The sequence below is a fragment of the Lissotriton helveticus genome, chromosome 3_1, assembly GCF_964261635.1.
Source record: "Lissotriton helveticus chromosome 3_1, aLisHel1.1, whole genome shotgun sequence".
Taxonomy (NCBI): Eukaryota; Metazoa; Chordata; class Amphibia; order Caudata; family Salamandridae; genus Lissotriton; species Lissotriton helveticus.
In genome coordinates, this window is record NC_136061.1 from 1,527,669,008 (window position 1) to 1,527,813,186 (window position 144,179).

General features: G+C 44.8%; 1 protein-coding gene across 1 annotated transcript; it reads left to right on the forward strand.

The window, feature by feature from the left end:
- The first annotated feature begins 6,312 nt into the window (after positions 1 to 6,312).
- On the forward strand, positions 6,313 to 114,427 carry C1QTNF5 (C1q and TNF related 5). Its single transcript, XM_078682177.1, has 3 exons — positions 6,313 to 6,401; positions 24,739 to 24,968; positions 111,424 to 114,427. The coding sequence occupies exons 2-3, from the start codon at positions 24,755 to 24,757 to the stop codon at positions 111,960 to 111,962; spliced, it is 753 nt and encodes a 250-aa protein (XP_078538303.1). The 5' UTR covers positions 6,313 to 6,401; positions 24,739 to 24,754; the 3' UTR covers positions 111,963 to 114,427.
- The last annotated feature ends 29,752 nt before the right edge of the window (positions 114,428 to 144,179 follow it).

Here is a 144,179-nt window from a genome sequence, read left to right on the forward strand (position 1 = left end):
TTTTCTATGCAAACTAGTAGCATTTCCTTCTGAAGGCCAATATTTTCTGGAAAATGCAATTTGGGACTGGAATTGCATGTTCCTTTCTCTTGTAAGTTACCTTTGTCACTACTTTACTTTGAAATTTATGGTCGATTCTTGGTGTGGGCATTCTGGTGGTACTGATTCCAGGGTAAGCTGTCAGGTTGCGCTGGTAAATGTGAGGTTGGTTTAGATATAGTAATGCCAACAATAAGGACATGAGATGTCTGCTGTTAAATATGCAGCTGACATTTTGGGGGGGCAGTGTGTAAATTGTAAAAAAATAAATGCAGAGCCCCAATCGTTTTCAAAGGCGTTGTATGATAGAAGCACGCATGGCTAATCCACACGTGCCTCCACCACACAGCCTGAACCACAAATGCGTCTTTACCACATATTCCTTTACCACACATTGCTTTACCATGCATGCCTTTACCACAAAATTACAAGGTAAAGGCATTAATGGCACAGGGATATGCGTGGCTCAGGTCGCCCCTACTCTGACCCCCTCCGTAAGCCACAAACCTTCTAACTCCCCCCCCCCTGTTATTAGGCCCAAAACCTGAAAACTATCCATTCCTTCCGCCTGCCCTGAGGCCTAAACTCATGCTCCATAACATACACTACCCCAACCTCCCCACCCGGCGCTGTCCCTAACCTATAACATACACTACCCATCCCCCTCCCTCCCCTCACACTGTCCCTAAAACAACTCCAAACCCTGCTGCTGCCCTTAGGGCTAAAACCCTAACCCATAATTTTTAAAACTACCAGAGCCCTAAAAACGACCCCGTCCTCCCCTAAGCCCTAATACCTACCCCAACTACCATTCCACTCCCTCTACCCTGAGGCCTAAAACCCTGCCCCCTAACATACACTATCCCTACCCCCTCCTACCCCTGCGCTGTCCCTAACCCTGAACATACACTACCCCGAACGGATCACTGACATAATATCGACCTCACAAAAATCGAGATACAAAAATATCGAGTCAAAAATATCGAGAGACAAAATATCGACTCCCTATCTTCAAACAGGTAAGTACCAAAATATCGACTCCAAAATATCGACTTACAAAAATATAGACAGTCAAAATATCGATTTTTTTAAATGTTTTAAAATTAAGTTAAAACTAATATAGTAATAAATATATTTAATATAAACTTAGAAATAATTATTAAATAAATGTAGTATTAATAAATAATTAATATAACTAAAAAAAGTATATCACCAAAAAGAAAACATATATATATATATATATATATAAAAACATATTATTAAATAAACATATATAACATTTTTAGCGTATACCTTTACAACGCATACCATTACAACGTAAGTATTGGTAAGTATATAATAATTTTTTTAATATAAATTAATGAAAATTATTATAATATAATTTAATTTTATTTAATTTTATTTAATTAATTTAATTTAAATGTAATTTTACTTTATTTTACTTTATTTTTACAAAGTACCCCTGTACCCCAAAAACCCAAAACTGACCCTGAACCCTAAAAATACCCCTTTACCCAAAAACTGAAAACTGACCCTGAACCCTAAAAATACCCCATTACCCAAAAACTGAAAACTGACCCTGAACCCTAAAAATACCCATTTACCCCAAAAACTGAAAACTGACCCTGAACCCTAAAAATACCCCTTTACCCAAAAACTGAAAACTGACCCTGAACCCTAAAAATACCCCTTTACTCAAAAACTGAAAACTGACCTTGAACCCTAAAAATACCCCTTTACCCCAAAAACTGAAAACTGACCCTGAACCCTAAAAATACCCCTTTACCCAAAAACTGAAAACTGACCCTGAACCCTAAAAATACCCCTTTACCCAAAAACTGAAAACTGACCCTGAACCCTAAAAATACCCCTTTACCCCAAAAACTGAAAACTGACCCTGAACCCTAAAAATACCCCTTTACCCAAAAACTGAAAACTGACCCTGAACCCTAAAAATACCCCTTTACTCAAAAACTGAAAACTGACCCTGAACCCTAAAAATACCCCTTTACCCCAAAAACTGAAAACTGACCCTGAACCCTAAAAATACCCCTCTACCCAAAAACCCAAAACTGACCCTGAACCCTAAAAAAATACCCCTTTACCCAAAAACCCAAAACTTAAATTTAATTTCCAAAACCAATTACTTTTATTTACAAAGTAAATTTTATTTAATGGTCAATTATTAATCAATTAACACATTTAATTAATTAACATATTTAATTAGTTATTATTAAATTACTCCCCACCCTATCCCCCTATAAACTCACAACCCACTACAGAAATTAATTTACTAATTATTATTTATTTATTCTTTAAATATTTATAATTACCAATTATATTTTAATTATTTACCAAATAATAATTAATTAACAATTATTATTAATTTACATATTTAATTAATTAAATTTAAATTACTTCCCACCCTATTCCCCTATAAACCCACAACCCGCTACAGAAAATATTTTACGAAAATGTAATTATTGATCAATTAATCAATTATTATTAATTACCAATTATATTTTAATTAATTAACAATTAATAATTAAATAACAATTACTATTATATTACAGATTTAATTAATTATATTGAAATTACTTCCCACCCTATTCCCCTATAAACCCACAACCCGCTACAGAAAATATTTTACGAAAATGTAATTATTGATCAATTAATCAATTATTATTAATTACCAATTATATTTTAATTAATTAACAATTAATAATTAATTAACAATTACTATTATATTACAGATTTAATTAATTATATTTAAATTACTTCCCACCCTATTCCCCTATAAACCCACAACCCGCTACAGATTTATATTACACAATTATTACAAATTATAAAACACTTACCTTATTTTCGATATTTTTGTTGTCTATATTCTATCTAGTCGATATTATGTCTAGTCTATATTTTTGATTCGATATTTTGGCTATTAATATCGATAGTAATCGATATTTTTGTAGTCTATATTATGTCTGGTCGATATTTTGTCTAGTCTATATTTTTACCTCGATATTATGTCCAGTCGATATTTTTGAGGTCGATATTATGTCTGTTCACCACCCCGACCAACTCTCACCCCGTGCCGTCCCTAAAAGAACCCCAACCCCTTCCATTGCCCTTAGGATTAAAACCCTATCCCCTAATTTAAAAAACTACCCGATACCCTCTGAGCCCTAAAAACTACCCTGACCCCCCAGCCCTGAAAACTACTCCTCTAACCCTGCCCCACTACCTCACCGTGTCCTCTGGCTCTCTTCCTGGTGAGGTCTTTCTACTTCCAACCAGCAACAGCCAGCAGCAGGACGCGCTTTGCCTATATGCGTGGTTAAGTCAAGCGTGGTTACTGGTGCGATGTTGGAGCACCTGTGGCTGAGGCTGTGGTGTTCCAACTGTTTCCCATTCTCAGGGTCCTATTGCTGAATGCCAAGGTTGCCATAACCTTTTCTTTCATTATCCTACAATTTGATTATTCTTGCCGGGGTATTTTATCTCCTTTTCTGCCATCATCATTGTTTTCTTATCTGTCTTTCTTTTTAATTCTCTTTCCATCTTTCTATCTTGCTTTGGGTCATGATCTGTTGGCGAAAAATGTGCCCCAATATCCTAAAATGGGTGCAGGTGGGTAAGGCTGCGTAAGAATACATTGCATAGGAGAGCAACATCACCTCTGGAGAGCGTAGGCAGCTAAACCAATCAAATCTACATGGAAATGTGCTTCAAATGTAATATTATGACTGGTTGAGTAGGCTGGTGGTGGAGTTAGTTTGTTTAATCCTTGAGTAAAGGAAGCTTTACGCTGGCAAAAAGCAAAAGTGTTTTATTTGTAGCTTACAATGGTGTGACTCTTCTGCCGAAATCAGGAGGGTTTGCATGTATACTTGTAATGCGCTCAAATGTACTCATGATAGACCTGCTAAAAATACATGTGAGGTCTTACTATCTGATGTCACTTCTTGTGACACCACTTCCTGTACAGTCATGGCTTGTGATGCCACTTCCTCTTATGTCATTTCCTGAGATGCCAAGTCGATGTCACATGCCCTGATGTCACTTTCATACTTCATAACTAGGTTAGTCTCCCCACTTATTTTTTTAGAACTTGTGCCCTGGTGCCACTGCACTCGAGACCACTCCACTCACCGCCACTGTACTCTGTGCTGCACCATTCCATTCTACGCCACTCTACTCTCCGTCACTCTACCCTACTTGAGTGCACTCTACTTTAAACCAATGGGCTCGAGATCACACTACTGTACGCCAATCTATACTGCACCACTCCCACTATACTCTACACCATTGCATTCTATGTCGCTGCACTCTTCACCACTCTATTCTACTCTGCACTATTGTGCTTTATGCCAGTGCACTATGCGCCACTGCACTCTATGCCACTGCACCCTATTCTGCACCACTCTATTGCACTCTACGCCAAGGTACTTTAGGCCACTCTACTCTGCATCACTCCACTCTATGCCACTGCACTCTGTGCAGCACTCCAGTCTACGCCACTGCACTCTACTTTCAGCACACTACTCTGCACCACTACACTCAGTGCCACTCTACTGTGCACCACTCTACTCTAAACCACTGCACTCTACACCACTGCACTCTACACCACCGCACTCTACTCTACAGTACTCTAAGCCACTGCACTCAATGCCATTCCACTCTACCAGGCACCACTGCACTCTAAGTCACTAGGCTGTACGCCAATGTATTCTAGGACACTCTATTCTACTCTACATCACTCAAATCTATGCCACAGCATTCTATGATGCTTTATTGGATGCTTCTGCATTAGCTGCTGCTGCATTGGACGCGACTGCACTGGACACCACTGCACTGGATGCCACTGCACCCTACGCCACTCGACTCCACTGTACACCACTCTATCCCAGTCCAATACACAACATTCTATGTCACACCACTCTACTCTATCCCACTCCACTCTACAACACTTCACTCAACGCCACTACACTCTACAACGGTCCACTCTATGGCACTCTACTCAACGCTATACCACTCCACTGTACAACACTCTACTCCACTCTATGCCACTCCCTCTATGCCACTTTACTCCATTCTACGCCACTCCACTCCACTCTATGACACACTATTACACTTTACTCCACGCTACTTTACTGCTCTACGACACTCCACTCTACGACATTCTACTCCACTCTATGCCACTCTATGCAACTCCACGCTACAACACTCTACTCCACTCTATGCCATTCACTCTGTGCCACTACACTCCACTCTACTCTACAACACACTACATCACTCTGCTCCAGTCAACACCACTCCACTATATGCCACTATATGCTACTACACTCTACTTTATGATACTCAACTCTACGAAACTCCTCTCAACAGCAGAAAACTCCACTCCACTATATGACACTCTACAAATTACAATTTCTTTAAATTACTCCACTCTTCGTCACTCCACTCTACAACACTCCACTCCATGCCACTTTCCTCTATGCCACTAACATTTAGCCGTGCTGATCAGCAGCCACACTGATGTACACCATGGCTAAAACACATTAGCAAAGCCAATAGCTCTTGCATAGACAAGCCCTGTTGGCTTTGCCAATGCTTGTTCTCTCTCTCTCTGATTCTTTCCATATTTATTTAATTCTCATCTTCCCGTCTGCATCTCTTCCTCTGAATCTCTCTCTTTCTCAGTCTTGTTCTCTATGTCTTCAGGGTCTTTCTCTTAGTCTCTTGTTCGCTTACTCCATCTCTTTCGGCCTTTTCGCGCCTCCCCCACTTTGTTTCTCTCTCTCAGCAACGTATCTTTCTCTCTCTTTACCTCTCTCTTTCTCCCTCGCTCTGTTCTAGCTCGTTCTCTTTTCCTTGGCATCTCTCTCTCACTCCCCCTCCTCTTTACAACTTTTGCCCGAGACTACCTCTCTCTCTCTTTCGCTCTCTATATTTCTCTCATCTTCTCCTCTTCTCTCCCATCTACTTCGCTCTTCTCCTGTCTCTCTCTCTCTCTCGCTGTCCCCCCTCTCTCTTTTTAGTTGTTCTCTTAATCGCTCTCTCAGTCTCCTCCAGGCTTTTTCAGCCTCTCTCTGCCCCTTTCTTCCTCTTCGATCCTATCTCTCTCTCTCTCTCTCTTTCTTTCGATGGGTGAGTCTGTGTTTCGCTGGCTGTTTTCCATGCTTGCGGCTAGAATATTCCTGACACCATCAGATTTTCCCCCCCACTTTGTAGTGTTTCTTGGCTCATTTACTTTGCATTCGTCAGAGCGCCGCTGTTTTCGAGCAGACATTCCCATCAGGTCAGAAGAAACATCCGGGCAGAAGGAGAAGGAGCGACAAGCAGGAATCCTTCAGATCACAGTGAGTGGCGGAGCAGGGGGTGAGAGGTTTGGGGGGTGGGGCCCAAGACAGGTGGGTCGTTCACCTAACTGAAGTCTTAGGATTCAAAATCCCAGGCATTGCCCTATTTTTGTCTGTAGACAACAGGTTTTTTAAAACTCCTCGCCACTTCAAACGCCGCCCCCTCTGCCTTGCCTAACCTAAAATAACACAAAAGAAACTCAGGGAAGTTCACGAGTGACAGAGTGGAGAGACAGCGGGAGACAGAGAAAGAGAGCTGGGGGCAGAGATAGAACGAGACGAGAGAGTAAAACACAGGCTGAGCTGAGTGAGAGGGCGAGAGAGAACAAGACAGACTGGAAGTGAGAGAGAGCGTACGTTGCTGGCAAGTTTTCAGATTGCTTGTGTGTGGTATTGCCATGGTTTCATCGCACTTATGACTTATGAGTGACATTCAACTGCCAAATGTGACACTTAGAGTGACACTTTCTCTCCAGTGAAATGAAGTGCATGGAAAAAGATGAATATTGGATTGAACTCACACCCTTTTGCGCAATGAGAAGCTCAAACAATATTTCGAAACTGCTGCAATACTTGTTTATAAACAACATCAAATCTCTCCACATTTTTCAGCAGCCTATCTTTTACTGTGAATAATATGGTTTTGAAATAATGACACGCACACCCCCCTGCGCACACAGACACAAACACACACACACACACACACACACTGCAGCAGTGATTTCATTAACCAATTAGGTTTAATAAATAAAACGAAGGACAGTTCATTTGATTTAAACTATGTGGTTATTTTATATTTAGGTACCTGAAGACGAAAGACCAACAAAATAGTATAGACTAATTTGTTCTTTGCCATGTTGACTTGACCCCCACATTCTTACAGACACCTCACCCCACACTACAAAAACTCATGAGTGAGGGAACTTAAGTGCTCTGCTGGACCATTACAACGCATAATACCTTTACAACGCATACCATTACAACGCATAACATTACATTGCATGTTTGGTAAGTATTGGATAGTGAGGGATAAAAATTACTATTCTAACTCCAGGGGGTGCAACAGTAGGGTACGTGTTGGATAGTGTAGGGGTAAAAATTACTATTCTAACTCCAGGGGGTGCAACAGTAGGGTAAGTGTTGGATAGTGTAGGGGTAAAAATTACTATTCTAACTCCAGGGGGTGCAACAGTAGGGTAAGTGTTGGATAGTGTAGGGGTAAAAATGACTATTCTAACTCCAGGGGGTGCAACAGTAGGGTAAGTGTTGGATGGTAATGTTATGCGTTGTAATGGTATGCGTTTTAATGACTGAGTTGTAATGACATGCGTTGTAGTGGTGTGCGTTGTAGTGTCATGCGTTGTAATGGTTGCGTTGTAATTGCATGCATTGTAATGGATGTTGCGTTGTAAAAGTTTTGTTGTAATGGTAGTGCGTTGTAAAAGTTGCGTTGTAAAGGTTGTTTCCCTTCTGTTTTTACGACTCTCAAATGAGTATGTCATTGGCATTGCATGGATGCTACTTGGTTTGGGGATTTGAAGTTGAATGACTTCAAACACCGCAGAGCAAAGTTCTGTGTGCAAAGGGGGGGCAACGCTGAAGGGGTGTTTGCGAGATGTGGCATCTGGGGCTGTGCTGAAGGGGGATATGCGAGATAAGTCCGTGAGATGTCCCCAGCTGCAATGGCCAAAGGAAGGGGACCTAAATGAAGAGGTTTCCAGGGTCCAATGGTGAATTTGGGTCAGACGCCCCTGCAGCCGCACTTAGGGCCTCCGTGCCCTTCAGGTTGGGAGTATGCAGACGGCTCTCTTCTTTGTAGGAGTGGCACCTTATCTATGGTGTCTGTGTGCGAAGGGGGGAGTCCTGAAGGGGGGTTGGCGAGATGCGGATGTGAGATGCCCAAGCTGGGATCGCCTTCTGTGTCCGTGAGGATGGGAGTATGCGGGTGTGTCTAATTGTTGCAGGGGAAGCACCTAATTTATATATGCGGGCGGCCATAATCTTTGCAGGGAAGCACCTCATCCATGGTGTGCTGAGCCCAACTGATGAGCCTTCTGATGTAGGTAAACGCTGCGTTTGTGCTCAGAGGGTGGCGTGGGGTCATGAGGAAGCAGAACGGGGAAGCAAAATGTGCGTGCAAAGCAACAATTAAAACAAGCTGCAATGACAGAAAGCAATATTTAAAAAAAGAGTTCTCCAAACAGCTGTTAAAAAAGGTATGCGCAATGAAACTGTACTTAGGGTCCTGAGACTTAAATGGAAGTAACGTTTCAGCTGCATGAACACGTTAGGAGGCTGCAAAGAAGACCGACGCGGGAGTGAACCTATGATAAATAGCAGGCAGGAACACAGTCCTTTTATTGATTACAGCAGGTCTTGCAGTTAGCGCGTGCAGGCTGCCTAGGTTCGACCTAAAAAAACTAACGACTTTGAAAAGGTCTCTGCTCGAAAACATGTGCCAGTCTTTGGATTTTAGAGAAATAAGAGAACTGTTTGTGAAGAAATAAGCCAAGTGATCTTTGCACTGACACGCTCTGTCCAGTTTGCACTTGATTGCGTCATGACCTCGACTCTTCAGTCGGAGAGGTAGGTTTCCTCAGAGATTTAGACACTCCCTTTGCACCTTTTGTGAAGTGGTGATGGGTGTTTACAACATGTTGCTGTATACAGCCCCACGATTGCTGTACACTAACTGCCGGGATAGGGAGAGCTCTGAACGATTACAGTAAACTGGACACTCCATAGGAATTGGTTACCGTCTGGTAAATTTTTGGACATTGGGTCTGTGATCTAGGATCTAGCATTTTCCTTGTTGGTGTAAGCATGCAAATGAAGGAAAACTGGTGACAGGGTTAATGCTAGAATACATGGTGCTGGGTTCTGGAATATAGGGCATGCTGTTCTTGCATTCATCATACTGTCATAGAGGGAGCTGTTGCTGGCGCAGAGGGAACTATGTGATGAAATACAGGGTACTGGCATAGATGTAGCAGGCACTGGCATACAGAGAGCTATATGCTGGACTGGCCACCAGATGCAAACTTTAGTAGGTTCAATAAACATACTATCTATTGCCATCTTTTGAGCTTTCACACTTTGGGCCTTGAGAACTGTACCATATGTCAGTTTGCACCAAGAAGGTGTGTTACTGTGCCTAAGTAGTATCAACATTGGGTGTTTGAAGCTGCCAAGACATGGTTTATAGAAAATGTTGCAACTTGCAAAGTTTCCACTTTGACGCATTTTCCAGACACTCGTGAAGGTAAAAACATGCTCACATTTTAAAACTAGTTGCAAAAACACTTCTCTATAGAAATCCGCCACAGTTCCTCCAGATTGTTGATTTCCTCCACCATGTCGGCTGCCTCCGGCCCAACTGAAATTCTCCCCGGGGTTAGTGCCACCACTATAGCCAATTGGCAGGCTGCAGATACAGGCAACAGAGAGAAAGGACTACAGCTGTTCTTGTTCACGAAAGGACGGGAACGCAAGCTCAGACTCCGCCCTTGATGGGAACATAACTAGGCCTGGGCGTAAAAGTTGGTGAACGCAAGCAAGGAAAATCTTAAACCAGACCATCTCCTGGTGAGATTTCTCAATAAGGGCAGTCACGTATGGATCCGACTACTCGCGTTGAGAAACCTTCCGTTCACATTGAGGAAGCTGCCACTCGAATAGAATATTTTCTCAAGCGGCAGAAAGAAGGAATCCCCTCTTGCACTGCGCATGGTGGTGTTCATTCTGATTATCCAGTGCTGGACAAATACCTGGGGCTAAAAATCAGCATGAACGGCGCAACCATACACAGTCCGTCTCTTGCAGAACTCCTCGTAGCATGCCAAAGTTTTGTGGTCACTTCGCGGAGTTCCACGTGAATTCCGCCCAGGCCTAAACATGATGCACCAACACCACAACATGTTAATTCAAGGGTGTGGCAAGCGTAAGGGGTGGGGTGCATCATCTGCAGCAGCAGGGGAAGTGTTGAGACAGCAAGGGCATACTGGGTACATCAATTGCATCAGGCATTACTACCAGCCAGACACAAAGTATGACAAATAATACGCACGCAAGCAGCTTTTTTCAGAGGTGGGCTCTCCGGCGGGTTTGCTCATGTTACAGCCACAAATCAATAACCAGTATAAACAAGGGGAGTGAGATCAGCAGTGCTGCGTGGGCTGTGTGGCAGGGGAGAAAAAAGCCCAGCATGCAGAGGGAGGCAGCAGCTGCAGCCCGAGGAGGGGGGGGGGGGCCTTCGCATATGTGAAGAGCTGGGCCAAATAAGAAATAAAGTGCGCACACAGTCATAAATAACAGCAAGAGTAACAGCACATGTAACAGGGCCAGTCCTCATGGGAGGTTCCAAAAGTCCAAAAGGAGGGACTACTAAGCCAATTCATCAATCAAAAGCCAGCATTTACAAAGGACTATAAGGAGAGCAAATTGAAAAGATATATTGAGATTTATAAGTTTTGTAAAATGCGCGAATGGCAATGACATTTTGGTGCTAATCTGAGCTGCTGACTAAATTATCTATTGCTGACCAGCCTTACATCTCGGTATTAAGAATCAGAAAACAGCCAGGTTTTGAAGACATTTTCTGAAGGTTAGAAACTTAGATTGACTTCTCTGATGTTCTGGTAATCTGTTCCAGTGATGTGCTGTGGTGTAAATAAAGCTTCGACCCCCCCAGTTGGACCTCCTGATTTGCTGAATGCTAATTGTTCTAGAATTGTCCGATCTTAATCATCTGCTAGGCTTCTACCATGTAAGATTCTTCCTTAGATAATCAGGTGCAACGCCACAGAGGGCCTTATGGGCGAGATAGAGGCCTTAAATCCAACCCTCTTCTTCACTGGTAGCCAATTAAGTTCTTGTGGCATTCCAGACACTGATTGGAACTTGGGAATTTTCTTCAGCAGTCATGCTGCAGCGTTCTGGAGATATTGCAGTTTTTACAAGGACCGCTGCTGAATAGCAGCGTATAATGCGTTGCAATAGTCCAGTCTAGATAACACAAGTGCTGCTACAACTTATTTTTGTAGTTCACATTGTATATACCGGAAGATCTTCATAATCTTTCGTAAAAGGAAGAAACATCAAGAGGTGAGCTTATTTATTTGTGCGTTAAAAGACAGGTTGGAATAAATATTTATTCCCAAATGTTTTACCATAGGTACTGTTGTGGGGGGAGGGCCTAAGGGTTGTGGCCACCAAGAGTAGTCCCTTGATGGCATATTCTTCCCAAAGAGAAGGATCTCAGTTTTAAATGGGCGGTGCTTGAAGCCCATATTCTAGGAACAGCATGTCTTGGCGATCCAGCGAATGAGCGTCCTAGGCGAGATCTAAAAAAAACTATCTCTGAGCTGACACTCTGGACTAGTCATATGGCGTACACCTGAAGAGAAAAATACAGAAGGCACCGGATCCACTTGAGGTTGGGTCTGGCGCCTGCTGTATGTTTATATTCTTAGTCAGTGACTGCAGGCTGGATCAAGAGTCCAAACCTGGCAGCTTATGATTTTATTTTCAAAGGAAACTGCGCTGTGCCCATAGAAAACGAAAAATAATTAACTACAAAGTTTCAGTCTGAACCACACTGACTGTATCTGGGTGTAACCACAGCAACGAGAACTCTGGGGAAGGCAGCACAGCAGCTGAGAAACAGACTGGCTGGTTTTGTTTAATTATAGCGCCCTATAGCTCATTGAAATACAGTGGAGCTGTAAGTATGCATGACTAATACATTTTAGTGTAGTGATGCGCTACCACCATTAAAATGCATTAGTCTAACCCCTGATGCATGGTACTTGGCAGTGCTGGAAAGAGGTTGAGGCAAACTCATATTCCAAAACCAGGACAGGGAAAGAGAGAGGATAAGTGTGAGAAAGAGAAAGATGGTGAATAGTGGGAGTGTGAAAGAGAGGTTGACGGGAGAGTTAGGGGTAGAGGTGGGGTATAAAAAAGGAAATCCGAGGAAGAAAGAGACAAGGTGCAGAGATGTATATAAAGAGAGCGAGCCATAGCGAAATATTTGGTTCATAGAAATAGAAAACAAACAAGCATTGGCAAACCCAATAGGTCTCACCTAAGCAAGAGTTATTGGCTTTGCCAATGTGTATAAGCTATGTTAGACACTAACGTGGCTGCTTTTTAACATGGCCAAAAGTTAGTGGCGCAGAGGAGAGTGGCATGGAGTATCATAGAATGGGGTGCGGAATAATGTAGTAGAGTGACGTAGAGTGGATTGACATAATGTAGCATGTATTAAAGTGGCATAGAGTGGAGTCACATAGAGTGGCATTCAGTTGAGTGCTGTAGGGTAGAAGGGACTAGTGTAGGTGCACTGGTGTAGGGTGTTGCAGAGTATAGTGACATAGAGCAAAGTGGTGCAGAGTAGAGGTGAGTAGAGTGGAGAGGTGTAGAGTGAAGTGGGTAGAGTGCAGTGGCATAGAGTGGAGTGGTGCATAGTAGAGTAGAGTGCAGTGGTGCACAGTGCAGTGGCGTGGAGTGATGTAAAGTGGAGTGGTGCAGAGTAGAGTGCAGTGGTGTAGAGTGGTGCATGCATGGTGTGGTTGCACACTGCCATTACAAACAACACATTTTTAGTTGAAATAACCAATACATTTGCACAAACATATATTTTTACTAATAAAACTACACAGCACGCAAATCATAACGTGTGTCAATAGTGTATTGATTTGTTTTGCTCATATTTAAGTATTTGTTTCCAACACACTTCAGAATAAACAACATTTTCTTCAGCTGTACTTCCATCATCCTGATATATTCTGAAATGCTTGCAGAGTTCGTTTAAATGTTGTTGTGTGCTAGAGAAAAATCCCTTTCCTACCTCAAGTTTACAGCAAGATTGTCAAATAAACCTTCTTACTTTGAAGTCACAGAAAGAAAAGTAAACACCAAGCTCCCTCGGAAGGCAGAGCCTGAGATTTGATCTCTGTCTTTAAATGCACAGCAAATGAGACAGAAGACCAAGATTTACGGGCCTGTTTCCAGGCAGGAGCCCTCATGGAAGAATACAAGGAGAAGTAGTATGAAAAGACTTTGCTCCTTGGGAGGGATGAACTGAAGCTGGACAACCTAAAACAAAAAGCTAGCAAATAGAAAGCAGGAAGATGTGAGTTACCAACCCCAAAGTAACGGTAAGCAAAAGGCAGAATGCATTCCCAGGGAACCTTTCTGAATGTCCCCAAGATGTCTTTAGCAAACCAGACAGCACAGCTGTGACCTAAAAAGAGATATAAAGACAAAGAGAGTGAAAGTAAGAGAGTATGCGAGAGGCAACAGGGAGTAGACAGAGTCTGACACCACTGAACAGTGTAGGAGGAAAGTGTTGCCCATGGGTAGCAAGAAAAGCAGATGGAAGGTACACTTGGAGATGATTAAGAAAGTCCAAATATCCTGCTTTTTTAACAGTCTACCTAAAGTTTATCTCAACTTTGATACTCCCTGAAAAGGATATTTCATTTTTCATTTCATAGAGCTTTATTCGGAACATAAAAAACATGTCCTTAAAAGCACAAACAGTTACATAAGCAAACATTTCATTAATTAAAAGATACAAAGAAGAATACATATATGACAATAATTATCCAGTGCGGGATGGAATAAATATATTAAACAGAGTCTTAAAAACACATGCTTTTCCTAACACTAATAGCTTTGAGTAGGAAAGTAGCCGTAATAAAACAAATGTCCGGATGATGCATATTAAAAAGCAATTTCATAGATTCTGTGATAGTTCTTACTCCAAATCTATTCAGGATGGGCTTTAAATAAATTTTCCGTAGTTCACTATACAAAGTGCAAGAAAAAAGAAAGTGGATAGTACTCTGTTCTGTCTTGTGATCACAAGGACAGGGTCCCTCAGGGCGTGTTTTTATATTAGGGCACGCAACCAGATAGTGTACAATTCCCATCCTCATTCTAGTGAGTACAAACTGGTGTGAGACTCTAGTCACCTGTGTCAGATAAGGGTGAAATCCACTAAACTCATTCAAGCCATTGTACAATTTACAAGTAGTGAGTTTTGAATCTTCCAAGGCACGCCTCTCTATACAGAAATTCAAAAACATAATTTTCATATTTGATTTGGATTTGTCAGATACACAAAACCGATCATTGATCACATTATATCCAAAGACATTTTGAAAATTTTCAATATTATATTTAATCCAGGGGATCTTCATGTGCTGGTCCAAGGTGAGGCAATCCTCAATGATAGCTCGGTTTAGTGAGGTGCCTTCATTTAACCAAACAGATCGCCACAATAATAGAGGTCTTAGCATGATTAAATCATTCAAAAAGTGGGACCCCGTTTCCTTATGAACCAGGATGTTGGAAGTAGATTTGGGTAGACACAGGAGCCTTTTCAGGAAGTTGTTCTCCTCTATCTGTAGGCACCCGGCAGATGTCACACCCCAAACTCCTGCCCCATAAAGAGCCGCAGATAGGCATTTAGATTGGTAGATTTTTAACATATCTGCTATACGTCTATTTCCCAGTTTCTTTGCGAAAACGAAAACCCCATTGGCACTTCTAATCATCTTAGTTTTAACCGCTTTGTGTTCGATGTCCCAGCTACCATTTTTTGAGAAATTAATCCCCAAATAGCAGAAATTGTCTACTTTTAAAACCTGTTCACCTTCTATAAAATAATGGGAGTTGATTTTCGTTTTTGACTTAGCTCGGCCAGAACACTCCATCACATAGGTTTTAGACCTATTGATCACCAGTTTCCTATTTTTGATGAACAGAACAAACCTGTCCATCAACCGTTGAAGACCCAGGGGTGTCCTAGACAACAGCACAGCGTCGTCCGCATAGAGAAGCACAGGGATGTTAAGGCTATTAACTCTTGGGGCGTCAGCCGTAACTGTTTGCAGGACAGCATCCACCTCATTGATGAAGAGAGTAAACAGTAGGGGTGCTAAAACACACCCCTGCCTGATTCCTCTCCCTATCCTAAACTTACCCGTGCATTCCCCATTAGGCCCATATCGGACGCTAGTACTAAGTTTTTCATACAGGCGAGCTAGAAAGTACACTATACTGTCTGGGGCTCCCATGTCAATCAATTTAGCCCACAGTAGGGCGTGGTCTACCATATCAAAGGCACTGCTTAGGTCGGAGAAACATAAATACAATGACCCTTTTTTGGCCTGGGTATATTTCCCGACCAAAAGTTCTAAATTTAAGCACTGCTCTATAGTTCCACGGCCTTTTCTGAAACCAAACTGGCTATTGGTTAAAATCTCATTCGACTCTGCCCATTCCTCTAGTCTGGCTAATAGAACACGACTCATGACTTTTACTGATGAGTCCAGTAGGGATATTGGTCGGTAATTTTTAGCTTCGCCCCGGTCTCCCTTCTTATAGATAGGGATTATGATTGATTCTGCCCAAGTAGGTGGTATTTTTGAGCAGACTGCTGCATTAAAAATCTTAGCCAATAGGGGGCCCCAAATCTCCGGGGCGGTCTTATAAACATCTATAGGTACCCCATCGGGTCCTTGGGCCTTCCCTCCTTTACTAAATCTGATACTAGCCATAACTTCCTCTACTGTAATATCTAGTGCAAATATAGGCCATCCGTTTCCTAGGGGGTCTATACTATTGCCTGAATCAAATATGGTCGAAAAATGTTGGATCCATGAGTCTATGCTCACATTAGATGTGAGCACTGGAGCCTTCTCATCTTTGAATAAAGGGCTTTTTACAGTAGACCAGAACAAATTACAGTTCCTTTGTTCTGCTGCTTGGCTTAGATTGTCCCACGCTTCCTGCTGCAACTCAGTCTTTCTGCGTTTAAGAACCAGTTTAAAATCCTGCCTAAGTTGGGTCACTAAACACTTGTCTCTAGGTTTAGCTGCTAAAGCTTCTTTAAGATCTCTCCGGGCAACGGAACAGACATGGTCAAACCATCCCCTATTATGTCTATTTACGTGCCCCACCTCTTTAGTAAACTTCTTACTAATGATGGCATTGATTCTGTCGAAGTGGTCGATACTGGCAACGTCTGTCTCCCCCTGTTCGAGAATTGCAGAAATTTCCGTCATACAACTGTTAATGATGGAATCAGATGTTTCTTCGGCTTTCTCTCCCTTCCACCTCAACCTAACTCCGTTATTTCTATGTGGTTCAATATTAACAATTGTACCCGCGTTGGGAGTCGTGGTAGAATTCCAGAACTTAACTTCAGCGGTTAGACAGTTATGATCGCTCAGCATTACATCAACCACCTTGACTTCAGAGCACGTGTGAGTTAGGTTGGTAGACATGCATATAAAATCAATTACTGTATTGGCCCCCCTCCCTTTGAAAGTTGGAACACTTTCTCCCAGATCATTCTTTACATTTTCCATGATTACCATGTCATAATCTATCAAAAAGTTATTCAGGGTTTCCCCATACAGATGGTGAGGGAAATGAACTTCAGCATCCCCTGAATGATTATAGACACCACATAGATTCTGGGATGATAAGGGGCAGATTGAAACATTAAAATCCCCCACAAAAATATATTCATAAACACCATTAAAATTCTCTACAAAATTACACACTGCTTTGTGTAAATCATTTATAACTGTGTGCCTAGTACCATCAAATATATTATTGTAGAAATTAATCAACAGAACATTTCTACAATCATCTTGTACAAGTTAAAGGATTTGGGAATGAACCTCCACTTTTACATACTTTTTTACTAATACAGGCAACTTCACTGAAATCAGAACTAGCAGACCTCCTCTAGATCTCCCATGAGGTGACGCCAATGCGGGAAGCTCATAGGAAACAAAGCCATCACTCCCTCTGTATTCTCTACACCATGTTTCCTGTAGACAAATAATGTCAAATAAGCCAATAAAATCTTTCCATCCCAACATGTCTTCTTTGGCCATCAAACCAGCAATGTTCCAGCTAGCAATTTGACACGTTGCCTTAACCCTCTCTAGGCTGACATTGGGCATATCATCTATAAGTACGGACACGTTATTATTTACATTAAAATGCTCTATGTTAAACTCTGAAAGCTCCTCTTCGCCCCCATTAAACATACAATCCATATTCACAATATTAGTCTTTTCAGTTAAGGACATTTTTAACTCTCCAGCGTCCACTCTCCCCTGGACTTGATTACTCTTATGTCAATCGTTTTGGTCCAGGAAACTCAGTGACTGAAACCTGTTCTGAGTTGGGACTTGGTATAACATCCCATTGAGAGGTGACATTACACAATCGCTTACTGGTGGGAAATTAGGCGCATGTGTTATGAATCTATTCCCACCATGGACCGGGTTCGTCATATGCATTGGTGTAACAAAAGGGCCATCCTGGGGGGCAAAACAGAGGGTATGTGGCCCTGGTCTATTTCCAATTGAATGAAAGTTATTATTATTCGAAGATCCCTCCCAACTGTTTACTGAGTGCAACCTGTTTAGGTGGTTGTAAAAATATCCCAATGGCCTGGCAATGACATCTGTCTCTGACTGCGTGATTGAGGCCGCTCTTAGGAGGACCGTCGCAACATGTTGCGGATGTTTAAAATTGATAATCACGCAGTCACCCCCACAAGTTTTTCTGGTATTACCTATCCAGTTGACTCTTCTGATAGAGATTATCTGATCTGAATAGCCAACTGGATAACCACAGTGTCGACCAAGCCAAGAGATAGCTTTATTTTTAAGTGAATCTGCCGATTCTAGGGTGTAAGGGGTCTGTGTGATAGGTGGGACATTCGTTAAAACTACGACATATGGTACGCATTCAGGTGGGAGGTCCACAGGGCGCTTACTAGCTCTAACTGGGACCCTACTTGTTCCCCCTGTGGCAGCCGCTGGTACTTTTATAGCTGACACAGCTGGCACATGACCAGACTGCTCCCCATTTAAAGATAATGTTGGTCTAACATCCTGGTTTGGGGTAACCTGTCCTATACTTGATGATCCCGCTCTCTGCTGCTGAGACGGTCTACCCTTGTCCTGTACAACAGAAGTTGTCGAAACAGGTCGATCTTTAGATAGTTGTTTCCCATTGGTAACTATAACAGGAGGGCTATTTAAATTTCCTGGTTGGGCCCTTTCCTGAGCAGATACCAAGGTTGATTATGTTATATCTTTAAACGTTAATACCGTTTTATCCAGGGTAACAGAATGATGGTCAACCACATCCCTTAGTCTTAGAACTTCACCACACAAGCCCTCTATTTTGGCAAGCAATGGATCGATAATCGTTTTAAGTTTCTTATCGATAGAGCCCATCAGCAAATTTATTTGGTCAGGATCAATGGAGACACAACTCTCTTTAATTAGTGTCCCTATATCCTCTGAGTTATCCTTATGAGTTAAATCCTTTTTATATTTTCTGCCTGAGTGATAATTTCCCCTTTTAGGTACAGTTTTCCTACAAGCTCTCATTAATCTTGTGGCCCTCATTGACTGAGGGGTACCCAGATCATCTTCCGCTATAGTCACATTATTAGGAACCTCATTAATATCTACAGCGGTACTGTTCTTATCCACCTCAATTAATGTAGCATGTTCACTGGGTGTATTAGTGTCCACATCATTGAGGTCCGGAGACTCAATCAAAGGGGGGATATCCGAAGTGCTTTTCCCAAGAGATTTTCTCCTATCCGTATTTATTCTGTTAACTACCTTCAACAGATAGTTATCAGGTAGCGTGGATTGTATAGACATGGTAAATGGGAAATCAGGGGACAGTCAGCGATAGCTATATGAAATCAAACAAATCAAATGTCACGATGTACCACTTGGAAGTACTCACAAGTAGAAATAAGGGGGGGTGGCCCGTCCCGTCACTGGTCGTCCCCGGACGGCCACAGACGGCCCGCCCTCTGCCCGGGCTCAGCACGGCGACGCCCGCGCGCGTCCCGCGACGCGGAGGGAGCGTCCTGGTTAAATAGCGCCTCCGGGCGCGCAGCGGCAGGAAGTGGCCGGAAGTGGTCGCACGGCCCTCTGGGAGCTGTAGTCTCCAGCCGCCACCAGCCAGGATATAAAGACACTAGTCCTGTTTGATAACTAAGAAGGCCAACCTTTCTTCAACAGCACCTCACATCTCAACCCAAGACTAATACTTATCTAATAGCTCTGCTACAGATGGTGAGAGAGGCTATCTAGACTAATCAGCTAAGTCTATATGCTCGCCCCTGTGTGGCTTCCACCATCGACCACATACACTGCCACACACACCACCACCTGCTTACTCAACAGTATGTAAAGTCTTTGGAGACTTAAAAGAAATAAGGCGGTGCAAAAATTGTTCCTTGTCTAGAGCTCTGGATATTTTGAGATGGCCATTGAGAGGGCCACTCTCTTCTGCTCACCATCTCTAAGTTTTTGTCTTTTGTTATTTTAAGGATATTTCCCCAACCTGGTTTCCCTAAGGTCAGGTCAGTCCACACTTGGGCCCATAGCAGCTGAATACTGGAGGAATATGAGAAAAATTAAAGGACATAAGTGAGCCAAAGTCACATTTTGACATTCCCACCCACACAAGATAAAGAACAATTGTATAAGGAAGGCTTCCTTTAGGCAAAGGAGATTTCTGTATGATAAAATAGTCCTGCAAGTGATTTATCATTTTTTTTAAACAAAGTCAAGACATGAGGGAAAAGTTTTCCTCATATACAGAGTTTTTTTTTCATCAGTGTGATGCGCCATTATGTGCAGACTGGTTTCACTTTTATTGATGCCCATGGTCATTACTCTTCCCCCCAAGTTCTAATCAAGAAGGAAAAGGTACCACTGTAAAGGGGACAGTGGAATACTTTTGGGCGAGTTGGCTCCCCAGGGCAAGGGTGTGTTCCCGCTCCCAAAAAGTGAACAGTTTTTCTGCCCCCAGTAGAAGTGTGGGAAAAGTTTGTGAAGCCCCACAGATTTCAGACTCTTCCCTCACAGAAGCTTAAGTTAACTGTATGATTTTAGCCAAATGTATAGGTTTGCAAGACCGAATTCTGGATAAGAAAGCATACTGGGTTCAACATGAGTCGGCCCTGGACTTCCCTGGCTGTCTAATTTTCAGAAATGTCTGTGTGAGGAAAGTGTTGTATTATATGGTGGGGTTGCATAGGCTCATTTCTTAGTTCAATGCTGGATAGCTTCAGCTGACCAAATCTAGCAGGAAGGAGGCCAAAGGGGCATGTGTGGAATTGTAGGACAGTTACCTTGTTACCAAAGCAGTCTCCCGTCCAGTTCCCAGCTCTATAGACTAGCAGCCATGAACTTCAATTAAGTTGTCCTGATGCAAGGGAACAGGATGCTGAAGGTGCTGTAGGGTGCTGAGAATGCCGTGCAGTTAACTAGAGAATTCCTGGGGCTGCTCCTCTGTCCACAGTCTTGGTGGGATGACTTTGGCCACAGTAGTTGATATCCCTTGAAGTCCTGGTAGGTCCAGCAAAACTCTGTTTGCTACTGGACCACTGGTTTCCGGTCACAACAAAACCAGTGGTTCCATTTGATGAGGGTTAGTATCCTCCTTGGGTGACCAAACTGCACCTTGATGACACTCTAAGCTAAAACAGACTCAGGTGCAACTTTTGGGAGTAGGGACTTAGTCTAGCAGGCTGCATGTCAGTGGTTGCTGACTTGCCTGGGTGGGATTCTTCAGCTTTTGTGGCCTGGTACTGTAGCAAGAAGTCAGCCAACTGACTCTAAGAGTTCACTTCTATTGTCTGGTGCTCAGGAGTGACGTTTCCTTGAGCCAGGCTCCACGGACCCAAGGATCAGCGGGTGCAGTTCAGTCTTTGGTGCAGCCTCTCTTGACCGGTCCATGGAACTGCAGGGCAGTGCTCCTTCAGTCCTTTCTCCAGTCCAGGCTTGATCTGAGGTCTGGGTGCCATATTTATGCCTAGAAAGTGTCCTCTGGGAATTCTGCAGTTACTAGTCAATTGGTTACCAGGTCCCCTCCTGTCTGATGATGACTTCCTGTGATGTGTTGCATCTAGTATCACAGAATGCAATATTCTGTCCACTCCCAAGATGGCCAAACCCTCTCTTGATGTGTGGACCTTGCAAGTCCAACTCTAGCGGTGTAGCTACCTAAGGGCTACACGGCCATGCAAAAAACGGTTTGGCAACAGTTTTCTCTTCTCTGTCCCAGATGCCAACCTATCTACCAGGACAAAAGAGTAGCACCTCTTGTGTGTTCATCATTTACCCTTCACAGGTGGCTTCCCCTTTGAAGCTCGCCTTTTGGGCTCACACCTGAGTCGTTTCCTGGCAGGGAGAGGTAAAACCTCTTCCAATGGCAGGCCTCTATTGTTTGCTTTCCTGGGAGTCATTCTCACCTCTCCCCAGGAGAACAGAAGGCTGTCTTCGTGGCCAGCATCTTCCAATGGACACTCGAATACTTGGGCAACAGATGGCAAATTTCTAAGGTTGCCTTTCACTTAAAAGTTCAATTAAATTTGACTAGGGCATCAAATCGGGTTTGATGCATTCAGAAGTCAGCACAGCTGAGTTGTCAGCGTGTAAACCCTGTACCTATCAATGGGGCCACTAGCCTATCCAAAACAAAAATGAAAATTGATGTTTTTTTGCTGTTAGGACATTTAAAAATACATGTCATACTTTTTAATATACAGCACATTGTTTTAGATTTCAATAGACGTATTACAGTGGTGACATATATATTAAAAAGGGAGGTCTGGACGTTGTTAATTTTTTGTTTGTTCATTTGTTATTAATTTAAATGGAAAAGTCGAGTTAGCAGTTTAGAACTGCCCTACCAGTGTGCAGTGCCAGTCTGGGGTCATGCTTTACTTTGTTACACTCAGGGTGGCACAATAAGTGCTTTAGCCCCTGAGGAGACATTTTAGTTTACAGGCCCTGGGTACGGTACCCCTGATACCATACACTATGGACTTATATATAAGTTAACCTATGCCAATTGGTTATATGCCAATCCAACATATATTTTTAGGGGTTAGAGCACTGGCATAGAGGTCTGGTTAGCAGGACCCAGTGCACTCTCAGAGCTGAAAACCCAGCAGCATCAGTCCAAAACTTTGGTGGTGATCATGCAAAAAAGGGCATTTCCTTACAGTTTGGTTTTAGTAGATTTCCATGGGCGGGAGATGAGCCCAGGTCCAAATAGTGCTCCTACTCTCATCACCAAATGGGTCATTTTTAATGACAAAAATTTGATATTTAAACATTGCATTTCTGGGTCTTCCCTGTCGCAAGCGATAGGCTCACCCATACAAGAGCGGTTCTGCATTTTATTGGGAGAAATGTGGACACGCAGAATAGTATAACATGTTATTATTATTGAATTTTTCTCCATTTTTGTCTTCTAAATGTATGCCAGTGTGCAAGAAGGAACCCATTTACAAAATGCCCTTTGAATCACAAGATAGTGTTGGTAACTCCCAATTTAGAGTTGCACAAATAACCATTATACCTAAAATCAGTATCTTGGTCACCTTTAAAAATGGATAGGTTTCTTTCATACCCACTTTAGATTTATTAGATGGTATCACATGGAAGCATAGACAAGATACAACGAACAATCACTATAAGCTGTTGCTCTTTTTTTGTTCTGCGTATCACGTTTTTAAACAACCAACAAACACTTGCAGCCACAAGGTTTTGATAGACATAATGGTGTTTTACTTCTCTAAATCAGCAATTAAGGAAAAGAATACAAATAAAAAATGTGTCACCTATTTCCAAATTTTCTGACTTATTTTCATGATTTTTTTATTTCAATGATTAGTTTCTTTGGGAAAACCATGAGCTATCTACACAAATGACCATTTTCTGAATTCGGAATTTTGCCTAAATTTAAGAAATATGTAGATTTCTGGGTCCACCCATAGGTTTCACACTTGTTTCCACTAAACACAAGTACGTAGGAACCACAAAAAATAGGAAAAATGGACTACCGTTCATAAAAATGCAAAAAACATGTTAAAGATGTTTTTGTACAACTCTATTTGTACTTGAAAGCTGGGAAGATTGTGAAATCAGTACAGCAAACTTTTTGTTGATGCAATATTTAGAAGTAAACATACACTTTCTCGCAGTGCACTTTTTCCAATCCCCTCCCTCCCCCACACACCCCCAAAACAAACAATTGCTATATTTCAGTTATTTTCTCATCTCTATCCTGTGGCATCCTCGAACTCTAGGTGCCTTTACAATCCTCATAATGCTGGGGTGGGGAAATTGCGAATTTGACCTTTTTTGACTTATGTGTTCCTTTTGACTGTCCTGATGAAGACCCCTTGTTGATGTATTACTGACACTTTCGTTTGGCGGGTAGAAACATCAGTGACATTTCTTGCCTGGATTCTTGTGGCAAGCTGTTGGGTTAATGATTTAGTGATCATAATATCCTATCACAACAATTTTGGACTCTACTGAATTTGGATTCGTGACCAAGCTTTTTGAAATATTTTTGAAGAATCTAGATTGATCTGTTTATCTTGTTGTGTATTATACTTTGATTGACATGTTGCACAAGCACTTTTTGCACTAATCATGGAGCACCCATATCAATGTATTCGTATTTTTTTTTTTGGTCATAAAATCTTTTTCATAAATTATGTGGCGTAATGCGCCTCATTTTGTCATAGCATTATTTCAATATTTTGACATTTTTACAATTGTTAATACTGTCTCGGCATAGGTTCCACCTCATTGGAACCAGTTTAACACCGAAATATAGCAATAACCAGCAAAAAGGTGACCTGTCAACCTATCCAAAGGGCCTTCCCCTGCACAGCAACATGAGTCGCTGAGTTGTTAGTAACTTTTGAACTGTTTGAACTAGAAATAGATTTTTTTTGTTCAGATCTGTAGATAATGCAACAGATGGTGGATTTTGTGGCAAATCCATTACTATGGGGACACAATGCCTCATATGCACTATCACATAATTCCAATAGCCCTGGTTTTAGCATATCCATACACGTCAAATTCACTCTATGTGCATCAACATATACCCCATCTGCACTCCATATTCACAACACTTTCACAGCACCTTTGCATTACCTTCACAACACGTTCAGTCTACCCTCACCAGACATTCATGCATACCATACACTATATTTAAGACACTACAACACCCCATTCATTCAATTCGCATTCTCCATTCACTCTGTCTGCACACCACATTCAATCCATCTGTTCACAACACTTTCTCTGCATCCAGCCCCACATACATTCTGCTTGCATGTGGCTTACATTCTACCTGCACACTATGGAACTCGAGGCCCTTTATTACATAACAAGTCCAGGTGTATATATAATATCTTGTGAGCCTCATGCTAACCTCTGACCTTTCTCCTCCCCAGACCAGCTGGTGCAAGAATGAATCTGCTCACCATTCTCCTCGTGGTGGAGTTGGCCCCGTGCAGCCTGATGATAGAAGACAATAATATCTCTGGTCCCTGCTCTGGTCAGCCAGGTTTCCCAGGAATCCCAGGTTCTCATGGCAGTCTGGGGCTCCCAGGAAGGGATGGACGAGATGGGCGTGATGCCCCACCTGGACTCCAAGGGTCTAAGGGCGATGTCGGGGAGCCAGGTAAGTACCAGTCTCCACTTTTGTCAGTGTCAGGAAATGTTCATCATAAAGATGGAGAAGGTGTATTACAAATCGAAAGTGGCAGATCATGCCATGAGTGGAGAGATCCCATGTGCGAGTGTGAACCATGGTTGGTGGGTACTATCCCATGAACCAGCTGTCAACCCAGGTTTAACATCTGGATATGCCATGCAACTACCAGCATGTCCTCACCTTTGTGGCATCACATTCTCTCTGTCCTGGCCCTACCACGTCATAGAGCTAGGGATGCCTTTTGGTGTAAGATAGAGGTGTCAAACAGGTCCAGGAGAGCTGGATTGAATCCATATTTTCAGGATATCCACTGAAATTGCACTTGTATTGAAAAAATCTGGATGGTACTCATTTACATATTCAGAGCAAAAACTTCAAATGATAGCATTTATCTGCCCCCGTTGGACCGACATTGGTCACTCCTGATCTAGGCCTCCAGAAGTAGTCTCCTGCTTTAGAGTAGCGTGTGCAATAGGATCCCACTCTGAAAGGAAAGTTGACCCTTTTAGAGGTGTCTTCCCTGGAGCCATCTTTCACACCGTGGGTAAATGCGCATTTTCTAGTCTTTACGCTTTAGCTGCCTCTACTTAATGTTCGCTTGGACTTCCTCTTGCAGTTACTAAGTTATAAAAGAGCTAATGATGCAAGTGACTCTCAGTGAGAAGCTTACATTTTCTTCTTTCTACTAGGGAAACAAAGAGAGCAACTACCAATGCAGAAACCTATCTCATAGACACCAGACGAGCCAGGGGAATAATGGAACACAGCTATATTTATTATAAACATTCAAATGTTTATACTTAAACCAGATATGATGGAAATAAAATATATTTATCAAGAAAGAACAAGCTTAGTTTTAAAGGTCTTCAAAGTTGGTTAAAACAGTAAAATCATGGCAGAATTGTCAAAATGACCAAATCTGGTGATACTTGAGTTCAGGGCACAAGTCGTAAAAAAAGAAGTGGGCGGACGCTGTCACCGGCAGTGACGTCACAACAGGAAGTGGCGTCACGAAAGGTGCCGAACTCCTTGTCCCAGATAGGCCAAAGAGTGAAGTCCAGCTGTTTGGCAGGGAGGACGGCGTCCCCCTGGTAAAATAAGTGGGGGGACGCCTTACACCCGCGTGGTACCCCGACTCGAGCCCTGCTTTTTTTTTTTTAAAGAAGTTTTTATTGCAGATCTAGAAAATAGGACTCAGATCAGGACAGCCAGTACACCAGGCGCATCATTGAACATAAAATCTGGGCAGGATACAGTACATAGCCATTCAGCCCACAACCCGGAGGTAGGGCGGCGTGGTATGTCACACAAATAAGAAAACGCCAATGTGCCCGCCCGGCATAGATGGACAATCACCTACAATGCATAGTTTCCGCTTTTTCAAACCCCCTAACAACAACTCTCCTGTCAACCCATTTACAACTAGAGAATTCCGGAGCCAGTATCAGTACTGGATCTATCATGATGTTCACTTATCATTTGGGCTAATGGCGATCAGCTTGTAGGAGAAAGTTCGTGCGCCTCTCTGTCTCCTAAGGACGGTCGTCGAAGACCCTTATGCTACAATCTCCTACTAGATCCCAGTACCCAGATACTCCTTGGCCCGTGTGGTGTGCCTATCTATCTCTATATGAGTGTCCCTTACCCTCCCCCCTTACATTACTCAACTGCTGCTAGTGCGAGTATAACTAAAGGGCAGTAGAACCAGATCACGACACCACTCAGGAAGATCTACTGTATAATAATGCTCCATGGAGTCCTTGCCAGTTATCACTCACCATCATCCGCCTCATCCCCTACCATATAGTCGCGCAGCGCTTGCACTATCGCTTCCCACGCTCTCGCCATGTCCATGCATTTATCATTGTCATTCTTGGTAGCCTGCCGCATTCTAACAATACTTTCACAGCCCGCCCATTTCAACAGCTCAGCCTTCCACCGCCCCACTGACGGCCCTTCCTTAGATTTCCAGTGCCAGGTAATCTCCCTCTGGGCCAGCATCAGGCCCAGGTCAATAAATTTGCTGGTGATTTTCGTCCTCTTTGTGTGAGGGAACCATAGCAGCAAGCATGCAGCCATATCGAAGTCCACCTCTCTGTCTGTAACTGTGTTTAGGAGGTCTCCCACCTCATGCCAGTACGACCCTAGTCTTGGGCACCCCCACAGCAAATGATCCAAGTCCGCTTCAGGTGCCAAGCATCTCGGGCACCTGGCATCCTGGACCCGAAAATATCCCACTATCCTCTCCGGGGTCAAGTAAGCTCTATGAATAACGAAGAAATGTACCTGCTGGAATCGGGCGTTCCTAGTTCCCTTCCAGGTTCGCTCTAAAACATGGCCCCAGACCACATCCGGAATGGGCTTACCTATGCTATCTTCCCATCTTGCTTTAAGTGCCAGCAGCGGTGCCAATCCCTCGCGCTGCAGTCTATTATGGAGGCAGGTCACCGCCTTGGTAGTGCCCGCGGCCATAACTGCGTACTGACACGTCATAGTTGTCTCCGGTTCCACCAGCCCCCCCTTCCAGTGTCTCTGCATCACTGCAATCACTGCCGCATGCAGCAGGAAATCCCCGTCTGGCAGGCCAAATCGGTCCTGCACCTCCCGGAAGGGGGCTAGTGTCCCTTCAATGTACAGATCTCCAACCATCTGCAGCCCCAGTTCCTCCCAGTCCGATAGCGGGGACCAATCGCCCCCATGTGGCAGCGCGGTCAGCATCCCTAGCGGGATCTCAGGTGCGTATGCTCGGGAGATATTCGCTCTTTTCAGACTCCTGTTCCAGCAGAGTCTGAGCGTCCTCTCTTCCAACGTTAGGTCCCTCACCTCCAGTTTCTGTTGCATGACTATGTATGATAAAACATGCCGTTGGATACCCAGCCCCCTATCGACGCCCGGACCTCTGAATTCTCTGGCCACATGCTGCGTCAGTACTTGCAGTTGAGCTGCCAGATAGTACAATTCAAAATCAGGGACCGCCATCCCCCCCTCCAGCTTAGGCCTAGTCAGGGTCGTCAACGCCACTCTGCGCCGTTTCTGGCCCCACAGAAAACCGGACACCAACATCTGTAGGTCCTTAAACACGCGCCGCGGTATCCACACCGGTAAGGTCCTGAAGTAATAAAGTAGCCTAGGAAGTGCCACCATTTTCAAAAGCGCCACACGGCCCAGCACAGATAAGGGGAGAGAGGCCCAGAAGTTTACACAGCCCCGCAGCGCGCGCACGCATCGCCCCACGTTTCCTTCCAATAGGTTCGTGGCCTCATGGTATATACGGACACCCAGATAAGTGAAGCTGGAAGGTTCCCAGATCACTGCCAACTCAAGAGGGGGGCAGCGTGTGCCCTCCCGTAGTGGAAAGACACAGGTCTTGGTCCAGTTCACTTTAAGGCCCGACACTTCGCCAAATCTCGATAGCATGGCTACAGCTCCCTCCAGCGCCTGTCCGGGATCGGCCAAATACAGCAGTAGATCGTCCGCGTACAGTGATATATAGTGCGACTTCGCCCTTTGTGTCACACCTTGAAACATCACGCCCGTTCGTGCCAGTGCTGCCAAAGGTTCCATTGAAAGCGCAAACAGCAGAGGAGAGAGCGAGCATCCCTGCCTCGTCCCCCTGCACCGGGTAAGCTGAAGAAATTGAAGGCCCCAGTCGCACCCTTGCCATGGCTGACGAGTACAGCACCCTCGTCCACCGCCGGAATCCCTCACCTAAGCCGAATTTCGCCAGCACCTCATCCAGGAACCGCCACTCAAGGCTATCGAAAGCCTTTTCAATGTCAACAGATAACACCACTGGACCATGAGGCGAGCACTTAGCATCGTCCAATATCTGCAGCAGGCGGCGTACATTCATGGATGTATTCCTGGTAGGGATAAACCGCCCCACTGACGGCCCTTCCTTAGATTTCCAGTGCCAGGTAATCTCCCTCTGGGCCAGCATCAGGCCCAGGTCAATAAATTTGCTGGTGATTTTCGTCCTCTTTGTGTGAGGGAACCATAGCAGCAAGCATGCAGCCATATCGAAGTCCACCTCTCTGTCTGTAACTGTGTTTAGGAGGTCTCCCACCTCATGCCAGTACGACCCTAGTCTTGGGCACCCCCACAGCAAATGATCCAAGTCCGCTTCAGGTGCCAAGCATCTCGGGCACCTGGCATCCTGGACCCGAAAATATCCCGCTATCCTCTCCGGGGTCAAGTAAGCTCTATGAATAACGAAGAAATGTACCTGCTGGAATCGGGCGTTCCTAGTTCCCTTCCAGGTTCGCTCTAAAACATGGCCCCAGACCACATCCGGAATGGGCTTACCTATGCTATCTTCCCATCTTGCTTTAAGTGCCAGCAGCGGTGCCAATCCCTCGCGCTGCAGTCTATTATGGAGGCAGGTCACCGCCTTGGTAGTGCCCGCGGCCATAACTGCGTACTGACACGTCATAGTTGTCTCCGGTTCCACCAGCCCCCCCTTCCAGTGTCTCTGCATCACTGCAATCACTGCCGCATGCAGCAGGAAATCCCCGTCCGGCAGGCCAAATCGGTCCTGCACCTCCCGGAAGGGGGCTAGTGTCCCTTCAATGTACAGATCTCCAACCATCTGCAGCCCCAGTTCCTCCCAGTCCGATAGCGGGGACCAATCGCCCCCATGTGGCAGCACGGTCAGCATCCCTAGCGGGATCTCAGGTGCGTATGCTCAGGAGATATTCGCTCTTTTCAGACTCCTGTTCCAGCAGAGTCTGAGCGTCCTCTCTTCCAACGTTAGGTCCCTCACCTCCAGTTTCTGTTGCATGACTATGTATGATAAAACATGCCGTTGGATACCCAGCCCCCTATCGACGCCCGGACCTCTGAATTCTCTGGCCACATGCTGCGTCAGTACTTGCAGTTGAGCTGCCAGATAGTACAATTCAAAATCAGGGACCGCCATCCCCCCCTCCAGCTTAGGCCTAGTCAGGGTCGTCAACGCCACTCTGCGCCGTTTCTGGCCCCACAGAAAACCGGACACCAACATCTGTAGGTCCTTAAACACGCGCCGCGGTATCCACACCGGTAAGGTCCTGAAGTAATAAAGTAGCCTAGGAAGTGCCACCATTTTCAAAAGCGCCACACGGCCCAGCACAGATAAGGGGAGAGAGGCCCAGAAGTTTACACAGCCCCGCAGCGCGCGCACGCATCGCCCCACGTTTCCTTCCAATAGGTTCGTGGCCTCATGGTATATACGGACACCCAGATAAGTGAAGCTGGAAGGTTCCCAGATCACTGCCAACTCAAGAGGGGGGCAGCGTGTGCCCTCCCGTAGTGGAAAGACACAGGTCTTGGTCCAGTTCACTTTAAGGCCCGACACTTCGCCAAATCTCGATAGCATGGCTACAGCTCCCTCCAGCGCCTGTCCGGGATCGGCCAAATACAGCAGTAGATCGTCCGCGTACAGTGATATATAGTGCGACTTCGCCCTTTGCGTCACACCTTGAAACATCACGCCCGTTCTTGCCAGTGCTGCCAAAGGTTCCATTGACAGCGCAATCAGCAGAGGAGAGAGCGAGCATCCCTGCCTCGTCCCCCTACGCACCGGGTAAGCTGAAGAAATTGAAGGCCCCAGTCGCACCCTTGCCGTGGCTGACGAGTACAGCACCCTCGTCCACCGCCGGAATCCCTCACCTAAGCCGAATTTCGCCAGCACCTCATCCAGGAACCGCCACTCAAGGCTATCGAAAGCCTTTTCAATGTCAACAGATAACACCACTGGACCATGAGGCGAGCACTTAGCATCGTCCAATAGCTGCAGCAGGCGGCGTACATTCATGGATGTATTCCTGGTAGGGATAAACCCTGCCTGGTCGGCATGAACCAACCTGGTCATGAGCGGTAGAAGTCTGGCAGCCAAGATACGACTTAGGATCTTGTAGTCCACCGTCAGCATGGACAGGGGTCGATAGGACGTTACATCCAGCGCCTCCCTGCCAGGTTTCAGCAACGGAACCACCAGCGCCTCCCTCATCGTGTCGGGTAGATGTCCCTTCTGTCCCGCTTCCGAGTACACTACCAACAGCCTAGGCGCCAATATATCAATAAACTTCACATAAAATTCTATGGGCAACCCGTCGACGCCCGGCGTTTTGTTTTTGGCCATCCGTTTAATGGCCAGTTTAATCTCCGCCAGCGTTATGGGTCCCCCTATATCCTCCGCATCCTCGGCATCTAGTACCGGTAAAGTGATAGATTCCAGATACGCACGTATTTCAGGCGTGTTCACTGTTAGCTGGCACTCATAGAGATCAGTGTAATATGACACGAAGCGTGATAGGACCACCGACTGCGAATAAGCTATGTCTCCCATCTCCGTTCTTATGCTCATTATCGGGCATCCCCTAGGCTCCGGATTAGCGAGCCTGGCCAGGAGCGTACCCACCTTGTCCCTTTCCGCATGCACCTTGACAATATATAGCTTATAATCGTAGCACCGCAGCCGCTCGGTTTCCCTCGCCACTAATTCCTTGGCCTCAAGCAATTGCGCCTGTAATTCCGGTCGTTCAGGTCTACGCTGCTCCAGTCCCCTTAGCACATTCTCAGCCTTCACCAGGTCAGTCAAAAGCGATGTCCGTACATTAGCAAACCTGCCCATGCACACTCCTCTCACCACCACTTTCATCGCATCCCACTCCACCAGTCTTGTAGCCGCAGTGCCCTCATTCTCCCTGAAATAGTGTTCTATGCCCTGTTGGACAGCTTCGCTAAACACCGGATCCTCCAGTGTGGTGGGCTGTAACCTCCACGTGGGAATCACCGATCTCACCTGCTGCCACTGCACTGATATCAGTAAGGGATTATGATCTGAGATTGTTCTAACTAAATATTCCGTGTGTCTAACCATGGCGGCCAGGCGATCACTACAGAGTACCAAGTCTATCCTCACATGTAATGCGTGTAATGCTGAGAAAAAGGAATAGTCTCTCATTGCAGGATGTTGCTCTCTCCACACATCTAACAATCCCCAACTTTCTTGCCACTCCTTCCTCTGAGTAGCTAACCTGCGTACCGTTGAATCGGTCAGTGGTGGATGGGATCGATCCAGGTCTACATTAGTTATTGAATTAAAGTCCCCTCCCAAAATGATGGGGCCCGCCAGGTAATGCGCTAGCGAGCTCGTTAGTTTGTCAAAAAATAAGGCCTGGTCTGTATTAGGGGCGTACACACTACATAGCGTCACTTCCCGACCATACAACCTTCCCTCCACCACCACGTATCTACCCTCCGGATCCACCCGCCTGGACACGACCTGGAACGGTATCCCAGCACTTACCCAAATCAACACACCTTTGGCAAACGCCGAATACGTGGTCACAAACACTTGCCCCCGCCACCTTCTCTGCAGTGCAGTGCATTCTTTTTCAGTCAAGTGGGTTTCCTGGAGCATTGCAATCTGAACGCCACGCCGCACTAAGTGGGCATGCACCTTGTGACGTCTCACCATCGTCCTGAGACCACGGACATTCCATGAAATGCACTTTAACTCAGGTAACGTCCCCATAGTAGTCATTTCTGAACAAAATCAGCACTAGCTCAACGCCCCACACCCAGCAGCAGTTGGATCCCCTAACACCAACTCTCAACAAAATTCCCCAAACCCCTCTCCCCAGGACAGGACTTAATAACCCAGCTTCAGCCCCGTTCCAAACTTGTAACACAACACACATCACACTACTCTGCGGACTCTACCACAGAAGGCCTTATGGGCCACTAGAGGGTGGATCAGCACCCGACCCAGAAACAGCGGAGCCCCCACCCCACACCCTTAGTCCCACATTGTGGCCTCAGTCCCACCTCTGAGTGTTCACATAGCGATCAGAGAGGCCACGGCCGCGTAAAAGTCATAGTTGGGCCGTGCCCTGGTGCCTCACTCGTTAAACAGTCCCTCTGACGTCTGTGGAGTGACCTCTGGACCCCTCGTGCTCTCCACGTCCGACTCATCACCTCCCGTTTTCAATCCTTCTTCTTCGGAGTCAGTTCCTTCCGACGTCTTCTCCTGTTGCGACCCCGTGATGATCGCAGTTGCCGCTAGTGCGCCCCTCCTGTCCGCCTCCATTTGGGCCTTCTGCATCGCAATCTTAAGTTTATTCCGTTTCCGGATACGCTGAGATTTTCTGATCCGGAGGGGTTGCTGCGCGGTCCTTTCGCTTTTGCCAGCGCGGTCAGTCTCAGCACGATAAAGCTCAAGCCATGACCAAGCCTCGTCCGGGGTTAGAAAGAAGTGAGTCGTACCATCCAGGATTACTCTCAGCTTGGCCGGGAAGAGCAACGAGTACAGGATCCCCTCATCTCTCAATTCCTTCTTCACAGGCAGGAAGGACGCTCTACTCCTCTGGACTTCCTGAGTGTAGTCCGGGAAGATCGTAACCTTGCTGTTTTCCACCTGAAACGGGCCCTGCGAGCGCGCTCTCTGTATCAGGAGGTCCCGATCCTTATAGTGTAACAACTTTATCACCATTGGTCTGGGAGGTCTACCCAGCTGAGGCGGCCGAGCCGGGACCCTGTGCGCTCGCTCAAGGGAAAAGAAGGGAGAAAGGCCCTCCGGCGCCACCACCGTGGTAAACCAGTTCTCCATATAAGCCACAGCATCATCCCCCTCAATTTTCTCCGGAAGGCCTACAACCCGTACATTATTCCTCCGATTGCGACTTTCAGCATCTTCCGCCCGTCTTTCCAGGGTCTCCAAGCGGCTCAGTATACCAACCAGTTTGTGTTCCGCAGTGACCACTGCTGGTTTCAATTCCTGCAGTAGTTGTTTGTTGTCTTTCACTTTGTCAGCGAGCTTCGCATGATCTGCTTTGAGGAGTCCCAGCCCCGTGGCAACCTGCGCAATGTCCTGATGCAGGGATTCTTTTGTTGCAGCGATCGCGTCCAATATACTATCTAGCCGTTTATGCAACCGCAGTTCCTGAGTCATTGCGTCCAAGGGAGCAGGTGCCCCGCCATCTTGAAGTTGGGCAAGCACTTCGGGCGTTCCACCAGTAGCGGCCATCTCGGCTCCCACAGCTCCACTCCGGAGTCGCTACAAAAATCGATCGCCCTCCCCTGTCGTACGGCTAGCCGGTCACCAGTGTCGCCCAGCCCCTGAGACCAAAGTTCCTTAGGGGCCCACAAATCCAAGGCACCACTAGCACACTCGGCAGGGTGCTTTCCACAGTTCCGGGCCTCAACAGAAGAACGCCAGCTGCCAGTGGGACGTGCAAGGCAAACGCGGGCTGGTAGCACAGGGGCCCAAATACACACAGGCGGCGAGTTGCCCCAGGCCGGGTCTCCCTCCTCTCATATGCACCGTAATTCGTAAACGCATCCGGCACTATCCCACAGCAGGCAGCTCAGCAACGCTGTAAGGATGCTCCCCTGGTCTCAGTACTCCCAGGCCAGCGCCTGCGTCACTCAGTGGGCCACTGCCGCCCCTCCGCCTCCTCAGTAACCATCAATGTCCCGGGGAGAGCGGGAGACCGGCCCCCCCGCAATACAGCACCGCGCCCGCCGTCGGGCCGCAGGTTCGCCTCCTCCACTCACCCGGCAAGGGGGATCGCCGTAGGGCCCCGGGGACGGGTCCCAGCTGCGGCCACCACCACCTCCGTTTATCCCTCCGGGCTCCAGGGACACCGCATCTCGCCCGGCCAGCAGTGCAGGAAGGCGGGGGAATGGGCGCCACGCCCGCTCGGCCCCCGGACAGCAGCGGCCGCCTGCCCGTCTTAACCAACGCCGGAGCAGTCCGCTGGAGGGCCCCCGCTCTGTCCCTCGCCCCACACTCCGCACTTCAGCCCGCCTCCGGCCGGAGCCTTCTGCCGTCCGAGCCGAGCCTCTTCAGACTCCCGGCGCCGCCATCTTTCTTTGTCGGAGCACGGCTCCGCCGGGACCCGGGATCCGTCGGGAATGCAGCGTCCGGTCACCCACAGGGCCGCAATCGAGCCCCCTTGGTCCCGCCTCGCCTGGAGCCGCCAAAAATACCACTCAGGGGGTAAGATCCGTGGTGATTCCAGGATTAATTGTGGGACCTGGTGCGGAGCCGATCGCTCACGCCGCCATCTCGGTCAGCGTCCAAGCCACGCCCTCCCTCGAGCCCTGCTTGAGTTGGTAAATGGACAGATTATCTGAAACAGAAATATCGTAGACTAAAATATTGTGTTAAGAATATCAAGCACACAAATATCCTGAAGATAACTTTCATAGTTAACCCGTTGCATGCTGATGACGGAACCGCTCCGTCATCAGCTGCGGGTGCGCTGTGCTGATGACGGAGCGGTTCCGTCATGGCCCGCTCGCCGCTCATGCGCGGCGCGAATTCCGCGCCTGGGCTGAGCGTTCTATTGAGCGGGGCGGGCCATGACGGAACCGCTCCGTCACAAGCACAGCGCAACCGACGCTGGTGACGGAGCGGTTCCGTCACCAGCATGCGCCCGCCGCATTTCCGCCCCACCCCCTTAGCACTGCGGCGGAATAGCCGCCGCAGTGAAGGGGTTAAGCAAAGTTTTACAATATATAACTCTACATATATGTACCGTGACAATATATCTTCAAGGTACGTAGATGTTGAGTTAAGAATAGTAAATCTATGTATACCTATTTGCACTTACTTTCTCGATATTATGGTCAACTATATTTTGACACAATATTTTGTCCAGGCGATATTTCTGCATACGATATTCTGTCAGTGATCCAGTGTCTACTGGTGATCCAACCCTTCCTTCTGAAGTGGGAAGTTTGGAGTCTGTCATAATATGCACAAACCTTCCACAGCTCCACTTGTCGCCTCAACCTAGATAAGATCTCGCCTCTAGTACTCATCAGTTTCCTCCTGGGCAATCGGTAAGGTAATGTATGGCCCATTGGTGGAGTGCGTCAAACTGATCAAAAGGCGACCCCAGTGTGACGGAAATCACACGGTCTAATGACACTGACACCTGTCAACGTGCTGAAAAAGGCATTTCTACTCAGTAGAGGTGCAAAAAGAGTTTTTCAGGATTTCAACATTTTCAGCCAAGAGTCAATAATAGATCTCATCACTTGTGTCCTTTATACTGTGGGTGCAACCTTTCAAAAGAATGTCTGTGCATGCCCAGCACAGAGGCGATGTTTTATACTGTAAGACTGACAGCATAAGTCTTTTCCATTCAATGCTCTCTGGCGGATTAAGTGCCATATGTCCGAGAGACATGAACGTAGGAGAGGAAGGTGTTCATGCCCATGATGTGGACCCTAAGAGCAAATTCAAAATAACTTGATTCTTTATTCAATTGATTTTCTTGTCTCAGCTTGTCCATCTTGTGTTTGTCCCTCCCCTGAAACATAGCATCTTTCTAATCATCTAATTTGCATGTTGTTATTCTTCCACTGCTCACTTTTAGGGAACAATATTTTTTTCTTTTTTTTTACATAAGCACTCCTTGATTGCATATCTTTCACAGCACTCTCCCATGAGTGTTTCTCCCCTGCCAAATACCCGTGCCACGTGATCTGTGTTGCTGCCTCCCTTGTAGTTACAAGCTCTGTCTTGTTTGTTTCTCCCCATGCTAAACCCCCACCCTCCCTTCACTTGATGTTGCTTTCTAACATAAGTGTTTCTTCACCCCCAACACTTTGTTGCATTCTCTTGTGTACTCCATATGGACTTTTTTTTATTTAATTTTTTTTCTTGGGGTGGACAATGCAGCAAATTGCTGCTCGCCCCTCGGTCTAAATAAAGAAGTGCTTTTGGGCTACTTTGTTTTCATATTTTCTTTATTTACCGATTCGAGGTGGCACCTGCATCATTTATAGATGCACATGCAAAATGATGCATGCACCTACAAATTGGCTTCATCATGCCCTTTTTTCTTTTTTACTTTTGGCAATGCTGAACAGCATCACGTAAAGACATTAGCAAAGCCAAAGGGTCCCAAAGGCCTATTGGTTTTACCATTGCTGGCTTATATTGTATTCTTCATGATCCATAACAAAGCCCCATTCTGTAGAAGACATTGTCTGCTGTAAAAGCGCCAACATATGTTCAGGCTGTGGGACACATCATGTGATGTAGGAGAACCTGATGTGTTCAGACTATTAAAGAGCTCATAGTATATTAATCAATTTGTAAAGTGCTGCTGCTCACCCGTGAGGGTCTCACAGCACTGAGGGGGCTGCTGATCCATCTGGGCGCTGGGGGTCAGTCGAAGAGCCAGGTCTTGACATCCTTCCTGAATGGAGTCAGCAACGGAGATTGCCTGAGGTGGAGAGGCAGGGTTTTCCAGGTTTTGGCAGCCAGGTGGGAGAAGGATCTTTCTCTGGCTCTAGCTTTGTGGATCTTGAGGATTGTGTTCTTGTGGATATTGCAACACAGCATTCAATCATTTCAATAATGAAGTGACCCAAGCATGTAATGCACACCATACTCCATCTGACTTATACCCAGTCCCTAACCAACAGAGACAGAGATATTTATATGCATTTATAATTTCAAAACCAAAATAGGAGTAGTCCTTCATAAATTGTACAAAAACAAAATCAGGGTCAACTTCAAGGATTACAAAAACTTCTTGATCACACTGTCTGATGCCCTCCACAATGTGAAGCCTTTCTACTTTAAGGGCCAGATGTAGGTACTTTGGATTTGCTAAAACTTGTTAGAAATTGCGAACCAACTTACAATAAAATCTGAATAAGCTCCCTCGTGACCTATATTTATTTTGTCAAACTGCAATTGAATTAATTTGAGATGTCATCAGTGATGTCATGAGTGATGTCACTGACCATGTCATGAGTGATGTAATATGTGACGTCATCAGCAGTGCATTGCGGGCGCACAAGTTATAGTTAGCTGAACTAACTATTACGGGGGAATTTCAATGGTTTTGTACAAGTGAAATGTCCAACTAACTATAACGCCCCTGAAACCTATGGTTTTTTCAGTAAATTATATATATAAATACATGTATGTTTCACACATTTGCCCAAAGGACGAAGTCTGCACTCACATCGAGGTCCTGGGCAAAGTGCAAGCAGATTAAATGGACCAGGCATCATGCCTAACGCGTTTTGGATGTGAAACATGGTTGTTGACAGGCTGCCAATCCCCAAGTGCAACACAAGCTCTCGAAACCACCAAATTTATGCAGATTGAATTTATTCACGTCATGTGACCAAGTGGCGCTTAGAATCATGGGGCATGTAGTTTGAGACAAAAATAAATTCCCTTGTGGTTGTTGCACTTACGAATTTAGTAAAAACATGTCCATTGCTCCAGTGGGCTACAAGCCTGACACCCAGTTCCTATGGCAATTCACTGGTGTTCTTTTACCCGGACTTCATTCCCATGGTCCAAGAGGCACACCACTCTTTCCTCGAAGCGAACAAGCAGTGCATAAAAGGGCAGTCAAATTGTATGTTTTACCTAGCTAGACTGAGGGTGGAAGTTGGTGGTAAGGTACATTTCTTTACGCAGCCTGAAGCGGTCATGGACTTCCTGGAGACCTAGTGTCCACCTGATGCACTCACAGACGTAGTGCCATGCAGTGCCATTGACCTGGGGGGGGGAGGGCGGACCTTCACCCGATGCACTACGGTGCCACTCCAGTGATAAACTACCAGATTATATAGGCCATACCACTGTTTACTTCTTTTAAAATGCTTGGCATAACTGCTCTCTATTGGGTTTTGCTGAAGGAGGGCGGCCAGTGAGTGATTACTGAATACTCCTTCCATGATATTATGCTGATGCCATTCCTTTTTCTCTCTATTGGATCCAATTCAATGTTTATGATTGTTGTTCCTATGTGGGAGGGGTAATGGGTGGGGTGAATGGGATGGAGTTCATCACCAAGTGCCTAGTTTGACACTGCCACTGTTTTCATGGAGGAAGGACCTCCATGAAATCAGTGACAGTGAGGAAAGTCGTCATATGCTTGGCGATACTGCAGCGTTCCTGCCAAGACTATTACTGCCTCAAGCCCGCCACACCACTGCCAGGGAACGGCAGTACCCTGGCGGGGTCGGGGGTCCCAGGGCAGCACGTCCGCCGAGATCGGAATTCGGCAGTCAGAACATCGCCACTGCCACCCCACCATGAGTCTGGCAGTCCGAGGACTGGCAGACTCATACTTAGGCCCTATGTGTATTAATCGTATGTTAACAGATCTATTTCCAATAACCTGCGGCTCGAGGCAGGAATGCCCATTAGCCCCACTGATCTTTGCATGACCCATCAAGTCGATGGCGTGCTGATTACGAAAATTCCACCATCATAGAGGGATATGGATGGGAGCAGGCCCGGTCTTACTTTCCCTGTATGCGGATAGCATTATCTTGTTTTTACAGCATGCAGAAGAAAACATAGACCCGATTATTAGAGCAATAATACGATATGGAGGATACTCTGGTCTTCAAATTAATTGGGATAAATCAGAAATACTATCACTGACAAAATGTACCCCTTGCTGGTCGGGGAATTTCCCTCTGCGCTGAATGGAAGATGGAGTGAGGTACATGGGTGTTCATGTCACAAAAGAAATGGGAGTGTTGGCTAGGCGAAACTTCAGGGTGCACTAATCTTGCCCAAAGCCCAGGCGGATAGCTGGATGAAATTACCTCCATCCTTGCTAGGAAGAATCTCCATAATCAAAACGATTTTTTTACCAAGGTTTTTAAATTTGTTAGTCAATGTCCCAGTGGTCTTACCTAAAGTTTTCTTTAGTCAGCTACAAGTACTCACTAGACTGATAAGGGGGAAAACAACTGCGCATTTGCTGGGCAGTCCTGACGCAAACCTTGGACAAAGCCGGTCTGACGGTTTCTGACCTCTTCCTTTATTATTATCTAGTGGCACAGGCTCACCCGTACAACATTGGTATCATAACACTAAAAATCCCACCCATGTAAAAGTTGAAAGAACCCTGGTTTGGCCAGAGACGTTAACCATGATGGTAGCCTGTAAACCCCACTGCAAACAAAATGAGCTGGATGGTATTGCCACCACGGTCCATACGTGGTGGACCATCACAAATCATTTGGGTATGGATATGGTGTTCTCCCCACTTTTGCCAGCTGAGTGACAACAACCTCCTTTTCTCACGATTACTCATGCAATCCTCGGTGGCCCTCTTGAAATTATTGGGTGTGGAAGTGCTGGGAGATTTTTTTCCCTGATGGGGAATTTTTAACACTCCAGGAGTTTTAGGAGCGAGGGGATCTAGTCCTCTGACTACACTGCTGTACAACAGATTGCGGCAAGCAGCCAGGTCATTATTTTCCACATTTCCAGGGGCCCCTGCTGAGCTAACAGTGCTTACTAAACTGATTCAAAGGTCATACATGACTAAACCATGTTGTATGTATCCATAGAATGGTACCAGGTGCAATTGATCCATTGTTGTACCGGGCAAAGAGAAAGGGGGAACAAGACTTGGGGAGGCCAATCCCTGACAAAGCCTGGCAATATTGTTGTGCTTAAATGAAGGATGTCCCCTTTCCATACTACCATGAATTACTCCATTTCACATTAAAAATATAAACGTTTTGTAAATTTTAAAAAATCCTCTTTTTTGACAAAGAAATAAATTAAAAAGATTTATTCAAGACAGAATTAGAAGCCTATAGCACGTGTTGTTTGGTCTTTCAATACGGCTGTACAAATTAGGATGTGAATTGAATAACACTATTGGCAGTTGTTTAGTTAAATACAAGATGGGACCAAAGCACCCATGGGAAAGATAGGAATAGGGAGCTCTTGTGGCAGCCTCTGGCTGGGGAGCCGGCAGCATTCACAAGGGCCTTGGGGCTCCCCTTGTGGCTACCAACTGCACATACATTGTGAGTGTCTCTACAAGGACACTGAGAATAAAAAAAAAAATAATGAATGAGCATTAGTCACTGCCCCTCAAGTGTTGATTCACATATTTCTCCCTGGTTATCTGGGAGCCCCAATCTGGCCTTGGGCACAATCAACATGTTACAAAAGAATTGTGGGGGGTTGCAAGGAGCAAAGAAGCTCCATAAAAAACTGTAAGTCTCCTGGGTCATTAAATGCATGCCCCAGTAGAACTTACCATTATTTGTATAGCACTCTGAGCTGAAGCTGTATTCTATGGCTGCATTTTGTGGCCTGTAGAGTCATAACAATAAGACCTGCTTAGAGTTGTTATTAATACAAATGCTGTTTTTGTTTATTTTAAATAAATCATTATTATGCACGTAGTGTGTATTTGTGAGGATTCATTTGGAATAGGACTATTGATAAATTGTTGTGGTGACTTTTTGAAAAAGTCAATAGGTCTGGGTTTATAAGGGGTGATATTAATTGTGGGCGGAGTTCACGGAGTTGTACTCAGCGGAATTCCGCGTGGTAGGAAAAAAACCTCTGTGACATTCTGCAGAGTTCTGCTCCGCTCGCCCCTAATTTAAATTCATCCATGTATGTATTTCACTGCGTGAGTGAGACAGCTGATATATTCTAAACCCAACTCTAAAGGCAAGCATGTCACCCAACTCAAGGGAAAACAACTCCAACAGTGCAACAGTTGGGCCCTGGAGCGCGACAACAATAGGAGGACAGGGCCCTGGGCTTCTTAGTACTTGCTGGTCGCTGCGCTGTAGCGTCATCATCATGTCCACATGGGGGGCTTGGGGGGGGCAGCCGACCGCAGGGAGGTCCCCACCCCCGGGCTGATTGGGAGGGGCTAGTGGGGGGGGGTTTCATCAGGGCACCGGCCTTGGGCTGGTTTTGGGCTGGTTTTGGGCTCCCTCGGTTCCTACTGGGGGAGCCCAGCTATATATCCCTGTAGCCCCTCCTCCCGGCCACCATTTTAGGTTGAATGACCTGGTGGCCGGGAGCTCATTAGTTATTGGAAATTTTCCCTCCCTCCCTCCCTATTCTCAGTTAGGTTTTCTCTTACTTTCCCCGGGTCTTTTATTTATTCATTTATTTATTTATTTTCATTATTTATTTTTTTATCTTCCATAATTTTAGGGTCTTTTGTCGGAACAGGTGGATATGGGGTAACAAAACATGTTGTTCATTGTCGCTTGGAACAGGTGCCGTGCGGAAATTGGGCGTTCTTGGTCAGCAGGGACATGAAGCTTGTTGGGTTTTTGCTAAAGTTGGGCTATGGCTGGAAAAGTTTAAATAGTTGTTTCGCGGGGTGGTTACAAGGTTTTGGGTAATGTAAGTTGTTGGTGGGTAAGTTTTGCAATGTGATGTTTTGCCGTGGGTTGGGATGATATTTAAATGATTATCAGGTTTTGGTATTGTTTGAATTGTAATTATGTTGTGCTGGGTGGGGGCGGGGTTTGTGACGTGGTAGGGGCGGGCCTGACGTTTGGGGTTGTAAGGTAACATCTTATTTAGTGAGGACTAGTTTTGTGAGGCGGTTGCCAGGTTGGTATTTTTGTAAATATGCACCTGTTTCAATAAAAGCGGCCTTTTGCACACTTTCAATTTGTCTGGTGTCTGCTCACCCCCCCCTCACCCCTCCCTCCCAAAGTGTGCAGTATCAAAACCTGCGTTCTCACGAACAGATGGTGTGTATGACATAACGCATTGAAGAGAAAGGCGTACAGCGGACACATATATTAGTTCCAATTACGTACCAACTGCAGAGACAGAATACAAATTTCACATTTTAAAATAAATTGTTTCAAAATTAGTGCAACTGAATTTTCCTGTGTTACAAATGCACCCACCCCCCACGAACACCAAGAAATCATATATTTTACTGTTTTTCAAAAGAACTATGGGCCGGTGATTAAATAGTTCCTACCTTAATGGCCCCATTCCTTAGAGTGGGGTTCGTCTGGAGGCAGCCCTGCCCCGCCCGTGCTTTGGGTAGCGTGCCAGGTTTAGAAACCTGTCCCACTTCCAAGGAGTACGCAACACCCTAAAGCACCACCAAGCACACAGCTGGGACAATCTGCAACGGCGCCATAAGGTGGCAGAGGGCGGCTAGAGTGGCAGTGGAGGCAGAGTAGCTAGCTGCCCGAGGGAACACTGCCCGAGGGAGTTAGTGCAGGAGGTGAGACACACTCAGTCATCATGACGCAAACAATCACGAGCGGTTCTTGGCGATTGATTGCACCATCGAAGCTGCTGCGGACGGAAGTGTCATAGCTAGTCTATATAGTGCTGTTCAGTAGGAGTGGCGCAGGTAAACTCCTCAGGGGCAGTTACCGGAATTTTTCCCAAACTTCACGTTCCAAGCGGAGCACGGAGTAGTAAAAGCTCTGCAAACTCCACCGGCGGAGCGGAGTCTACCGCCCAGAGTTAGTTGATATGCTGACCTCTTGTTAAATCCAATGGACAAGCTTTTTATATTATGGTAGTCTTATTCTTTGACAAAGCCAGTAGTCTGTTTCTCCTAAAATGACAACTCATTCTATTGTTACTTTACAAAAAACAAATATGCATACATTCACTGAAAAAAACAAAGGTTAAGGTGACATCATAGTTAGGCCTGTTAATAATACCTAGGCTTACATTTTTTTTTAACTCAGAAATTCGCCGAAAAACAAAGATTAAAATGACGTTATAGTTAGGTAAAACGTAACCTTTTAAACTAAAGCACTGAAATTCATCATTTATAGTTAACTGAAGTAACAATTACTCGAGTCCTGAAGTAACTATATCTTGCGCCCGCCATGCACAATGTTGTCATAATGTAATTTCAGATGTCATCAGTGATGTTATCAATGCTGTCATTGAACATGTCATGAGTGATGTCTTGTGTGAGAGTAAAAGCTGTGCATGGGGGGCACAAACTATAGTTACTTCAGGGCTCAAGTTCAGGTTGCTTCAGTATTAAGTGAACTTCTGTGGGTTTTTTTAGTTTAAAATGTTGCGCTGCAACTAGCATTGTCATCTAACTATATTAACATTTTTACCTTTGGTTTTTTGTTTCAGTGAATTTTCACGGTCTTTTAAATGCTATAACTATCACTTTAATGTTTAGATTTTTCTGTAAATTTCCAGGGTTTTTTAATGTAAGTCACTGCCAATGTATACAAGACGGAGATATTGGATCTTTCTTTTACACTCCACAGGTTACATAATGCAGCCCCGAGACCACCCACAAGGGGTGCTTGCATTCCGTAGCTAAAGAAGAGCACAAGCTCCAGTTTTGGAAATGCTTAAAAAAATGACCAACTAATCTTGGAGTCATGTTATATAGACCCTAGGAAACATAAGGTTAATTGTATAAGTGTTTCTTGGGGCTGCTGTATTACCCACAGTCACCCATAACACTTACAAAATATGGTGGTGGTGCCCCTGTCTAGATTGAGGCACCACCATGCGTCAAAATATATTTTAATTAGCCCAGGAAGGGCATTATTAGACGCTACCTCCCAAAGCAGTGAATAATACAGGAGCTTCTCAACCGCCCATTTATTATTCTTTTGCTTTTTTTATTATTATTTATGTGAGCGAGACACTTACGGTTATTTTTATTGGTCGGGCCTTGGGGGGTGTCCCAGGGTCCAGCAGCCCACTGCTGGGATCGCACCCATTGTGGGTGCCAGCAGAAGGCAGTCACCTTTTTTGGTGGGTGCCCCCCGGGCACACGTGTATCAAAAAATACATTGGGGGTTGCGGGAGGGAACCCCAGTGCCTCTGCAGCCACTGCCGGCTCTCCAGCCAGCACCCATCCCTTGTGCGGGCGACAGCCGGCTCCATTACCCCCAGGTCCCTCCGTCCTCGACACCTTCATAATAAACAAGTGGAGATGTCCATCTCCCGACAGAAAAAAACAACAAGAGGCATGCTGGGACACTAATACTGCCCCTCCCCCCGGGAGTACATAAGCAGTACTTACCCAGCAGACCTCCTGTTCTTTTTTTCTGTCTGTCGACAGAATGGATGGTGTGCTGGTGCTGCTCCTGCTGGGCTTGAGTGGCTTCTCTTCTTCCCCCCCGCCCTGCTGCCTGGCTGTTTGGGCGCGGGGTTCCCTGGACTGCCTCCTGGCCTGCCGGGCTTGCTGGGAGTCAGTCTGTCTTGGTGCCGGTGTTCTGCTGTGCTCTTCGTGCACCTACCGGTCCTTTGCGGCTGGGGCTGGAGTTCCAGGGAAGTTGCTTCCGGGTCGCGGGCTCGTCTTCCCGAGCTTGGCCGGGGAGACGTGCCTCTCTCGATGGGCTCCTGCTGTTCCTGGCTGTGGAGAAGGTGGGGTGGGGGCCTTGTTCCTGGGGTTGGCCCCCGCTCTGGGTGAGTCCCGCTTGCGGGGTTTTCTTTCCTTCTAGCATGTGGGAGCCTGCTTTGTTTGGACGGCTACCTTTCTCCCTGTGCTTTGCGTTGATGCCGCGCACTGTGCTTGCACTGTGGGGGGCTTGCTGATGGTGGGCATGTGGAGTCCTTTCAGCTGCTCTTGGGGGGGGCGTGTGCTGTGTCACGTTGTTCCCTTCTGCTGCCTGTCCGCATTTCTCCATTCCTCGCACTCGTGTGCTTTCTGCTGCTGCACTGCGAGTTTTAATTTTTGCTTCCTGCCGCTTTCCAGTTTGGGTTCATTCCGGTCGCCGGCCCGGCTCTGTGCCTCTGCGGCCCCCGCACTGCCCCCGGGCTGTCTCGGGTGCGGGGCTGGCGCTGCCCCTCGGCTGTGGCTATTTCTGCTGGGTTCCGGTTTGCCCCTCTGTCTGTGGCGCGCCCGGTGCTTTGGTGGCTTTCTCTTCTGTGTGCTGGGATGTCCCGTTCTTCTGAGGCTGTTTGTTTGGAGTCCGGGCTTCTGTCTCGGTGGCTGTGGGTCTTTTCGGGTTCCTGCGGGTCCTCTCGGCCTCTTCTGCTTCTCGGTTCGTTCTTGTGCTGGTACCGATGCGATGTCTCTTCCGGACGCCCACGTGGTAGTTCTTTCTTCTTCGTGGAGATGTGTGGCTCGCTGGTTGGAGCGGCGGACCCTGTTGCAGAGGTCTAGCCGGGGTTCACTTCCCCTCCTAGGTCGGTCTTGGGCTCATACTTCACCGGACCTGGTCCTTCTCGCCTCGGTGCCTATTTCTTTGATGGTGTCCCTCTCTGCAACTCTGAGCTAGGGCTTGCTTATTCTCCACTACGCTGGGAATGCCTGGCTGGGGTCCCTGTGGGGCTCGTCCGTTTGGCCCTGGCCTTTCCGTGCTTGGCCGGTTGGGTTTCGAGGGTTGGCGTCCCTGGGTTGCTTTCTTTTTGCGTGCTGCTGGATGGCCTTATGGCTGGGGGTCTCGGGCGCTGAGTTGCTTTCCCTGTCCCTCGCCTGTCGGTGTTCGGGGGTCTCTTGGGCTGCTCGTGCTGGGCTTTGGCTTTGCCTGCGCCCTTCTCTGGGTCTGTGATGTTTGACCCTGTGCGGATGCCGGCCTTGTGCTGTTGGCCCCCGCTCTGGCTGACTCGCCCCCTTTTCTTCTTCTGTGAGTCTCGTGGGCTGGTCCTGGAGGTGGTGGCTGGCTATCCTTCTGGGTGTGCCGTATTCTGGCGTCATTGTCTCCTGGAGGTACCGTGGTTTGTACCAGGGCCTCCTGCTTGGGGGGCTTGTGTTTGGCGCTGTGCTTCGTCCCCTCTTCGTTTTTGGGTTGTCATGCTGCTGCCACCGGTGCCCGCGCTGCTTGCTTCCTGTGTGTTCTCAGTGGCTGGTGCTTCTGTGTGCTTGTGATGCTCAGTCGCGCTGGTGTTCTCTGGTGCTCCCCCCCTCCTCCCGCGGTGCTTGGGTGTCTGGTGGGTGCTGGTCGGTCGGGCGCTGTGGTTCCTGTGCTCCTCTTTTTTTGTCTGCGGGGTCACGTTCTGTTCCTGGCCTGCTGACTTGCCACCTGCCCTCCCCGGCTCTGGTCTGTTCTCGGGGGCGGGTGTGTCACGGGGCTTCTCGTTTGGGGGTGCCCCTGCTCTTGACCACTGTGCGCTTGAGGGTTTTTTTCCCTCCGGGGTTGGCGGGGGTTCCTGTCGCCTCTGTGGGGGCTGGTTCCTTTTGCTTGATCTGCCTTTTTTTTGCTTGCTCCTGGGGTTTTCTCTGTTTGTTGGGTGCTCCCTGCTTGCTTGCTTGTGCCTTGCCCTCTGCTGCTCGTCTGTTTTGGTCGCTTCTTCGACATCTGCCTTCTCTGTGGGGGGCTTTGTCTCCTCGGCGGGCTGACTGTGGTGGCCTTGCTCCAGTGGTGCCCTGGTTCTTCGCCTTCCCTTCCTGGCTTCTTTGGGGTTGGTCGGCTTTTGGGCTGCTCCTGGTTCCTGTCCTTGGTTGCTTGCCGGTGTGGTGCCAGGGGCCCTCTGGGGTGCTTTGTCCCCTCTACCTGTGCTTGGTTGGCTTGTGCTGCCTTGGGTTCGGCTGTTCTGTTCTGTTCCGCCTTGCCTACGCCTGTCCTCCTCTGTTCCCTGCAGTTTTGCTGGGTCTGGCCTGGTTGCTGGCTGCTTGGGCGCCCGTCTGGGTCTTCCTGGTGCTCTGGGCTTCCCTTTGCTCCGGCCTGGGGCTTTCGGTGTTTGTCCTGGGGCCTACTGTGTGCCTGGCCTGGTTGCTTCTGCTCTGGCTCTCCCCGTGCTTACCTTTGGTTTGCTTCTGGTGTTTCCTGGCCGCCCCTCCTGTTTCGGACGTTGGTGCCTGCCTGGTTTGTTCCTGGCTGCTGCCGTGTCCTGTCGTGTCACCTGTTCTCCAGTGTGGTGTGCTGTCCCCATGCTCCGCTGTCTGCTCGGTGGGTGTGCCTGGTCGGGCCGGGTTGGTACCTGCATGGCCTCCTGGGGCTGCTGGGTACTGTTGGCTTCTTGGTCCTTCTGCTCGCGGGGGTGTTTGCTCCCTGGATTTTTCTATTCTCGTCTGGTCCCCTTGGTGGGTGCCTGGATGTGGTTTTTTGCTGGGGCGTTCCGCTCCGGCCTGTTGGGCTCCTTTTTGGGCTCTGCCTCCTTGCTGGTCTCCCTTTGGGTCCTGGCGGGGTGTTCTGGGTTGGGGCCGCTTCCTTGGGGTTCCTTCTGGGCCTTCTCCTGCTGTTGGTTCTCTTCCCGGGTTTGTTTTCCCGGTGTTGTGGGCCTGTGTGGGGTTCTGTGGCTCCGGTTCTGCCGGATTCTTGCTGGTTGTGTGTGGCCTCGGGCTGTGCCTCCTGGGTTTCTGGATGTGCTGTCCCTTTTCGGCCTGCTCGGGGGGTTTTTTGCCGCCCTTTTCCGGGTTGTTTCCTGGTTCTGTGGTCCTGGCTCGCTTCTTCCTCCCCTGTTTCACGGGCTTTGTTCCCGGTATGGGTCTGTTTGGGTGCCCCTCCCTCCTTGGTTGGGGTGCGGTTCTGTGGTGCTCGTGCCTCTGCGAGTCCCTCCCTCCTGGCTGCGGGTTGTCTGTGGTTTCCTGCTGCTTGGTCCTCTGCTCTCCTTCGGGGGTTTGCTTGGGCCTGCTGTTCCTCCTGCGTGGTCGGGTGGCTTGACTCTGGTCCTGGCTTCCCGGTTCTGTTGGCGTTTGTTGTCCTCATTTTTTGCGGTTTGCTTGGCTCCTCTCCGGCGTTGCTGGGTTGGGGCCTTGTGGTGTTGGTCTGGGTGCTGTGCTCCCTGGGCTTTCTTTTTCCCGCTGCTCCTGCCCTTGCTGCTGGCCTGGGTGTGGGGTTCCTGGTCGGTCCTTTGTCTTTTGGGCGCCTTCTTTGTGCTGCCCTCTGTGCCTCGTTGGTCGGCTGCTGGGGTTTCCCGGTTGCTCTGTGCTCCCCTCCTGCCTTGTGTTCCATCCCTTTGGGGTTGGGGTTTTCAGGGCTTGTGGTCGGTTTCTCTGTTCCCGACCTGGTTGTGTCTTTGTTGCTGGTTTCCGGTCTTGTTGGCCTCTCCTTGTTTGGTGGGCTTTCGGCTGGGTTCTGGGGTTCCGTCCTGTCCCTGTCTTTTGGGTCGGGTTTTCGGTCCTGTTCGGCTCCTGGGTGCTTGTTGCCTCCTGGGCCTTCTCGGGGGGGGGGTTTCCTCCTCGGTTCTCTTGGGCTCGTGTCCTTTCTTTTGCGAGTTTGGCCGTGTTTCTGGCCTGTGCTTCTCCTTCCTTTTTGGGCTGGGTGCTTGTGCCTGCGCTCTGTTGGCCGTTCCTTCTTTGGCTTCTTCCGGGTTGTCTCGTCTTCCTGGTGGCTCTGCCTGGCCCTGTGTGTCCTTCCTGCTGGTTCTGGCCTGGGCGGTCTTCTCCGGTGGGTTGTTTTGGCTGGTCTTGGTGTCCTGGTCCTGGTCCCGGTACCGGTTGCCTGTTTTTCGGGTTGGCGGCCTCCTTTTCTTTGGAGCCCTGGCCTTGTTTCTTTCTCCCCGGTCCTTGTACCTGCTGTCTTGTTCGGGTTGCGGGCCGGATGTTGCCTGCGGTCTTCCTTTCCTCCTTCTCGGTGCTCCCTTGGGTGACTGCTTTGTTGTGGTTTCCTGGGTGTGCTTCTGCGTGCGGAAGGCCGGGTTTCTGCTTTGGTATTCTCCACTTGTTTATTATGAAGGTGTCGAGGACGGAGGGACCTGGGGGTAATGTCCTATTACTTATGGTAATCTTCATTACTCCGGGTCCCGTAGTCCTCGACACCTTCATACGCCCCTCCCTCCCTCCCGGGCGGCCGGCCTTCCTGTCTGGGCTTGTTAGTACAGGAGGTCTGCTGGGTAAGTACTGCTTATGTACTCCCGGGGGGAGGGGCAGTATTAGTGTCCCAGCATGCCTCTTGTTGTTTTTTTCTGTCGGGAGATGGACATCTCCACTTGTTTATTATGAAGGTGTCGAGGACTACGGGACCCGGAGTAATGAAGATTACCATAAGTAATAGGACATTCCTTTGCTCTCACCTGGGCTGGAGCAGCTTTTTTCTCTGCTCCTGCCAGGAAGGTGCTAAGCTGTGTTCCGTGCACTGGAGAGTGCAGACAGGGATTTAAATTAGTTTTCCCTGCCTGCAGTTTACCGGGTATGGAACAGAAGTTTGTCAGGGGATGAGTTTCCCCGGCATGCTGTTGCTCTCAGGTCCTGGGGGATTTGGATCCCGAGGACATAGAATGGCTCCAGAAGGGATGTTGGATCCCCCTCCCCCTAAAAAGGAAATTGGCCCTGGGAAGGGGTCATGGGAGATTAAAAGTGGCTCAGGATGGGGGGCTGAACACCTTTCTCCCCTTTAAAAAGAGATCTGCGCCAGGGAATAGGGTCCCGGGGCCTAAAATGGCTCAGGGAGGCAGCCCACACACTCCCTTGCCTTAGAAAAGCAATTGACCCAGGCATTCAGGTCCCTGGGGCTTATAAATGACTCTAAATGCCTTTAAAAGCCAATCAGCCCCAGGTGATCGGGTCCCGAGGGCCTAAAAATGGCTACCGAAACCGCGTTGTTTTCCCACCATCCTCATTAAAATCACTTTTTCGCTCAGGAATGGGGTCCTTTGACCTAAAATGGCTTGAGGAGGGGGACCATGTGCCCACCTCCCTTTTAAAACAGTTTTTGACAATGTCCGTGTCCTGGTCCACCCCAGGGTACTTTTTTCTTTTTCCAATGCCAGTAAAAACAAATTATGTTTTTGGCCCTGGACCCATCAGGCTTAGTGGGGGTTGGGTATTCCGACCTTGCCCCTTTATATGCTTTTTTTCTTCTTTTCACAGAACTGGGGACTGAGACCCTGAGTCCTAAAATGGCCGCCTCCACAACTTTGTTAATGTTGTGGCAGCCAATCAGATCATATTTTTTGATCTGTTGAGTCCCTTGGTACTCCGCAGCCTGATTTATACATACTTTTGCAACCTTAATTTCTCAAACTGAACAGTTTTACATTAAATCACAAAAACCACGCTTTGTGGATCTACATCAAGCGTTCTGCCAAATTCGGTGTAATTCCGCTAAGCCTTTCTGGCTGTAGCTGCGTCCAATTTTCATATGAAAACTGCATAGAGAAAATGTATTTTGGGATCCCCCCCTTTTCCTCGGCCCTCACTTCATGGATAATCCTGAAACTTTTCAAGTAGGAGCTGAGTTGGATGATACATGTATATATTCAATGACAAAAATAAAGGGTAAAATAAGCTATAGTTCGGTGTTGAAATTATATAAAAACTAATGCTTAAAAATCTCTAGAAAACCACTGAAATACGACAGTTATAGTTCAGTGAGCTGCTAACAATAACTTGCACCAGATGTGCACTGCTTATTACCTAACATATTACATCACTCATGACATGTTAAATTACATCATTGATTTAACATCACAGATGGCATCGTTCAATGAATGTGACAGTTTGCTACACACTTTTCATACTGGAAATTGTCAGCAGGCCATATACACCATGACCCAATTTTCAACCACCTCTATAGTGCTAATGGGTGTAACCTTTTGCAACATGCAGGATTTAAAGCATATCTGTGAAAACACCCAGATTTATTAGAGATTATGCTTTTTTTTTTACTGGTATTCAGTTGCATAGTAAACAATGTCTGCCATGACATAAGTCCAATCAACAACATATTAAACCTTAAATAACGTTCAAAAGAGTGATTGGTCATGATTTACCTTAATGAAGTGTACCTGTTAAAGACTTAATCTGACATAGAAATGTTATTTTTTTAAATATCTTTCTTGCATTTTTCATTATTTCAACATGGGTACTGCATATACTTTCAAGCAATTTCAGGTGAACCGCGTTTACTTCGCATGCGATACGCATGCCATTACAACGCGGTCATTATAACAACCGCATTGTTAGTTCGCATACCTTTACTACGCAAGTCGGAACAACGACATGCATTAGGGGGGAGAAGGTGTTGGATTTAAAATCCAACACCTTCCCTAGTGTCCGCACAGACTGGAGTTAGAATAGTAAATTATACTATTCCAACATCCAGCGCCCCTAATGCAATTTGTTGTTCCGAAGTGCGTAGTAAAGGTATTCGAACTAACAAAGAGTTGTACTAACGACCGAGTTGTAATGGCATGCGTACTAAACGCATGCTAAGCAACGAGTGCTATTCCAAAGTCATGTTAGCATATTCGTTCAGAGGCATTGGCATGTGCAACATTGATTTTTTTTTTTTTTTTTTTTTTAAACAATTTTTATTGTAGGCATACCTGTACAGGCCAATACACACATATAGGTAGCATCATAAGTTTTAGCAGATATACAACACATCTCGTCAACCAGTACACAGCCGTTCAGCCCACAACCCGGGGGCCGGGCGGCGTTGAAGCCTCTGCTCACCCATGCCTGACGTTCAATACAGAGGAGCGGTTAGTGTTCGGATGAAGTGTATGACTACTTTTATGGCCCTACTAAACTACGCGCTGATCCCCAACTCCCCTTCCCTGCGCCAACCCAAAACTCCCCCCCCCCACCCCATCCCGTACACCATCACCCGCCTAAGGCTACGCTGTTATCATCACTGGGTTGCTGGCTTCAGTCTCCCTACATTCCTGCTGCTCCTAGGGCCTCACCTCGATGTGCAACATTGATACATAAATCAGTATTGTATATTTCTCGAATACCCAGGGTCTCAGTCCCATCCCACACACCCTCGCACCAATGTATCATGTGGCCGGGGTGATTATCTGTGAGTCCTCTACCGTGAGTCCATTGTAATTTATTCATGGACTCCGGATTGTTTTGAACTTTTTTGGAAATCTGCGAGCTATATACGTGGTTTTTTCCCCTGTCATATACTGGTGCATTCCCCTTTTCCATTCATCTACAGTGGGCCTCTGTGCCGTCCCCATTTGCATGCCAAATCTCGCTTGGCGACCACTAGACCCAGTTTGATAAGTATTAACTTTGTCCGGGAGAGATCGGCTTCTGTGTGTATGACTAGCAGCACAAATTTGGGATCCATAGGCACTCTGTCTCCTAATATATCTTCTAGTTCTGCCAATATTGCTCCCCAGTTGTCTTGTATTTTCTGGTACTCCCATGTTATATGAAAATATGCGCCCAACTCATTGTTGCATCTAAGGCAGCTAGGTGTATCGGCCCTCCCCATTCTGTGTAAACGGGATCTGTCATAGTAGGTCCTATGTGAATACTTAAATTGGATGAGTTGAAGTCGTGACTTAATGGCTACCGCTCGTGGGTGCATCAATGCAATCTCCCAATCTAGGTCATCCTAGACTCCCAGGTCTAGTTATCACTTTGCCCTTAGTTTCAGGAGAGTGTCTGGCTTATAATTTATTAAGGTCCAATATGTCCATGAGACTGCTTTCTCATCAATTTCTCATATGAGGAGTCAACCATCTAACGGGGCATATTCAGGTAGTTCTTCCATGTCGATTCGCTGCGCCCCCCCCATGTGTGTGCCAACTGCATATATTTGTAGTATTGCTTCTGAAGTAAGTCATACTCTTTTTGGAGGAAGGAAAAGGTTGCAAGTTCCTTTTGGTCTAGTATGTCTTTGATTTTGGAGATACCCAATAAGTCCCATTTCGTATACCCTTTTAATTTTGCAAATTCTTTGAGTCTCCCTCCCATCCAAAGTGGGGTCTCTCTTGTGACTCCGTTGTTACACTTCATTTGTCTTTCTGCTTTTTTTCCAGCCATTTATCACCACCTGTGTGGCTGCTAATAATATTGTAGTTCCCTTCCCTTTATAGAGGTAGTGTGTGTGCGGGCGTGCCTCAAATTGTGCACGTTCCAATGCCTATGTTCGGTGGTCTCTCCGCACGTGTTCCCAGTCGTTCATGACTATTAAGTGGGCCGCCCAATAGTATGCCCTGATATCTGGCAGTGATATGCCCCTGTTGTACTGGTTGCGTTGTAATGTGGCAAGTGCCACTCTGGGGGGCCTACCCTCCCAGAGGAATGTTCTTACTGCGTCATCAATCTTAACAAAAGCTTCTTCCGGGATTGGGTAGTATGTATTTTGGGGGATATACAGGAATTTTGGTAGTGATATCATTTTGTAGAAAGTCGCTTTACCTAGTAATGTCAGGGCAAATGTTTTCCATCTGTCTATGGCTAAATTCTTTGAGGACTCTATATAGGTTTCGGTTTCGAGCTTCCATTCTTTTTATGGTAACGTATATGCCCAGGTACTTTATTCCGTCATTTTATTTTTTGGATGCTGGATCGTGGATTCGATGAGTCCGGGGCCCTGTTTTGCTGGTTAGAGGCAGGATTTCTCCCAGTTAATTGTATACCAGCATTTGCTCCATAACGCAAACAAATTCTAAAATCCCTGGGTGCGTACCCTAGGATTTATGATGTAAAGAAGGATATCATCTGCATATAGCATATGCGTTCGTCCGAGATCCCATTTTCGTCTCTCCAAAAACCTGACATCTCCTGATGTGCACGAATTATGCAGCCTATTATGCTTTAACCACTGACAATGAAACCAAAAGAGGCTTGGGTCCTATCACTACCTGGACTAGACCACTCTTACTTACTAAACAACAAAGTGGCCTGATAGGTTCTTTTGACAATCTTGTACCACACCTAGCCAAAAAATCCTAAGCAGGCAAAGTTTTCATTTGCTCACTTTTACTTATTTACATGTATTCTTTTCATAACATTTCAATATATCCGAAACAAAACACTACTGTCAAAAATTTACACCATCAATACATAAACATTCACAAAAATCAAAAAGACATAATGCATACAGTCAATGAAAAACATTGGTATAGACACCAAATAAAAAGTGGAATTCCTCCAATTACTTTGTTTATGGGGCACCAGTCCTTATGTGATATATACAAACAAGCGGACAATGAGTGAATTGCACGGGCCTGCTTGTTTACTATGCTGGAAACTATTTTTTACAATGGGTCAAGTTTTCAGGGGGGAATTGCATCCTATACTTTATTCCCTGTTACACTCATTAGGATTCTTGCTCCAGCACAGGGTCAATGCGTTTGGAACCCCAAGTTTACTAAAGGGTTCTCCTCAGGACATGGACTGGAAATGGCCTTCACTGTGAAACGTAAAAAACAATAAAAGAATTGGTGTCAGTGATTCGGGACCTTAATGTTATAATTATACTCTCTCAGACTCCACTAATGCAAGGGAGAAGGTCTACCTTAGCGGATCAAAAAGTGGCCCACAAAGAGTCCAACTTTAATTAACATACAACACGGAACTCACCAAGGGGTAGCAGAGAGGTCACACGGTACACAAAATGTTAAATAAGAAAGTATAAAATCTTTATTTTCTTTTTATCATATTTTATTTGTGAAAACTTTATCCAGAATACTTCGTGTCCAAATACATTAATTGATTAGTTCGTAAAACATACTTCAATAAATACACCATACAATCACCCCACAAAACCTCTCAACAACCACACACATCCTTCTCTTTCGATCACACTCAAACATTCACTAATATACCAAACACAGAATACACATTCCTCAACGTAATCCCCAGAGTGACAACAATGATGATAGGATCCTGCGGGATCTTCATAGCAAATTGCCAGAGAGTCCAAGTTGATGAAACAGGATCCAGGACACACGTAAAGCCAACGCGCGTTTCGGTGCACAGCCTAGATCTACAGGCTCCCTTGCATTAGTGTAATTTTCCCCTGACGTCTGCCCGTATCTCTTACAGGGGGCCCCCTTTTTGTATTAGTAGACTCTCTCAGACTCCACCTTTGCCACCTAATTGTACCTGTTGTCTTTTGTTCCTCCCAACACTGCTTTGTCTTATTCACGATGAGGCAAGGAAGGTCTGTGGGTAAACGGGGAGACGGTGGGCAATCAATATGCCTAGTTTGTACAGCTGTATAGTTTGCTGGTATGTCTCCAATGTAAAAAGCTTCCTACCACAAACTTGGGATAGCGCAGTTTATTGTTCATTTGGTCTCTCTACAGCAATTAGTGCGCTGCGGTGCAGTGTTTCCAGCGCGGTGCTAAAATAAGAAATAGTTTTTTTTGTTATCAGTTCATTATAACTCAGTATTGTGCTGCTAAGAGGCTTGCTTTTAATTGCCGAGATGCTAATCCTTCCTCCATGTTGGTCAAAATTCGGTGAATTACGATGCTGTTTACTTCGGCGTGGCTGCCTTTTGCTCGCGTGTTGTTACTACAATCCCATTATACACTGTGAAATACAAGGCGGCACATGTTTACTATTAGCAATATGTATCCTCACCGGTCGTCAGCTCGGTAGAGCAAGCGCTTCCATTTAAAATGTACTTGCATGAAGCACACCCATCTCCGGATTATGAGTATTCAGCTACTTGTTTCCCATGCCGGCGCTCGTCTTGTATTTCCGTCGTTTGCGTAATTCCACTGATTTAAAGTGACAGTTCGTATTTAGACACGGATTCGGATCTCAAAGGATGATGGTACTTGTAGTTTGATGAGTTAAGTACAGCATGGATTTATGTGTGCAACAAAGACAATTTGGATGGAACCACTATAATGGCCTAGACTTCTTTAAATAGTCATGTAAACTACAGCATGTATAATTCGTTGGTGCACTTCCTGTGTAGTTTTTCCAACATAGATTTTTTGACATGGACACAAAATGGCATAAATTGCATATTGGACTTACAGTTAGTAAATTCTTCATGTCACCAGAATTTGTTACCATCCGTAAAGAGGGAACCTTCAATTGTCGAACTGCAAACTGAGCAAGTTCCACATTTGTGATGCCCCTTCACTGGGCCCAGGCCAAATAACGTACTTTGGGTGTCTTTTTTTATTGCAGGTCGTGTGGAGGTAATCTATTGTCCTATACTCCGGTTTTTTGTGAAACTATTCGGTCTATATTTAATTGGATATGCTGTAGTTTACAAGACTATTGAAAGAAGTCTAGGCCATTATAGTGGTTCCATCCAAATTGTCTTTGTTGCACACATAAATCCATGCTGTTCTTAACTCATCAAACTAAAAGTACCATCATCCTTTGAGAGCAAAATTCCGTGTCTAAATACGAACTGTCTCTTTAAATCAGTGGAATTACGCAAACGGCGGAAATACAAGACGTGCGCCGGCATAGGAAACAAGGAGCTGAATACCCGTAATCCAGAGATGGGTGTACTTCGTGCAAGTAAGTTTTTACTGGAAGTGCTTGCTCTACCGATCTGACGACCGGTGAGGATACATATTGCTAATAGTAAACATGTGCCGCCTTCTATTTCACAGTGTAGAATGGGATTGTAGTACCAACACGCGATCAAAAGGCTGCCACGCCGAAGTAAACAGCATTGTAATTCACCGAATTTTGACCAACATAGAGGTAGGATTAGCATCTCGGCAATTAAAAGCAAGCCTCTGAGCAGCACAATACTGAGTTATAATGAACTGATAACAAAAAAAAACATTTTTTTTATTTTAGCAGCGTGCTGGAAACACTGCACTGCAGCGCACTAATTGCTGTAGAGAGACCGAATGAACAATAAACTTCGCTATCCCAAGTTTGAGGTAGGAAGCTTTTTACATTGGAGACATACCAGCAAACTATACAGCTGTACAAACTAGGTATATTGATTGCCCACCGTCTCCCCGTTTACCCACAGAGCTTCCTTGCATCTCTGTGAATAAGACAAAGCAGTGTTGGGAGGAACAAAAGACAACAGGTACAATTAGGTGACAAAGGTGGAGTCTGGGAGAGTATAATTATAACATTAAGGTCCCGAATCACTGACACCAATTCTTTTATTGTTTTTTACGTTTCACAGTGAAGGCCATTTTCAGTCCACGTCCTGAGGAGATCCCTTTAGTAAACTTGGGGATCGAAACGCATTCACCCTGTGCTGGAGCAAGAATCCTAATGGGTGTGACAGGGAATAAAGTATAGGATGCAATTCCCCCCTGAAAACTTGACCCTTTGTAAAAAATAGTTTCCAGCATAGTAAACAAGCAGGCCCGTGTAATTCACTCATTGTCCGCTTATTTGTTTATATCACATAAGGAGTGGTGCCCCATAAACAAAGTAATTGGAGGCATTCCACTTATTTATTGTCTATATCAATGTTTTTCATTGACTGTATGTATTATGTCTTTTTGATTTTTGTGAATGTTTATGTATTGATAGTGTACATTTTTGACAGTAGTGTTTTGATTCGGATATTTTGAAATGTTATGAAAAGAATACATGTAAAGAAGTCAGAGTGATCAAATGAAAACTTTGCCCACTTAGGATTTTCTGGCTAGGTGTGGTACAAGATTGTCAAAAGAACCTATCAGGCCACTTTGTTGTTTAGTAAGTTAGAGTGGTCTAGGCCAGGTAGTGATAGGACCCAAGCCTCTTTTGGTTTCACTGTTAGTAGAGCGGGCAGCTGCTCGCAAGGCTAGTTTCTTTAAGTAATACTCATTTCTCCCATTAATTGGACCTAGGGCTGTGCTCCATCCTGGGGTATTGAGTATGTCGAAAAGGACACATTGTCATTTAGTGAGGATCATATCCAAAAACTTATCTCAGACTCCACGTTGTTTTCATCAGTCACCTTGAGTAGCACAGCTAAACAACAGAATGTAACAGACAAATTGATTAGATTGCAAAAAAAACATGTGAGAACCGAATTACATGGACATTTCCGACTTGCAAACTTAAAGGCAGGGACTATTCACTGGGGCCTCCAGATACAAAACGTTCCTGTGATTTTTACTGACGATCCGGTATACAAGAAGGGGTTCAGCTGCATTTGTACCAAATGCAGTAGAGATCTGATGGTTCATACCATCAAGACAGTGCAGAGAATTTGTCAAAAGGAGACAGAAGAGATTGAGGAACAGTTGCAAACAATCAAGGACAATCACACAGATTCTGAAGCCAAATTACTCCTTGAGAAAATTGAAAAAGAATTAGCTACATTTAAAGATCATACAATTAACTTCAAGACAAATAAGTTTGAGAAAGACAAGAAGAGTTTTAATCTTGAGACAGTGTATCCCTACTTGAAAGACGACTTTTACACACGACCGGATTCCACCTGGTACTTGAGTTCGTATCAAGGGAGATCCAAGAAAAAGTTCCTCACCTTCTCCGAAACATCTTCCTCTGACTCAACTGGGGACTCAAATCCGGGGGAAGGACCATCAAATAGGAACCAACAAAAGAAGCCTTTTTTAGGACAGGGTCAACAACAATCCCAGAGCAGGTTCAAACCACAACAATGGGAAATGACAACACGCAAACATCATTACAAATCTTAAATAAATCACCCATTATTAATTTATTGAATCGAGTCCTTTCCAAGGCAGACATTGAGGTGCTGGAATTGGGGTTGTCCTTCGTCCCTGGAACAATGATGGATTTCACAAAGGTCAAATTAGAAGTCATGGAATTCCTCAGAAAAATTTGGCTAAGGTGGTTCTTTAGGGACTCACCAAACCAAATACAGACTGAAGCCTCTGGTTTGAGAAACAAGTCATCGTAGTGCCCTCCAAATTACAATACTTCAAAAGATATCATCACATTTGAACATACAGTATTGTCATCATTGAATGTTCTTGAAAAAAAGCGGTCATTGCTTCCATCTAATATATCCCGAACTCAGAAAGAAGCAATTAGGGATCTAAACAATCAGCAGGACGCGGTTATTAGACCAGCAAACAAAGGAGGAGAAGTGGTTCTATGGTCCAATGAATTGTATAGAGTAGAGGGCAGAAGCCATGTGTACAACCAAAAATGGTATCGACGGATCATACAAGATCCCACTATTCAAATAGTGCAAGAGATATCATCAATTGTCTATGAAGCAAAGGAAAATGGAGTGCTTGGCCCGAAAGAAGCGGAGTACTTGGTAAAAAAATACCCCCGGACACCCCATTTGTATTTCCTGCCGAAGGTACATAAGGATGCATCCACACCGCCAGGTCGCCCCATCGTATCCGAATGCGACTCAATTCTAGAACCAGTTTCCAAATTTGTTGACGACTTCCTCAAACCATTTCTTCCTGAAGTACCATCATATCTACGCGATACAATGGAGTTCATCAATAAGGTGGAAGGTTTCCAATTTGATCCCACGACACAAGTCCTTGTGACAATGGATGTTGCGTCGCTATACACGCAAATTCCTCAACAAGATAGACTAGATGCCATAGAAATTTATCTTGAAAAGAGACCTCGTCCTCATAGAGTGCCCACAGAATTGATTATCAGATTCGCATCCCTGGAACTAAGGAGAAACTTCTTCACTTTCGAAGATGAGCTGTTCCTTCAGGCGAAGGGTACAGCTATGGGATGTCCCTTCGCGCCGGAAATGGTGGTGTTGTACATGGCCCAGTATGAGGAGAAATATGTATACAATAATAATCCATACAGTGTACATATCAAACAGTGGCTAAGGTACATTGATGACGTGTGGTGCATCTGGGAGGGATCAACCATGGCTCTTAAGGAATTCCACAGCTGGCTAAACAATCTAAGCCCTGACATCAAGTTCCGCCTGACATATGATTGTAAATCTTTATCATTTCTGGATGTTGAAATGAAATATACACCTGAAGGATTGATGTCCACTCTATACCTCAAGAAGACCGACAAAAATAATGCTTTGAATTTTCAGAGTTATCACCCTAGAAACCTCAAAAATAATCTCCCCTACGGACAATTCCTACGGGTGAGACGTAATTGCTCCAGGTTGGAAGGCTTCGAGATTCATGGTGAAGCTTTATTTCACGAACTACGAGAGAGAGGGTATCCTCGCAAGCTCCTGAAACACTCCATGAAAAGAGCACGATGGACACCAAGAGAACATTTACTCCAAAAGAATCAAAAATCACCCACAGAATGAATCGTGTGTGTTTCCACGTTCGGACCCCATACACATCCAGTACAAAAAATCATTCCCAATCATTGGTACTTGGTTGAAGACGCAATTCCCAATGTTGGACCACCATTGTTTGCCTTTAAAAAAAAACCGGAGTATAGGACAACAGATTACCTCTACACGTCCTGCAATAAAAAAAAGACACCCAAAGTACGTTATTTGGCCTGGGCCCAGTGAAGGGGCATCACAAATGTGGAACTTGCTCAGTTTGCAGTTCGACAATTGAAGGCTCCCTCTTTACTGATGGTAAAAAATTCTGGCGACATGAAGAATTTACTAACTGTAAGTCCAAGTATGCTATTTATGCCATTTTGTGTCCGTGTCAAAAAATCTATGTTGGAAAAACTACACAGGAAGTGCGCCAACTAATTATACAACATCGCTCAAGGATTAAGAACAGAGTCTTGACTGCTCCATTGGTCTCTCACTTCCTACAAATGAACCATACTGCAAACGATTTTAAATGGAAAATTTTGGCAGTTGTGAAAATTTCCTTAAAAGGAGGTGGTGACCCTGACTTGCGGCTGTCTCAAAAAGAAGCCTTTATGATCCTGAAATTCGATACAGCCATGACGGGATTGAACAAACTTTCAGAATTGAACAATCTGTGAAACTATTCGGTCTATATTTAATTGGATATGCTGTAGTTTACATGACTATTAAAAGAAGTCTAGGCCATTATAGTGGTTCCATCCAAATTGTCTTTGTTGCACACATGAATCCATGCTGTACTTAACTCATCAAACTACAAGTACCATCATCCTTTGAGATCCGATTCCGTGTCTAAATACGAACTGTCACTTTAAATCAGCGGAATTACGCAAACGGCTGAAATACAAGATGTGCGCCGGCATAGGAAACAAGGAGCTGAATACTTTTAATCCAGAGATGGGTGTGCTTCGTGCAAGTAAGTTTTAACTAGAAGCGCTTGCTCTACTGAGCTGACGACCGGTGAGGATACATATTGCTAATAGTAAACATGTGCCGCCTTCTATTTCACAGTGTAGAATGGGATTGTAGTAACAACACGCGAGCAAAAGGCAGCCCAGCCGAAGTAAACAGCATCGTAATTCACCGAATTTTGACCAACATGGAGGAAGGATTAGCATCCCGGCAATTAAAAGCAAGCCTCTGGGAGGAGGAGCTACGCTACGATCCAAGATGGCTGCTTAAGCTCCCGGCTCCGTTGACCTCCGCCGGCAGCTCACATATCCTGTCATTTATCCTTTACCTACGCCGGACTCCCGTGTGTATGAAGCTCGCCTGATACCGGTGGTGCAATCCCGGACTCCCTAACATACTGGGTGGCGGAGTTATGTCGTGTTCCATTTTCGGCCTACTCCAGGGCTGAAGCCGGGACCTCGATTTCTAGTCCATCCGGGCTGGAATTGATCAACAGCGGCTGTGGAACCAGTGTTTCGTCCGGTCTTCCGTACTCGGATCTTTTTCTGCATCTCCGATCTGCAATCCAGTTACCAGCTGGCACTGAGGACTCGGTCTCGTGACACAGGGTGTGCATCGTGCGCCGCGGTCGGGGCCGCTCGCCCGGAGACCCTGCTGGGGACGGCGGTGTTGAAGGGGGGGCCCCCGCGGTCGGCGAAGGTGTCGTGATCACCAGCTGAGGGAGCGCCTGCTGTTGCCATCGGCTTCGTGTGTGCCTGGAGCCTCGGAAGTGAGTCTGGGGCTCGAGTCCTGCTTCGTCTCTTTGGGGGGGGGGAGATGGAGAGGACAGATGGCGCACCATCGTTGAGGTCCGTGATTGCCGCCATTGGGGCGCTCCACTCCCAATTCACAGTCACGTATGACCGAATGTCAGAAACGCTGGGAAATATCTGCTTGCGACCGGACGATGATGCTGCGACACACGATCAGCATTCTGTGGTTCCAGTGGAAGATTTGGCCTACTGTTCTGAGGTTCCCGCGCGGCAGCCTGACTCAGCTCACGTCGATGATTTTGGCCTCGTGAATGTTGCACCTAAGACCGTAGTTAGCTTTCCCGGTATGACTCCTGATCGGCGAAACATCGTTGCCGAAGGTTTTGATCGCCAAGAACAGCTCTTTGGTGACCGTCGGAGAGGTCTGCTTATCTCCTTCATCTTTCCCCGTTGGTCCTGTGGATGCCGCCATCTTGTATCCTGTCCTTGGTCCGATTCAGCTGCTTCGAACTGCTATGGACGTTTCGATTACCACATAAATACTGTGGCTTGGGTGGCATGGGTTTTCATAAAGAATCGCACTGGTCAGGGCTGACTTCATCTTGTATCCTGCCCTAGATCCGATGCCACTGCTTTGTATTATCTGGGACGCTTCGCTTCCTGCGAGATTGCTGGCTTTGGCGACGTAGATTATCGTGAAGAACCGAACTGTCATGGTTGTCTTTGACTTTTGGGGTTAGCTACGCTTTGTGATCTATGCCAGGATTATACCGTGCATCTCACTGGGAGTCGGGTGGTTTTGATTGAGGTCCTCCCCATATTGGTGCTTAATACTTGCTTTTAATAATGGACAATATGAACGGGAGTATGTTTGTTCTTCTCCTCCTCCGTTTTTATTTTTTTTATTTCCCTTCTTTGGGGTGTTCCGGGGCGACAGGCACGCTGTTAGTGGGGTAGGCCGTAGCCATTACAGGGGTGCAGGGTGGCGGGTGTTGGGGGGGTTTGTTATTTTAGTTTGTTTTGTTCTATGGTCCCCTTTCTTTTTTTCCTCTTCTTTGGGTAGGGTTTTTCCTTCCTTACAGTAGGGTTGGCTGTCTCTTCTTATCCTTTTTTCTTTCTCTGTTTGGCGTTTATACTTGCCTATACCTTACTGTCTCCGGAGGGTGGGTTTTTGGGAGGGTGTGCTCGCTAATCGCATTTTATTACATTGTCTTTTATTCCTCGTCAGCCTCGGCGGGCATAGTGTGCCCAAGGTTCATATTGCTCATCACCTGGACTTGTTTGCACTGCTGGGTACCTCCCCCCCATCTCTACTTAACTTCATGTTATGGTGTGACGCCCCCGATAGTACAGCCACTTCTGCTTCTTTATAACTTTAAAATTAAACCTTTGATATCCTGCTGCGTTGAGGCATATACAATCACATGCTGTATCTGTATTGTCGACATTATTTGGTCGTATATACGTGCATGACTCCTGATCTGATTCCTGTGTTTGCGGCCGGCCTCTATGGTTGTAGGCCTGCGCTTGTCATACTTTGATTAACTCAATAAAGGTTTAAAAAAAAAAAAAGCAAGCCTCTGAGCAGCACAATACTGAGTTATAATGAACTGATAACAAAAAAAAACTATTTCTTATTTTAGCACCGCGCTGGAAACACTGCACCGCAGCGCACTAATTGCTGTAGAGAGACTGAATGAACAATAAACTGCGCTATCCCAATTGGAGACATACCAGCAAACTATACAGCTGTACAAACTAGGTATTTTGATTGTCCACCGTCTCCCCGTTTACCCACAGAGCCTCCTTGCATCACCGTGAATAAAACAAAGCAGTGTTGGGAGGAACAAAAGACAACAGGTACAATTAGATGGCAAAGGTGGAGTCTGAGAGGATATAATTATAACATTAAGGTCCCGAATCAATGACACCAATTCTTTTATTGTTTTTTACGTTTCACAGTGAAGGCCATTTCCAGTCCACGTCCTGAGGAGAACCCTTTAGTAAACTTGGGGTTGGAAACGCGTTGACCCTGTGCTGGAGCAAGAATCCTAATAGGTGTAACAGCGAATAAAGTATAGGATGTAATTCCCCCCTGACAACTTGACCCTTTGTAAAAAATAGTTTCCAGCATAGTAAACAAGCAGGCCCGTGTAATTCACTCATTGTCCGCTTGTTTGTATATATCACAGAAGGACTGGTGCCCCATAAACGAAGTAATTGGAGGCATTCCACTTTTTATTTGGTGTCTATACCAATGTTTTTCATTGACTGTATGTATTATGTCTTTTTGATTTTTGTGAATGTTTATGTATTGATGGTGTAAATTTTTGACAGTAGTGTTTTGTTTCGGATATATTGAAATGTTATGAAAAGAATACATGTAAATAAGTAAAAGTGATCAAATGAAAACGTTGCCCGCTTAGGATTTTTTGGCTAGGTGTGGTACAAGATTGTCAAAAGAACCTATCTGGCCACTTAACCACTGACAATGGAGGTTTGTATAAATACCTTGCACATTTTCTTGAAATGAGCAGAATGGCATACACCAGTACAACAACGCTTACACTCATTCCGTGTCTTGAACCATTTGCAAGAGAGTCACCCATAGATTATCGATTCTTCAACAATCTGTAATGTCTAAGATTTTTCATTGAGCTTCTGTAAATAAACATCTGCACCTTATAAATCTCCAATTTTGATAAAAATTGTTGACATCGCTACATTCCAACTCTTTAATGTCAGTATGTGCACCCAACTTAGTGGGTGAATGATATCTTGTAAACATAAATACTAGTAAAATCTCTTTATTCAGTTAAATAAATAACAATAAAATATATTAAACAGATAAAATCTCATATAAAATAGAAATCCATTCCCAAGTAGATCAAATACATAATACACAGACCCTAAGCCATAAATAAAATAGAGAATAACACAATTTCTGCATGTATCAGCGACAGTAAAAAATGAATGTGGTTAAATAGTGTAAAAAGACATAGGCCAAGACCCACGGATCTTAACAATGCTACTCAAAAAATGACCCATGTTTATACTGGTATGCATCTCCCCCAACATGAAGAGGAACACCATTGCTGGCCTAACTTGTGAAAACTGAGCCTCTCTCAAAAATGGAAAGCAGGAACTTTTTCCTTGGAAGAGTATGTAGGCTACAGAACATTCCAACATGTATCATGAGCTGAGTTAAAAAGTTTATCACACTCACAAGGACCTACGGAGCCATTAGCAGCCCAGCCTTTGGGAAAAGTAACCCCTCAAAAGTGTTAGGGGCACATTTACTAATATTTCAAGCAACACATCTCAGCAAGAGACCATGGCTGAGGAAGATTGTGTGAATTTACAAAAAGTATGCTGTCAGGTTGGCTTCTGCATCACCTTCCAGAACATATGTGAGAAAATCATGAGAAAAAAATGTTTTCCCTCAAACATAGTTCATCAAATTCCAGTAGCCGATCTGCTTTAGAAAGGGTAAAATCACCGTAGACCTCACCACAATTCATAAAATTAGTATGGTACCACCAAAAATGATTTATATTGTGACTAAAATAGGTTATCAACAAAAATATGAGCTCCTTTTTGTGACTCTAAAAAAAACCTTTTTCCACAATGCATTTAAATATGGAGAGTGTCCCAGAGTCCGGTAATGACTGCAACAACATGTCCATGTATTAAATGGCTAGTCAAGGAAGGGGGCCCCTTTGAGGACCCCCACATACTCTTTGGAGTCAGGGTGTATTCACACTGCCCCCTTATATATGTTTTTAAATCATTTTAATTACACAGGGACCGTGTCCCTGAATCCTGTAATGACTTCCACAAAATATTGTTCAGGTTGTGACCAACAAATCCAGATTGACCAGAGTGACAAATCAGAGCATGTCTGGACAAGTCTCGCCCAACTGTCTCTATTATTCTAACTTTAATTTCCCTAACACTACTGAACAGAATTACATCAAATCACAAAACACGAATGTTCTGCGTAATGATCTAGCATTTTGCCAAATTTGGTATAATTCCGTTTCACTGTTTTTTCTGAATCCCCGTTGAAAAATCCCTAAGGAAATTGCATGGGTTAAATTGCAATTCAGGACCCTCCACCCATTTTCCTCCTCCGCAACTTGACAAATCACACAGAATCTTTCCAGGGTGGAGCTGAGGTAAATGAACTTTTTTGTGTACAAAGTTTTGTAAAGATTTGCCGAAAGGGGCAAAGTTAATAGTGAAACAAAAAACGCTCTTCCTATGGTAACTTTAACCTAAAAGTAACCACATAGTAGTAACCGCTTAACCCAGTGCCCATTACCATTATTCACAGTTTTATCAAAAATCTATTCATAAAAAGTAAACGCAGCCTTAACATTATAATTCCAATCACTGCCCATTGTTAGCTGCACTATGAAGCTAAATCCTCCCAAATAACATGCAATGTAAAAAATATGTAATGGCTAATGTGTAATATTGTCCTATTTTACCAATCTGGGGTAATGATGACATTAACAAACCACTCAGCCTGGTTTATCATATCACCAGAACCACTTGATAACAATACTGGAATATTACCTACTGGCGGTCGCCAGGAGGTAGTTATAGTTAGGACCTAGTTTCCATAGGAAATCCACAACATTCTATTTGGAATAACATTGGCGCTGGTGGACGAATCTTGGTGAATTTCTCCAAGAAAATGGCCGGCTTGGTTCCGCTCCTTCCCTGAAAGTTTGGGAGTGAATCGTCAAGTGGGGTCCGAGAAAAAAGGGGGTCCCAAAACGTGTTTTCCCCATGCAATTTTCCATAGGGACCTTTAGCCAGGGCTACAGCCCGAACGGCTGAACCGAATTACATGAAATTGGGCAGAGAGGTAGAGTTCTGTTCGCAGATTGTGCTTTTTGTTAAATGGTGTAAATCCGTTCAGTAGTTTCTGAGAAAATTACAAGTAAAATCATAGCGATATCTAGAGACGGAGTTCAGCACGCGTACTGAAATCTGTTCAATTATGAGCGCGCGAGCTGCATGCTGATTGGCTGTGAACTGTCTGTCAACACTCGAAACCAGGAAGTGTTGGCGGCCATCTTGTGCCTCGCTAGAACCGAGTCACAAGAAAACAGTAAAACAAAGTTCAGAAATAAGGGAAGGGGGTAGGGTAGAGACATTCTGACCCTCTAGGCTTGCTCAGGGGGTCGTACATGGATGTTTAGGCTCTATTTTTTTTTTTTTACAGAAAAATCGCGGCGTACACGTATGGAAATATGTACAATTACGAGCAGGAGCTGCATGCTGATTGGCTGTCAATACTCCAAACCAGGAAGTGTTGGCAGTCATGTTGTTTGTCGGGAGAGCAGAGTCACAAGAAAACAGTAAAACAAAGTTGAGAAATAAGACAAAATGGGGCTGGGTAGAAACATTCTGAGCCTATAGTCTTGGTCAGGGGGTGGTATATGGCTCTTTAGGCTCAATTTTTATTTTTTTTAAAATAAAAAATGGCAGGGTACTTGTGCAGCACTTGTACGCGGTGGAAAAGGTGAAAAAAAAGTATAAGTCCGTTTAATTCATTTGGTCCCGGGGGGCAAATTACGGGGGCAATTTTTCTGCATAATGGGGGCATGTAAGGTACCCCTAGCACTTGGGAACGGCATTCCTCTGGTTTTATTTTGAAGTATGCGGGGGGGAGGGTTACGGCCCTACTCCCCGCAGCCCCGGTGAGCGGCACCCCTCGGGTCTTTTTAAAAAATATATATATGTTTTGAGCTCTCTCTCTCTCTCTCCCCGTACACGTTGCGGGGAACGCCACATTTCTGTGGCAGTGATATGTAAAAGGACCTTCCAGCTCCGGGTACCTGCATTGTCTGGAGTTTTTTATTAATGTTGGGAGGGTGGACTTGATAATACGTCCTTAAAATTCCCATAGAAGCCTATGTTATGGTGTTAACATGGGCTTCTATGGGAAATATCAAGGCCATATTATGAAGCTCATTATCGCCGTTTTATCACCAGTTTCCTGCCAATAAAACGGCGATAATTTTAACACCGGTCCTTGATAATATGCACCTAAGTTTACTGGAAAAAAAAAAGAGCAATGGGCCATAATATCAACAAAAGGCGATACATTATCGTTGCTTTTATTGGCAGGAAACTGCCGATAAAGCGGCGATATGGGCTTGCTAATATGCCCTTGTGAATAACCATAGCAGCCCAGGTTAACATCAGAACTTGGGCTGCTATGGGAATTTACAAGGGCCTATGTTTTTTTATTAATGTTGGGAGGGTGGGCTTGATAATACGTCCTTATTAATTGCCATAGAAGCCTATGTTCTGGTGTTAACATGGGCTTCTCTGGGAAATAACAGGGCCATATTATCATGGTCATTATCGCCGTTTTATCAGCAGTTTCTTGCCAATAGAACGGCGATAATTGTAACACCGGTCCTTGATAATATGCACCTAAGTTTACTGGTCAAAAAAAGAGCAATGAGCCATATTATCAACAAACCGCGATACATTATCGTCACTTTTATCGGCAGGAAACTGCAGATAAAGCGGCGATAAGGGGCTTGATAATATGCCCTTGTGAATAACCATAGAAGCCCAGGTTAACACCAGAACCTGGGCTGCTATGGGAAGTTACAAGGGCCTATTATCAAGCACATTATCGCCGTTTTATCAGCAGTTTCCTGTCGATAAAAGCGGTGATAATGTATCGCCTTTTGTTGATAATATGCTCCTTCATTTCTATGATAGTAGGTAAAGCTTTCCTTTTTTTTTTTGGGTGTAGCAGTTGTACTCTCTTCGCATGCTTAGCGTTGTTTCGAAGCCCACGTTGTCTTTTTCTTCAAGTTCAACAAGCAAACCTTTCTTTATATCAGTTAGTAAATCTGTCGCTTTCTTTTCCCGGTTTGTGTGTGTCATCCGCTGCTGTACTTTTGTACAGTATTAATAGTGACATTTTTTATATATTTATTTGAAAGGTAGTGCCGAGGCGCCAAACGTTGATTACGTACTCCGTCCACCGCCATTTTAGTAGTTTCTCACCGTTGTTTTTATTATATCTATTAGTTAGAACTCAGTAGTTTTCAATCCTAGTCTTGAATATCTTACTATAGTATTTCAACATTATTTTTATTGTGGGCCGTCAAACCCCTCCACCACAAAATAAAAGAAGTATGTAGTTTTTTATTTAACTTTTAATAAACAATAAATATAAACAAAACTCAATTATAACTATATTAGAACTGAAAAAATTAACTTAAACAATGTTTTAAACAAATTGTGAAATGGATTCCAAAAGGTGTCCGAATGGTAATCTGCAAAAGAAAAAAGAAAATTAGAGTTTAGAATTATGTAGATGTGAGTAAATGAGCTGAAGCATTATGGGGCATATTATCAAGAACGGCGATAAAATTATCGCCGTTTCAGTGGCAGGAAACTGCAGCTAAAGCGGCGATAATGGGCTTGATAATATGCTGTTGTGGATTCCCATAGCAGTCCAGGTTTCTGGTGTTAACCTGGGCTACTATGGGAATTCACAAGGGCATATTATCAAGCCCATTATCGCCGCTTTAGCAGCAGTTTCCTGCCGCTGAAATGGCGATAATTTTATCGCCGTTCTTGATACTATGCCTCTACAAGTTTTGGTATCTCTACGGTTTTACGTGTGCAGTGCGACTCGTACATTCCAGTTCTGTTATAGTGCCGCATTCAAGTGGGGTCTATATGGAAGTGCCTACTGCGTTACTGAAGCCCGTTATGGCGACTTATTTCTAATGCATTCCTATGAAGGCTTTGTAGATCTAGGCCTCTGTGCTTACCGTTGTATAAACCTTGCGGGTAAACATTTCAGGCAGTTGGTGTCACAACTTATTCTGAACAATTCTTCTACACGTCTACACGTCCAAGACAACAGTGTCTAAGTTTAAGAGAGAAAGAGAAATGATGTCACAGAGAGTGAGAGAGAGAGAAAACAACATTAAAACTGTGTCGCAGAGTCTGGAGCTGAGATTTTTTCTTGAAAAGTTAGACGTATATTTACTAGCTCCTTGCATCACTTTACCCATGTTAAAAGTGACTCAAAAGTGGCGTAATAAGGTTGTGGATCCGTTTGTCAGACTGTTGTATGCTATCTGTTGTCACTGCTTGGAGATAATTATAGATTTTACAGAGAAGCTGCTGTACACTATGCACTCTGGGCCATAATATCAAGCCTGGGCGACAAAATTATTGCCACTTTATCGGCAGGAAAGTGTCGTTAAAGTGGCGATAATGGGTTTGATAATATGCTCTATGGAATTCCAATCGAAGCTCATGTTAGATGTCCTTCACATCTAACATGAGCTTCGATTGGAATCCAATAGAGCATATTATCAAACCTATTATGGCCACTTTAGCGGCAGTTTGCTGCCGAAAAAGTGGCAATAATTTTGTCGCCAAGGCTTGATAATATGGCCCTCTCTCGTTTCACAAATTAAGCTAACACTATAGTTTTACGAGTGCAGTGTACCTGGTACATTTTACTTGTTATAGTGCCGCGTTCAAGTGGTGTCTATATGGAAGTGCCTACTGCGTTACTAACGCACGTTATGCCGAATTATTTCTAATGCATACCTATGAAGGATTTGTAGATCTAGGCCTCTGTGCTTACCGTTGTATAAACCTTGCGGCCAAACACATAAGGAAGTAGACTTCACAACTTCACTTCAACAATTCTTCTACACGTCCAAGCAGACAGCAGTGTCTAAGTTTAAAAGAGAAAGAGAATTGATGTCCCAGAGAGTGAGAGAGAGAGAAAGAGAGAGAAAACAACATTAAAACTGTGTCGCAGAGTCTGGAGTTGAGATTTTTTTCTTGAAAAGTTAGACGTATATTTACTAGCTCCTTGCATCACTTTACCCATGTTAAAAGTGACTCAAAAGTGGCGTAATGAGGTTGTGGATCTGTTTGTCACACTGTTGTAAGCTATCTGTTATCACTGCTCGGAGGTAATTATAGATTTTACAGAGAAGCTGCTGTACAGTACGCACTCTGGGCCATAATATCAAGCCCGGGTGACAAAATTATCGCCACTTTATCGGCAGGAAAGTGTCGCTAAAGTAGCGATAATGGGTTTGATAATATGCTCTATGGAATTCCAATCGAAGCTCATGTCTGATGTCCTTCACATCTTACATGAGCTTCGATTGGAATTCCATAGAGCATATTATGAAACCCATTATCGCCACTTTAGCGGCACTTTCCTGCCGATAAAGTGGCAATAATTTTGTCGCCCAGGCTTGATAATATGGCCTTCTCTCGTTTCACAAAGAAAGCTAACACTACAGTTTTACGAGTGCAGTGTACCTGGTATATTTCAGTTGTTATAGTGCCGCGTTCAAGTGTTGTCTATATGGAAGTGCCTACTGCGTTACTGACGTCCGTTATGGCGACTTATTTCTAATGCATTGCTATGAAGGCTTTGTAGATCTAGACACCGGAGTTCACCATTCGACTTGAACTCTGCTTCTATATGTCAAAGTATATTCAATAAGTTGCAGAGAATTCCATTGCTGTTGCTCGATAGGCCGTGGTTGCTTCTGAACGATGTTGGGTGAAGGAAACAAAAGGACATTTTGATTAGTCATCATAAACTGAGTTGCGCAACTACTATCAAAAGTGAATTTTAATGTGGGTTCTTAATATTCCATAGTTAAGACTGTTGCAGCTCCAGCAAACAAAGGAAGATTAATAAGTTAATAGAGGCCTGGGACGGCCTCGTGACGCAGAAAAAAAAATACTATAATGGACGCACAATTAATAATAATAGAGGCCTAAGCATGTGGCGTAGTACAGAAATACGGCACAGAAATTTATGCACGCACAATTTTTAAGATTAGAGGTGTATATGACCTTGTGACTTATAAAGAAATATTTCAATTATGTAAGTACAATTTAAAACCATTGAGGGGTAGGAAATCCATATGAAGGATAAAAAAATAGCATTATGCATATACAATTTACAGTGGAGGCTGATGCTGTGACGTCTTCTCTTACCTTTGCTTCTGTCGTCTTTTGTCGTGTCTTGAAAGGCTGCGGTTTCGCAGGATGCAGGATCATTGCTGTCCTCGACAATAGTTTTTTTTTTCATTCTTTTGTTCCACTTGGAATTTGTCGAGAAAACACAAAAAAAACTACAAAACTAAAAAAACTAAAAAAAACTGTTTTTTTAGAACTACCTTCACTGGTCAAAGAAAGAACTATATTTCTATGTTAGTGTGTGAAAGTTTGTCACAATGAATGTGTGGTTCATAAATGAATGAATGAATATCTTACTAGTGTATGGAGAATATGAAAGTGCAGAACTATAAGGAAGTGCTACAGCGTAAATCTATAAGGTATTTATCTATAGTATACTGTAGTATGCCCGAAGCACTTGAATGTAACATATGTACATAAATATGTTACAAGTCTATGTTTTAATTTGTGCTGCTGGTAAAACTGCCTGGGTGAATTTGTATGTGTTAGGGGCGTATTTACAATCCCCTTGTGCCTCTTTTACACAGCCGTTGCATCACTTTTGTGACACAGCGGTGGTGCAAAGGATGTGCCATGGTGTGTGCTACTAACAATGTGCGCCAGAAGAGGCTTTCTTGTGCAGAAGGGGGTGCAGCAACGCCTCCTAAAAGTGACTGAGTGAAATGTATAACATTTCATTCAGTCACTTTTGAGCTTATGCTGCGTCAAAACCTTGCACATGTTTGAAGGAGGTGTAAGGATTGATACAGCATTGTGAGCATAGGGCCTCAAGAGCATTGGTGGAGCTGTGTTTTACTTGCAATCGACGTCAAGCAATTATTAATCCAAAAATTCCTTTGCAATTTAGTTTTGTTAATATTTTATAATAAGAATATGAAATATAATCTAAAAAATAAAATTAATATAAATATTTATATTAAAAATATAACAAATTAGTATAAAAAGAAAGACAATAATTAATACATTTATAAATTATCATTTACAAAACCTTTGAAATTCACTGAAAAAACCATAGGGTTTACACACGTTATAGTTAGGAATTAGCATTTAAAAAACCTTGCAAATTCATTGAAAAAACCATAGGTTTCACACACGTTATAGTTAGGAATTAGCATTTAAAAAAGCTTAGAAGAGGAGCCAAGATGGCGATGAGGACGGACGTGTAGTCTCTCGGCTCCTCGATCCTTTGTTCCTCGCGACGATATCCTGATCTTTCTCCTGCCATGGCGTGATAGCGGGAGGACGGCGAAAGAGTGCTGCATTGACTGGTGCTCCCCCGATGTCCCTGCCTGCCTCAGAACCCGATGTATTTTTGAGCAATTTGCGGATTTCGTTTCTGCCCCCGTTACCGAGGCCCAGGCTGGGATACAGACATGGCGACTGCCGGAGCTACGAGGGGTTATGGATGCAGAGCGAACCTGGCGCCCTGATTGACGCTGCTGTCTGCTAAGGGTCTCCGCCTGCCTTGAACTGTGTGCCTGCCGACCGGGGGTTCTCGCTGGTGCCTCTGCTGCTGGGGTCTACAGGTGAGGGGCGCTGAGCCTCCCCCATGGTGGCGGACGTCTGAATACCGTAGCTCCCCCACAAGCCTGCTCCTGCTCAGTCTTGATTTGCGTGCGGCTTCTATTACGACCTGAGTCCCTGTTGTTTTGAGGTATTTGCGCCCACGCGCCCCTGTGATTTCCCCGGTGGGGCGGCTAAGATGGCTGGTCCGGCTGCACTGATTACCAACGTTGCCCCGGATAACAACTGGACTGTGCTGCGGGACCCTGGGCACTGTACTGTCTTGGTAGCCGCGCCTGTGATTGTGGAAAAGATGAAACCCCCGGCCGCTCTAACTTGTGGCTCTATTCTCGATGCCATCGATGACTTGCGGGCAGAAATGCGTGAAGGCTTTCTGTCGCTGTGCGAGAGACTTGAGGCTGTTGCGCCCGGGGTGGATCGTACACCACTGGCTTGCCTTTCTCACTGTGACGCTTTGCCTATCCTGACTCGTGACCGGGCTACATTGTTGCCGCATGAGTGCTCTACACTTCATCTCTCCGGCAGTGTTGGCGAACGCGGTTTGATGCCCGCTTTCTTCACCAGCGCTACACTGTTTCCACCTCTATCAGAGCTCATGATCTCTGCCGTGACTATGCTGCCTTCGGGAATGGCGCCGCAGGCGCAGCATCTACTTCACCTGACTGCCCACGCTCAGTTGGCCCCGCTTCTGACTCTTATTATCTTGCAGCATTGGGGGCACCTGTTGGCACTATTCAGTGGGGTTCATGGATCTGGTCGGGAATGGACCCGTCCATTTTGTCTCGGAACAACAACTCCCTGCAGAGAGCGGCCATCTTGTTCCTTTGTTCTGCTGGTGGGGGTTGCCCCACGAGGGTTCTGGCCGGGGAGACGTGTACGGACTGGCCAGGGTTAGCGGATTTCCCTTGGTGGATGGTACATTCCTGGCTGGCGAGGTCTCGGATTGAGGCGCTTCTTTACAGTGTGCTAATGTGACTCTCATTGCTTTGTGTGATGCTCGTAGCTCACGGTTTTTGCTGGTACACATGAGGGGACATGACTACTTGGGTTTGATTGACGGGTGGGGATTCGGGGGGGGACGTCTCTTAAGTTCGTACTGATATGACACTTGTGCTCTCCCTACTTTACTTTGTGCTGTATATTCTCTATTCTTGTTACGGTGTATAGGGTAGGAGAGGTTGTATGGTTGGGGCGTCCGAGAGACTTAGTATCCGGTGGGCTCCTCCCCTCTTTTCTTCTTTACTGGGAGTTATAGATTAGATTGCTCTTTTCTTACTCCCTATATCTTAGAAGTCATCTATATTCTTTCCTTTTCTTCTCTCTTCTTATTCTATATTTCGGGTTTATTGGGCGACAGACACACTGCTGGGGGGGGGGTAGGCCGTAGCCTCTGCATGCGTGTAGGGTGGGGGTTGGGGGATGGGTTTTGAGTTTGGTTTCGGTTTCTATGGTGCCTTGTTTTTGCTTTCTTTCTTTTTGCCTTCGTTTCCCTTTCTTTATTTTTCTCTTGGGTCCGTGTTTGGGATAGTTGGTGGGTGGGTGGTGATGGGCACTGTTTATGACGTTGACTGTTATAATCCTGCTGTACAATTTCAGAGCCGCTCTTCCGCCTGTGTAGATTTACTTCTGGGTTTCATGATTGCATGATAATATTGTGGTTACTATTACGTCATGCCTGCACGGACTCTGCTCTTTTGATTTCTTTGTTTACGCTAAAATGGCGAATGTCGACTTTCCTAACTGCCAGAAAATATAAAACAAACCTTTATTAATCCTGAGACGCAGTAACACCATGATCTACAGTGTAACTTTCGAATATTTGTTTTTCGTGACAAGATGTTACTGTGTCGCCGTGTTGCATGCGTTGGTGCTTCGAATCTATCCGTGGCCGGCCGGTTGGTTATGGGCCCGTATTTGTTCTTTTTTTGATGCACAATAAAGGTTTTAAAAAAAAAAAAAAAAAAAAGCTTAGAAATTCATTGAAAAAACCTTAGGTTTCACACGTTATAGTTAGCTAAACATTTCTCTCATACAAAACCTTTGAAATTCCTCCGTTATAGTTAGCTCAGCTAACTATAACTTGCGCGCCCGCAATGCACTGCTGATGATGTCACATATTACATCATTCATGACATGGTCAGTGACATCACTCATGACATCCCTGATGACTTTTCAAATGTCAATCTCAATTTGCGAATTGCAATTAGCGAATCGCAAATTGAGATTGCGATTTCAAGGGTAAAGGGGTGTCCAAAGGACACCCTGTTGCACCCCTGAAATTGATCTGTGCACATATGTTGCGCACACACATGCCCTTAGGGCATGTGTGTGCGCAACATAAAACTTTGAAAATCGCACTTTTGTGCATTTCTTAAAGTTTTTGCAAATTACCATGAAGTTGTACTTCTTGGTAATTTGCGTGCCCTATTAGCGAATTCGCTATTTTTAAAACTTTCATGCATTGCATTTAAGGAATCTCAATTTGAGATTCCTTAAATGCAAATAATCACAATTTAGCGATTTCTCCATTTGCGATTTTTGCATTTGGGATGATGCATCCCAAATGCAAAAATACCGGTCGCAAAGGAGCAGATTCTGAGAATCTGCCCCTTTGCGAGCGGATTTTTGTTTGATGCATCTAGCTGTTAATGACTAGATTAAGAAGATTAGAGAAGCTGTTGTGTAGCGAACTGAAACAACGATGGGAGAGCAAGTCTCTGCAGAGGTGTGTGAAGGTTGGCAGAATACCTAGAGGGTTTTCCATTTTAATAGAGCCTAGTTTTGAGAATCCTCACCCAAATATACTAAAGGAATGGGGTCAAATTAACACAAGTGCCTCTTTAAGTCTAGTACAGATCTTAATCAATTATGCCGATATTGATAGGCATACAATCATGCAGGAAATTGATACATTTAATTTGGAACTGTCACAAGAGACCGAGCAAGAAAAAGTAAATACATTTTTGGCGGAAATGAAACAAGGCTTGGCAAGCAAGAAGCTAGAGAATAACTTTTTTTAGGTGGATCCCCGTATTTGGATTCGTAATCCTTTCTTTTTTGGTATCTAGAAATTGATATCCCACACTAGACCAAGATGCAGTGTTTTTAATGGCTAAGTGTTCTTTTGAAACTGATTTAATTATGACTGGCCCACAGTGGCTGAACTATTTACCTAATATGATGCACGGCAATAAGACTACATGCTTTTACCTTTTTTTGTTCTCCAAGTGTGAAATATGTATTTGAGGAACAAGAGTGAGTCACCAAGGTAGAATGTGCCCAATGGGTCTCTATTTTTCATTTATATTTGTGTAAGTGTTCACTAGGTTAAGAAATGTTTTTTTACCTTTCTAAAAATGTAAAATTAAGAATTCTCACCCAAGTTTTGAGTATAATTCCTTTACATGTGGCAATATGGAAGCCCACTCAGGCTCCATTTTGCATATCATCATTTTTTTGTTAAAACCATTGTTAATAAATGGCATGAATATCGCAGAGTGGAGTAAATGAGTATTTATGCTCAAGAGCTGTTGAATTAGTGTAGCAGCTCTATTATCATTCCCCGTTTAAGGGAGGCCATGTGCACTATTACACTTTTTTCACACGATGTTCTCTCCAAAGTTTAATGATTTTTTAACAAAAACTATTTCTTTGATTTTGCTCTGCAATTAATTAATGAATTTGTAGCTTTATTTTCGAGAAATATGTAATATTGTGATTACGGAACTTACAATAAGCATGTAAATAGTATTTTAACATGTCAATTGTGCCGTGGGGCATGCAAAGCACATAAATAAGACAATCATGAGGGGACTCCAGTATTGTGATAAAGTCTGTTACGGGCCAAAGCTCATATATATATATATATATATATATATATATATATATATATTTGCTGCAAGTAAGGAGAAGTTGACTTGTATATTTTGCTCTGCCCGTGAGCAAACGAAGGACTCTCTCGAAAGAAGTAGGACACGGATACATGGGCAACTTTTGAATGTAGCCAAGGTATTGGATTAAAGCCGTGACCCGCCTCAAAATCTTACCTGATGCCGGAGGGCTGCTGGAGCACGGCGGACCTGGAGATATGGGTGAGACGCTAAAAAACTTTGGTGTCTCCAGTCTGGTGTGCAGGGAGGATTTGAGGCAAGAGAGTATGGGAATAAAGGCAGAGAAAGCAAGATCATCACAGCGGCTACCCCTAAAATCCGGACTGCATACATGCAGCATTGTGGGACTGGTAGTCCCCGTAATCGGCGCAAGTAGCGGAAACGGAAGCAGGTGGGGCCTCTGAAAGTCATCTAAAGCGGAGCCCATTGAAGACCTTAGAAGCACGCTATTCTGGGAGCATCTGATGAAGGCGAATGCCGAAACCGGTAGTGCTGTACCCTGAATAAAGCAAGCCTCTACAAATCCCGAAGTGTCCTTCGCTTTCTTTTTGCTGCAAGTAAGGAGAAGTTGAGATATATATATATATATATATATATATATATATATATATATGCAAAAAAGAAGCAGAGAACTCTGGGTAGTTCTCAAGCTTAGGTGGAAAGCAGCTCTTGTATAGAGCACTCTCAACACCAGCGACACTCTAGATCTGCTCACCTCAAATGTCTGCTTTTCTATCGAAGTTTTTAAGTATAGGATTCGCACAGTGCCATCCACGCCGAGATAGAAATGAACCAAGTCTTTTACCATTTCTACAGCAAAGTCTTTAAGCATAGGACTAGCACAGTGCTGTCCTTGCCGAGCTGTAAAATGACAAAAGCCATTCACCACTCCAGGCACAGTATTACAGCTTTGAATTGGTAAAATACCAACCAAGAAAACCTGAAATGAATAAAAGCAACCCCTGACACAGTGTTTCGCTCTAATTAGAGCTCTTCAGAGAGGTATAGCTTTGTCCAGACACAAGGGAGCACCCAGTATAAGTAAAAAAAAAACACCCTTTGAGGCATAGAGTGACGAATAAATTATGCACAAAAAGAAGCAGAGAACTCTGGGTAGTTCTCAAGCTTAGGTGGAAAGCAGCTCTTGTATAGAGCACTCTCAACACCAGCGACACTCTAGATCTGCTCACCTCAAATGTCTGCTTTTTTATCAAAGTATTTAAGCATAGGATTAGCACAGTGCAATCCACGCAGAGATAGAAAAGGACAAAGTCTTTTGCCATTTCTACAGCAAAGTCTTTAAGCATAGGACTAGCAAGTGCTGTCCATGCTGATCTGTAAAATGACAAAAGCCATTTACCACTCCAGGCACAGTATTACAGCTTTGAATTGGTAAAATACCAACCAAGCCAACCTGAAATGAGTAAAACCAACCCCGACACAGTGTTTCTCTCTAATTAGAGCTCTTCAGAGAGGTATAGCTTTGTCCAGACAAAAGGGAGCACCCAGTATAAGTCATAACAGCACCATTTCAGGCATAGAGTGACAGATAAATTATGCAAAAAAAGAAGCAGAGAACTCTGGGTAGTTCTCAAGTTCAAATGGGAAGCAGCTCCTGTTGGAGGACTCTCAACATCAGCGACACTCTAGATCTGTTCACCTCAAATGTCTGCTTTTCTATCAAAGTATTTAAGCATAGGATTAGCACAGTGCCATCCACGCCGAGATAGAAAAGAACAAAGTCTTTTACCATTTCAGGTTTTGGGGCTATCCATCAAGCGGGGGCCGTAAAAAAAAGGGGAGATCAAAAAAAGTTTGTTTCCCATGTTAATTCCCATAGACGTTTTTAGTTGCGAAAACAGCCAGAACCACTGAATGGAATTACATCAAAATTGTCAAGAAGGTAGCTTTTGGTCCAGAAAGAACCCTTTTTGTTATTTGGTGTAAATTTGTTCAGTAGTTTTTCAGAAATGAAAAAAACACAATTGTATAAATAAGGACGCGGATCCTCTGAGGATTAACTCTAGGCTGAGTTCGCGGAGTTGCACTACACGGAACTCCGCGAAGTGCAAAAAAAAAACCTGCCGCACTACGCGGAGCTCGGCAAGCAGCAGAGTATGATAGAAAAATGCTGTTTGCGGTGATTGCACAGTGCCGGATGCTTGTGCTCACTGTGCAATCATTGCACATCGCAAGCGGTCCCTGCTTTCCTTTTCTGGCGCTCGAGTAGATTTTTACTTGAGCAGCAGCTTTCTCAACGCGAGCAGGCAGTTTCTCAATGCGAGCAGTCACGAGCATTCAACCAGGAAGTGTTGGCAGTCCCACAAAAAACATTTAAAAAAAGAGGAAGGGGGGCAGGGTAGGAATACCCTGACCCACTAGGCCTCCTGGGGGTGTCCCGCAGGGACCCCGTCTGCGGCAAAAAAGAATATTTTTTTATTCTTTGACAGGAGTCGCACTGGATCTGCGGTTCCCAGCAAAAATATTTTTAAAAATGAAGCGCAGAGCCCCCTCGGGGGCTGCATGAAGCTCTTTGACCACCACCTCACCAGGGCCCAATTTAAATATTTGCAGGGGCCATCTCCCTGGGGCCAACAATATATTTAAAAACTGGGAGGGGGACCGTGCGACTCCCCCTGCCGGGCCATATATGGCCCAGTGGACCACCACCACCCTGGGTCCAGCTTATGCAAAGTAAAGGAGGAGGGCCACACAGCCCCCTCCTAGAGCCAATTGTGATCCTGAAGACCACCACCTCCCAGGGTCAGCTTCTGCTATCTCCTGAGGTGCTCAGACTCAAGATAGCTGTTTGCTTTTGCTGGGCAGGAACTGCGACAGCTCAAGCCAAGCGAGAGCAAACACTAACTACGCTCCCAGCAAGCAGGAGCTGTTAAACCGTTCCCGCTTGCTGTGAGCAAAGTTTTCATCTGTTTCCTTGCCTGCTGCCATGTGGGCAAGGAAACAGATGAAAGATTGCTCCTGCACTCAGGGAGCTGTATATTTATCGGCTCCCTGCATACAGGAGCAATTCTGGCTCCCGCGGAAGGCGGAGAGCCAGCTGGGCTCCCCCCACCATCCCCAACGATACACACTGGGTGCCCTGTGTGGGGCCAGGACACCCAGGTAGACGTGGCTGGGCCCTGGGGTATTGGGTCCCCGGGGCCAAAATTAGCCCAGAAAGGGGTGCTGTACAGCCCCCCTCCCCATTAAATTTTGACCGGACCCTAGAGGATGGCATCCCAAGGGCCAAAATTGGCACAGGAAGAGGGGGCAATGCATCCCCCCTCCCCTTGTATAAAACAGAAAAGATCATAACTTCTTGTGCCTGGGGATGGCAAAGCAAATGTCTTTTCTCTCATAATCCATGTTGAAAAACAATCTGAAATCCTTAATAGAGGCGACTGATAGGTGTGGGCGGAGCTTGCAGAGTTCTACTCCATGGAATTCAGTGGAGTTATCTAAATTCTCCATAAGATTCTGAGGAGTTCTGCATCTGGCTTGGCCTAATTTAGGCACCCTAGCACAGCACCAGAAGTCTTCCTGTCAGGCCAGTGTGTGCCCAGTAACTGGAAACACGAGCAGTCGGAAAGGGCTTCCCTTCCAGGAGCCTGTTCTCCTTCTTTGCAGCATATTGCAGCTTAAACAAAAGCTAGTCTATCGTGTGTGCTGCAGACTCAAAACCGTCTCTAGAGAAATCGTGAGACTTCCAGAAAGGCACGCACTTTTGAAAGAAGGGAATCGCATTTTAGAGGCATCAAACAGCAACAACAGTTCCCGGTTCCCCCATAGACTAGCCTTCAATGTATACAATTTATTTTCTTCTTCAAATTCTCACCGTGGGAAAAAGATAACCTATAGCACTCGCATATACACAATGCGCATCAAGGCGCTACACCAAGAATCATACATGATGGAATTTCGCCTAGGGTTCCCGCTCTTCTTCACTGTGGTTATAACTTATATGGCCCCAGTATACCTCTCTGCACAGGGCATAGCCCTCCCACAATCCCACGGGGCTCTGCTGCCTTTCGGCGAGGTTGGCACTGGCAGTAATAATAACAAATGCAGCTGGGGATCATATCAATGCCATCAATATTTTAATATCCTGCTGAATTATTCACTGATAAGTTACATAAAAGGTGGCTCGTCGAGTGTCTGTGAAATGCGCTGTGGGATACCCGTGGCTGCGAACTGCTGACTCTAGCTAGATTTTCTCATCTACTGTTTTAAATACCGTATTTGCTACTTTGCTTGCACTTTAATGTAAAAGAGAGTGGAGGGTGGAAAAAGCCTTACACAGCTTTTCTAAAAATCTTATCTAAATATTGAATTCTCCGGCCCAGAACTGAGAATATATTGCAGCCAATATGGTGTGTGTTTGATAAAGTGCTCCGCAGTCTAATGCAATTCAAATTGTACTCTCTCCTTCCCTCTGTTCACATCCATCTCATTTCTGGCGACTTTGAGCTCTGTCTCATGTTTTATTCCCCCCCTTTCTCTTGCTTATCTCTCTCTTTCCCTCTCTGAGTCTATATCCCATTTCTCTACTCCCTTCACTCTCCATTTTTCTCTTTCCGCCAGGTTCCCTCTGTTTGCTTTCTGCGTTCTCCTACCTCTCTCTCTCAAACTCTGCTTTCTTCTGCTCTTTATCCACAAAGTACTATGCTCTAACCGAGCAATGAATCAGGGCTGAGGCTAGCAGAGGAGGAGCGAGGTCCGAGAATGACTGATTATATGTGTCAAGAAGCAGGGATGAGTAGAGTGCTCAAGAGAAATGTACGGTGATAAGAGTTTTTCACTCACCTTATTAATTTTGCCCCAGTGTGTAGTGCTGCCTGTTAGCATAGCATAGCAGCTCCATGGTCCATGGCACAGCACAAAGAAAAGTGGCAGCAACGAAGCAGCAGCATCAACACCGGTATCCGATTACTGCTTGCACCAACCAGAGCGATCGCACATGTGTTGTCCAGAAGTTACCTCCACCAGTCAGAAAACAGAGGCTCCAACAAACCTGGATGCTATTGGTCTAGAGTCACAAGGGACGAAGCATTTTTGGATTAATTTGACAGGAAGGTGGTGCTGACGTATTGGGAAAGGCTGATGAATCAGGCAAAAAAGGTCTAGGTGCCGGTAGACTCCGGAACGCTGCGGCTAGGAGAGTTTTTGCCAAACTCTGTACTCCAAGCGGAGCGCAAAGTGGGTAAAACTCCTCAAACTCCGCTGGCGGAGCAGAGTTTGTAGCTCCCCTAGTGACTGCATTGTATTGCTATTGGAGCACAATCTGATCTGGGGTGACTGTAATGAGTGATTTCTTCTCGTCTTCTACTGGTGAGAGCAGAGTCCATGATTCTCCCTTTTAATTACCCTAAGTGCGCAATTGCCAAAATCATCTGCAAGCTCCGCCCATTTGGCCGTGTCCTGTTTTTACTAGTAGCTTGCAAATGTCTACCTGCCTTTTCCAACATTGATGGACAGATAACAAAAGGCCCTCTAGTGCGATTCCCGCCAATTTTGGTAACGTGTTATTGATGTAGAGGACTAAGAGGATATCTCCACCAAACAAAGAAGCCCTTACATCATTTAGTTAATGGAAAGTACCCCTGTTTGGTGGAGATTCACCTCTTTGCATTCTGGTTGTCTTCTCTTGATGAGGATTTACGTTATCACAGATTTTGGGATGAAGAGGATCGAGGAACAATCACATTGCCAAAATGACATGCACACCTTGTGGTCCTTTCTGCAGCTGTAGGATAGAATATGCACAAGACATTTACCCAACAAGTTAGCACTTACTAATTAATCAAATAAAAGTGCTCCAGTTAGGTAGACGTTTTGGGCAAAACTGGGGACTCTTCTTGGAAAAAAATTGTTTGATTCTGGCCCTGGTGCTAATTTCCCAGAAATTAAACCTCAGCAGGAAGCACTTACAAATATAAACATAGCCGGTGCCCCAGTTGAAGCTCCACTTCAATAAAGCACAAACAATCCTAACTTCTTGGCGAAGGCAAAGCCAATGTGTTTCATCTTGCATTCCACGTTGAAAAATTATATGAACTCCTTAATGGAGGTGAATTCATAGTTGATCTATTGGGGCACAATCTGATGTGTAGTGACTGTGATGAGTGGTTTCTTTCTTGTCGCCTCCTGGTGAGACCAGAGTCCATGCTTCTTCCTTTTAAATACCCTAAGTATGCATATGCCCAAAATGCATAGCACTGTTTACACACCCACTCACAGACATACACATGTAATCACACACCCACTCACAGACCCACACAGGCACTCCCAGACCAATTCACAGACACACACAGGCACTCACACACCCACTCAGATACTCATACAGGCACTCAAGACCCACTCATAGACACACACAGTCACTCACAGACACACACAGTTACTCACAGACCCACTCACAGACACACAATCAGGCACTCACACACCCACCCACACTGGTACTCACACATGCACTCATGGACCCACACAGACACTCACACAGGCACTCACATACCCACACAGCCACTCACATGTCCACTCTCGAAGGTGACAGGTTACAATTAGGATTAAAATGTTATAAAAATGTCAAAATTCACTGAAAAGAACAAAGGTTACAGGGACTTTATAGTTAGGAAATGGAATTTAAAAAACCTTAGAAATGTACTGAAAAAAACTAAAGTTACAGGAACCTTATAGTTAGGCTTAGATTTCACTCAGACAAATCCATCCAAATTTAGCACTTGTAGTTAGCTGTGCTAATTATCCCTTATGCCCCAGAATGCACTGCTTTTGACCTCACATACTACATCACTCATGATACGGCCAGTGACATCACTGATGACATCACTGATGATACCCCAAATGACATCACTGATGACATCATCCACAGAACCACTCACACCTCACATACGTCCACTCACAGATCCACACAACCACTCACATACCTCTTCAATGACTCACAGACGCCTGCTCACTCACTCACTCATACAGCCACTAACACAGCCAAATCACCCACCCACACAGCCACATATGTACCCACTCACTTGCCCATACAGCCACTCATCATGTGGCCCCCTCCCCTTTAACAAAAAGAAGGCCCTTGGGCCTAATAAGGCTCGGCAAGGGGAGGGGCAGGCAGTGCTAATGGGGAGCCCAGGAGCAGCACATTAGTGTAATCAAGTTGCGACATAATTAATGCATGAACAATGATTTTTCTGGTGTGGTCTGGCAGGAAGTTGTGTCTTAGGGTTTTCAGGAGGGAGAAACAGACTCTTACGTTGGCATTAACAAAAGGCTTAAAAGTGAAGGCATTGTCTAGCTTGACCCCTAAGTCTTCTGCAGTAGTGAGTTATGCTGGGGAAGTCCTATTTTAGAAGGCACCAGGTGAGAGAGATCTGATATCATAGGGGGACCAAAAATCAAGGTTTCGGATTTCTCCGAATTTAAACAGAGGGGGCTTTCATTCATCTAGCCTTCAACTAGTATGGCTTTAGAAGCCTCACATTAAGTACGAAATAGCTCAGAATAATATGAAGCATCATTAATACCATCAAAGATACAACTCTATTGGTTGTAGCAAGCATGGGTTATGTGCAACATTAACTTACACCATATACTTCACGGGTAGCTTAGTTCACAGTAACAAACAACCACAGATGTATGGGAAATCCTTATTGCCCACGATGTTCAATCTGTATACAAGTGTTCAGAGAGAGCCAAGCCCCTCAAGATTCTCAACATCTCTTCCAATTTGAAAAAAACCTACTACGATCAGCATTGATCTGTATCAAATGTCTCACAGTCACCAAACCTAAATTGGGAAATAAAGTTGATGTGAGGAGTAAAGAAGGATCCTGTAAACAATGTTTACTCTATGGAGAGAGTTTACTGTGTACCACACTGTTTGTAGATAGTGAAACTCCCTTGAGAAATACACTAAAGCATATTAAAAAGTATCTATTAAGAACAGGATACACTCTATGCAACACTTGTCGAAAAAAACACTTTTCACTTAAAATAACCAAGGTCTGAAGGTGCTAAAGATTGTATGACCTGCATCCTTCATACTGTGGTAAAAACTTTAAAGATCGCCTAACTTCTAAACACAAAAGAAGCACATGTACAAAGGTTAGTACATAGTCTCCTATGTTATGTAGAAATTGTCATGCTGAGATGATTCTGGCTAATAACTCAAGGTTGCTTGCAGTACTAAGGGGCCATTTAAACTTTGGCGGTACTGCACCAGCTCTGCGCCAGCTCAGAGCCTCCAACGCTGTGCAGGGACCACCCTCCAGATTACAAGTTGAACTCGTGTCTGGCTGACTTTTCCTGTCTTTTTTTTGCCTTCCCCTAGCCAGGGACGGACTGGGCGTAGCGGGCACCGGGCATTTACCCGGTGGGCCGCCATGGAGGGGGGCGGTTTTGGACCCCAAGGGGGGCTGTTTATTGTAACCGGGGGTCGGCTGTATCAGCCCCCTGTAACAAAATCAACCGTAACCATCCCTAGCAAACAGCTCGGCCGTGCACCCCCCCCCACCCCCTGCCCCTTCGGGGGGTTTCCAAGCAGCCAAGCAGTTTGCAAGGGCTGGTTTTGTTCCCAGTCCTCCCCCATCCACAGCGGCACCCTGAAAATGGGCACTGCAATGAGAATGCAAAAGAAGTTCCAGAACGGCATGGACTGTGAAGTCCATGCCGCCTTGGAACTTGGGGTGCATTAAACAGAAGGGCACATGTTGTGCCCCCCTGAATGCATCCCCATAGCGGCAGGGGCATGTGGGCTCTGTAGGAACCCCTTTGTTTCCCCTCCACCAGCCTTTTCAAGGCAGTGAGGCCACCATGAAATGGCTGACAGAAACTCATAAGATCCTCCGTGGACTGCAGCGGTCTAGCCTTGCATATTATATAGGTCTCTGTGCTGCACCACCACCAGAGAATGGCAGTTCCCTGGCAGAACCGGCGCAGCAGTGGACAGTCCTAAAAGCTGCCTCAAAATAGGGTGGTTGCAGGACTGCCACCACTGCGCCACAGTTTGTTTGGCAGTCAAAGACTGCAAGACTCGAAAACGGGCCTTTAGTATCTACTATGTAGAATCTTTGCCCTGTTGGAAACTTTTTCTGCAGAACCAAAATACGTGTTTGGAAAATATTGGGCACAAGTCGTCAACTGTTACCTGTAAACAGAGTTACTCTAAGTACAAAGATTTATAACATGTTCATTACCTCTACACACCTTTGATGCATTAGCAGCACATGTGTTTTGTAAACACTTACACCCATTAGCTGGACACAGGCAGTAGTACAAAATTAGGAAGAGAAGTAATATGGAAGGGACCCACCATTATGTAAACTATAAAACAAACTAGCACACTCATTGGATGATTTCAACAGTGATATCATCAATGATGTCATTTGAGATGTCATCAGTGATGTAATAAATTATGCGATAGAATATGTAGTATGTGATAGAATAAGCAGTTCATGTTGGGGGCACAAGTTACAGTTAACTCTGCTAACTATAACTAAAGAATTTCTGTGTGTTTTTTGTTCAAAATGTTAATGTTGGCATTGAAATATTTATCTAACTATAAATTTACTTTAACCTTTGTTTTTTCCAGTGGTTTTATATATATCTATATATTTATATATCTAAAGGACTACTTAGAGCTTTTGTACACATGTAATGAGTTCAAGGGACGTGTATTATTGGGCCCCACTTGACAGTTTTTTGAGTATCATCTAGCCCACTTGGGCAGTATTTCTATGAGCAATCCAACCTGAGGTCATAGATTTATATGTATTATCGCTGAGATCTCTGTTCATGAAATGTACCAGTATTTCAAGACGAGTTGCCATCCGTTACTGTTCATGCATTGGTTTCGTTTTGATATATTTTATGAATGATGTATATTAATTGTCAAAGCTTTATAATTACTATTTAGTATTTTTGCTTTACAATGATTTAATTTCGTATGGTGTACATACAATATTGAATGAACTACTCTTGAGCACACACCACTGTAAAATGGCCACAACATTAACATCAATGGAGGATTAACCTCTGTGTGTTTGACTACAAGCGTGATCAAGGCTTAATTGCTGAAACACGTTGTTGTTGCCATTACATTTATTGTATATCTGCAAAGGAAGGTGTCTGAGTAGTCCTTTTGAACTTAAACGACTGCTGAACGTATACCAGGGACTTCCGGTGTCCCAGCTCGGACTGCCCGGGACAGCGTATCGACAACTACTGGAGATCGTGGAGGGGAATATAATTCTATCTATCTATCTATCTATCTATCTATCTATCTATCTATCTATCTATTTATATATATATATATATATATATAAATATATATATATATATATATATATATATATATATATAATACAATAGGGTGCATTGTCTTTTAAATATTATATTTCACATCAATCCAGTTTCAGCCTCAAAGCGGTAAAACTCTGAGAATTACCTGGACACACAAGTCAGGAGGAAAGGATCCTTGCAAGATATAATATATATTTTTTTTAAACGCACGGTCGTGCACAGAGGCCCACCGCAGGCAAGCGGATCTTTTCAAGGCGCCGAGTGAAGCTTTGAATAAACAAGAAGGAAGCGGGCTAGCATCTATGTGGGAAGGTGCGTGCCTTTCAATTTGTCAGCAGTAAAGCGGAGCATGGGACTGCAGCGTTCCGCTTTTAACCCACGAGGGAAGAAACAATATTCTAACATTGGATACGATGAACTAATCCACTTGGAAATAATGAGCAAAGCACTACATCACCCAGAGAGCCAAGTGTTTGGCCACGCCCATGGGGCAGGTGAGAAAGTAAATAGCACGAATGCCGGAATTGGGTTCATCGAAGCCAGAAGAAAAAGCGCCTTTGAGGAAGGGAGAGTGAACTCCTAAAACGCGTCAGGCGAGATAACTAAATAGAAGAGAAATGCTGTGAAGCCCTTTGTTTGCATGCTGGCAATAAAAATAATTGAACTTGAACAGTCTTCCTGTGGCCTTTGTGCAAAGTGTGTTACCTACATTTGAATTGATATATATATATATATATATATATATATATATATATATAAATATATATGTCAAGTCAAAGATACTTTATTTCGTCAAAGCCATAAATATTTTACATCAATACCATAAATGATCAACCTTCCTGATCCAGTCAGTACTAATAAAGCTTACCATGTATTACAATCTAAAACCAGTTCAAATTATATATTTATACACATTAATATACATGATAAAACTTGTATAAAACTAGCATAATTCTTTTTATCAATTAAAGACTTACTTGACAATCACAATTTTGACAAAAATAAACATGATCATTTAATAGCTCGTATTCTTTTAGCCCACATCCCCCCTAAAAAGCAATTACACTAAATTACAGTGCAGAAGAATCCGTTCTTAGTAGAGTCGCAGCAGTATGGTGGCCTAGAATTCGGACTCTACACTGGGGTGGCCGTGGTTTTCAGTACGGAACATCCAAACTTTGGAACTCTCTTCCACCTAAGCTTAGGAACGCTAGTTCCCTAATTGGCTTCAGAAGAAACTTGAAAACCTGGCTGTTCCAGGGCTAGGCGTATAGCTGGTGTATTTTGGTCCACAGCGCCAAGACACCATTAGGTATTTGTGCGCTTTTATAAATTTCATTAACTTTAACATAAAAACAGCACAAGGTCCCCATAAGCTTACACACAGGTGCAAACCACGCTGAGTGAATTTGGACATAAGCCAGGCATGCAAACAACACATAATTGGAAACACCAAGCACTCAATAAGTCAAGACATGTGTTATATGTGTAGTATCCACTGTCCTTTATTCGAACATTCAGGCATTTCACATTGCCGCTTATCAATAAAGCTCCTTGCCATCAATACAGCTTCTTGCCAACACATCTTTCATCAGTTTTTAATTTAAAACAGGACTTCATCAGGGCTGAAACATAAAATAATGGCATCGTAAGGAATGAGGACAGATCATGTAATTTTAATTAGGGAGGGATATAAGGTACATCCCCTCAACAGGGTACTTCACCCAAAAAGTGCCATGAACGTCCCTTTCAAAGTTTAAGGACCAATGTGAGTATTGTAAAAGAAGCTAATCAAAGAAAGTGATATAGACAAAAGAAAAGGAGATCAGGAAAAGTATAGTGTGCAAATTGTTTGAATTCAATCACCTTTAGTACCATTAATTCCCAATTGTGTCATTAATGACTAAAACTCCTGCTACTAAATATTATACGGGCGCATAAAAGGGAGAGCTTACCATCAAAGTAATCTCGATGTACCTTTACGCTGTAAGAGGTACTACATCCTATAAGTCACCAAATTATCTGAAATGTAAAAGGTCATATTCATACACTAATACAAGGGATGTGCCTATCGATCCAATTTATCTTCCATTGATGCCTCACTTAAATTAAAATTTATAATATGTTGTCAGTGCGTCTTCATATCTAAAATAAAGACAGAGGCACTGTTTTAAATACAAACCAATCTAAACCCACGTGTCCCTGACTTTTCCCGTAAAGTTTAAATTAACCATAAGAGAACACAAGTAAGCTAATCCTTCCCCGAGATTAACACGTTCCGAACTATATTATCCTTTTGCTGTCCTTATTCTCAGCTCTTACCGTGGGAAAAGGTTGTTCCTGCCGTGTAACCAGTCTGTGGCATTCAGCATAAGCCCCATGTTGGTTCCCCCTTTTATACTCGTGTGATAAAGTTTCCACATCTTCACCTATCATCTATGGCTGCCATCTTAGCATGTATATGTTATTGTTTAAGTCGATCTTAGAAGTTTACTAGTTTTTGATTTCTCACTATTAAATGTACGAAATGCTAAAATTCCCTATTTACAAAACTACCCATGAGAAGTAGTCAATCCCTTGATGTATTTGGTCCGTGGCATTCCATGTAAGCGCCATATTGGTTCCCCTTTCATTTTATGCGTGGCACATTGTCCATGTTTGAACCGGCGAATGCGGTCATCTTGGTATATGAAGGCAGGTGTTATGGAGCATGGTCAGCGTCTGCGGGGGGAGGGGGAGTACGCCGGGGAGCATTTCACCCTGTGGCGGAGCGCTGACAGGTAACAACAAAGAGGGATGCACAACAATCAAGGTGCAACCATTCGATGGACCCCAGGATGGGGTAGATTCCACGTGTGCAGTGGGTCGGCAGGGAGGAGGGAGGATGAGGTACTGACCTGCCGGTAGTCCTGGACTCTACTAACCCACAACGTATGGACTGAGTAGAATCTTGGGGAGGAGGCCTGTGTTCAGGTACCCCGGTGGGCCGGTGCGGTATGCGGTGCCCTGGATGTCAAGCAGTGCAACTGTTGGCTGTAGCGTGTTGGGGCCTGCCGGCACAATGTGCACAGCAGAGTGGAACAATGGTGGCCGAGACGGCCAAGTTCAAATGTACAGCCAAGTTCTAGTGTACAGCAGAGTTAAAAAGTAAAAGTGTAAAGTTCAAAGGTACAGCCAAGTTGTTCTAGTGTATGTCCGAGTTCAAATTAAAGTATAATGTTGTGCCTAATTCACTTACTGCCGTTGACATGTTGATGCAGCTAAAGTTGGATGCTGTGAATAATTGTTATATATCCAAAAAGGATAAGTTTCTTTGGTAATGTTCTGTGATAAATTATTTGGTTTGAAGTAAATAAAAGGCCACGCCTTAGACAACATACCCTGATTCTGAGAGTTCTTGGGCGTAGCGGGCGGTAAGGTGAAAGAATTTGGGGAGGAGGGAATGTCACGTTGTGCGCATACTAAAAGTTTCCACCTCTTCACCTGTCATCTTTGGCTGCCATCTTAGCATATATTTGTGACTGTTTAAGTCAATCTTAGAAGTCTACTAGTTTTTTATTTCTCACTATTCAATATCTGAAATGCTACAATTTCCTATTTACAAAACTACCTATGAGAAGTAGTCAATCCATTCATGTATTTGGTCTGTGGCATTCCACGAAGCGCCATATTGGTTCCCCTTTAATTTAATGCGTGGCACATTGTCCAAGTTTGAACCGGTAAATGGTGTGGCCATCTTGGTATATGAAGTGTGTAGATATAACAGGACATATTATCGTAACAACTTAAATCCCCATCATATAATGGAATCACACTAAATTCATCATAGTGTCTCATGCTCTTTGTTGTACTATTTTAAATTTCCGGAAGACACAATTATCCTAAGAAAACTATTTTCTTTTTTATATCAAGATAATTCACGAGAGATTGCTGTATATATGCATCACCAGACGCTACCCATAATGCAAATAATGAGTCGCGAAACCCATAACAATAGTTACAGCCATCTTGTAATTGGCTCTTCTGTGAAAATAAAATGTATTCCATAGTATATTAGTCAAAACTACGGACAAAATAGATCTAATGTCCTTACTTTAAATGCTTTAAGTTGCGGCCATTTTGCATGCTATAGGATTATAATACTCATTTTATCAGTGATCCACCCGAGTGATGAGATAGGATCATAATTGGATCAAGAGATAAAGAGAGACAGAAAGATAACACATAGTGATTAGATAATAACAATTCCACTCAATCCTAGATCTAGATGGGCGTACAGGTTACAGTACATTGGAAACAATAGTATGTACGTATAATATCTAGGGAATAACCTCTGTTTGCCATATTTCACAGAGTCGGATGTCAAATCACAATAACAATATTGCATACAGAATGATAACAATATACCAATACCCTTAATTGTCACATGTAATACATGTTCATTATGTTTATGAAGTTGCCTCTAATGACCAATATATAGCCCAATTGTAACCGGGTATACACAGCAAATATACTAATAAAATCATCCAAATCCCTAATCTAAACATTAGGATCCTGCTCACAATGTATGATCATTTACACTGTTCAGAGCACCGACTAAAGTATATGGACATTGAGATATTTAGCAAAATGACTCTGTACCAGTATTGTGTGTGCGCAGATTTTCCCAGCCACCAGCCTATTTTGTATGCAAACAGCACATGTGGCATGGTCTCCTCTTGATCAAAGCAATAGGGGCAGTTACCTGTGTCAGAGCTTGATCCCTTAGCCATATACGACTTCAAAGGGAGCGTCCCTTATCTAAACTGATGATATAGTTTCCTATCTAACGGGATCATGATTATATCACAGTATCTCTCTAACTCATGTGCTACTTTAGAATTTAAAAATTGGCCTATCAGTGGGGGCCTGCCATGATTTGCTCCTTCCATTGTGTTACCACTGCCAAATACTGTTGTTTCAGCGCCCCCTTAGATGGAAAAGAACCCGTAACTGGATGGTACCAAAGATTGCTGTAGCCTGATGAGGTCAGCAATTTCTTGATCAACTACAGCCAAGATATTTTGTGGAATATGTAGCATTGATAAAGATGGGCAGCATCGTAATGGCTCAACTCTGGGGTCACCCATGTATGTATATATGTAGGTAGGAAGATAGACAGACAGACAGACAGACAGACAGACAGACAGACAGACAGACAGACAGACAGATAGATAGATAGATAGATAGATAGATTAATGAAAACATGTTTGAGGCTTCAATTTTAGTCGTGCTTTTTATTATTGTTGTATGAGCGCCACCTTGTGTTCAAACTGTAGTTGACAGCTCATGGTTAAGGATGTGGCAAAAATCGTGCTCGCTTCGGAGATATTTATTATTCTTGATCGCTCTCTAACGATTAACTTTTGTAACTACAATGATAGTAATGATACATTGCAGGCTTACCGCCCCAGTGAATCAATGCTGTAAAAATGTTTTGCAGCAGGCCAAAGAGAAACTTGCAATTGAGGTTGTCAATCAAGCAAATTCAAAGGGGGAAGTCAAACCAGGGTACTGGTTCGGTTCTAAGCGCCAAAGCGTGAGCCGAGCCTTCTAAAGGTTAGACGTGCAAACACCATACGACATACATCATGAAAACATGATAAATGTAAAATGCTTTATACAGCAGTCGAAGTGCATAAAGAAAAGTATGGCAACTTTGATCCTGAGTGCAGTGGGTGCAGGAGCAGGTTCATAGATGTGGCTAAATAAATACATGTTCGGTAATTATTTTGATGGCCTTTCACCTCCGGGTAATTGCATATTAAATATTACACATGCACCTTAAATGAAAAATAAATGCAAGTTAAATGTATCTTTGGCAAATACATTACACTGGTATCAAATCTAGATTGGTTAATAGGATGATTTCAGATATCTGTGAGGAAACCGGAGGGTCACTGATTTGAATCCTGGTCGGGGAACTGTGGAATGGTGATGTGTGTATTTAGAGTGCTACGAGGTCCTAGCCTGAGGCAGAAAGCACTGTAAACATGTAAGTCATTAGTGTAAAAAATGTGTCACACACAATATAAGACAGGCTGTACACTGTATACATATACTTCCTCAAAATGTGCAAAAAGCTAAAGTGTTTAAGTTCATGCATTTCTTTCAATCGTTATGTATGTAGTAACTCGGAGATGGTACCTAGTGCAAATCTTTATATAGGTGTTCATTAAAGAGACAGATTCCAGATTGTGATCTGCTGCTTAACCAATCACACAGATTTAGATGTCTTTCGGGTAGCAGGTGCCAGGGAGAGGAGGCTAGTCACTTCTTTAGCTGCCTGTACCTTCCCGTACTTCACAGTAGAAGAGACCCATTTCTTCCCTTACATCCCAGGGCAGCTCAGCCATTCAGGAATGTTGTTTTTAAATAGAAAATATGACAACTGTTTTGTTAAATAAATAAAAAAAATGCTTGGGAATGTTGTTCCGAGACCCCTTCAACATTTGATATTATATCACTGCACTGCTTTCTGTGTGATGTAATTGTTTTTGAAGATTATTTTTTTTGCTCCGCCAAAACTATGACAACTATTATTCCGCTATTATTTAATGTGTATTTCTCCCCACTTGCAGAGCTTATCTCGGAGCTGGGAATTAAGGCCATTTCATATGCAGACGACATTCAATTGTTGTTTGCTTATGATGACACCCCTACTGCCACTACCTTTGACCCATTAAAAAATTGTCTCCGTAAAGTTGCTCAGTGGATGGATGACAACTTCCTCCGACTCAATGCCGGAAAAACGGAGGTCTTATTTTTTCATCAGCCATCACCTTTGGACTCTAACCTTTGGTGGCCTCTTGACTTGAGCTCTGCCCCTCTCCCGAAGGATTCAGTTAGGAACCTGGGGGTTAGATGGGATACCACTCTTTCCTTTAAGAACCAGGTCCAAACAGTGTCCTCCTCTTGTTTTTCAAAGATCAGGATGATCAAGAAATTAATTAATTTCCTTCCCCCTAACATCAGGAAAACGATTGTCCAGGCCCTTATCACCTCGCATCTAGATTATGCGAATGATCTTTACCTAGGGTTGGCCTCTGGCCTTTTAGACAGGCTCCAGATCGTCCAAAACGCAGCGGTTCGGTTAGTGTGTGGTATCTCTCTGCGAGAGCATATTTGCCCCCACTGACGGGCATTGCACTGGCTACCGATCCAAAGAAGAGACGAATTTAAGGCTCTCACCCTTGCACATCGTTCACTTAGGGGTAAAGGTTGTGCCTATCTGGCCTCCTGCCTCCAACCCTATAGCAATGCAAGGTGTCTCCGCTCCAGTTCTCAACATTTGCTGTCTACTACTAGATACAAAAGAGCTCGCTCAGAGGCAAAACTTTTCAGGTCAGTGCCTCTGCCCTATGGAACAAACTGCCTGTTTCTATTCGTATAATTAATGAAGAACTACCCTTTCGCAGAGATCTAAAAACTCTCCTCTTCTGTTAATTACCCCTCATCTGAGTATGATCATGCACAGCGGCTGAAGCGCCGGGACACCCCGTTGGGGTAGCTGCGCGCTATAGAAAATACACTTAAAATAAATACATTAACCAAGGAATGTCGGTATGTCATGTGCATTGTATATATGGCCAATATTGTTGTACGCGGATCAACACTATTTTCTTGTAAACAATAAATAAGTGCATCCTGAACTCAGCTCTTTCCAGATGTTCTGAGTTTTAACAATCAGAATAAGGCACTCTTTTGTATAAGATCACACAATTTGGTTGCATGAGGAAGCTGGGATTTGTGTGAAGGCCTCCTAGTTGAACATTAGACAAAGGAGCCACTGGGTAATATCTGTTTCCTGATATATTTAAACGCCAAAAGACAATGATTCGGGTTTTTCATGAGGTATGTAGTACACTGAGGGTCATATTATCAAGGACGGGCGATACATTATCGCCGCTTTTATCGGCAGGAAACTGCCGATAAAACAGCGATAATGGGCTTGATAATATGCTCTATAGAATTCCTATTGAAGCCCATGTTAGATGTCTTCACATCTAACATGGGCTTCGATAGGAATTCTATAGAGCATATTATCAAGCCCATTATCGCCGTTTTATCGGCAGTTTCCTGCCGATAAAGGCGGCGATAATGTATCACCCATCCTTGATAAAAAGCCCCTGTGTTCAATAAAGAATGCGTTATTTCAATCTGACATGTTACATGTAAACAGGAGAGGGGTGTGGATCCTGAATATTAAATAGGAAATATCATGGGACCTTATTATCATGGACCAAAATACCAACAGGTAAATAGGTATACATTTTCTATGTACCTGGATGTTATGTTATGTTAATTTAAATTCTTAAGCTCGACGGTTACCCTAGGGTGTCCTGGCGCCGGCCACTGCCTATCAAATTTCTGAGGTGAAAGGAAGCTATATTGTGAAAAGCCATGTTTTCAGACTTTTCCTAAACGAGAGGAGCTCGGTTGAGTTTCTAAGGTGGAATGGTAGTTCGTTCCAGGCCCTTGCGGCACCTGTACTAAAACTCCTACCACTCCTACCACCCCAGTTGATGAGCTATATCTTCAAGGGAGATAGAGGTGAAGTTAAGAATAGTAGATCTATATTTTGTCAATATGCACTTACCTTTCAATATTGCGGTCCTCTATATTTTGGGCACTATATTAAGGTTTACCAACGTTCCTATTCTCGATATTCAATACTACAACCAGGTGACCCTCTTGCTCTTCAGTCATGAGATTTCATTGTATAGCAAAACAAAGAATTCTCTGACTTCCCAGGGAGTATGCTTCCTAATTACAGGTATTCATTCAGTGAGACGCTTGTGAACTCAATCTCAGCTCCGCTGCAAAGGCACACTCCATAAAAGCTCCTTTTCATACTTTGCAAAATCAGCTGCCTCAATGCTTAATTTGTAAAAAAAAAAAAAAGTGCCAAGGCTCTCGTCAGAAGGCCACTGCAGCCTGCACCACAAATTGCCCCTGCCATGCTGCCAGCGACATTAACAACATAATTACCATCCATCACACTCCTACAAGTGTGATAATTCCGACTATCTCAGACCCCCAAATCTATAAGAATGGCTTGGACGACAGGTAAAAATAATTTTATTTTATATTAAATTAATTATTATCTATTGTTGTGGTCATCTCTAAATTAGCCAGGCAGCGCCACCTTGTGGCAGACTGTCACAAGCGCCAGTGATGACAATTAATTGCCGAGAACCGGGAACCACCAGCTCACATTAAGCACTGACTGCCTGCAGCTAATGTCTTTGTCTTCTAAAGCTACAATAGCGAGACTGAGAGGTAGTGACTGGATGCTTGACTCTGCTCTATTTTGGCTTCCCAGTCCCATAGGTCAAGGGCCAAGCCGGAGCCACGCATAGACTCGAGCCCACTTTACAGTGCAGTAATGTACTGCTGCAATCTCAATGACGTTTTGCAATGACATGTTCCGTAATATCTTACTGCGGGCTAGGTGAAGCCGTGCTGTAATATCTCATTGAAGGCACCATGGAGTACTGCAGTAATATGTGACCCAACGTACAGTAGCGTCTTATTCCTGCTATGATTAAGGTGTGTAGTAATATCTTAATGCACATTGGTGCATGTTTTCCTATCTCATTCAAGGGACAGTGGAGCTGTGGAGCAATATTTTTAAGTTCTGACGAAAGTGTGTAGTAATATATCAATCCAGGCCCAGTAGAGATGTGATATGTTTTCAAGCTCCATATAGGTTTTTGTGCTTAGGACAGAGTCTGTGTGATAACTCTTTGGCCAAAGGCCAAATCTGCGCAAGCTAAGAGATAGCTCTGCTGTCTGTCATGAACATAACTGCTGTCTTAGTTCTTGTCTGTTCAACACTATGGGCCTGATTACGATGTTGGTCGGAAACTAAACCTCCGGGCGCGTTGTCAGATTCGGTTCCGACCGACTCTCAGTCGGAGGATACGACTGACCAATTATGATGCTTCCAAACACCATTCGGAAAGTCTCCCATTGACTTCAATGGGAGCCTGTGTTCTGACCAACAACAAGGCTCCCATTGAAACAAGCATTTGCAATGCAATTGGTCTCACAGTTAGAGCTATTGGGGTTGTATATTATATTGTTTTTTTAATAGAGGACTAACAAATAAGAAATTACCACTGGGAAGAGAGACACAGCTGTAGCACTGACTAGAGGACTTAGAATGAGGAAATTCCACAGGGACCATAGAAGCAGCACTGTCTAGAGGAATTAGAATGAAGAATTACCGGTAGGACCAGAGAAGCAGCTATAGTACTGTCTAAAGAACTTAGAATGAGGAATTACCGACGGGACCAGGCATTGGCAGACTCTAGTGCTCCAGGGGTCCTCCATCTGCCACGTTCACTATTTCTGCTGATGGAGCGGAGCTGCTGCAGACAGTACAGGAAACTAACTCCTCCCTGCACAGTGTATGTACTATGCATAGCGAGAGTGCGCGAGGCAAGGACTGTGCTGAGGGTGGTGGAGGGAAGCGGAGATAACAGGTCAAATTAAACCTAAAATTGTTTCATGCATTCTTCCTTTTCCAGCTCCTTTAGTGACAAGTGGGGCGCAGAACACGTCAAAGGATATTCGTGGGTGCATCACAGCACTACATGGGGGACATAGGTGGTTGGGGATGGAACCGAGGTGAGGGCAAAAAATATTAAATGCCTATTAAATACAATACTGCTAGAGGGAGAGGTGTAAATAATAAATATGCTGGGTTGAGGGAGAGTGTAAAACGTGTGCTCCTTTTAATGAAAAGTAAAAAAGAACCAGCGTCAGATGTGCCCAGACAGCCGTAGTAGAAAGAGGGCGGGAAGAAAAAAAATCTTGTTGGTGAAAGGAATTAAAAAGGGACATTCAGTTTGCTAATCAAATTACAGGTGCCAGTAATGTGGAATCGGGTTACCTTGTTGCTTAGAACATTAAAGAAATAATATAGTTATGATCTAGTTGTGCTGGTAATTTTCAGATAATTCCCTCCCCTGATTCTGTAAATTAATTATTCGAATTAGGAGTTTTCAGATATGCTGCCCTGCAATGACACTTTTGTGGAGAGTAATGAACAATGTGACATGCGACTCCATGGTGTCCATAGAATGTAAATGGATGATGGTCTGAAGCGGCCCTGTCAGGGTCGGTACTTCTTGGCACGTGGAGCGGAGCAATCTTTCCATATCTTTCCATATCTGCCACAGAATATACCTAATTTACATGATTGAAACATGTAACCAGCAGCCTGCATGCTGATCTCCACAGCATGCACATTCACCCTCTGAGCTGTCTTACGAGGATTGAAACGTGCCCTTTCGTTTTACACAGAAATCTGTGCAGCAGGTGTTCAACCCACTGTGCTATATGCATCTGTGACAGCCCTGTCTGCATCCTAGGGACTCCGAGTCTTTCCCCGTCACCCTTCTCAGTTCTTACTCCTGGGTTTAGAGCCCGGCGGTGGTGGCGGAGGGGCTAGAGAAAGTGGTTCTCTTTTTCATGTAAGGAGGGGACCAAAGAGATAGAGTGGTTGGATTGAATAAAACATTTTTAGATAATAATTTAAACCAGTGCACACCCATAGAAGATACGTAGAGCCAACAATTGCCATGCATGCCAGCGGCAAACATGTCCCAACGACAGTGGTCGAAGTGGGGGAAAAATAGTAGGGGAACTGTGAGCGGAGAATCAGAGGGCAGGAATAACCCATGGATTGGATCAGTGGGCGGAGCTAGAGGTGTGACCAGAATGAGCAACCATCTCAATTTTCAGTATTTGTTTGGCATTTCACTGCCTAGTTTAATCAACCAATGGATACACATGATTATTTAAGGTCATAATGAGTTATTGACATTAAAATACATTCAGAAAGTGTGATATACTTCTAATCACAGTATGTCCTAAATACGACAAAATGTGGAAGCACAAGCCATTACCTCCTCGTCAGCCCTCCCAGTCCTCACTAATGAGCATAGCTCCTCCCTCCAGAAACTCCCAAGCAACTAAAAACCCATCCCTTCCCTCCAGGCCACGCCCAGACCCGGAGGCATAAAACCCTGCGACACGCCCATCCACATCCTGTTTGTTTTTTCTGCGGAAATCATTCCTGACAACTTTGTCGTGGGGGGGGTGCTGGACCTGTGCGTCCTTTCAGGTGAGTGTGAAACGGTCTGCTAGGCGGCCGTTTGATCCCCTGATGTACCTGTTGTTACATGTGCTTTTGAGTCTCTGCTTTTGGGGTCCAGACTGCCTGGTGTGGGGTGGTGACTCCCTGCTGCGGCCTCCCCTCTTCCGGGTTCATTCCCTGCTCTAGCGGGAACACCCAGGGTGGGAGGGGTGGTGTGTTGGGCGCGGCTGGTTTCTCTGCGCGCCGGGGGCGTGGCGGTTTGGCTCCTCCTCGGAGGTGTTTGTGAGGGGCTCGGTGCTCATCTCATTTCGAGCCTCTGTTTTACTTCAAAATGCTTTTTCTTCTTGGTCTGCGCCTCGTGCTTCATGCTTGGGGCCAGTACTTTGGAATGGCGGGGCGCTGTATACCAAGGCGGTGTAGCCCTGGTTTCATCCGGGCCTCTATACCCTGCCACGGGGCGTTCCCTGTCCGAGCTGTCTGAGATCCTCAGTTGGGGGAGCGTTTGACTGGTGATCTGAATGGTCCCAGGTTCAGAACGTGGGTTTCGGCTCAGTTTGAACTTATGCTTTCATTTTTAATGTGCATCTCGTTTTTTTAGTGCTGTGTGTGCCTGTTCGTAAGTGGGCTGCCTGTGCTTTCGGTTGCACGTTTTAATTTGTCATTACATGGGGGTTGCCCTGGTGCGGAGTTTCCCGGTGGTTTGAGTCAGTTTTCGCTGACGTGTATTTCCTGCATGAAGTGTCTCTGTGGCCTTGTGGTTGAGGTCTCTGACTCGCCTTCAAAGGATATGGATTCATATCCTGGTGTTTCGGTTGTGGTTTCTGTGATTCGATTACTATGTTAGTTTAGGGCCGTGGTTTGCATGGGCTGGTTCCTGTGGCTCGGACTTCTGGGATCCTTCGGGGTCCTTCCTATTGGGGCCTTTTTAGTCATTTTTTTGGTGTTTGTGTCCCTGGTGGGCCAGCCTGCTGTTCTGTTGGGGTTTGGCGTTCCCTGGTTGCACTTATGGTCTTGCATTGCTCGGTCTGGGGAGCTTTATTGGGCACTGGTTTCTCTGTTCTCTTCACATCGTGGACATGAGTGATTTGGGTGTGAGTGAGCTCCGCTGTATGGAGGTGGTGGGGGTCGCTGGGTCTTCCTCTGCTCCTTCACTAGTGTCATGTACAGGATACCTTTGCTGACATGGCTCCGGACATGGTTTCGGATGAGACCTGGGGACAGGCTTTGCAGTGTTCTTCTGCGTGTTCAAGACGGTTTGGGATTCCCTAGGCCCTTGGGAGGTGGGTAGTCTGTATACTTTTTCCCCATTTTCCAGTTGATGGGGCTTGTAGGCCTCCATATTCCTTAAACTATGTGGTAGTATGCTACAGGGGGAGTGGAAGGATGTTGTCAAACATGTTTTTCCCCGGTCTCTGGCGGCGTGGTTTCCTTTATGGTGGTTTGCTGTGGTATCCTGGCTGTGGTGATGGTGGATCCCTGCTGGCTGGTGTGTCATCTTGGTGCCTTGTGGTGTCCGTGGGTGCCGTTCCCTCTTATTCTGTGGTCCTGCTTGTTGCGGGACCTTGGATCTCGCTTTTACGGCCTCTGGTCTTACATTTCAGTCTGTGCCTTGCCCCTGCTTTCAGGTTCAGTCGTTTCTGTATGGCTGTCAGGGTTTTCTGGGCAGTTCTTGCTGGATGTGGATCCCTCTGAATCTTTTTCCGTGTTGGGGCTGCTGTTGCGTTTCCAGGCGGATTTGTCCTTCAGTTTCCTTGGTACGGCAGCGGCTTGGTCCTATGTGGCTGCTCGATGGCGGTTTTGCTTTTAGCCTTGGGAGGCGGTGCTGCTTAAAAGGCTACCATAATGGAACTTTCCTTCGGGGGCTCTATACAGTTTGGGAATCCGTTGGAGACCTTGATTGGTATGACGTCTGAGGAACATTTTTTGTTGGCTCCAGTCTGTTTCTCGGTATGGGAAGTTTGCGGGTTGTGAGTGGGCTTTTGCTCTGTGGTTCATTCGATTTGACAGCCCAGCCCTTTTGTGGTGTAGTACGGGGCCGTTGGGTCCCTTCTTTCCACATGTCATGGGGTTTTCGGGGTGCTTCCTCTTCTTCTAGTCCCTTCTTGTTGGGCTGGGCTACTGGATGTGTATTGCGACTTATATAGCGCACGTATCACCCGAAGGTATCAAGGCGCTTGCTTAGGGAACCCGTCCTGGTATTCCCCTGTGAGATACCCCGGCAGGGTATCCACAAGGTGAAAGCCAGGCATCCCACCGCGAGGGGCCGTAGTGGAGATTAAGCAAGCTATTGCCCGGAGTCGCAGAGTGTGACCCCGTGAGTCGAGTAGGCACCGGAGCGAGAATTGTCGAGTCCGTGGAATTTTGAGCCCGAGACCCGCCGAGGTGGGGAATCGAACCCTGGTCCACGGCCGATCTCAGCTTCCGGGTCTGCCACCTCTAACCACTGAGCCACGTGTGTTCTGCGCTGCCTCTGTTCCTAGTTCTCTGGCGATGTGTCGGGCTTTATTTCACGGTGTTCAGGGCTTAGTTTCTGTTGGGCCTGTGTTGTGGGGGCCTGTGTCTGCTGGGTCGGGGGGGGCTTCCTCGCTTCTCTTTCTGGTCCAGAAGCCATTTGGGGGCCACCGTCCTGTCCTGGTTCTGGTGGTTGTACACCTGTATCTCCCTCATCATTCCTTCATGATGGTGTCTCTTCAGTTGTTTCTTCCCTTCCTGTTGGTGGGGGTTTCCTGGCCTCTCTGGTTCTTTGGGACGCCTGCTTTCATATGCCGGATCCCGAGACTTCATGGTGGTTCCTACGTTCGGTATGGGAGTTATTCATTACCAGTTTTTGGTGCTGCCTTTTGGATGGTCTGCGTCTCCTGGCGAGTTTGCTGACGTTTTAGCTCCCTTGGTGGTTTTGTTGCCTGCTCGGGGGTTCCTGGTGTTCCCTTCCTTGAATGGTTGGTTGATTCTTCCTCTTCTTTCCTTCCAGCTCCGGCCCTTTCACTGGGTGTTTGCTGGCTCCAGCGTCGGTTTGGGTGGATTCTAAACTTGGAGACTTCCATTCTTTGCATCGCTCAGGTGCTACTGTTCGCTGGGTGGTTTCGGCGCCTCGGTTAGAGAGGTTTTCCTGTCGGTGCCCCGCAGACTGGTACTGTTGCGAGGACTACGGTGGTGGTTGGGGGCTCAGTCTTCCTCTACTCCCCGGTGGCTCCATGTTCAGCAGCAGTTGTCTGCTGCTTTGGCGTTTGTTCCTTAGGCCTGTTGACTCTTGTTCCCCCTGGCGTGTCTTGCACTGAGGCTTTGGGTTCTGGCTTCTCTGGGGTGGCATTTGGCCGCGGGTTTGTCCTGATGACTGGTGGTTCGGTCCTCTTGCGGGGCTATCCTTTTGTGTCCCGAGAACGGTTGGTTCTGTGGCGGTCTTGGATTTGTTGGGTGTTAATTTACCTAGGAGCTATTGCTCTATGGGGTGTCTTGTGCCTCTGCTGGCACAGGCTCACACAGGACAAGGGTTCATATCCTGCCTCTGCTTTCGTAGTATCCCATGGTGGTTTTGGGTTCATGTGGTGCTTTCATTTTGACCGGGGTGCTATTGCTAATGTCTTGTACCTCTGGTGGCGCTGGCTCGCACTGGTGTAGGGTTTGAATCCTGCCTATGCTTTCTGTATATCCCATGGTCGGTCCGGTTGGCCTGGCCTGGCCTCTTTCTGCCTTGGGTTCTCCTGAGGTTCGTTATGACCGGGTCGGACTGTGTGATGGTGGTGTGTTATGTCATCCGCCGATGGTGTGCAGGGTTGGCTTCTCTTGACGGATCAGCTGTTCAGCCGGGGGGGGGGGGGGGGGGGATCTTCCTTTTGCTCCCTTAAGACTTAACGTCTGCCGGGGGTTTTGTTCCCCTGGCGGCTCAACTGCATGGGGTGTTTCCCTCCCTGTCCAAGTTGAGCCTCTTGCTGACCTGGTTCGGGGTCCCGTGGTTGGACCTGTTTTTCATCTCCGGGGATTGCCTTGGGTTGAGGTTGTTCTCTGGTTTGGTCAGACGCTGTCTGGGGGGTGGTTGCCCTGTCCTTCTGTTGTATGGGGGCCTGCTGTGTGCTTTCACCCCGATTGCGCTGGATCTGCGGATCCTGCTGCGGGTTGGACTGGGTCGTGCCTCGTTTGTCCTGGTGGCTCCGGTTTAGTCTGGGTGGCCTTGGCTCCCTCTGTTGTGGTTGGCGGTAGGGCCTTGCTGGTGATTGCCGGTGGTCCCTTGTTGTTTCCCCTCTGTCTCAGGGTGTCTGGTCCACTTGTGGGGTGGCTGTGGTGTGTCTGGACCTCCTGGCTTTGGGGTGTTCTCCTTCTGTGGCTGAGTTTTTTTCTCGGTTCGGGAGCCCTTCACCTCTCCTGTCCTATGCCAGTCATGGGGTTTTCTTTCCTGGATTGCTGTCCGACACGGGGTGTGTCTGCATTGGATTCTGGTGAGTGTCTTGGATTTCTTGGTGTTTGTCTACGACTTGGGTCGGGCTGTGTCCTCCCTGCGAGCTCTGTGGGCAGCTGTCTGGGCCTTTCGGGGTTCAGGCGTTGAGCCGGTGAGCCTCTTGGTGTCCAGGTGGTTGCAGAGTTGTTTCCTCCTAGGGCCGTTCTTTCGTTCCTTTGCTCCTTGTTGGAGTTTCTGGTTCTGCCTGTTTTCTGAACTGGCTTCCCCTTGAAGGCAGAATTCATCTCAAACTGGCCTGCATCACTCACAAAGCCTTTTACATGAACTTCCCGGCATATCTCGCTCAGAAACTTGTGTTATCTGGGAGATCCAGAATCTCCAGATCCGTCAGAGACCGTGTGCTCCAGCCACCCTGCTTCCGCAAGGCAAAAACATACAATCGAGCATCTCCGGAGCTGCACCAAGAATCTGGAACTCGCTTCCTTCCTCCATCAGAAGAATACCTTCTCTGGCGCTCTTCAAAACTAAAGCTAAAACCTTCCTAATGAGCAAATTCCTCCAATATCTTGGTGGACATTCGTATGACCTACTATTTGTATCAACTCTCACTCCTTCCAATGCTCCCTGTAGCAGTTTTTGTACATATCTTTTTCGTCCTATTGTTATCAAATCGCCCGCCGATCTTGGAACTGTATTGACACTTGTATATATCCACGGCTTTGCCCTACTTTTGTCATTTCCCCAACCCCCATCCCTGTATTCTGCCCACCCTTCCTGTACTTGGATTTGTACCATTTATTATATATATCTTCTCCTTGTGCCCTATTGTACTCAAGTCATCGCTGATTTTGGAACTGTATTGACTCTTGTATATAGCCACAGCTTTGTCCCACTATTGCCTTTTCCCTATCCCCCATCCCTGTTCTTTGCCCATGCCTTCATGTATGTAATGTGCCTTTCCTTGTAAAGAGCTCTGATACCCTAACTTGTCATGTTCGCGCTACATAAAACTTCAAATAAATAAACAAAATACTAGTAGGCTGTATAGTTTAATAGTGATTGGTCTGGAGAAACACAAACTCATAATTTAAAACGTAATACCATGGTTTTGGGTTCTCTTTAATAATCAGAATTGATTTCTATCCAAAAGAACACTCTTTGCAACATTAGGATAATCGAAGACATGGGGAAAAAACATAACACTCTAATTTATACCTTGCAGTTTGTATGCAGCTCTTAGAAGACAGTTAAAAGCTCACTGTTCTATGTTAGGATTTTAACTTATAAACTGCTAGTAACAAAAGGATCTCTCTGACCAAAGCAGTAGCCCACTAACCTATTTATATTATGTGCACTTTGTGATCTGCATGGTACATGTTCTTTGCAGCAGGCAAACCACCTACCTTTCCATGAGTCAAAACTTCCACTAGACAAAACTCCGATCTCTCTCTAGGAAGAACATTAATCACCAGAGTCATCATGACATTTTTATTGTTGCCCAAAATTTCTGGAGGCCACGAAGGAGGAAGCAAGCGCTTTTAAAACCATAATATACTTGCAGAAATGATGCCTCCACCCAAAGTCAGCACCCGGTGCATTCACACAGCTTGCACCGCCTTAGAGCCGGCCCTTCTCAAGGGTCCTGTGATCTCAGTGACAGAGTCACTGTTGTTCTAGGGTGTGCTTCTTCATAGGCCTGCCGCAAGACTGGAGGTGACCTTCAGTATGGATTGTGGTGGAAAAGCCTTGAAGGTCAACTTAAACTTGTCATGCTAGGGTCCACCTGCTGGTGCTAAGACACCAGGGCTTCTAAGGTCTTGCGAAGCCTTCTAAGGTTTAGCATGGGATTGTGCTCCCTCAGGAGAGTGGTCTGGTTGACTGGTTATTAAGGCTAAACCTGGGTCCCCAGTTCCAAATTCAACAGCTTTGGCCAAAACACATGGATGCGGTTCAATTTAAATTACGCACTAGACAAGAGCAATATGCGGCCTACAAAAAGAAAAGTAACATCATCTTGCAAAAAGCAAACACTCATAGGGAATGCAACATTTAGCAAACCATGTGAAATGTAAGCAGAAACAACATGGTTACCTTAATGCTTTTACACTCACTATTCAGAAATCAGTGAGCGCTTTTGCCTGAAAAGTTTAGGACATAGCAGTATGGTAAAATGACCACATCCCTGAACGCAGAGCTGCAGTACACATTTTGTTTTCCAATCCATGCATTGCAGTACCTCCAGGATTGGTGCACTAGTTCCAAGCCTGGGGAAAACAAAGACAAGAAGAAAACAAACATTGCCATAGCCAATAGGTCTCGCCTTTGGGACCTTATAAGTGTTTAGCCATGCAACAGTTGATGCTGTTGCACCAAGGATATTGTGCAAGTCTGGGGTTTACTTCACATTCGAAAAACAACCCTCCCTCACAATGATTAAATATCACATTGAACAAATGGGAGGTTCGGGATTTTAGAAACTAGATGCACATTTAGTTTATTTTACAAAGTTCCTCTCCTTTTGCTGTCTCAGCATTCACACTTTTCAAAAGCGATATCTCCAATCCGCCTCATATACCTTTGTACCCTGCGCCAACACCACTCCCTGTATTTTATGGCCAAGATCCTACAAAACCTCTTTAATCAGAGAGAAAAGATATGCGCTGGACAAGCCCATAAAACATTATTAAGCTGCCACAAATCATGCTCCCCCGCCAAAGCCTTTTCCCCTGACAGTGTAATTGCTGACAGCGAAGGTGTGAACTCCCCGCCGTGGCGAGCTATGATGTGTGTCTGGAATTTGGGGAGATTCGACCGATCAGCATACCACGCTCGCATTAACCGCTATAGGCTCTTCACGGCTAGCCCCCCCAAAAAACGTATTTAGTTTCCATGTAGCTCACCTGTCAATGGCACAATATTTGATACAAAGTTGTGACTCACAAGGGGAAAACATGACACACTGATAGTGGATGTGTTAGCAAGGAATCTGGATCTGTCTAAAGTTTTAGACTGGGATCCAGACCTGGTTTTATTATGCCCCCCTCAACTTATTATGGGCTTGGTGAACGGTTGACCAATTACCCCTGTGTCACTTGTGACCTTCAGGCAGTCCTGGCTTTTTAGCCAACATCGCTTTGCATGCTGGGGCCTGTAGTCTCTGGAAAACACGAAAATACAGGTATAGTCTGGGTTCAAAGCCAAGGCTGTTGGAAGGTGTCACGCAGGAGTTTGGGCCACTGACAATTATTGTATGAGGGCGCTCAGTGCAATGTTGTGTACTGAGATCATTAAAAATTAGAAAGCGTTCACTTTCTTCTGTAGTCCTTTTGATATGGATGTTGGATATGTATATAGCATTCAGTACAAATTGAAAGTCTAATTGTGCCTAAATAATGCATGCTGTTGATACCAAAATCAATAATTCTCATTTTCAATTGATCAGTTTATTGTAAGCATAAGAATTAGAGTGAAAACTTCTTACAACAATATTTTACACACACACACATGCACGCACACACACACACTCTCTTTTTTATTAATTTTATTTTCGTCCTTTCAAAACCAGAACAAGATGAAATAAAGGTAACCAATTAAAATTTTTAAAAAACTCTTCTACCATACACGCCAAGGTCCCAGGGCAAAAAAAAGGAGGGGAAAGAGGAGGGAGGCTGATCCAGTTTCCCTTGCAGGAGCCAGCAGCAAGGCACCCATAATTGCTATCATATGGCACCACTGCTCGCTCCCGCAAGGGATGCGCCAAACGTGCACGCGTTGCCAATTAAAGCAATGCAATGCATGCACATTTTTGGCAGCAAAAGTGAAGCAATGGCTAAAGGTCTTTTTCCTATGCAACGCTTACGCGCTGTGTAGGCGAGACCTAAAAAATTAGAGCTTCACTATCAAACTTTATAAAAGTGGCACTAAAGTGTTTGGATGTGAATAAAATCGATATGGCCAGTTTGCTACCACTCTGTATTACTTTATTTATTTTTCATATTTTTACCCCTTTATTCCCGAGGCTTACTTTGGAATTAACAGGTCAAAAGAATACCACACTTCCAGCAAAAGTGTTTTTCTTTTTTGGATCAATTTCACAGGGGAGCAAATAAAAGAAAGGAGAGGAAAGAGAGTGAGAGCCCCTTCTTGAAGTCACGGTTTTCAGTAAGAGAGGAACTGCTAGACAGAAAGAGAGGGAAGAATGGAAGAGGGAGAGAGTGAGGGGACAGTTGAAGCCGCAGAGCACAAATGGACACAGTCTTTGTCTTCTCTGGGCAAGAAGGAAAAGACAGAGTCCTGTTACTTCTCTGCCGCCTCGCCCGCCAGGAACGCCCAGCTTTATTTATAGGCGATGGTGATTTCTTGCGTCCTGGGAGGCATTTTCAAAATAAATAAGTAGGGGAACTGAATCTTTGCAATTTAAGAAGTAAGGGCACACTGTGCCCTGCCGATCCCGCCCACTTCGACCACTGCCCAACTATGAAATGAGAAGTGTCAATGCCTACTTCAGACTACCTATAAAATCGTGCTATCTTTTACTAGCCTCCCTCCCTTTGTCCCAAATTCATGGGGTGGGGGCCCCACCCCATGAATTCTCACCTTCAGTTTAACAACTGAATGGGTGATTTAGTGAGGGGTCAATGGGGAAATGTGTGTTTACAGGCCGGTCACTGCACTGTAACAGGACCTGACCTGTGGACACAAAAGGGTCGCCAATTAGGATCAGCTATGGGAAGCTGGTAATGGAGAAGGGGCAGAGGAGGCTGAACACAGGGGGTGCGGGGGGAGGGGGCAAGGGGGACTTGCGCCTAAACTTGGTCTCTGCAGGTAGGTGTGTTGGGATGGGAAATACTTCATGTGGATGTCTTTTATGGCCTCTTTGCTAACGTTATTTGCTTAATACACCAGATACAAATAAAAGGCATCAGGCAGTGAGGGTTTTTGGCCTGAGGTAGCCTCGCCCACTGATCATTATGAGTCAGAGCCACAGACTGCGGATTAGTCACTGCCAAACGGGAATGGAAGGGAATGACTCAGCAATTCAGCCCTACGTTTGTCACTGAGGACAAACGGGCCCTATTTACCTTTTCTCCTTCACCAAAACTGCAATTACCAGAATGCATTGGAGTAGCCAGTTTCACAGTTGGCAGGAGGTGGAAATCGACGAAAGCAGCAAACCTAACAGATTCACACATCCCAAGAGCCTAATATTTTTGCTGGAGTCGTATATGATGTCATCAGTGGCATGGTTGATGGTGTGACGCTTTTAGTGTTGCAATTAATGATTCAATGAGTGTAGAAAGTGGTGATGAAATGTCTGTTGGACTTGGAGGGGGCTCGGGAATGATTACAATATTTCCGGCCGATGGTAATGGGGGCCGAAGTGTTTACTTCATTTACAAAATAAGCGCTTCAGCGCCTCGCTGGATGTACTAAGCCCTATGCAAAGAAATTACAATACAATACTAGTCCCAGCCAGACTCCTACACTAAGCTGAAGAGCCCTTGTATGCAGGGGAGTAGTATCGGTGCCCATACTGGTCTGGTTGTAGTCAGATGAGCAGGAACTCACAGGCTGAGCACAGAAGCCAGAGTTGGGGGCTGAGTCAAGGGGGTGCTGCAAGGGGGGGGGGCACCAGTGCCGCCAACTCAGGGCGTGATCACACACCCACTTCCTTACGCTTTTTAAACAGTAATGAACTACAGCGAAGCATGCATTTTTTACTACCGAAGCCCATGACTTCATGGAAGTGCAAAAAGCTGATGGACATAGGCTGAGTGAAGGAGAAAAAATGGGACAAATGGATGAAGGAAGAGAAGTAACAGAAATTTGGGTGGCTAGGGGAGATGAACACGGACGGGGCACAGGGGCGGGAGGAAAAAAAGAAAGTTAGAGAAACTGAGTAAAGAAAATAGTGCTTCCAGTTTAAATAACACTTACCGTGTAACAACCAAAGAAAGGGGCCAGTCGCCATGGGAGGTGACCAATGAAGAGGAGGCGGTACTAAGGAGGGACCAACAAGCCTATTTACGAATCAGAAGCCAGAATTTAGGATAGATAATGGCACAAGCCAATGACAAATATGAGTAGAGAGTGGGCGTGGCTTCTATTCAGCTACTCAACCACAACAAGTCTCGCAGAGCAGCGCATGCACGCTGGCTTGACCTAAAAAGGGGTGGTTTCGGAAAACCTTGCACCCTGTGGCGGGCACCTCATGGTGCCTATCGCACTGTGCATGGTTCTACAGAGGGGTCCTTGGCTACCCTCACGGCCCCCAACAGGAGGCCTCAGGATGAAGTGGGGCCTGCTAGTGGCCCCCAAAAGTCAGTTTACAGCAGCCTTTTCGTGTCGGACGGTCTGAGTCGGAAAGGCTGTCCGAATCCAACATCATAATACGTCGGTCAGAAACGCGGTCCAAAGAGCTGTACGATTCACCTTCGATCAACTCTGAGTTTCCAAATGCCTGCCAGAACTGATGCGGAATGACCGAACGATTACCTTTCCATCGTAATCGGTCGGTGGGAAATGTTTCCGACCGACCAATTAGGATGGGTTCCGACATGGTTTAGGAAAATCCGAATGCCATTCGGAGTCTTTCCGACAGACATCCTAATCCGGCTTTATGAGTACTGATTGGCATAACACAAGAGAAAAATCTGCTCAGTTTGATCATTTTAACCGTAGAGATACATCTGCTGTGTAAGTATTGATCTGTTTACCAAGAGAGACAGCTCGGCTGTCTAAGTCTTTATTTTGGCAATCTGAGAAATAGATCTGTTGTCTGAGTCCCGATGACTTCTGTGTGTGAAATTATGACTTCTACTGTGCAGTGGAGCAAAGCTTGAATTGTGGCAAAGCTGCTTCCTGGTTACCCTCAAACCCTGGCCTAACATATTCTTCTTTTCTCCAGGGATGACAGGCCCCCGTGGGGACACTGGAAGTTCCGGAGCTGAGGGCAGGAAAGGTGAGAAAGGAACCCCGGGAACGTGCCCTGCGAATCCACGCTCAGCCTTTAGCGCCAAACGAACAGACACTCGCAGCCCTCCCCCGGCGGACCAAGCCATCATCTTCGACCAGGTCCTCATCAACGAGCAGGGCCACTACGACACCAAAACGGGCAAGTTCATGTGCCAGGTCCCCGGAGTCTACTACTTTGCCGTCCACGCCACCGTCTATCGGAGCAGCCTCCAGTTTGACCTCCTGAAGAACGGCAAAGCTCAGGCCTCCTTCTTTCAGTTCTACGGCAACTGGCCCAAACCATCGGCCCTGTCCGGGGGGGTGCTGCTGCGGCTGGAGCCCGAGGACGAAGTGTGGGTGCAGGTGGGCGTAGGGGAGTACAGCGGGCTTTATGCCAGCGTCAAGACGGACAGCACCTTCAGCGGGTTCCTGGTCTATTCTGATTGGCCCAGTTCCCCCGTCTTCTCCAGAGTGGACGGGGACCTCCGTTGATGGGCCACCGTTCCCAGGCGTCTAGACGGGTGCAGGTCGCCAGAACGGCAACAGGGTGCTCATCCTGACCTGTGAGCTTGGCTATGGTTCACTCTCCGAAGGATCAGGCGCAATACAAGGCCCCAGGGTTTCATATATATCATATTTCCACTATTACTTGACTGGCACTTTACTAAGGAAGTGTGCCACGTGCCCTGGGTCTTAGTGCAGACACAACACAGAGCTATGCCTTGCAAAGTGACCAGCATAGGGTGTTCACTATTTCTGTTTTGAGCTGTGCAACAAGACACAAAGGTCTGTGTTGTTGCAAATAATTATAAACGCTTGTCTTTCTGCTTTTCCAAAAAATAAAAAGAATGTAAAGCTGAGAGTTATTCAGAAATAACAGTAAACCTCAACCCATTGTTTATCAATGATGACCTGCATATTAATTGTATAAAAGAATAGCGCTGCCAGTACACTCTAATGCTACCGAAATACAGACACACACAATTTCCTGAGTCTCAGTTACAGAACTTGCCGAGAGGTATAGATGACCAACTGCACAACTATGAGGCCGCCCTGGGAAGATTTTCTAACTCAAAAAAACCCTTTCTGCAAAGTACCAGCACGTCTCTTCAACTTTGGGTTTTCAGAAGTGCTTATTGGAGCGCGATGCTGAATGTTCTATCCAGTGTCTCAAGCTGCCTCCCAGTGAAAGCCTGTAAATAGACACTCTGAGGCTGGTGAATTGAAAGACAGTCTGGGAACTCGCCTACGGTGGCTCCGTTTGGCCAAGTTTTCTTTTCTGATTATTCCCCAATGTCAATCACAGAGGTATTCCCTCTCTGTATATAAAGCATTGAGTGTTAGTTTTTCATTTAACCATTTCTTATTTGACAATGATACTTGGAGGGCGTGAGTCTTGACTTTTACTGCAGAGAGGAAAGAAGGAAAGAAAAGATAAACGCTTAGAACACTAGAAGAGCCCAAGGCAGCATGGGAAGGCTTATGTAGATGCCCACAGATGCAGACACATTACTGAATAGGTGGTGTATTTTCCGGATGTTTAGAGAATAGCATCCCACACAAACAGTGCTTTTGTTGTCGAAATATTGGAGGGAAAGGAATGAATTTTGAAAGACAGAGAGAGAAGTAAAACATGTTATTAAGTACACCCCCCCCAAACAAAAATCACGGAACGAAAAGCTCTAGACTAGAGTATGTCTTTGCACTTTACCCAAGAGCATTGTTAATGATCACTCTAGCACGCACACACACACACACACACACACATTTGAATGTATTAGTGCTTTTCTGAACGCATTAATGTATTTCATAGTTGCTTGTGTACCTCCCCGATGTTTAAGCCATGTAGTAGGGAACAGTATGTTGTCACTGAGGCTGTTCTTTGGTGCATCCTTTTCAAGTGCACATTGTGTAAGGAAGGTTAACGTGTAGTGCGGGTTTTAGGAACTGGTGAGAGGGCTCATCAATTCATGACAAGACTTGATTTTCATGGTTGGTTGGGGGGAGGGCGCTCCGTCATTTACAAAGGGTGCAGCGTTACTCCCTCCAACATGAACAAACAATGTACATTCAGAGGTGAAGAGGGAAATGTTCTCCTGTGGATCATATACACACCGCTCCGCTCTGGGTAAATGTTCAGAGGTGCAGGGGTCTGTCTCAGATGGGCTAGAGATGTGCTGTGTGCCGGGTTAGTGCACGTGATGTGATGTGCTGCGTACTGGTTGGTGCCTGTTATGTGATGTGCTACGAGCTCCCCCCCCCAATCGTAATATGGCGGGTGAGCCCGCACTGTGGCAGTGGTCGGACCGCCACCGCGTGTACGGTTAATGCCTGTGATATGTCACAAACTGGTTAATTCTTTTACACAAAGTTAGGGGTCCCGAGTGGAAACCCTAGGAGGGTAGAGAGGTCCTCAAAGAAGATGATTGAAGGGATACTTCCTCCCAGAAACATACTCAAAGACACAAAAGTATCCCATCTGGGACCAAGATGGCATCGTTTATAAACAGCAAAAGATGGGGAATCGTCTGCACGACAGGTGGCAGCACACCCACTATTTTGGGTGGGCTGGGAAAGAAACAATTTTCTTTATACAACCCTCGTTCACTCTAATAGTGACATGCTTCATCATCGGGTTCACCCAACTCCTAAAGGTTGGGGTGGGCTCAACTGTATTCCAGGGACCACTTATGAAGATTGGGTGTATGGAGGCGTAACTTTAAAGAGAAAATTCCTCACCCACTCCAAAAGTATCTGACCTGAATTTATGAGAACTACTCTTTCCCAGTATCAGCACTCAAATCCCATTTAACTTTAAACCAGTAGTAGCTTCAGGGTTTTCACAAATTGCTTTATGTTGTGTTTCCTCAATCTTCTTTTTCAAAGAGTTTAGAGATTTATTTTCATTTTGAAAGCTTTTGAATTGTGTACGGAAATAAAAAAGATTATTCCTCTTATGACAACATCGTCTTGATCTCATCCTTTCAAAATGTTAAACTAAAGCTGTTTCTTCCAGTTGTCGCTTTTGCTGTTTCCTGCTTCGATACAAGCACAATCCTTGCCATAGGAAATCCAGCGCTTAAAATGATGACATTTGGGGCTGTATGTAAAAATATTAGAGTTTCTGATTTCCTAATTGCGATTCTTTGTGAATCTCGATTCGGAAATCGAAATTCCTAATGTATGAAATCCATTCAGTTTAATTTGTCAATTCCTAATGGGGCCGCAATCGACCTACCTCATGAATATTAATGAGGTAGGTTCCAATGTGCGACCCACTAGGAATCGCGGCCATCACAGGGATTGTGGCCTGCTGGGGTCAGAAGACCACCATCTCTCTGTGATTGATTTTTAATAAACCAAACTGTTTTCTTTTTTAAATGCAACCCACTATCCTTAAAGGAAAACAGGATGCGTTTAAAAAAAGAAAAAATTAAGCTTTGAAGTTTTGTTTTTTAAGAGAAGGCAGCGATCCCTTGGACCACTACCTACCTGCTCTTATAAAATATTTCTTTCAACATTCATGATTATCACCACCCTTGAGGTATCGGTAAAAAATGAATGTTTTGTGACAGTTATGTGGTCGCAAAATATTCACACATACTGTTACGATTCCGTATTAGGTAAGGACACCCTAAGAAGGCTCCTTCCAAATTTCGAATCACTAAACACCAATTGCCATATAGGAACATATTACCGAAAGGCAATTTGTGCTTTGTACATATGGAAAAGCATTTTTGAAGTCAATAATGGCCCAATGCTGAGAATCGGGCCATTTCTGACCACTAAAATGCTTTCGTACATATGACTCTTGATTACTAATGACAAGACAGTGTGTTTAACTTTATTGAAGTTCTCATTCGTGTGTTTTCTTATCCAATTTCTGATATGCTTGAATCTCTAGATGTTTCTTTTCTCCTTACTGACTACTTGTCCATTGTTATCTTGCCTGCTGTAAAACGAAATGCAATATTGTGTTGTTATCTTCACTGTTGTAAAGCAAACTGCAATATTGTGCATAAGTGTTATACTTGCCAGTGCTGTCTTTTGGGTACATGTATAACAGAGTCCACAAGTTTTGAGGGTCTATGTCTATGTCTTCTAGTCCAGGTCTGTTCTTTGGATTATGTAGTAATGTGTATGTTGTTATGTTCCCCTAAGTACTTCCATGTATTTGCATTTATGATCTATGATGTCACCTTTGGAACATCTGTGTTATGAAGATTCCTGTTGGATTCATCTTGAGGTTTTCTTCTGAACCTGGTGGAGCGGTTTTCCCTCTGCTCCACGACCTTGTAGTCTAATAAAAAACTTCTGGTATATGTTTCCTGCTTCCACCTCAATTACTACAAATTGATTGGCAACGAGGATGGGATTCAAACCCATGTGTGGAATGATCCTGAAACCTGGGCGCGAGAACAAGTATTAGTTGTGGAATGTCTTGAGGATCTAAAGCTTGATGATGTCAAACAAAAGTGGGCATCTAAGTTTCCCTCTGTTTTTGAAAATCGTTTAGGGAAAATAACTGGTTTTAAACACAAGATTGTGGTTAAGCATGGTGCGTTACCAGTGAAACACAAACTTAGGGGAGTCCCTTTCAGTGTCAGATCGGATTTAGAGAAGAAGTTAAAAGATGTGTGTGCTAAGGGAGTGGTTGAGCCGGCTGAATCTTCCCTATGGCTTACTCCATTGGTGGTAGCTCGAAAAAAATTGACAACTCAGGGTCTGTGTTGACCTTATATCTCTTAACAAAGAGAATTAGGTCGATTCTCACCCTCTTCCTAAGATTTCCAATTTGTTTGCCGCCACCAAGGGAGCCAAATGTTTCACTAAACTTGATCTTGCCAGCACGTACCATCAGGTTGAGCTCCATTCTGAATCTAAGCATTTAACTTCTTTTGTCTCTCCTATAGGGACTTTTCCCTGAGTACCGCAGAATGTCTTTTGGATTAGCCTCTGCGGCTTCTGTTTTCCAGAGGGTCATGAACAACATTCTCTGTGATTTAGACCCTGTTCTTGTATTTCAAGACGATGTCCTAGTGTTTTGTCCTGATTCTCGTTCACATGACATTATCCTTGAGAAAGTATTATCTTTATTCAGCAAGCAAACATGGTGTTGTTTTAAAAGCTGAGAAGTGTGAATTTAAGTGCGACAAGGTGGAGTATTTAGGACACATCGTGCCTCAAGATGGTATCGGTCCCAGACCAGGTTTATTAGAGGCAATAACAAGTGCTCCTCCACCATCTGACAAAATGGGTGTTAAATCATTGTTAGGTTTCTGTGAGTACTACTCAAAATTTCTTCCTGATTATGCCACTATTGTTCGTCCAATTAGTGCTCTGTTGAAAAAGGGAGTACATTTCAAATGGATTGAAGAGTGCACCTTGGCTTTGGATCGCGTGAGAACATTATTATCTAATAGTAAAACTCTTAAACCATTTGATCCTAATCATGAGTGATGCGTCACTGTTGACGCTAGTCAGGTCGGTCTGGGAGCTATGTTAACTCAAATTGTTGATGGTGTGGAGGAAACTATTTGTTTTGCTTCCAGAGTTTTGAGAGCATCTGAGCAACAATACTCAGTCAACAAAAAGGAGTTACTGGCTTGTTTTTGGGCCATAGAAAAATTCCGCCCATATGTGTGGGGAAAAAGGTTTGTTCTTATTACTGACCATAAACCTTTAGTGAATATTCTGGGTGATAATATGAGCAAATGTTCCACTCCAAGAATCCTCAGAATGGTCACCAGACTTTTACAATATCAGTTTGATATCAAACACATTGCGGGTGGGAGGAATTTCAGGGCAGATTTCCTTTCCAGATTTCCTGTTAGCAGCAATGAACAAGATAACATAAGGTATAATGATCTTGTTTAGAAAGATTCTGAGGATTGTTTTGTAGCCTCCATCGACATTCCAGAACTAAAAGTGGTTTCTGAAGAAGAATGGAAATCTGTTTTTCTAGGTGATTCTGTCCTTTCGGATGTTTGCGAGATGATTAAGAGGGGTTGACCTCATGAAAAGGTTCTTTCTCCCTTACTACAGCCTTTTTGCAAAATTGAGAAAGAATTATCTCTAGAGGATGGCTTACTTATGAGGGGTGAAAAATTGGTTCCTCCTTCTTCTCTCAGGGTTAATATTTTGAGAAAAGCTCATGAAGGACATCTGGGGGCCACTTTAACTAAATAACACATACGAGATTCCTTTTGGTGGCCATCCATGGATAATGATGTTGAGGTTATGATTTGAGAATGTTGTGTTTATGAGTCTTCTAACAAAACTCTGAAAGTATCCATTCCTCCCCTGTCACCTATTGAGTGTCCGGATGGACCTTGGGTAAAGGTAGGTCGATATTCAAGGTCCTTATGATGTTCTATGTGGACAGAATAAATATATTATTGTCCTTATGGATTATGCCTCTAAATGGCCGGAGATAAAACTGGTCAAAGAAGCTAATACCAGTTCTATAATTGATTTTCTATCAGAACTATTTTTGAGGGAAGGTTTTCCAGAAACAATGGTCTCTGGCAATGGAAAACAATTTGTAAGCAAAGATTTTCTACTTTTTCTACAAGCTTCTGGGATCAAACATGTCAAGAGCTCATTGAACCATCCCCAGAGTAATGGATTAGTAGAAAGAATTAATTGTGTTATTGGAGATTGTGTTAAGTGGGCCAGGGCGGGACATCATGATGTTCTCAAAGCTCTTAATGACATGATTTGGTCATACAGGACCACACCACATTCTTCAACTAAGGTCACACCTTTTGTTCTCATGAGGGGAAGAAAGGTCAATACAGTGTGTAGACCTTGTTGGATGTCAAGATTTATTGGATCTGATACTTGTGTTGATAATCTAATGCCGTGTGTCAAAGAAAATGTTTCAGACACTCAGTTTAAACAGAAGAATTGGTTCGACTCCAAGAAAGGGGTTACATTTTCTTACCTTAACGTGAGAGATTTTGTCAAAATTAAGTCTTTCGAATATTCCAAAAAAGGAAACAGCAAGTTTAGTAAACCACTTCAGGTGATTAAAATTTATGAAAATGCAGTTCAAGTTAAAGGTGGGCACTGGTGGAATTTGTCTAAGGTCGCTAAAGTTCTCCAGTGTTCCAGTTCTTCTAATGTTCACATTTCCGATGTGGTATTGGATTCTGGTTCAGTCTCTCAAAGGAAATGTAGCACTCTTGATGAAGTCGTACATCAAGTTCCTGTTACTTCCCAGATTGTGAGGAGTGTTAGACCTCATATGCTGTCTTCTCGTTATCGCTACGTTTTTTTTTAGACCTCATATGCTGCCTTATCGTTAAGTTTCATTTTTTATTTTGTTGTTCATAACAAGGGAATGTATGTAGTAATGTGTATGTTGTTATGTTCCCCTAAGTACTTCCATGTATTTGCACTTATGATCTATGATTACACCTTTGGAACATCTGTGTTATGAAGATTCCTGTTGGATTCATCTTGAGGTTTTCTTCTGAACCTAGTGGAGCGGTTTTCCCTCTGCTCCACGACCTTGTAGTCTAATAAATACTTCTGGTATATGTTTCGTGCTTCCGCCTCAATTACTACAAATTCTTTGCAGTAGCATTATTTTGCCATCTATATACGGGACAACAAATACCAGAATGCTAAGAAAAACCATAGATTAGATGATCTACTCACATGTGGACATAGGAAGCTTCAGAAGTCTTAGCTTATTCTTTGCTCTGCAGTGGGTGGATGAGAAGGAGATGGAGCTAATTTCCGTAATCAGTGGACGAGTGATGGAAGAACTCCTTGCACCCGGAACCTATTTAGGAACACCTAATTGCAGCCTATCTCTTCCTTGCAAGGTCTTGCAACCAGACAGCACAAGCTGTCTGGTTGCGAAAAAACCTTTTGAGGGCTTACTGTGAGTTTACAACCCACCCATTACTTATCAGTGGTTGACTCTATTGTCATTTTCATTTGCTTGATTCATATTTAATACATTCCTCTTCTTGTCTTTGTTTTTCCTCTGGACCATTACTTCTTTACCATCCTTTTGATTGGCTGACTTGTATTCTTCCACTGCCCACTTTATAGTGAGCTACTTTTCTCTTTTTGTTTCCACACCCAATAAAGTGTTGTAGCAATCCAACCGGACTTTCCCCACACTACCTCATTGCCCTGGATACGCACTATGTACATATAATAAAGGGGTGTAGACCTCACATGGTCTTCTGCCAGTACCTTACTTATTGTGTGTGTGTGTAATTTGCCAGCAGTGATTAGGTGACATTGTGTGGGATAGCCCAATGACACTGGGTAGCTCCGCCACACTGGTGACGTGGACCGGTCACATGTGCACCTCTACCCTGTCCGCTCCTGAGGAGTTTCATCTGGTGCACCTCCGCTAGAGGGTGCCATCCCCGTGAGCGGTTTGCCTCTGCGGCTACGCCCCAACTGCTGACGTCTGCCACGTCGAGCACCTGCACTGCAATCCTACAAGTGTGTAACCGCCAACGTTCGTGGTGCTCAGAGACAGCCAGCCTCATCTGAAATGATTTCCAGCATGAGCTGCAATCGCCGCATCTGCCTGTGCCGCTCCTGCCAACTGGGGCCTTAGCCTCTCTCCTGGCAGCCCGCCGCATGCCCCACCTGGCCCATGGCATGTCTCAGCATGGCATCACACCAGCCGAGAGTTGCGCATGCACCATCCCCTTCCCCATCTTATCTTGCTGACCCACTTGAGCTCTACCGGATCCCCAGCATGCCCGGTGCTATGGCAAGAATGCTTTCGACAACCCCTGGGGGCTCTTCGAGTGTAGGCCACGCTGTCAGTGCTGACAGTGGTGTTCTCCTTGCACAGTAAGTGGGAATGAAGTGAGAGGCTTGGTACATGTAAAATTGCACATACTATTTAAAACTGTTTGAAAATGACATGATGTAGGAGAAAATAAAATTATATAAAGACACATAAAAACATTTTGGAAGTGGAACAAAGGAAAGTAGAAGACCTCATATTAATAAGGGAGAAGTCAAAGGAGCACAAAACAACGGTGCACATTCAAGGAGGCACCACGGGCAGTCTTGCTCCCAGCACCTCAATAAAGAGCCTGGGGGTGCACAAGGCAATACAGTGAACATGAGGAGTCATGCTTGCTCCCCAACCCACGATCAAAGGGTGAAGCTGAGGGAGAATCAGACACGCGGCACCACCATTGACAGCATACCAGCAGTCTCTGTGTCCAGCAGTACGCTGCACATGAGAGAGAAAAGTGAGTACAATGCCGTCCAGCCATGGTTGATGGTGCCAATGCTGTGCCACAGCAAGAGCCCCACCCAGAGACTTTCCACCACAACATGCACTGGTAGGGGTGCTGCAACCATTCAGTGAGCTCACTGGTCCAGCCACTGCCTCACCCCACTGGAAAACATGGGTAGGGAGCTGGACTACTATTTCATTGCCACCAGTGAAAATGATGAAGACATTAAGCGCTCCCTTCTTCACCATTATGTTGATGAAGATCTATAAGCTGTTCGAGCACCTCCCTAACACGAGAGCATCAACCGACTAGGATGTAGTGTGAGAGCCCTCAATGCACACTTTGATCCGCAATAAACCTTCCTTTAGCATTTCAAGCTCTGCCAAGCCCACCAATGTGAGCGGGAGTCCATAGATATTTTTTACGCATGCCTGAGTGAGCTAGCCAGCACGTTCACAGCAGGTGACCAACCAAAGGAGAGAAAGGAACAGATCATCCATGGATGCAGAAACAAAACACTCAGAGGTCTCATCTTGAGGCAGCCAAACTTCATCCTAGATGGCATCCTCATCATGGCACGATCCAGTGACCTGTTGGCCATGAAAGCCACCAAAATGGGCATCGCCATTACTTCAAACACTGGAAAAGACCCCCACAGAAAAAGTCAAGAGGGCCGAAGCAGTACACTCCAGAGGAAAAACAAGCAGACCCAGAGCTCCAACTCTTCCTCAAGCCGGAACCCTCTGCAGGTATTGTGGCCACTATGAATACCCCTTAGATAACTGCTAACCTCGGGCGGAGCAGGCGTAGTGCCTCTACGCGGAGTTCCACAGAGTTGGGAAAAAACTCTGTGGAACGCCGCTCTCCCCCCTGCCAAAGTAATTATAAAGTAGGAAAAAAGTCACTTACCTGCTGTGGCTCCTCCACCTCGCTATGGCCACTCTCCTTCATCGTCCTTACCATCCTTCTTCTTTGGTAAACCCTACGTTGTACGTTTTGCGCGTGGAGGGGACGACTATCAATGCCCCGCCACGGAGTCGTATTTTTGCCTAAACTCTACGTTTACAACAGAACGCGGAGTATGCAAAGCTACGTAAACTCCGCTGGCGTAGCGTAGTTACCCGCCCGACCCTAACAACTGCAAGGTCGCACAAGTTCAAACTGTGGAAAGATGAATCACTTCGCCACAGTATGCAAAGGTGGATTTAGGGGAAGAGGGGCCATAGGAAGGTGAACCTCGCCCAAAGCTCTTCAACAACTGTTCCTTTACGAACCTGACCTCCATGGTGCCGCAACGCAGCCACAACGCTATAGACACCAACTAGAACACTCATCACCAGATGATGATGAAGAGCATTCCTCATCTCTTTCACGAGTGTCTTGAAGAAGCACAGGCCGCAACCCACGTGCATGCTAGGGAGTGCTGAGCTGGAAGTAAAGGCCTTCATTGATACTGGTGCTTCCGACCCAGGCCACCATTGTCCCCATCAAAAAACACAATATTTACCTATGGGATCCATTTCCCACTGCTCCTGCATGACAGTGAGTGTGAAATCCGATGACCAAGAAATCACAACGACATTCCACATGGTCGACAAAGAAGCTGATACCCTGTTCGGGAGTCACAAGATAGGAGATCTAGGCCTTGTATCATTTGCGCAGAATGTGAAAGCCTACCAGACTGACAAACTGATGAGCCGATTTCCCTAACTTTTCAGTGGCCAAGGATGTCCGAAAGCCACCCCGATCAAGCTGCACATCGATAAATCTGTCAAACCTGTGGCTCTCCATCACCGATGTGCGCCTTTCCACCTAAGGCCACTGGTCAAAAAGGAACTGGAGAAACTCGAGAGCCAAGGGGTGATTGAAAAATGTGTCCAGCTGGATGCCCTGGGTGTCCGCAACAGTTATAGCAGAGACATCAAAGCAACCAGGGAAAGTGTGCCTAAGCATTGACATGCGGTTCCCCAATCAAGCCATCAAGCCGGAGAGACATATCACACTCACAATGGATGATATCGCCGATCTGAATGGATCAAGGTGGTTCTCTAAACTAGATTTGAAAGCAGTATATCACCAGCTGCTAATCTCAGAAGAGAGCAGGTACATAGCGGCATTCTCTATGCACCTGAGGCTACACCGTTACAAATAGCTGAACTTCGGCATCTCCTCAGTAGTAGAGGTATTTCAAAATGTCGTAAGAGAAACATTGCCAGGACTCCAAGGTGTCATGAATGTGAGCAATGACATTCTGATCTACTCCGCAGCCGCCGAGGAACACCATAAACACCTGCGAGCCACAGTGAAACGCCTGTGGGATCATGGAATCACCCTTCACAGAGAAAAGTTTTCCTTTTTGCAGACTTCCATAGAGTTTTTTGGATATGTGTTCAATCAGGATGGGGTGCAGGTCAACCCCCGAAAATCGGCTATCAAGCACACTCCAGCTCTGAGCACAGTTTCTGAGGTACACAGTTTCCTCAGCATGGCTACTTACTGTGGCAGCTCTATTCCCAACTTTGTAACTATCACCGAACCCTTAAGAGCCCTGACTAAAAACATTAAACGCCTGTCTAGCATTAGGCTGTGCAGCCTTACTGACATAAAGACAGCATTGTATTTCTAATCGAACCGTTTCTCATTTTCCTCCAAATGCAAATCCTTGGTTGAGATAGTCTGAAGGTGGGTAGGGATGTACTTGAACTCATTATCGTTGACATCAAATTCTTTCATTTTGGAATCCAACACCCACCACCGTCTGGAAATGGGGCCCCGGCGAGGAGGAAGCATTCCAAAAAATAAAAGAGGCCCTACTGAGCAAGACGATGATGGCTTACTTCGACTTGAAAAGGCAAACTGTTGATGCAAGCCCTATAGGCCTTGGGTCATGCTCACTTTGGAAGTAGAACCAGGGAGGTGTTCACCACTGGCGTTCCCCAGCAAAGCACTCATGCAGACTGCAGCGTGATATGCCGAAATAGAAAGGGAGGCATTAACCATCAAATGGGCATGCGGACACTTCCACTCGTACCTCTGCAAGAGGCCGTTCAGAGTGGTTACTGACCTTCAGCCACTAGTCCCATTGTTACAAGGTACAGAACCCCAAACACCACCATGTATTGAATGCTGGGCCATTAAGCTACAACACTACCACATGGAGGTGATCTACCAGCAGGGATCGAAGAACTTGGCTGACTTCCTCTTGGTTATCCACCTCACCCTGCAGATGAACACAATGATAATGCACAGGCTACGGAGGAGTATGCCAGCATGGTGCCCCAAGGAGCCTCCCTTCAGGCTCTTAGCCTAAGTGAGATCGAAGAAGCCACAAAAACAAATGGTAGTCGTGAAGGTAATGAATGCCTTCTGAAGTGACTTGTAGCAGAATTTCCTAGGTGACGCCAACAACTGGCATCACCGGGGAAAAAGAGATGCTCCCAAAGATGTGGAAGGTGCACGACTAACTCAGTGCTACCCAGGATGGCCTCATATTGAGAAGCTGACTGCGATTTATACCAGAGAGCCTACAACACCGAGTATTGACGCTGGCCCATGTGGGACACCAAGGCACAGTCAGGATTAAACACGCATGAGAGCAAAGGTATGGTTCCCAGATTTTGAAGCTGCTGTAGAAGAGATGGTGAGGTATTGCCCCTCATGTCAACTCACCAGGCTACCAGAAGTACCCGCACTCGTCATTTCAGAGGACCCCTGCACAACCTCATGGTCCAAAATAAGCTTAAACTTCGAATCTTCCCGATAGGACAGTCACAGTAGTCATGGTGGACAGGTATTTGAAATACTCTATCGTCGATGTGGTTGAATCAACAGCCTTCATCAATGTTGCACCACTGCTAGAAAAAGCCTTTGCACTTTTCGGCCTGCCTGGAGAAATTAAAACGGACAATGGGCCGACCTTTCAGGAGTCGGAGTTCAAAGAACTGCTTGAGCACTTAACAACATCACGGCGTCACGCCACAGTGGCCGCAGGCCAACGGAGAGGCTGAACGCTTCATGCATACACTAAGCAAAGCCCTCAGAATCTCCACAGTGGAAGGAGTAAACACTGAACTCAGTCTCCAGAGGTTCCTGAGGGAATACCAGAGAACACTGCACTGCGCCATGGTAAACAACCTTTACAACGCAACTTTTACATCGCAGAGCCTTTACAACGCAACCATTACAACGCAAACTATTACAACGCATTGCTCTGGGGGGCGCTCTAGGATAGGGAATAGGTTAATTTACTATCCAATAACCTTTCCTAGTGTCCACGGGGACTGGAGTTGGAATAGTAAATGAAACTATTCACTATCCAGCACCCCAAAGGACTATGCGTTGTAATGGACTGCATTGTAATACTTGCGTTGTAAAGGCATGCAATGTAAAAGCATGCGTTGTAATCTCATACATCCATCGACTCCATCTATCTATTCCCCTGTGGGCACTCCAGCCCGGTGCACACAGACCAATGTGTGCACAAGCGTGAAACAATGAGCTACACCCCAAATGATGTCTCTGGGTGACAAAGTGATAATAAAGGACTGAAGACTCGATGGAAGTTCAGGACACTGTTCGAACCAGGGGTATGGACAGTGATTCGAGTAGATGGTACCATGGTCACAGCCCGCTAAAACCAGGAGACTGTCACCAGGAACATCTTGTGGTTCCAGAAGGTAGACCTCCCCGATCGACTGGAGCCTGAACTAGAGGAGAGTGACACAATGAAGGAAACCTGAGAACCCGGTAGTCATCTCCGGTGACAAAACCCTTGAACAGATCGGTGCAAGAGCAAGCAGTCACACTGACCCCTTCAACAGTCTGAGTCCTGAGGTAACGACAGATCGCTCACACCACCAGCGGTATAACCTCAGAACCAACCTGCCACAGAGCCAGCAGCTCAGAGACTTTGCATGCTGAGTCCAACAGCGAAGTTCAATGTCACGTTGGGGAGGGTTGTAGTGAGCCACCCGTACCTTCCCCACGCTGGCTCAGTCATTTCTCCGGATATGCACCATGTACATCCTCTGGCCAGGGGTAGCCAGAGGCTGTATAATAAAGAGGGGTAGGCCGCATGTGGTCTTCTGCCCTCACCTTACTCAGTGTGTGTGTTTATATGTAATGTACCAGCAGCAACTAGGCCGCGTTCTGTGGGGTACTACGACAGCAGGTATCTCCGCCACACGTGTATGTGTAATCCTGCTTTGTCCTGATGTGCTTCTCCCTCCCTCCCAAATCCCCTCACCCACATTCCGTATTGCTCTCTCCATCACCTCATGTGCTGCTCCCTCTCTCTCAGGTGTGCTATGTCCCCTGCCAAACTCCCCCGCCACTCAGTGCTCCATGTTGCTTTCTTCCTCATGTATTTACTCCCACAGCCCCGTGTTCCCTTTCCCTAGTGTGCTGTTCAGTCGCGGCCATGCATGTAAGAGTGGTGGCGGATGGGCCGGGTTGGGGGGGGGGGGGGATTTCAACAGACGACGAGAGAAAATTATTTATTTATTTAGGGGCATTTCAGCAAGCGACAGCGATAATTAATGCTGGCCGCATATAGCGTGCAGAATTCTAACGCCGGATTCTATCGCCCGGTCAGCGCAATATTTACAGCACGCATCGCCGAGGCAATAGAAATCCCGGCAAAAGCGGCGATAGGAATAAAATATCACAGGAATACCAGTGATATAACCAGCAGTTAGAGAAAACCTTGTAAATAGGGAGAGGTGGATCTAGCATTATGATCCACCTCCCATGCAAAACATTGCTAAGTCGTGATTTTATCAGGCATAGTGGAACCGGCAAAATACCTGGTTAGCGCTACATTTAATGCCGATAAACGTGTTAGCGATTTACTAGATAATAGAGAGTAGCCCTGTTAGCGTTTATTCCCGCTGAGTTTCAGTTGGGAACGCCTACCTCGCATCTCATTAGCAATTTCGAGGCGAGGCGCTAGGAAAATATGCACAAAGGCATGGATTCACGCGTTAGCATGTCCATGCTGATAGGGCGTTATCGCCGCTTTTCGTCCCAAAGCAGACGCTAAAGCGGCGATAATTCTAACGCCGTGCCTTGTAGATATGCCCCTTAGTTTCCCCTCATCGTCTGTCAAAATCCCTCCCCTCCACCCCCCACCCAGCCCCACCACTCTTACATGCATGGGACCCGCGGCTGGTGCTGTTTGGTCTCATGTGCTTCTACCCGCTGCTAAACTCCCCTGACCCATTGCTCTGTATTGTTCTAATGCTAGTGTGATGCTTTTCCCCTCGCCCCCACACATTCCTTATTGCTTCCCCCTTCCGGCTCCTCCGTTGCCTCTGCCCACATGCAGTCTTTTAAAAAAAAAATGTAAGTGCTTTCAAATTAGTAAAATATGTCCTTCTTATATACTGATCAATCTTGGGTCGTAAAATAAAAAAAAATATGCTCGCTGGTGGCTCATGCCTACGAAATGATGTGTGTCATCAAGCCTTTTTGTTTCCCATGACCCCCCTCCCACTTTAGCAGCTTGCGCGGGGTGGGGGACATAAAACATTGAAAGCATTGTTTACTGAACCTTTGACTTTTTTGGAGACACAAATATAAGCTAATAAATGCTGCTGAAAGAGAATTACATATTGGTCCTATGGGATAGGAGTTGGGGGAACAGATGGAACAAGAGAGTGCAAAAGGAAGTGGGGAATGTGGCACAGATGAAAAGGACAGACAGAAGGGTGGACGGAGAGGTTAGTGGATAAATGTAAATTAGATTTAAGAAAGAGATGGATGAGGAAAGGATTGGTGGATGGATGCAGAAATAAGTGAACGGGTGGAGAGAAGGATGGCTGGCTGAAAAGAGGGAAGAATGGATAGGTAAATTGAGAAAAGTTGAAGAAAATGCTGAATGCATGATGAAAAGAAGGACAGTTATGGAGAAGGATAGAAAGAAGAAAGGTTGGAGAGATGCATGGGTAATACATAACAGCCATAGGTGCAGTGTCCCTGGCACCAAGGTAATAATATGAGTAATAATTATTTCTAACTCTACATGATTTATCACTGAAATATTAGCTTTAAGTACACCTTAAGAAATTTAGCCATTTGTCTTCGAATATCAGCGTATGTGTTCTGAAAACTCACCCATTATCCTGTACACATTTTAAAAAAATTGGTATACACATATTTATTCAACCAAGCAAAATATTCTATATTAATAGCCTTAGCTGCACACAGGAGATCTACTTACAGGTAGCTCGAGAGCTACCGGTAGCTCATTAACAACTCATTGGAAATTCCTGATTTAGAGCTTGACGGATGGAGTACTCTGTCATAAACATCACGGAGTACCCGTAGTGCTATCTTAACACATGATCAAGCTGGGCTGTTGCTCGGGGGGCCCACGAGCATTGGGGCCCCATGCAGACCAGAATTTAACACCAATTTTTCGTTAAACATTTTTATTCCTGTGAGTGCTTGTGTAGGCAGGGCCTAGTGCACTGCTTTGCCCTGGGGGGTTTAATGATGTTAAGACGGCCCTGAGTACCTGGGGCCTTATTTATGAGGCTTTGCGACAGTTTTGCCCTTCTGTTGCGTCACTTTTTGTGATGCATCGGCGCCATAAAACATGCCTCCTGATGCGCCCTATTTACAAAGACGTGAAAAGAAATTGGGTAACCCAGTAGACCCTTGTAGGCTTGGGCAATATATAGTATCAATAGAGAATTGTACACAAGGGATTTATTTAGAAAAATAGTAGAGAGCAATTTAAAAGCATTAGTCAAAAAGGTTAGTTGTAAGACAATCTAACTCTGTTGTATCCACAGGATAACAATGATTGTATCTCAAGTAGATCACAAATAGAAGAGAGCACACGGGAAACCTATTTGTTAGAAACTGAATTTTATCAGATTAAATCAGCATATGGGGATACATTCAGATAAATATCTCACAATATACATTTATGAGCAGATAAAACAAATAAATGGCACATCAGTTCATAATCTAAACATCAACTCCTAAAAATTAACCAAGAGTAACTCAAGTCAAACATGAACCAAGGAGACTCTTTGGATCAATAAATTATTATTGGAGATGATGTGTTGGTCAGCGTGTTAATATCTTACGCCTGCCCCACAGCAGGCGTAAGACTGACGCAGGCCCTTTCACATGGGGCTTGCCCCATGTGAAAGGACACATTGCTGGAGTTGCGTCACTTTTGTGCTTACAAATACGTCAGAAATACTGACGTATCTGTAACTCCTTGCGACATGATGCGTCATACAGTAAATGTGACGCATCCATCATGTCGCAAGGAGGAAGCACTGAGAAGTGACGCATCGTTGCGTACTTCTCATAAATGAGGCCCTTGGTATGCAAAACCCTGAATCCACCCTCCCTATTGTAAGCTCCGTATATCATCGGCTTTCCGACAGCATTGCCCTATTGACTCCATCGACAGAAAACTTACACCGATCGCCTGTGGGAATGACTTTCACAGTAAGGGCTTCACACCACCTGCCCTATTTAGGGGTGGCTGTCAGGTGTCAGTTTTTTCTGTCATCACAGCCAAGGAAACTAGACGGCGACGAACAGAAAAATAAAATAATGATCCCCACACCCAAGGAAAGAACTCTGAGTTGGGGTGTCATTATTTATTTGTTTTTTTCAAAAACAAACTCCCAATTTGCTTTTGGAAAACAAAAAAGTATGGTGCAGTCAGCCAAAACCGGCAGCTGCCATCCGCCAAACTTTTGGCACCTTCAAAGAAAACACGTTCCTGCTTCCTCTGAAGGGACTGAGGGGCAGATTTATGATAACTGGCGCAACCCCAGGGATGCGCCAGTTATTTTGCGCCGCTGCTCCGCCACCCATGGTGCGCCAGATTTACAATGCGGCGCACCACGGGGCAAAAACGGCACAGATGCGTGACGCATCTGTGCCGTAAAGGTGGCGCATTGCTGGAGTTGCGTCGCAAGCGCGACGCAGCTCCAGCAAGGCTCGGGGGTGCCCCATCTATACAATGCTGCGTCAAGACCTACGCCTGCTTCAAGCAGGCACAGGGTTTTGACGCAGCATTGGCCTGAAAGTGACTGAGTGAAATCTTATAGATTTCACTCAGCCACTTTTGCGAGGCGCACCTGCCCCGGAACACCCACCCTGCGCCGGAACGCCCAAAAGTGGCGCACGGCTTTACAACGTGACTCATCTGCCTAGATGCGTCACGTTGTAAATGGGTCGTAGGGATGCGCCACGTTTACGCCGCAGTTGCGTGACGCAAACGTGGCGCATTCCCATCATAAATCTGCCCCAGAGATTTCTGCTGGTTTGGCAGTGAAATATAAATATGGTGGTCCTCTGTCCATTAGGGTTAGCGACATGCCGCCGTCCATAACCACCCTGAGTAAATACAGCCAAACCTTGAATGAGGCCGTTTGACTGTGCTATTGCTTAACACCTTGCATGCTCATGAGGAGCTCAGCTCGTCATGAGCCACGGTGCTCGTGTGCTCATGACGAGCTCAGCTCGTCATGACCGTTAGAACGCTCGCACGCTGGGCAAATTCCCCTGCTGTGCGAGCGTTCTAATGAAACGGGTGTGCTCATGACGAGCTGAGCTCGTCATGAGCACACGACCACCGTGACTCATGACGAGCTGAGCTAGTCATGAGCACCGGGGCGCTGCACGCGCACCCCCTCCCCCCAGCACATCGGGGGAATATGCCCCGCACGGTTAAGCTTCCTGTAGTGACAAGAGGACACTTTTGCTGAAAATATGTGTGTGTGTGTTTTCGGAGGGTGTGGGAAGTAGATATTCATTACGAAAGTATTTATTGCACTTCAAATTACACCTGGATCACTTCCTATATGATTTCGTTGTGCTATATTAAAATGGAGAATATAATTCTCAGGTACAAAATTCAACTAAAAGAGTGCAGAAATATGTTGACAGGTCTAGAAAAAGGAACATCCGAGAAAAGGGAGCTAAAAGTAGCCTGAACACGCAGGCATGGCGAGGGTGTTTGTGGGACTGAGTGAAAACATATTTGGCTCCAATTTCCCATAAAAAGAATCTTTTTATAGAGCAGTGGAGCAGAAACAGACAGCAGTGTTTATAAGTATTTATTTCCTGCGCGGCTGTGGCATTCCTCCCGTGTTTGCAGTCTCTCGAGTGCTCCTTTGGGATAGTGAGTGAAGTGCGGGCGTGGAGGGCAGGCTGTGTGAGCGTGGAGAGGCCTGCTGGGCCTGTAGCACTGAAGGCTCTGGGACCGCGGCCCCCTCTGGGCTGTGTGAAATGTCGGGGTCTGGCGGGGTTACAGCTGCCACTGGGAGCAGGAAGACGCTCACAGCGCAGGGCTCCCTCTGTTTAGAATGATGCCAGAATTAGCTCTGAGAACTCGATGACATCACGGGGCGCGAGAGCTCTGTTAGTATAAGGACTGGGAAAGGGTCAAGCATCTGGGCATGTGACAGGCCTAGGGGCATCTGTAAGGGGTTGGGGGAGGTTGTGGAATTAATCTGAGAAACCACAAAGTGTAAGTGAGAGGTCAGTGAAAGTTTTGGGAGCATCTGAGGTTATCAGCAGACCATTAAACTTGAAAATGCTGACAGAATCCGTGAAAAGCATAGGTACGTCGGTGAGGAAATTTGAGTGGTTCACAAGTGTGAACCACATTATGCACAGCGTGGTCTGTGAGAAGGCAATCTAAGGGTTCACTCTGAGAAATAAAAAAGTACATAGCAAGGGTCCGTATAAGACCTAGTGGCAGATTTAAATGCCCCTTGGGACACGTTTGCGCCGCCTTTGCTTCACTTTTGGGACGCATCGGGGGTGTTAACAATGTGGCCAAGTTACAACGTAACGCATCTAGGGAGATGGGTCCCGTTGTAAAGGCCTGCGTCACATTATACCTGCGTCAGGTATAATGTATGCAGGGTGGGCGTTCCCACGCAGGAAAGCCTCGTAAAAGTGACGTAGTTAAATCTACAAGATTTCACTGCTTCACTTCTAGGACGCCACTGCGTCAAAACCTTACGCCTTCCTAAAGCAGGCATAAGTAGTAACACAGTACAATAAGTGTAGGCCTCAACATGCATTGCTGGAGTTGCATCGTGCTTGCGACATGACTCCAGCAATGCGTAACTTTTGAGCCAACAGATGCATCAGAATTTCTGACGCACCTGTCAATCCTTCCGCTATGGTGCGCCGTATTGTAAATACGGCGCATCCATGGTGGCACAGGGGTATCGCAGGCTGGCGCAGAGAAACTGACGCATCTCTACGGGTGCGTCATGTTCTTGTAAATATGCCCCCTAGAGTCATATATGAGGGGCCTGGTAGGGTTTACTTCATGAAACCAGCAAATGAACGGCAGAGGCCTAGGTTTGGGAAGACCACAGGTCATTGTATTGTATTGTATTGTATCTGTATTTGTATAGCGCTACTGCCACCCTACGGGTATCCTGCGCTTCACTTGATCAGCATGATGGCAAGTAAAGAGATGAACCGTATGGATCAGAATTTTGGAAACAGCCACGTTTTCAGGCTCTTTCTGAATTCAGTTAGCGAATCAATCTGTCTGATCCTTTGTGGCAGCTCATTCCAACTCTGGGCCCCTACCACACTGAAAGCCCCCCCCCCCCCCCATCCGGGAGCGGTTAAATCTTGTGGTTGCCCGTAGGCTGGCACCGGAGGACCGAATCTGTCTCTGAGGAAGGTACCAGGAGAACCTTTCCTGAAAAGGGATTGGGCCCATCCTATGTGATGCTCTAAACACCTGGCAGAGTGATTTAAAAAGAACCCTTTCCTTAATTGGTAGCCAATGAACCTCTGTTAGTGCAGAGGTAGAAGATTAATTGCGCTGCAAATTCAGCACCAGTTTTGCTGCTGCAGACTGGACTCTTTGCAACCCCTGGAAGATGTACTGAGGGGCCCCTAGATACAAAGAGTTACAATAGTCCAGTCTGCTCATCACTGTGCTGCTTACTACCAATGAGCGCAAATCTTTTGGTAGAATCGGAAGTATCCAGCGTAGCAAGCGTAGCAGACCAAAGCAGACACTAGCTGTCTTAGTTGCTTGTGACTCCATCTGGAGGTTCTTATCTATTAGGACTCCCAGATTCCGTACCGTGCTGGCCGGAATCAGAGGCTCCCCCTCCGGGGTAAGCCTAAACTCCATCGGAGCATACGTGGACAACCTCACCGGAGAGCAATATAGCACCTCGGTCTTTCCACCATTGAACTGCAACAAGTTCCTCCGCAGCCAGTCTGCGGTTTGCCGCATGCACTCTTGGAAATGGTCCAGGGAGACTGCCTGATTTCCCTCCAAAGAGAATGCCAGCTGCGTATCGTCCGTGTAGTTGAGCAAGTCACCCCCGAACAATTTAATGATAGGAAGTAGCGGCTGCAAATATACATTAAAAAGAATGGGGCTGATAGCAGAGCCCTGGGGGACCCTGTGGGTGACCTGTGATTTGCAAGATGTGAATGGTGCCAAGGTGACCGTCTGTTCTCTCCCTGTCAAGTAAGACCGTAGCCATTGCAGAGCCCGTCCCTTCACCCCTATTTTCTCCAGTCTCTTTAAAAGGATTGGGTGGCTCACTGTGTCATGCATAGGCTAAGGCGAGACTGGGCAGTTGCTTTAGGCCAAGAGGCTTGAGACAATGAAATGACTAAACGAAAACAGAGGATATCTCTTTCAAAGGGAGAGTGGGGCCAAACATTGCTTTTCCCACAGCAGGAGCAATACTTGCATTGGCTTCAACCAAGGCCATATCTGGGAAGACCGACCATATGGAGGAGAATGTAAGGGGGGGTTGATTTTGAAACCAAAATATCAAAGCTATCAGAAGACATGTGTCACTAACAAGTATATCAGAGAGTTCTCATTGTGGAAAGGTAGTACACTGTCTTATACATCTCTGAGCAGACCAGGGGGTGCTCACACGTTAAACCAGCAAAAAACGGCTTACTTGCTTTTTTGGTATCCACTATTTGGCAACACTTTCTTGAATTTCTGGAATTAATTAATCCATCTCTGTAAGCCTGATCCACAATTAATTCACCTTTCATTTTCTTGCACCAAATACTTCCACTAGGAATCCACCTAGCAAGTCCTTAAAGCTGCTCGCCTGTGGATCCACCAGCAAATCTTGTTCAGGGTCTAATGACCTTACTGCCCCTTCTCCAGCGATCAATCTCTGGCCTCAAGCCTCCTCCACTGTGAATTCACCAATCACATTTCTTTGCCCTGCTATTCTCGAGATCCATGGGTTACCTGATTTGGGTCCACTGCTCTGTGATTCATCAATTATAGCCTTTAAGCCTGCAACTCTTTTATGGTTGGAAAGCTTTATTGAAGAACAAAAATGATAAACAACAGTAGACATCAGCAATAAAAATGAGAAAATGCAAAAACAAAGTCTGAAGTAATGTCATTACTAATGTCATGGCAGAGAAATAAAAGCATGTTATGGAATTTTAAGACTATAGGGGGGGAGGGAGGGAACAAAAGAGGAATGCTGCAACTGGATAATAGTATAAAGAACAACGGCAGTTAAAACTATGAGAAGAAACATCCGACCATACAAAAATATACATTGTATAAAAGCATTGTATGATAGGAAAATTGCAAAAGACATCAAGTAAGCAAAAAGGAGAGAGTATAAGTCCTTGAAGGAGGTTTAAAATTCTCTGAGGCGGTATGATTGGGCAATTTATTAGCTAATTGGTCTAAATATGTGGTAAGAGGTAACCAGTAAAGATCCACATTGCGTTTTGGTTTGCAAGAAGAAGCAAAGGCAACATCAAGTCTGTGAAAATGACATAAGGAGTTCCACCAATGTTGTATTGAAATATTTGTAAGGGATTTCCAGTTGGAAGTAATATGTTGGAATGCAAGTGCAATCATGAGATCATAAAGACCATGTGAGTGTGTAGGAAGATCTAAAGGTTCTGAAAGACTGCCCAGAAAAAGATGAGTAATTGAAAAAGGAATAGAAAGAGTGAAAATGCGAGAAAGATAAGAACACACACTGTTCCAAAAAGTAGATACAGCAGGACAAAGAAATAATAGATGGAAGAGATCAGCATTTAAAGAGCCACAGGTCCAGCATTTGGAATCAGAGGAGGAAATAAAACGAGATAGAGAGAGAGGAGAGATATAAAGTCTATGGTATAGAAAAAATAAAGATTGAGTGAGAGAAGCAGAGCGAGAAATTTTCAAAGACCTAGACCAAAGATTGTCCTAGAGAGCAACAGACCAGACACAATCAAAATCTTTTTCCCCAGAAAGTTCTACTTTAGTCTTGTCACAATCTGGGTTAGGAGAAGTAAAGAATTTATAAATCAGAGAAGCTTTAGGAAGGGTAGAAAGAACAACAAGAAGAGGGGCTTGAGAAACTGGCGAAGCTAAAGAAGGAAGAGAGTAATAGCGATCAAGAATTGTCTCCATGAGAATAGTAAATTTGTGTAGGAAAGAGTGAGGACAGCAAAACAAAACCTGAAATTAGGGGAAGGAATGAGGAGAGACACCATCAAAGAGATGATTGACCCAAATAATACCTCTTGATCTCCAAGATGTCCAACAAATGGGCCTATTGTTAAAAAGAATAAGAGAATTATACCAAATGGGAGTATTTAAAAATGATTCTCGTGAGATGACATGCGGAAAGAGTGAAGACTGTAAGAGAGAAGAAGTATATTTAAACAGAGGGAGGGAAGTATAAGGAGTTTTGGTAGAGAATCCCCAAACTTCCTCAAAAGAAAAGGGTAGTAATAAGGTTTGTTCAATAGTGGAGAGAAAAGGGGAAGAATTTGAAGAAAGCCATCGGGAAGCTTGTCGCAGACAGAAGGATTTATGATAAAGACGAAAGTCAGGAAAATTAACACCACCATTCGATTTAGGTCTGCGAAGAGCAGTCAGAGAAATGTTAGCTTTTTATTTTTCCAGAGAAATTTTGAGAGAGGGGAATCAATGCGTTTAAAATAGAGAGCAGGAATATGAACAGGTAACATAGAAAAGAAGAATAGGAGCAACCAACATTTTGATAGAATCGAGCCGACCCCACCAGGAGAGGAAAAGGGGCTCCCAGGAGGAAAACAAATTATCAATTCTGGATAAAACTGCAGACATGTTTAATGTGATGGATGAGGAAATAGATTTGGAAAACCAAATTCCGAGATATTTGATCTTTGTGCTATTCCAGGCAAAGCCAGTCAAAGAGAACATATGTGGAAGACAAGTGTTGATCAAGGGGAGAATTTCAGTCTTATCGGAATTGATCTTATAGCCCGAGACAGAGGAAAAGTAATCAAATTCGGATAATAAGGGGGGAATAGACAATTCTGGGTTGGAGATAAACAAAAGGATATCATCCACATATGCAGAGAGCTTTAATTGATCATCACCATAGGGGAAGCCAAAGATATATTTCTTATTCCGAATGGAAGATAGAAACGGTTCGAGAGCGAGGAAAGAGGACAACCTTGACGTACACCTCTTTGAAGGGTGAAAGACGAAGAAAGCTGGCCATTTACAAGAACTGAGGCTTTAGGCGCGGAATATAACAAATAAATGAGAGAAATACATTTGGGACCAAAACCGTGGCAACGTAAAGAAGCAAACAGGAAGGACCAATCCACTCTATCAAAGGCTTTTTCTGCATCAACAGAAATAGCGGCTAAGGGAACTGAAAGGCTTTGTTCAAAACATTAAGAAAGAGCCGAGAATTATCAGAAGTACGTCTACCCTTAACAAAACCACACTGTTCTTTACCAATAAGATGAGGCATAAGGGGATCTAAACGTAGAGCAACTAATTTAGCAAACAGTTTATAATCTACATTAACTAATGAGATTGGACGGTAATTTTTACAAAACTTGGGTCACAGCCGTCTTTTGGGATTAGGCAGATGGTAGCATCCTGAAAGGAGCCTTCAGCTTTACCAGCGGGATAAAATGATTGGAAAAGTGACAGGAGTTTAGGCAATAAAAGGTCAGTGGAGTGTACATAAAATTCAACAGGAAAACCAGCAGGACCAGGTGTTTTACCTTTAGTAAGAGAAGATAAAGCTGTAGAAAGTTCTTGCAATGAGAGGTCAAGTTCAAGAGCTGGAAAATTGAGATGGGAAGTAGTGGGTTTGGGAAATTTATCAAAGTAAGATTGAATAAGAGAAGGGGAAGGAGGAGATTCTGGAGTATAGAGATGTTGATAAAACAATGAAAATTGATCTAGTATGTCTTTATCTTTATGAAGAAGGCAATAATCAGAGGAGTAAATGGAATCAATAAGAGTGTGTTCTTTACGAGATTTGAGATAATTAGCCAAGAGCTTACCAGATTTATTGCGACCACCACAGTAACGTGCACTACTATGAAGAAGAATGGAAGAAGCATTATCAGTAGTGAGTTTATTAAAGCCAATTTTTGCACTCTAAAGTTCTGGTGACATACATTTATCTGAGGAAGTGTAAAATCGATGTTCCAATTGTTTTATATGCGCTAGAGAAAGTTTACGCTTCTGAAGAAACTGTCTTTTTTTTCTGGAAACAAAATCAATAATGAAACCCCTTGCAGTAGCTTTAAAGGAATCCCAGAGGATATAAGGAGGAGTGCTAGGATCAGAATTAATTTGAAAGAACTCATTAGTAAAGGAACGAAATGAGGAAGAGAAGTTAGGATCAGAGAGGAGAGCACAATTGAAATGCCAACGAGATTGATTGGTATGAGGTGGAAGGAAATCCAGGTCTGTTACGATGGGAGCATGATCAGAAATAACTATAGGTTCAATGGAGGGAGACAGTAAGTTTTGAGATAAGGATTGAGAAAGAATAATATAGTCCAGTCGGGAGAAAGAGGCATGAGGAGGAGAAAAAAAAGAATAGTCCAAGGTGTCTGGATGTAAGAGCCTCCAAGAGTCAGTAAGATGTGATTGTAAAATGGTATCTAAAAATTGTTTATGGGACTTGTGAGGAAAAAATCGAACTGCGGATTTGCGATCAAGGAATGGATCCATAATCTCATTACAATCTCCACCTAGGAGGAATAAGTCATCTTTATGTAGAATACATTTACTCGTAACTAAAGGCCAAAATGTACAATCAGGTTGGGTAGGGCCATAAACATTAAAAACAGTCAAAGGTACTGAGTTAATTACTAGTTTAGCAAGGATCCATCTACCATCAGTATCTTTTTCTTTTGATAAAACCTTACATTTCAATTTTTATGGAGGAGAATGGCAACTCCGTTCTTCTTATTATTGGAGGGGGAAAATAAAACCGTACCTACCCAATTCCTTTTTAATTTAAGGGATTCAAGTTCATTGAGATGAGTCTCTTGTAGAAGGACTATATCAGGGATATAGGAAGCTAAGTGAGAAAGAACTCTCTGCCGTTTAATCGGATTAACAAAACCTTTTACATTCCAAGAAATAACTCTAAATGTTAAATGAAATGAGGTCAATTATATAAAATAATGCAAAACAGTATGTATACATCATATAGCCGAAGATCAAATCAAATCAAAAATACTTTATTCGGTTTTCATAGTTTAGAAGAATCATAAAAGTACATATAAAATAGGACAATTAATTATACAATAAAAGAGTTGTTTAAATAAAGGAAGAGCAGATTCAGAATACATAAAATTGCAGTACATTTAAATAAGTATCTATCTCTTCGCAAATAAAAAAATTAATTATCAAATTTAAGAGAATACAAATACAGAATCCATTTAACACTTTCTAATTCATGTCGAAATCATGCTGGTCAATAGGCTGGTCCTACATCTCAATATTGATTTCAGAAATCTAACTATCTGGTTCGATGTAACCTCTTCCTCTAAAAATTGCAATCGGAGAAATGCCGGTCGGCATCTACGTAGGTTCATTAGCTTTAATATAGGAATTAACCATCGTTTCCTTTGGGCCGTATAAAATTTACAAAACAACATGTATAGTTGTTTGAATAGATGATTCATCGCAAGGGCATGGGGGTAAAGTTCTAGACCAGTCATTTATTCGGGGAAGTTTGACAAGATGGTGAAAAATATTCAACCTAAACCTAGTTAAAAGTAACCTTTCGTAAGGAGTAAAATTAAAAGTCAAGTAAGGCTGGATGGATAATGTTGTTTGAACCATTATCGAGTGTTGTACACTCTTTTTTATCGCCTCATTACTTAAGCACAGCTGTTCTAGGTGAGTCAGGCAGGTTTGTTTAAAAGATTTACTAGACACTTCTGCAATCTCTAAGGGCTTATAAAAATAGTCTGCCAATCCTCTATCATACAGAAAGAAAGAGAAAGGTTGGAAAAGAAAAGAAGAGTACGTAGCAATAGCAAAAAGAGGATAGGGTTGAAAGAGGGAGAACAGGAAAAAATTCACAAGGAGGAGGAATAGGAGGAAAAAGGATAGACAGTACATATCCAAAAGGACGACTGTAAAAAACATACCTGATGGGGAGATACAAGAGGTAAGTGGGTAAGGACGACACTCAACAAGCCGGACCGCCAGAGAGGTGGAAGTCCAGCCACACCAGGACGGGAATGAGGGAAGGAAACCACGTAAGATGATGGAAGATACAGCTATAAACCTACATAAGAAAACAAAAAGAACCATGAACAATAGGGAAATACATCATAATGCATGCAACAAAATAGTAAATATGCAAAAGTAAAGGAAGGACTGCAATCGCCAAGGAGAATAAACACCAAATAAGGATAAACAGTGAAAACGAGTACGTTAAAACTTGTTAAACATGTAAAACAAAAGAACATCAACAGAAGCACAAGAAGAGATAAGAACACATTTGAGCACTCAATCAGCCACTCGAAGAAGAAGTGGAAGCAGAAGAATCCATGCCGCCAATTAGAGTGCATATGAATGAAATTCTTGAGTTCTCCAGGGTCTTGAAAAGTCCATGTACGATTTTGATAAGTGAATTTGAAGATGCACGGATAAAATAAACCATAACGAGCCCCCTAAGCTCGCAAAGGGGTTCGGAGATTTAGAAACACTTTCCTTCTCGCCGCAGTCACATTGGAGACATCTTGTGATAGATATACTCTTTGACCCAACCAAGATATTGGGCGTTTAGCTCTAGCTGCAGAGAGAACCGATAGGAGATCTGTAAAACTCAAAAAAGAATAATGACACCTCTTGGTTTGGCTGAAGTAGCTGAACGAGGACCAAGTCGGTGAGCTCTTTGAATACTGAGGGAGGTTGTAGGCGACATGTCCAGAAGTTTTGGAAGAAAAGTTGTAAAAAATGTCACAGGATCGTCACCTCCCAGAGTCTCCGGCAGGCCATAAATATGCAGGTTATTCCTCCTATTCCTATTTTCCAAGTCCTCAGTATGCTGCTGAAGAGCAAGAACCGATTTTTCCAGTGAAGTAATGCGCTGAGCATTATCTTGTAGTGTTGAAACTTGTTGCTCCACAGATGTAATTCTGTTCTCCATAGTTCACCATTTCTCTTCGAGAAATTGCATCTTTGTTATTAGTATCCTCTACAAAAGGCCATAAGGCTCAAATCTCATCCAAAAGGAGCTCCATAGAAATGGAAGATGACTTCTCTGGAGATGGAGGATCGAGTTTCAAGCGCTTAGTAGACATTGTAGGAGGAGAGGACTTACTTGAAGCCGACTGTATTGAGGAGGAACGGTTAGGGGGAGCACCAGCCATTTGGGTGATAGTGGAGGAAGATCCAGGAGTTGAGGAAGACGTTGACACAGAAACACTCTTAGTGGGAACAAAAACAAATTTAGGATTATGCAATTTGCCCATGAGGACCAATTGCCAATTGCTAAATGAGCATAGATTTGCTATATGCGAGGCAACCTATGGCGTAAATCCCAAATAAACACTATAAGTCAAGCAAATGGATGGGCTTTCCAATATAGTACAGTTCAGCAGATATGTAAAATGTTCTCACAAAAGCAGAGCAAACACGTTGTAACAGTGACAAAAGAGTCTTGTATGAGGAGAAGTTCTGCAGAAGGAGAAATCGCAAACCTTAACTGAGCGGAGCTCACATCCGGTAAATGGTAGTTTCTTCCAGAACAGAGGAAGGAGAAGGCATCATAATAATATGGGGACCATCTTCAAACTGAGAAACTCTGCACCAGAACACTTTAACAAGCAGGGGTTGCACCTCAGCTTATATAACAGTAGGGAAGTTATCTCAGTATGCTTAGTATTCTCTTGATCTGAAAAAGCCTGTTGAAAAATAGGCATTTAGTGAGAGCGGATGATAGATATTGTATAAATAAATGCTGGTTAGCGCCTTGTAAAGTCATCTGAGGAGAAACGAGCGCCGTGTGAGAAGGCGCGCGTCATCAAAATGGCGGGCACACCAGGTAGATGGTTTGCAGAAAAATTACTAACACATTTATTATCCTGATACAGATTGCTCTAACCGGATGGCACCACCAGCTGGTAGACACTAACCTCTATCAGCACACATGAAGAAGAAAACATCAATATAGTCTGGAAAGCCTCTGCACACTGAGAAGCTTTGTGTTGAGCACTGCAACCAGTAGGGACCGTACTTCAGTGTAGTTAACAATAAGAAAGGCAATCCAGGATGTTCATTTTGTCCAAAAATAGAGTAGGTGAGGGACTGCTGAAAATGAAGCAGCTAATGAAGATAGGCGAGAAATAGTGCAGAAGTGCTGAGGTAAGCATAGCAAGAGTCACCTGAGGAGCCGCAAACGCCGTGAGAAAAGACGCGCGCACATTCAAAATGGCGGGTGCGACAGAGATGAAATCCGCGGCAGTAGTATTCTTCAGGGAACGTTGCGCTCCCAGGTCCAGAAGTCACTCACATGAAGCAGTGGACACTCCGGTTCACGTTGAAGGCATTCCGGCGGTTCGCGATATCGGGAAACCGCAATGAAGTGACAACAGGTATCCCGGTGTGGCGGAGCAGACACGCTAGGCGTCCATCATGCGCGGCGCCGTAGCCAAGCCCCCCCAAGCCTGCAACTCTTGATCTGTCAACCTCCTAGTTTAGGCTTAATGCTCAAGATTTACCAATGATATGACTAGGCCTTGTTTTTTCTGACCTCTCTGAGTGCCAGTAAGACGAGCTCAAAAAACCCATATTGTGGCCAGTCACAGGGATCAAAGTTGCATCTTGTTATTCTTGTGATGTAATCATGGTTCGAGAGTTGTATGATGTCCTAGCTAGCAGTTTACTTTGGTGAATGATGTCCTTGTTTGACTTGGCTTCACCTTTTCCCACATAGCCAGCCCACCTACCCATCCTGTCCTTCCCTCCAAGCAGCTCCATTCCCACCACCTGCCCTCATCCAGCCTGCCTGCACTATCCCACCATTCACTCCCTGGCTGCTCTGTTCACCCTGCGGTGCTGTCCCTCCTGTGATGATGCATTCTTTCTTGGTTCTGCCCGTCCTGCCCTCCCAAGTGTGTTGTCCCACTAGCCCGTCATGTGATTCTGTCCTAGCCTGCCTGTCCCTTCCTGCTGGCTGAAACAAATGGACATCTTCAGCCAATTATCGGCTACCTTGCATTAAGGGCGAGGTTCTTTGTTTTCTATTCCGCATAATATATATTTTGTAAAAACTCTGCTTTTCCTCTGAGAATGTTAGAAAGTGGATATTCCAGTATTTCTTAGGATATGTGTGTTTCTATAATTTCATATTTCTCCCTATGTTGTGCATAACTGCTTTTATAATAATTTGTTGTTTCCTTTTGTATTCCCTTGGTCATTAAGACATCGCCAACCTCCCGTCATGAGTCCATGAATGCACATCACTCTAATGCAGTATTGGGCTGAAAAGCCACAGAATCACTTCATGGAAGACGAATCAAAACAAATTAAATTTCTGAAATGAATTCTATACACATATCATTCCTTTGTTCTGACAGAGTTTGAGCAAAATATAAACAGATTGGAGGGCTTGCTATGTTGGAGGTTAATCCAAAAAGAACATGAAGTAACACTCGGCGAATCCTCTTAAAAGTACTCATCAATGTCTTAAAGCAGCAGAAAACAAAACTTTTCAAAGCAAGTAAAGATTTGTAAGGAAGGGTACCTCCTAAATAAATAAATTAACAATGTGAAATTACTTTCATTAGACAAATAAGAAAAGGTTCCTAAAATTGGGGCAACAAAATTCAACACTTCATAGCCCAATTAGAAGCCAAAGGACAGCCTACAGACTAGACTGTCACAAAAAACTATCAGTATTGATATGTACTGTAAAGAATTAAAAATGAAAACTTGCAAGTTTAGCGGATGCGCACAGAATTACAAAAAGGCTGCGGGCATTATTACAAGTTTGGCAGTATGGCAGTGGGCCGCCACTCCAGTGGCCCTCTGCCACAACGCCAAACCCGCCCGCACACCGCCTACCAGATTATGAGTTCATTCATGGTTTGGCGGTGGGCTTTGGCGGTCCCAAGATGGTGCCTTTCAGAGGCTAATATATGAGACTTAGAAAGGCACCGCAATGGGAGCGCCAAAGCTCGTTCCTGCATGGCATGGACTGTGCAGGCCAGCATATTGCGGACTCAGACCGCTATGCAACCGCTGAGAGATCCCGTATCCGGGGCAGTTGCTGCCGTCCTCTTGAGGTCCAGCCGCCCAAGTCATAGGGCTGGTGGTCCACAGACTGCCACCGCGACTATGGCAGCCCAATGGACCGTGTACTCATAATAAGGCCCGGTGTCTGCATTTGAGCTGATGCCATAGCCACCTGCATCAAACAAGTCGACCTAGTGATGGCCCCCCTGAAAGTGATACACTTCACAGCGACTACTGTGGGTACATTTGTATCTACAAACTCTGCTTCAATTTTTTAAACATCAACATTTAAAGCAGTCAATCATTTCTCTCAACTACTGATTCATTGATACTAACACCACAACTTAATTGTTTTAGACCGTGGTCTGGTATCAAAAACCCATCAGTGCAAGGCCATTGGAAAATGAAACTCAGAAAAATACAACTTAAGTGAAAAAACTTCCTGAGTAGCACTTCCCAGGTTGCAATGATTAAATCTGTGCAAAAGACATTACAATCGGTTGCGATTTTGTACAATATAGAGTAGTGCTTTCTTTGACTTAAAAGCAGACCTTTTTCAGCTCTTTCAGAACAAAACATTCCTATCAAGAAAATACCCACACTGCAACACTTCAATCTTCAAAAATTGTTTGTAAAGAATTTTTAAACAAATGAAATATTAATCGTCAAGTTTAATTGACTGAATTGAAATAGTTTAAATGATAGGTTCTTAAGGAATTCTTGAAGATGCACCAAGAGGTGTGAATGGCTCCTGAAAATCGATGCACGACATAGTGGGTCGAGCGCATGGTCAGCACCACCTTCTCTAAACATCTGGAACATCATCAATTACTAGATGATGATCATTTGGTTTCCGGCCACTTCACGGGACCGAAACAGTTTTGGTCACCGCTATGGATGAGCTTCAGAGGCGTGCAGATAGGAGGCAGGCAGCGTTTCTTATCCTGCTGGATATGTCTGCCGCCT

Excerpts from the sequence above, each read along its gene's own strand:
- C1QTNF5 (XM_078682177.1), top strand. The coding sequence starts at position 24,755 with ATGAATCTGCTCACCATTCTCCTCGTGGTGGAGTTGGCCCCGTGCAGC. Across the intron at positions 24,969-111,423 it reads GGGCGATGTCGGGGAGCCAG|GGATGACAGGCCCCCGTGGG; the intron begins GTAAGTACCAGT and ends TCTTTTCTCCAG.